Raw genomic sequence first — 136,844 nt, 5'->3', positions numbered from 1 at the left:
AGTTCAGAGATGCCCTGCCGTGGCTTGGCAAGAATAGAGCTGCTGGAGAGGGAGCACAATTAAAAAAATAAAATGGACCCAAGTTAAGAAGAGATAAGAGTAAGAATCTGTCTTAGCTTGGGCTGTTATAACAAAATACCATAAACTGTATGGCTAATCAACAACAAAAATCTAGTTCTCACAGTTCTGGAAGCTGGAATTCTGAAGTCAGCATTCAGCATGGTTGGCTCTGGAGAGGCGCTTTTACAGGCAGCCGACTCCTCACATCCTCACACGGCAGAAGGAGTAAGCGCTCTGGCCTCTGGTGAGGGCTCCCGCATTCATGAGGCTCCCACGCTCAGACCTAATCACCTCCCACAGTTCCCCCTTCAAGTACCATCACACTGGGGATTAGATTTCAACATACGAATTTTGAGGGACACCAACATTGGGTTCATAACAGCATCCAAATAGCATCCAAATGCTTTGAAAAAAATTATGACCCCTTATTTGTGCCTCAAATTGTCCATAAATGAACTAGATAGTGCCCATGCAGCCGAGAAAGATTGTATATGGAAATGCTGGGCAGTGAGAAAGAAAAGTGATGGAGAGCAACTTGCTTTTGAGATGCTCTAGGATGGGCATCAAAGCCTTCGCTTTGGGAAATGTGTCAAACAGCTGAAGCTATTGGATTGATCAGAAAGTTCAGTATCTCGATCTGACCGCTATCAACTTCAGTTGGTCTACCCAGTCAGAGCATTGGCCAGTGGGAAATCTCCAGCATGAAACTTCGCAAGCCACTTTAACACATACAGTCTCAGCACCTTCTCCATATACTGCACAAATCTTTTTAAAAAATACTCATTTTTAGAGAGGGGAAGGGAGGAAGGAAGAGAGAGAGAGAAAAACAACGTGTGATTGCCTCTTACGCGCCCCCTACTGGGGACCTGGCTTGCAACCCAGGTATGTGCCCTGACTGGGAATTGAGCCAGCAATCCCTTGGTTTGCAGCCCACAGTAAATTCACTGAGCTACATCAGCCAGGGCCAAATCTTTTTTTTTTGCATTTCAGTTGTATTTTTTACCTTTCTTGAAATAATAAAGCATAATATGCCAAAAATGTTACATATTTTCTTCCATCTTCAATATTAAAATGGCTACATAAAATTTCACCAATTTTGATAATTTTATAAAAAATGCACACTGAGCCCTGGCTCGTGTGGCTCAGTGGATTGAGTGCCAGCCTGCGAACCAAAGGGTTGCCAGTTTGATTCTCAGTCAGGGCATATGCCTGGGTTGTAGGCCAGTTCCACAGTGGGGGGCGCATGAGAGGCAACCACACATTGATGCTTCTCCCCCTCTCTTTCTCCCTCCTTTCCCCTCTGTCTAAATAAATAAATAAAATCTTTTTTAAAAATGCATGCTGATAGGACAGCTGTCACAATACAATCTAACAAAATTGTTTAGAATGAAGTTAAAGACAACTAAGGGCTACTAGAGCCATCTTAACTGAAAAAAAAAAAAAACAAAGGAAAATTTGGCCAACCCAATGTAACTCTCCAACTCATCCAAAGATGTTTCACCTTTCAACCACCAGGCAATAGTGGAGGAGCCACGGATACAACCCTTTTTTCATAGGAAGAGCGTGTGCATGCACGAGAGGGTGATGGAGCTGCACTCAGCACTGGATGCGGAGAACAGTATAGAATAGTGACCAGGAAAGATAATGTTCTCTGTCCCTGTCCCTGTCAAAATTCAGGACTTACTAACAAGCTGAGGGAAGGGGTTTCCAACCTCTCAAAGATTTGTGCCCTTAGGGTCATTTTAAAAAATATTTACTTTTTCATCACTTAATTCCTGGTATTAATAAGTCAAGAAATTACAATTTTCTTAGGTGCTGATTTATAGGTAGTGTTTATGAGTACACCCCAAGTGTTCATTTTCACAAATAATAACATTAATTCTTTTAAATACAATAGCAATCCTTATTTTAAGCTAAGTGCAACACTACTTGAATACAGCATAGCTACATACATACCATTTGTGTGCCCTGAACTACAGGAAGCTGAGGGAGTGGTTTTCCATAGCCGTATTTGATTTCAGATCCTTTGGACATCTCACTTGAAATGATTCTGCAAAAGGATGTTGAAGTCAAAGTCATTGTCCTGACCTTTGAAGGGAATGCCCATGGAAGCGCTATGCCCGCCGTCATTCTGGAACCAGATAGCAAAACGGAATCTAGAATCTGTCACTGTCCCCTCAGCAATGCCAGGATATTGTTCTACTGGTGCCTGAGCAAAGAGCTCACTTGATATTTTATGCTCAAGTTGACAGAGGCAACCTTTCCATTTAAAGTGACGTGGCCATGACCAGTCTGAGCAGAGTGGTCCAAATTCCAGCCTGTGGCCGTTGCTGGAGGCCCGTGGCAGAGTCTGGCAGACGCAGGAGTCCTGTTTCTCGTGCAAGACGAGGTTTGCACTCTGACTGTGCTGCAGTCTCGGCCGTGCTCCTGTGCCTGTTAAGTCTTCTTGAATCTCCCAGTTTTTCTTACTTGCTTATTTCCCTTATAATTTACTTGTCAAGTCATTTTGTCTATTCTCAGAGTCTGGGTTTTTGTATTAATGGGTCCTCATGGCATTAATAGGTTCCTCTGCCTGCGGTGATTCTTGAAGTGTAGTCCCCCTGGCCAACAGCAGTAGCATCGCCCAGGAACTTGCAGGAGATGTTAATTCCTACCCATCCCAGCAGAGCTGGCCATCAAGGTCACCAGCTTGGTGAGGCTTAGCATCCCATTCCTGTGGTTGTCCATTGACGTAGAAAGGTCCGAACAGCTGGGGAGGGGAGGGGTGAAATACTGGGCAAGATAGCGGTTGGTCTCTTGATAGATGGCATGCAGGTACCTCAGAACAATTGGAGCAGTGGACCTAAGTTTAAACAGTTAACTTAGCTGATTTAATGTGCTTTGAAAATCATATGATTACTAACGGTCCAATGGTCCCTGCCTTTCTCAGGGAAGTGAAGGGACAAGTTTTCACTCTCTCAGTGCTTAGGCCATCAAATCTTGACACTCTCTATAGGAAAAGGTCGCTCAGGTGTGACAGACCCTCCCCTGGAATTTTAGGTTGCCCACATACCTTGGCAGAGGTCCTTAGAAGGGCTCTTCAGTGGGACTCATGGCTTGTCCGGTTCTTACAGAGAGTGAAAGCCAGACCTGTTTTGCAAGAAGAGAGACTGTCTTTAGTGGAAAGGGTCAGCCCCGGACCTCAAACAGCTGACCAAGGACCAACAGGTGGAGCTGAACTTCTGTCAACTCGTGGAGTAAACTCAGCTTGTTTATCACATTGTGAAATCGAACTTTGCTTTTCGGTACCCTACTGAACAAAATGTAAGATGAATCACTTTAAACCCATCTTGGTACTACTTTATAAAAAACAAAAAAGAGCAAAGGATAGTCTCGGGCAAACCAGGATGAGTTTCTCACCCTAGTCTTGCCAGTCTTGGATTCCATGGACTGTTGAGAGAAACTAGGGTGCAGGGTTAATGGGACTTCTCAGCCATGGCCTCCGAAACACCTTCCCACATGTCTTCCCACATGTTAGGGCTGAGGGCATGGCTTTGTCACTGAGGGTAAACTTCATGTCTTCTAAGAATAAAGTGAGGACTTTAAACCAGAAGATAAATTTCCTTTCTGAAAGGACAGTCAAACATGAAACGTGGGTCTGAAGACACATAGAGATGCACAGAAGGGCCTGTGGAAGAAGGCATTCGAGTTCATTTTCTACAGGAGGTCCCGACCCCTGCTCTTCTGCGTCTGAGTCCACAGGCAAGTACTGTGTTATCTGGGCCGCCGTTTCCATGTCTGCGAGTTGGGGACAAAAGTCTCTTTTCAGTCTCTTTTCACAGGACAGTTGAGTGTTAAATGAGGGAAGGTGTGTGTAGTATCATGCCCAACACCTGGTACCTGCTTTGCCTCATTGCTGGAGACTTCCCAGCATGCTCCTCTTCACCTACCCCAACCAGTGAGCTCACCACCTCCCATCTACACCTACTTTCACTGTCTGTCCCTTCTCACCTCCCTCAAAATTTACTATTTTCCATTGTTTCCTCCCTCATCAAGTCTTCCCTACTTACAGAGAAGGAATGAATAAAAATGAGGCCAAAATCAGTATAAAACTTAGATAAATCACAAAGTAGGCAACATTTTTTTTCGGGATTTGCTTTGTTCAAATACTTCTTTTTTTTTAAATCCTCACCCAAGGATATGTTTATTGATTTTAGAGAGAAAGGGAGAGAGAGAGAGAGAAACATTGACGGGAGAGAGAACCATCCATTGGCTGTCTCCTGTATGTGGTCCCCCTGGGGACCAAACACACAGCCTAGGTGTGTGCCTTCACTAGGAGTCGAACCCACAACCTTTTGGTATCTGGGACCATGCTCCAACCAACTGAGCCACTTAGCCAGGGCTAAAATGACTTCTTTGTCCTCCTTGTCTATATCCTTTTCTAAGGAATCAGGATTGGGGATTGGCAGAGCTGGAGTGGAGGTAGTATGTGGAAGGTTCAGGCCCATGGAGAAGCAAAAGTTCTGACATCTTTCTTGAGAATTGTCTATTTTAGAGAAGCTCATTCTGCCCAGGGAGTTGCCTCCGCTGGCTCCGCTGTGCTCGGACAAGCTAAAGGGGCAGGTGATAAACCTCCCTCGGACATGCTGATTAGATAGCCCATGAGAACTGTGAAAGACACAGGCATTAGATTAACAGGCATAAAATGAATGTTACTTTTACAGTGTCCATGAATAGACAAAGACTTTTTGGTTCTAACATAGTTGGTTGGTGAGGCAACAGAGGAGGGGCTATGTTAACTGCAGCAGCAGGAAAAGGAGAGCTGGGTGGGTTCCAACGGCAAGGCCCACCCCAACGGGACTGGATTCAAGGGCCCAGGAGAAGCCATCTCTGCACTGGGGGTGAGTAGAGTGGGTTTTAATGACGGAGCTACAGCTTTGTTGTAGGTGCTGGTCTGGCATGTGGGTGAGCGAACTAAACAGTACAGGCGGGGACCCCCAGCCCACCAAGGTGAGAAGTTGATCGCTTTTTGCCAAAGGCCTGTGTTAGACTTAGAGAATGAAGATAAGGCACAATCGGTTTAAATGAGCCTGTAACTATTCCAGCATAGTAAGGGACAAGTAAGACAATGACCGTCTTGTTCTGTAGTAGTGTTGCTTTCTAGGCTCCCCTGTCCCCACCTTTGGAGAGGGGAGCGTGTAGGCACCTGCACGTCTGTGCAAAGTCAGACCTACAGTGAGGGGCTGAGACCTGCTCCTGGTTATGTTCTCTGCATGGAAGTCCGACTGCCCCTCTTCAATCCATGCTTTCACAGTGTTTGGTCCTGTGCCTACTTCACCCTTCTTCCAATTCAATAAAGGCTATTTAGGGCATCTTCCTAGAGGCTCCTAAGAGACCAGGAGATGTGGACTTGTATAAAAATCCCCACCTCAGCTAAGCTTTCTGACCCAAGGAAGTGTTCTTTTACTGTGTCTTGGGCTCTTTGGAGAATAAGAGGGAGGAGAGTGTGGGAAGCCAGGGAACTGGTCCATGTCTCTCTCCCTAGATGTAACAGGCTGCGCAGTCAGCGGCCCTGGATATCAGTTAGCTTTCCTGCGAAAGGGTCATCCAGCCCTTAACAGAACTCTGGCTGAGAAACCCAGAGCCCTTAGTTCTGTGGCCGTCTGTCCCTGAGGCAGGGTGCACCACCCTCCGGCTAAACAGGCAGCGTGGGGTTTGGAACTGAGCCTTCCGCTCATGGTCTGAGAGTTACCCTGGAGATCCACCAACTCTGCTCTTTCTCCCCCTCACCCCCAACTTATTCTGGGTGGGCCAGGCCAAGAAGGGCCCTCTTTCCCCATCCATTGCAGGCGCTTGTAAGTGGCTTGTTGCCTGACCAATGCCTGCCCACTCTCCTTCCAGTCAAGTTCATCTCCCCAGAGAGGCAGTTATGAAGTACCTAAACTTAGTAATGGAGACACTCAAACATCTCTTTCACTTCCCTGCTCTTTGAACTGGGGTGGCAGCCTTTCCGACAAAGGAGATGCATCAGGACAAGGGGTGTCAGCACAAGAAACGGGCGGCTGGGAGTTCTCCAGTGTTCCCATTGTCCAAACCAGAACCTGCTGGCCTGGTTTCCCTTTCTCAGCACTTTCGAGCTTCTGAGGGACATCTATGTCCCCATCCACAGAGTGGGGCTCTGTGCTTCTGCTAGTTTATTATCTCAGGAGTAATTGGGGCAATGGTATACAATCTCTGAGGACAGGAACCCTTCAAGATTTTCTTACTCAAAATTGGACTCAGCTTGGTTTGAGGCCTAATAAGGCACTGCAATGCTCACTTCTGGTACCACAGATGGAAAGCTGGGTCTGACTGCACCCTCCTCTCCTTAATCCAGGACAAGAGCAGCCCTAACAGAGGGACAGAAAATGACCATCCACACTGATTTCATCTCTGCCCCTTGTATCCTAGTCTGGGCAACCTGCAACATCATTTTTTAAAGACTTTATTTATTTATATTTAGAGAGGGGGGAAGGGAGGCAAAAAGAGAGAGAGAGAAATATATCAATGTGTGGTTGCCTCTCCCACACCCCCAAGTGCAGACCTGGCCCACAACCCAGGCATGTGCCCTGACTGGGAATTGAATTGGCGACCCTTCGGTTCACAGGCTGGCACTCAATGCACTGAGCCACACCAGCCATGGCTGCAACACTGTTTTATATCAGGCTTCCTAAAACACAGTCTCTCTCTTTTGGAAGTGTCAGTTCAACTCAGTCAGGTGTGGTTACTCGCCTGCTCTGTGCCAGGCGCAGTGTAAGCACAGTCGTGGCCTGGAGCTGCCTTGTACGTGGTGATGCCTCTCAGCCAGCAATTCGGCCAGCAGACATTTCAGTGCCCACTGGATGCCTGTAAGCCACCTTGCTAGGTGGTGGGGCAATATGGTGGCAAGTAGCACATGGGCCTTGACCTCAGAGAGTTTACAGTCTTGTGGGCAATGCAAGATACGTGCATGTTAGTTAACAGTTGAAGCTATTCCATTGAACAAGCATGTCTCACGGAGCAAAATCAGAAAGTAACTTGACTTTTGCCTATTACTGCTCTTTAAATATTACTTTGTAGGGCTAGGTTCTGCTCTGCCCCTGGATGAAATTTAGACAAGTCACATGATTGTCCTGGTCACCGTGGTCTCAGTTTCATCTCAGTAACTATCGTGTCCATCCAATAATAATCCAAATGTCAATCTCAATGTGCAATTGCGGCCTCTCGCCGTCCTAGCGTGGTGCTGCTGAGAAAGAGAAGCCTGTGGCGGTTGGGGCATCCTGGTTCCTACCCTTCCTCACTTATTAGCTCCCAAAGGTTGTGGCCTGGGGAGGGAGAAGAGGTGAGAGGACTTGGAAAGCTCTCTCTGCACATTTGTGATCACCAGCTCCTCAGTGGAACACGGCGGTGGTTCTTTTACACATTCCTGGGCTGACTCCTCTGCCATTCCCCTCGAAGGCCAACCTTCCCACTCCCCTCAAAGTGCCACCGCCCCATACTCTCACCTCTCACCTCCTCCCTAGGGGAGAAAGTCTGTGCCATCCGGGGGAACTTCCTCTGCTTCTGCCTCCTCCCACTTCCTCTTCCCTTCCTTTGGGTTCCCAGTCTTGGATGAAGCTGCCCTCCTCCCTGGTGATGGTTCGGCCTTTCACCTCTGCTCTACACCATGAACCCCCCCAAAGCCAGTCAGCAAACAGGTTCACCTGGCGTGGAAAATACCAGGAGCTGGGGACCTAGAGTCCTTTTTTGGATAGGGCTATTCTTTGTTGTGGTTCATACAGTAGAGCTTCTTATGATTAATCTCTATACTTAAAATAATTCCAATCAAAGTAAGACAGGACTATTTTTAAAAATATTTAATTAATTAATTATTTTAGAGAGAGGAGAAGGGAAGGAGAAAGAGAGGGAGAGAAACATCAATGTGTAGTTGCCTCTCGTGCGCCCCATGCTGGGGGCCTGGCCCGCAACCCAGGCATGTGCAGTGACTAGGAATAGAATAGGTGACTCTTTGGTTCACAGTCCGGTGCTCAGTCCACTGAGCCACACGAGCCAGGGCAAGACAGGACTATTTCAAAATTTTTTTTGATTCACAGGCTGGCACTCAATCCATTGAGCCACACCAGTTAGGGCTTAAATTTTTTTAAATCAACAATTAATTTATTTAAAATTTTTATTGTAATATTACCATTTAGTCCCCTAGGACTATCTTTATTATTAAAATTATTTCATTGTTTTTGGTGATTAAATATGGGTAAGATAAAATTTACCACTGTAACCATTTTCAAGTGTACAATTCAACGGCATTAAGTATGCCCACATCGCTGTTATAACCATCGCCTACACCGCCTCCAGCGCGTCTTCATTCCCCCAGCTGAGACTCTGTGCTCACTACTGCTAACTCCCCCTTCCTCCTTCCACCCAGCCTTCATAACCGCTACTCTGCTTTGTGGCTCTGTGACTTTGGAATTATACAGAGGCCTTTTGTGACTGGCTTATCTTACTGAGCATAATGGCCTAAGTTTCATCCGTGTTGCGGCACATGTCAGAATTTCCCTCCTGTTTAAGGCTGAATAGCAACCCACTGGGTGTATGGGCTGTGTTTTGCTTATCCATTCATCTATCGATGGCCATGGGGGTAGTCTCCACCCTTGGCTGCTGTGAACACTGGTGTACAAGTATCTGGTTGAGTCCTGGCTTTCCCTTCTTTTGCATGTACACTGGAAGTAGAATTTATTTGTTTTTGAATAGAAAATATACCCCTGTGGTGGACAATATAAAACATACAGGTGGCTACCCAGGGAACCCTGGGCCCCTGCCTGCCAGTTTCTATCCCAGGAGTCACCACCATTGCCAATTTCTTGTGACTGCTTTCTTGGATAGACTGTGCGCCTGAAGGCATAGCCTACACACAAATGCTGGCAAGTCATCAACATTTTTCTAAACTTTTTTTCCTATCTAACAATGTTTCTAAGAGATCATTTGATAGTGCTGTGTAAAGACTATCCTCACTCAGTCTAAAAGCTTCCTGGTTTTCCAATGTCCAGACAGAACTTTTTTTTATTAGTCCCCTATTGATGGACATTTAGGTTGTTCCCAACGGTTTGCTGCCGCCATGTTGTAATAACACCAGCCAACATTTAATGAGCACTTACTATGTGCCGGGCCCTCGTTCACATCTCTTCCACGTGCTATATAATTTAATTTCCATGATAACCCTCTGGTGTAATGCAGGGAGGTGAGTAACTGCTGCAAACCCCATGCTTGTTTGCCCACAGGCGGGAGTCTGTCTGTAGCATAACTTTCTAGACAAAGATTTGCTGCTACTCAAAGATGTGTGTTACCAAAGTGGCCCCCCAGAGTCTGTGCTCGTCCACCTGCAGCCTTACCGGGCGGTGCGTGGAGGGCCTCTTTCCTTCCATTGTTGTGGCTGTGAAGCTTTTCGATGTTTGCCAGTCTGAAAAGTGAAAAATAGTATTTCCCTGTGGCTCTAATCTTCTCCTTCTCCTTCTCCTTCATGAATGAGGTACATCTTTTCAAATGTTTGAGTGCCACTTGTTTTACTAATGTGGTTTTAAAAACTTGATAAAATGATTCTACTGTTGATCTAGAAGGATCTATGGGCAAAGTAGCCTGGATTCCTTTACATTTTAACTTTATGAATAAGTAACACAGTCACAAAGATTCAAAATTCAATAGGAGTGAAAGGGGGTAAAGTAGCCAGGTTCCTGCTCCCGCTCCCAGTCTCTCACGAGCTGCCCAATTCCTGTCCCAAAATGCAACACGAGTTCCTTTTCTTCCCCTGCTCCCATGGTCGTGACAAAGGCCATGCTGTTACCCTGAGCTGCTCCATGTCTGAAATATCAAGTCCAAACATCCCACTCCGACCCGTCACCATCCTCTCAACTCCACACAGCACCTGACCTTCAGCCTCACCACGAGTCCTCTCAGGATGCAGCACCTGCCCCTTCCGTTCCCACGCAGGTGAGATGCACGGCTCCCCAGAGGCTTCACCTGGTTGCCCCACTGGCCTCCAGCCACACCTGCTTACATATCCCTGCTTTCTGTGTCACAGTATCTAACTCAGGGTTGGCCCACCATAGAACACAACTCATTTTAAAAAGATTCATATATTTATTTTTAGAGAGAAGGAAAAGGGGGAAAAAGAGAAGGAGAGAGACATCTATGTGAGAGAGAGACATCAATCAGTTCCCCATCCCAGGACTGAACCTGCATCCCAGGCATGTGCCCTGACCGGGAGTTGAACCTGTGACCTTCGCTTTGTGGTCACGCCAACCAGCACTCAACCAACTGAGCCACATGGGTCAGGCTGGGATCAATCTCACTTTTAAATCTTAAGCAGGATAACCATGTATCTTACAGTCCAAACCAGAACCCTTTTGGCAATAAAAGAGGCACTGCTAATAATGAATCCAAGACAACAAGGCAGATGGTTCAGGGCAAATTGGGGTGCAAGTTAAACCCCAGTCTTAAGGAACAATCACACTGAATTTTCAGGGCAAAGATAAATGCACTGAGGCCAACAAATGGTTTAGTTGTTACTGTCGCCCACTGCCCAACCTTCTCCTCTAAAAGAGATCTTTTAAAAAACACATCTTCCCAACACTATTTTCTTTTTTTTAAAATATTTTATTTATTTATCTTTTTAGAGGGGAAGGGAAGGAGAGAGGAAAGAAACATCAATGTATGGTTGCTTCTTGTGCATCCCCTGCAGGGAACTGGCCCCTGCAGGAAACTGGCCTGCAACCCAAGCATGTGCCCTGACTGGGAATCGAACCCTGATCATCTGGTTCTCAGGCCCGCGCTCAATCCACTGAGCTACACCAGCCAGGGCGCTGACAACTCCAACACTATTTTCTTTTGAAAAATTTATTCATTGGAATACTAGTTTCAGACCCCAAACTCAGTTGTGTGAGAAACATTAGTTGATTATTTTTTAATTCTCCATCTATATTCTGAGGTCCCATTTTAAAAAAGGTGCTGACACTTAAATCCCTGTCAGTTCCGAGTTCATATTTTAGGGTTGGAATGGGGTGCAGAGTGAGGTCCTAGACTCTTAAACCTAAAAAGTCTCCTACACTTGATGCTGTCCATCCTTGTCCCATCTAGCCCTTCTTGGCTGGTGTCTGGAGGTCACTGGAGAACTCAGTCTCTCTCCATGTGTCCATGCCACATTGGCTGAGGGGTGGGGGCAGCCTTGGTCCTCCTCTTGACCACCCCCTCCCACACCTCAGCAGGGGGTTAGGCCAGGGGTCTTCTGTCCCCCTAAGGGAAGATGCTCCTGTGCCTCGTCTTCCGGCTTTCATGCACCATCCCTGAGGCAAAGCAGAGTGGCCTGGCTCTCAATGGGGGAAGGAAAGGGGGTGAAGAGGCAGCAGGAGGCTTTGGTTAATCTTGCAAAACATGATTTTGCTAAGCATACACATATGTCTGATTCAAGGAGTGCTTCCTGCTTTAATTATTATAATCTTATAGTTGTCTATATCTTTTAGGAAAGCCTCCCACCCCCACCTCTACCCGCCCCTCACCCCCAGACCAGTTCAGCCATTTACAAGCCACATGAACTTGGGTGAGTTACTTACCCCCTCAGAGCTTCAGTTTCCTCATCTGTGAATGAGGAAAACAGTGGTTCATATCAGTTAAGTGCTTAGGCTTGCCAGGTACTATTCTAAATGTTTTGTGTATATTAGCTCATTTAATCCTGGCTGTAAACGTACAAGAGACATAGTAAAAGCTCAATAAATTCTAAGCTATATTTTAATCATGATTTTTTTTGTCATTTGCATCCAAAATGTCATTGAAATTATATTTAAAATGTATATACCTTTCTGAATACTTAACATAATTTGCCCTATTCAGTTTTCCCATCCAGGAATATGGTACCCTATTTTATGTTTCTCAGCAAAATTTTATCATATATTTTCATATAAGACATACATTTCCAGCTCAGTTTACTTTTAGATGTTCTAGGAGTTTTGTCACTGTTGAAAAAAAATCTTTTTTCACATTATATCTTTATTTAAAAAGACTTTTTCCAATTACAGTTGGCATGAAGGATTATATTAGTTTCAGGTATACAACATAGTGATTAGACATTTATGTAACTTACAAAGGTGATCACCCTGATAAGTCCAGTGCCCATCCTGACACCAGACATCGTTATTACATTATTGATTATATTTTCTAGCATCCCCGTGTCTATTTTCATAACTTCCCCCCATTATATCTTTTAATCATACAGTGTTGGCGGTTCATTCATGAGCCACCCCCAGATGACCCCATAGCCCTCTTATTTTAGGCTGACAGTGTGGCGATCACATACACTCTGTCAGAAAATGAGACACAGGGTGAGGGGTGGCTTTTCAGGGTGGCTCAGGGAGGTGGAGGTGGCCAGAATACTGTTTTCTGGCCTGGGAAGTGTAGCCTGGGGTGGGGGAGAGGTGGGCTTGCTCTGGGTCCCCCCCACGGCCTGTCTGAGGGATGAGATCCCAGGTACCTGCAGATCCTCTGTGGCCTCAGTGATTCCCAGTCACATCTGCCACCGGAGGGCTCCAGTGGCAGCTTTGTCAATGGCCAAGCTTGTGGCCGTGGGAAGAGCCTGCCGCCAAGTTCTTTTTCTGGCAAATACATCACCTGTTGAGGCTCCAAGAAAGCCAACTTCTGCTGTCCTCCGCCCCAGGCCTTTAGAGGGCAGCAGAGAGCAGGTGCAGAGGAAGGAGAGGGGCCTGCCTGGGTCGGGAAGGGCTGGGGTATCTTGGTTCCCAGAGAAGTTACAATGACTGCTCCGCCCCTGCACACTGGGAGGAACACCACCCCACCTCCTCACAACAGACCTGTCGTGAGCTTCCAGGGAGTGTAACAGTTGTAGAAATATAGCTAGTTAATCCTAATTATTTCCTGTGGGACAGACATTGACTTAAGATTTTATATTTATATTGATTCAAATCAGTTTTCATAACAATTCAAGGTAGGTATGATTAGTATTCCCATTTCTTGGTGATGGAAACTGAAGGGGAGAGAGGGGAAGAGGGAGAGAGAGAAGTAACTTGCCCAAGATCCCACAGTTAGAGCCAGGATTTGAACCCAACAATTTTGAACCCCTATTCTAAGTACCAGGGATACATCAGTGAACAAAACAAAGTCCCTCCCACATTGGAGGAACAGACAATAAATGGGTAAACAAATAAACATGTTATATGGTTTAGAATAGAAATGCCATCTAGACAAAGAGGGCAAGATTAAGCACTAGAGAGAGCATTTTAGAAGGATTGGTCAGGGAGGGCCTTATTGGGTAGAGGGCATTTGATCAGAGGGTTGAGTACATGCTGAAGGTCGGGGAAACAGTAAGTGCAAAGATCCTGAGGCAGAAATGAGCTTGAGCTGTTACAGGAGCAGCAGGATATGCAGTGTGGCCGTGGCAGAGCAGGCTGGGCTCAGGCCACAGCAGTGATCAGGGCTGGTGGAGATGGGGAAGAGAGGGGACCCATCCACTACCTAATCTGAGCCTGGCCTCTGTGGGTGTCTCAGCTTTCCTATAACATACCTCTCTCTTTTTTTTTTTTGCCCTCCTGTATAGTCTCGACACCATCACAGTATGTTCCCTCCTCAACCTTGGGTGCAGTTCAAAAGCAGCTAAAGTCGACAAGAATCTGGGACAGCCAGTCTTGTACCACCTGCCAAAGCTTGGCACAAACAATCTGAGAGCCAAAAATCACACACCCTGGAGTGAGTCTCGCCCACTCTTGGGGACTTTCTTGTGGGTAAAGTCCTAGACGAGCCCGCTGGGGCTGCCAGTTGGATCTATGTTCCCACCAACACCGAGGCCCGAGACTTGCAGGCCTCCCTGGGGCAGGAGGCTCACTCTCTCTTCATGGAAGTCTGCCCCCATCACATGCACCGGCCCGTGTCAGTGCTGCCTAACCCTGCTCCATGTTAAACCCAGGTGGGGTCCAGATGGCACTGGGCCCAGAGATGGTAGGGAATCTGTCCCTGTGAGTAGCCACCTCTGTCCACCAGTCTCCAAAGGAAATGGAGGCACAGAGGTCAAAAGCTGCAAATTAATAAGACTCTGCTTCTCCTTCCTCTTTGAAGAGCCCATGGTTGAGGTGGGCCTGTGTGGAGGCTCTTCCAACCTGAGGGACACGGAGCCTAGAGCCTAGAACCAGAGGGGGCTGAGCGGTCTAACCCAGGACTTCGCTGCCTCAGCACTGTTTCCAGTTGGGGTCCAGCCAATCCCTTGCTGTGCGGGTGTCTTGTGCAGGGTAGGGCGTTAGCAGCACCCCTGGCCTCCACCCACTCAAGGTAAGTAGTACTCTCGGTCTGACAACCAAAAATGTCTCCAGACACTGCCCAATGTGAAACGCCTCTGACTGGGACCCTTGGGCCCAATCTTTCCCCTTTTCCTAAAGCCAATACCTGGGTCTCAGCTGTACCACTCCAGTGGTGAGGAAGGACTGAGAGCCCCGGGCGCTTACCCTAGTGCTGAGAGCCAGCTGGTAAACCAGCCTCCTTGGCCGTAATGTGGAAAGAGTAGGGGGTGGGGAGAAGAGAGAAGGGATAGCTGGATCCTCTATAGTTTTGCGTTCACAAAACCAAACCACAGGGAAGGACAGGGATGGAGTTGGTCATAGGCCTCATGGGACTAAGTCTGGCCCCCTCCCCCTTCCATCTCAGTCACACACATGCGTGCACACACACCTCTGCCACTCTGCATGTTGGCTCTGTTTTCTCCCTGTGAAGACAGGCTTTCTCCAGAGATGAAAGAGCTTAGTGCAGGATGAGATGGGTAATGGTGGGCTGATGTAGACGAGAGGTTTTCAGGGCAGGAACACGAGTTTGTGGGGATCAGGGAGGGGGCACTGACGAGACTGATTCATCATGGGGTCCAGCCAGAGGGGGCAGTAAATGAAGCTGTGAGGGACTCACAGAGAGGGAAGAGGGTATTTGAGGACCCAGGGTCTTCTATGGGTTGAAAAGCAGGAAGGAAGAGAAGCAGAGATTGGAAAGCGAAGGGCCCGCGAAGGGTCTGAGCCTTCATCCCTGCTCCGTGAGGACCAGTCCGTGGTGCTCCAGGACAGACTCCAACAACCACAGGGTCTTAGGGCTTGATGGAGACTTAGAGACCATTCAGCCCCATCAGTTCCGTGCAGGCTCTTTCATTAATTCACTAATATTTGTTCACAATCTTTCCTTTATGCTTGGAATCAAATGCGAAATAAGGTACAGAAGCCAGAGAGCTAGAAATCAAGATAGCTTTGTCACAGGGAAAGCTGATTAGAGAATTAGGTGTAAGGTGTGTAACAATCAGGCCAGGCATGTGCCCTGACTGGGAATCGAACCTCGATCGTGTGGTTCACAGGCCTGCGTTCAATCCACCGAGCTACACCAGCCAGGGCCACAATCAGGCCTCTTAATTTCCCCTAGAATCAAACTTGTCTGCTCAGCACTGGAAGGCTCCCTATCTGGGCAAGACACTGTGCTGAAAAGTTTACTGTGAAGAGAGGAGGGGGGAGGGCAGCCTGGGCTTTCTCCGGGGCAGGTGGCTCTCAGAGGAGGAGCCGTGGCACGTGACCACTTTGTTCTCCCAGACGTGTCAGACACACCAGCCACCCGTCCCCCACTGGGCAGGGGTGGGTGAGGGGGTCGAGGTTAGCGGGGGGGGGTATTTTTCTCAAGACTTCAGAAAGGACAGAAGCTTCTATTTGGTAGGGACGGGTAAAGTGCTTGGAGAGAGATGAGTGCCCCGTAACAAGCCACTGTTNGACACTGTGCTGAAAAGTTTACTGTGAAGAGAGGAGGGGGAAGGGCAGCCTGGGCCTTCTCGGGGGCAGGTGGCTCTCAGAGGAGGAGCCGTGGCACGTGACCACTTTGTTCTCCCAGATGTGTCAGACACACCAGCCACCCGTCCCCCACTGGGCAGAGGTGGGTGAGGGGGTCGAGGTTAGCGGGGGGGGGGGGTTTTTCTCAAGACTTCAGAAAGGACAGAAGCTTCTATTTGGTAGGGACGGGTAAAGTGCTTGGAGAGAGATGAGTGCCCCGTAACAAGCCACTGTTTATTTAGTGCACATGTGTTCTAAGGTCACACAGTTCTGGGGACAGAATAAGGTTCTCTAGACTTACAATGCCAGGGCTTTACCACTTTATGTTTGCAATCACAGCCAATCGGGTTCATGCAGGGTCATCAGCATCACTGTCAGTAACATGAATCTCTTACTCCATCACTTAGGAGGCCCTCTCATCCCTTCCTCCATCACCACCAGTGTCTCCACCATTTCCAAGGTGGAGTCCAATGGCTGGACTCCATTACACCTGTACCTCCACCCATACTCCCACCATCTCCACCTCCACCACCTCCATCTACCCTTCCCCCACCTCCATTTATGCCCAATTACCAAACTGCTACACCTACAAGTCCACCCACCACTTCCACCCCTGCCATGTCCACCATCATGACCACCACTTCCCTTTTTGTGAGCAGGCAGCCAGCATAGACCATTGGGTGGAGAGGTGAAAATGAATGAGAAGGTTATTCTCTTGGTCTGGTCTCGAGAAGTCTTCAAGGTCTTTGAGATCCAGTACCTCTTTAGCTCTTGGTATGCCCTGATCTCTCCAAAAAGATCATCTTGGAGCATTTAATGAGGATTAAAGATAAGGTAAGATAAGATAAGATAGGATAGGATAAGATAATAAACACTGGTACAAAGGTTCATACAAACTCATTGACCGCAAGTACAAACTACCAGGACTTCTAAGCCGTGACCTAATCTGATAAGCACAGCTCAGGTGCCTGCAGGGTGATAAGACCTACCTGGGCCTCTCTGCAGTCCTCAGACTTAACAACCTATAGGTTAAGGATATTCAGGAAGTCATAATTTGGGGTGCGGGCCATCCAGGGTCAGCTCAGTATTTAATACCAGACCCAGGCTGCTGCAGGCTCCTGGATGGGCCCTCACCTGTCTACAAAAGGGGGGACCCTGGGGTGAGTCTGGGATGTTTCTAAGGGCTCTCAGACCTCCATCTCAAACATCCTTCCTGGACAGAATTTAAAAAGTAGGGAGATAAACCAACATTTCAAAATCCAGGCTGAAACGTAACACTGCCATAAAAAGATCACTCAGTTAAAGTGTGAGAAGAAATTTGGACCAAAGGCACCCTCCTACGGTCCCTGCTGGCTCTGTTAAGACCCTGCACTGCCCTGCACTGTCAGCCGACAGGCTGGCTCACCCTGCAGGCGTGAGGTCCCTGCAGGTCCCTTCCCCCACCCTGGTCACATGGCTGGCCGCCACTGAGCCCCACAAGTCAATCAACAATGCCCCAAATACTGTTCAGCCTAGAAATCACAGGGCGTCCTCCTCGCCGTCCAACAGCAACAGAGCGCGTGACTTGGGCCTTCCTGGGATTTGGATCGCGGTTTCTGGTGCTGACTGGGAAGGTAAGTTTGCACCTGGGCGCTCCAAGGTAGCAGACAACGCTACACGGATGAGGGGAAGTGTGCTTCGCAGCACAGCACAGGGCACTGGAGAGTGAGCTTCACACCCTGAGAAGGGAAACACCGTGAGAGCTGGATAAATCCTCCAAGTGAACTTTGGATATTTGCCTTTCCTTAAAAAAGATTATACTGTATTAGTCACCCCGGTGCCTCGAGGACCCTGGTTTGGGGCACAAAACATCACACCATGCAGACAGAAATGGCAGGAGACGCACCCTCTCCGACACCGTGGCGAGTTAGTTATTTTGATTCTCCTGTGATGGAGCTGAGAATCTTTTCCTTCTAGGCGTGTACATTTTTATTGTCTTTGCCAAGCTTATGAGACTGGCTGAAATATTTATGAAGTAAAAAGAAAAAAGCCCTGAGATTTGCCCCTTTCCCAGAAAAATAAATTACATCCATTAGCACAACGTCATGGGATAGAAACTGAGTAAAGGCTGGTCTGTTGTTAGGTGTGGGATACAGCGCTGGTTTTGTTACTGGTGGTTTGCTTAGGGGTATTTTGTTGCATGTTCGTCTCCCCTCTCCCGGGGCATCCATAGTCGGGGGCAGTGCAGAGGCAGTGGAAGAGCCATCTGTTGGGAGGGTGGCCTTTCTCTAGCTTCTAGTTCAGCTTTTTAAAGCTGAATGAGCCTTTTAAAGGCTCAAATGCCCCTGTGTCATTCTCGTCAATTCAGTTCACAAAATCATCCCAGATGAGCCCTAGGCTGAACTACTTTGGGGTCTCAGAGGAGTTCACTGGATACCTCTCTGGTACTATGTTTTTAGGTGTAATAAGCTCAAGCTTATTACAAAAGACAGGGTGGGAGGAAAAGCTCTCCAAAGGCTAACCGATGAACATGGCACAACCTTTTCTCCGGTTAGTTTGCTTCCAGAGATGCAGTGTCTAATCTTGAGGACTTGTTATCTCAGTAAGGACACATTTCCTCCCTTGCCCCTGGTAATTAAACCATCGCTCTGTTTCAGGTGTCTACTGCAAACATCTGGAACACAGTGGTTGGCTGGCCTGAACCGATGTGCTCTTGTGGATGGGGGGAGAGCTAACTGTTTTTTGGACTATAAGACACACCCCCTGTCCCCAAATCTGGGAGGAATAATGGTTGCTAATGCTGCTGTTGAGTTCTGTTTACATGTACATTGGTGAAATATTATGTTACTTATGTTATTAAATATTTTACCACATTTTTTGCTTCAATTTTTTTCTATTTTCTTCCTCTAAAACCTAGCTGTGTCCTATGGTCCGAAAAATATGGGTTAATGACAAGTGACCCAGTCACCAGGTTTCTTATGGTAGAACGTGCTGTCCACATGTCAGGTTGGCTCTGTCACCACTTCCTCGCTTCCATGGACATGAAGGCTGCCAGGGTAGCGGCCTGTATATTTATTTGCTGGTGTGGGACTCTGGGCCTTAGCCCTACAGGCTTAGGGTGTTGATTCCATGAGTAGGGTTTGGATCAGGGATCCCAGACATGATTCTAAACTGGTAGCTGGGGCAGTGAAGCGGAATGGGGCCTTAAGGGACTCAGAGCAGAAGAGAATCTGGTCTGATCCCTTACTGGAATGCCCTGTTTCCCACAAAGACCATCTGTGACCTGAAGGTGGATGGAACATGACCCATGGCTGGTTGGGCAGCAGAGGGGCTGGTGTGGAAAAACCTGCTGTTGCAAGTTTCTCATTTGCTACGTGACAGGAGCTGGTATGTTGCTAGCACAGTTCCTTTGGCAACATATAGTAGTGGGTGGTTGCACCGGTGACACTCTTTGGATACAATCAGCTGAAGCTAATGGAAGAGAAAAGTTGGGGTTGGGGGATGGGTATTATTAGGAATGATAGGAATTCAGCCAGACCTCAGGAGGGGCCTGGAACCCCCCCTCCCCATCTCATGTCTTCGCTTCTTTCTTTTTTTTTTTTTTAAAGATTTTATTTATTTACTTATTTTTTAGAGGGGAAGGAGAGAGGGAGAGAAACATCAATGCAATGTATGGTTGCCTTTTGTGCGTCCCCTGCTGGTAGATAGCCTGCAAGGAACTGGTCTGCAACCCAGGCATGTGCCCTGACTGGGAATCGAACCGCGATTGTCTGGTTCGCAGGCCCGTGCTCAATCCACTGAGCTACGCCAGCCAGGGCTCATGTCTTCGCTTCTTTCTTTCCTCTTCTTCCACCCTGCCTTCCTTGGGTCCAGGAGTCAGAGACATTTCAATTTGAACCTTGGCTCCACCAGGCCTGGCTCTGTGACACAGGAAAATTACTTAGATCTCTGAAAAATGGGGGTGAAAATTATGTACTTCATGAAATTTGGTGAGGATTAAATGAGATATGAAAGCAAGATATCTGGCATTCAATACAATATACATTAGATGAAATACTGGAGATAGAAATTTTGTTTCATGGGTTTAGTCATGATTGGGAATGTTTTTCAAAGATTCTATATATTTGTTTGTTTGTTTGTTTACAGAGAAAGGGGAGAGGAGGGAGAAAGAGAGGGAGAGAAACATCAATATGTTTGACTCTCACACACCTGCAGGGGACCTGGTCTGCAACCCAGGCGTGTGCCCTGACTGGGGATGGAACTGACGACCCTTTGGTTCTCAGGCCGGTGATCAATTCACTGAGCCACACCAGCCAGGGCATGATTGGGAATTTTTATGATGGGCCCTGCAGCTGTAGATCACAGTAATAATTAATCTAAACATCTTCCATATGGGCAACTCCTGGCTTCCAACTGACGCCTTCCTTTGAAGATGGTCTGGGGCAGCCCCTGTTCTTCTGCCACTGCCACTTCCGCAGACTCCTGGAGGGGAGCTTTTCTCCCATCGTGATGAGGTGGGAAGGCAATGGTCTCAACTGGTGCAGGACCGGAAGTGCCTCCAACTGAATGGGAGCTACAAGTGCCTCCAACTGAATGGGAGCTACATTGTGTCTCCAGGCCTTTATAGTTCCGTAGAGTTTTCATCTCTATTTGCATCTGTATTGTCATTTTGTATTCACTTTTGTTTGGTTTCCAATCTGAAGTCCATAGGATTTCAAACATGAAAGAACACATTTTTAAAAATACTTTACTTATTTATCTTTAGAGGGGAAGGGAAAGAGAGGAGAGAAATATCAGTGTATGGTTGCCTCTCGTGAGTCCCCTGCTGGGAACTGGCCTGCAGCCCAGACATGTGCCCTGACTGGGAATTGAACCGCGATCCAGTGGTTCACAGGCCCTCGCTCAATCCACTGAGCTACGTACGGAACACATTTTTAAACCATCGTGGAAAATGATTTTATTTGGATTAGTCAGGAACTGTTGACTGCAAGTGTGAGAAACCTGACTCAAACGTGAGTAAAAAATAAAGGGCGTTTATCCGATCAACACAATTGAGAGAGCCAGTCCAGAATGAACTGGCTCAGGAGTTACAGTGTCCGCAGCACTCTGTTCCTTGGGCACCTCCCTCCACGGGCCTGCAAGATAGTGAGTAGCCCCGCCCTCCCGCCCCCAGCTCCATAGCTTCCCAGGCCCGTGCAGAGTGGAGGCAATGTTTCCTGAAGGCGCACAGGAGGAAATGTCCTGGGAAGAGTTCTGATTGGCCCGGCTTTGGGCCTGGATCACCGCAATGTCTGTGGTTGGGGAACGGGAGCGTTTGATTGGCCAGGCTGAGTCACTTGGCCTTTCCAGTCTGAGGTTGGGGAGAGACAGAGTCAGCCTATACAGTTAGGAGGTAGTTCTCTTGACTCCTCACGCCGTGCCAGGAAGGAGAAAGATATCAACTCTCAAAAAATCACCAATCTCCATGATGCTACTAGTGCGTTCTCACTAGGTTTACCTGTTCCCAGTGCCCAGTTTGAATGAAAAGACGTGATATTGTTATGTATGTGAAGCTCAGCGTATGGAGAGTCAATGTAATAGAACATATAAATTAAAAGCTCTTCCCTTAAACCAGTGGTTCTCAAAGTATGGTCCCTGGGTCGGTAGCAGCAGCGCCAATGGAACCGCTGCCTTGCCTCCTTTCCGGCTGCACCTCAGACCCGCTGAGTCAAACGTGACTCACTTCAGCAAATAGATTGAAGCATGCAGTGGGGACACATGTGTCATCTTGGATTATTTGCCTTAAAATAAAAATAACACATAACCGTAATGTGAAAATCAACCAACACATGTGAGAATGTACAGTAAAAAGCAACGAAACTTCACCGCAGCTTGCCTTTCCCCGCCTGGCCCACAGTTCCACTTCCTGAAGGCGACCCGCCGAAGTAATGCCTTTAGCTTTTTCTGTTGATCAGTTACACCCTCCTAATAAAACATCTGTATATTCTGCTGTTTATCAAAGTTAGAAATTAGCCACCTAACAGGTGAATATTTGACTATCTTACAGCATGTCCATCTCCTTCCCTTTATCCTCTTAGTGTAGACACATCACCGCCAGTTTTTAGTTAACTCAGAAAGCTGTGTTCATTCTCATGGTTGTGTACCGTGATCACATTTTATCTCTTGTACTTTCAGTTTTTCATTGGTGTTTCTGACTGCCTTTCTTTTTCTTTGTGAGTTTTGGTCGGTGTTACTCCCTTAAGTTCTTCCAAGTTCTCAAAGGAGTGTATTAAATCTCTCGTATTTTATTTTATTTTGGGGGGTGGCTCCTTCTGAATCCTCACTTTTAGCTCTTTTGATACTGGCTGCTCTGCAGGGCTATAGCACATCTGTCGTCAAGGAACCTCTGGGGGACAAGTGGATGCAGCCCTCACCGTTTTGTCAGATGTCCCCAAAGTGTCCGAGCCTGTGAGCCCTCCAGCTCCAGCCTGGAGGGTGCTTGCTTTGCTGGTGTTCCAGGAGCCAGTTAGGTAGTGGGCTGCACATCCAACTGCCTTCACTTAATTGAATCCTTCTCCCCTGCGTCCCCAGGGAAATGACTCCTTTCTGCCCTCAGCTACCTGCGGGGCCTCCTAGTGTAACCCCTCCATTTTCTGCGTGGTGGTGGAGCAGCTGGAAGACTGGAGCCTGGGAAGGAGAGCTGAGGGTTTCACTGACTCGAAGATTTGCGGCCAGCTCTCCTGTTCTCAGTCCCACCTGGGGTCCCGGTCTTCACACATACCTGCTGCTCCAGTTCTTCCTTTCCTACTTTTGAGAACCATTTCTGTATAAGTTAGAGACTGTCTAATCTTTGAAGGTTTAGGGAAAAAAAACATGTTTTTAAAGTACTTCTGGTGTTTATTTTTCTTTTAATTACATATAGAAAGATTTCAAACATACATAACAAAAATAACAAAATAATACAATGGGAGCCAAAAATTGGACAGGGTAGATCCTTCTGTACCTATAATCCAGCTTCAATAATTATCAGTATATGTGGCTAGTGGGAGTGCCTTTACCATGATCATTTCACTTAGGGGTTATTGCTTAATTCAGGCTTTCTAATTTTTCTCAAGTCAATCTTAATCACTTACATTATTTTTCTAGTAAAGTATTCATTTAGTAGCTTTGTGACTGAGAGCTCTAGTTCCAGAAACAGAGCTATCTGGGTTCGAATCCCTGTTCCTCCATTTAGGCAGTCAGTTAAGCTCTCTGTGCCTCAGCGACTTCATCTGTAAGATGGAGATGATAATGGTACTTACCTCATTGGGTTGTTGAGAAGATTCAATGAAGTCATACATGCAGAGCATTTATGATAGGGTTTGGCACGTTGCAAAGTGGCTATTATCTGTTATCTAAGTTAAAATGTATCAGCGTAGCAGGGTGGAAAGATGGAGCAAAACACAAAAAGAAATATTAGCATAGCATGAAAAATGTATATTTATGGCATTCATTTATAATTAAAATTTTTTCTATTATATTTTTAGGATGTCCCTTTTTTCTTAATGTTTATTTATGAATATTCTGTTTTCTTCTTGGTTAGTCTTGCACAGTTTGCCTATTTTAATAATTTTTTTCAAATAATTGCCTTTAGATTTATTAACCACCTCTATGCTTAATTGCTTTCTATTTTGTTATTTTCTTTTATCTTTTATATTTACATTCTACTTTCTCTGGGTTTTCTCTCCTGTTCTTTTTCTGGGTTCTTTCATTGAATGCTTATCACATTTATTTTCTTCTTTCCTTCCATTCATCCTTTCTTCCTTCCTTCTTCACTTTAAGTAGGTTATACTCTGCACATTTCAATGTGTAGTGGTTGTAATTATTGAGTTCTAAATATTTAATAATTTTCATTGTGATTTTCTATTAAACCCATAATTAGAAATTATTTTTAGAATCTAAACATGTGTGTATTTACTATGGACATGTAATACAAATTCTTCAAAATTTGCTAAGGCTTTTCCATGACCTAGAAAATGTTCCCTCTTTGTAAATGTTCCATTTGTAATTTTTTTTAAAAGGTGCCTTCTCTATTTGTTGCACATGGATAGTTGAGTTTCTTCAGTTTATACATTCCTTTGCTTTAATTTTTTCATCTGCATTAAGGTCTCCAGCTATGAGTGTGGATGCAACCATTTCTCCTGGAAATTCTACCTCTTTGTGCTGCACACATTTTGAAGCTGTGTCCATCTTTCCCTTTACAGTGCTGCAGATGGAAGGGGAGAAGGCTGGCGCGGGCAAGTTGGAGCCTGCTACCTACAGGAGGCGACGTCAGAATCAGGAAGGTAAGGGAGCTCTGAGAAAGGAGGCAGATCCCAGAGGGTCTGAGAATTCCTTGAATATCCATCATTATAAAAACCCTTCCAGCTGGGGAAGCTAGAGAGCCAGTCCACTTTCCTGACCCACCCAAGTGTCTCCTCTACATCCTGTGGGACCAGCCTTCCCTTCACTGTGTCTGGAAGGGACCACGTGGTCCAGCTGGACATAGGACCCTAGCACTGTGTTTGCATGGGTTAGGGCTCAGGATTAAACTCACCTAATTTTACAAGATCTCAAACCATACTTAATGCCAAATATGAACACTTTATAGATTCTAAAAACGGTAGTGCAGTTAAAACCAGTGCAAGAAGGTGCTGAGTGGAGGTATTCCTGCTGCTTCAGAATTGCTGACTCAGAGGCCCTAGGGATCCTGCACCCTGAGAAGCAGGCACGGGGCTCACTCAGGAGGAGGCAGCCAGCCAGGCCGGTGCCCCACCACTGTCCCTGCACTGCTCGGAGGGAAACACTAACCTCCCGCCCAGCTGGGTGCTTGCTGAGCTGCAGAATGTATAGAGCCGCTCTGTCAGTATAAAAAGAGTGAGGAGTGCCTAGGAGAACTTGGTATCGTCCTGAGCAAACTGCAAGGTGTTCACTGTGGGAGAAGAGGTCACACAGAGCAAAGGAAGAGAGTTAGCCCTTCCCCACAGTTTACCAGCTAAATTAAATGGCCACACTCTGATGACAGGAGCCACCAAAAAAAAAAGGGACAAAGCAGATCTGGGACAGAAAGTGAAATACTTCCCTGACAGCCATGTGTCCTGGTTCCTTCAGTAAGCATACACTTCACATATATAGTCACTTACAATTTTCATAATCATGTGCTCCTGCACCATCCCATTCTACCTTCTCAAAAACCTGTCTAGCCAGTAGCGGAAGGACTTTTTATTTCTGCGTGACAGATGAAGGCACTGAGTCCCAGAGAGGGAGATGTCCATGACCGTGGCACGCAGGGCAGCTGACTCTCCGAGGTGTAGCTGGATGTGATTTCTGTATGACATCGGCAGTCAGGAAGTGCCGGACATCTAACATATGTTTAAACCAAGAGGCAGTCTTCCTTCCAAGAAAAGAATATCAAGTTAATGTAGATCCTAAAAAGCTGAAAGCTCTTCCTCTAAGATCAGGAACAGGATAAAGATGCCTACTCTTGCCACTTTTGTTAACATAGCACTGTAAATCCCAGGCAGAGCAATTAGGCAAAATGAATAAGTAAATAAATAAAAAAAAATAGAAAGCATTCAAATGAGTGAAACTGTTTCTATTTGCAGATGACACGATCTCATATCTAGAAAACCCTAAAGACTCCACCAAAAACAGTTAGAACTAATAAATAAACTCAGTGAAGTTGCAGGATACAACACACCAGAAGTCAGTTGCATTTCTATGCACTAATAACCAACTATCAGAAAGGAAACAATCCTATTTATAATTGTAACAAAAAATAAAATACTTAGGAATAAGTAAATTTAACCAAGGAGGTAAAAGACTTGTACACTGAAAACTATAAGATATTGATGAAAGAAACTGAAGAAGACACAAATAAATAGGTATTTCATTCTCATGATTTGGAATAATTAATATTATTAAAGTGTTTGTACTATCTGAAGCAATCAACAGATTCATGCAATCCTTATCAAAGCTCCAATGGCATTTTTCACAGAAATAAAACAAATAACCCTAAAATTTGTATGGAAACACAAAAGATCCCAAATTGCCAAAGTAATCTTGAAAAAGAAGAGCAAAACTGGAGGCATCATGTGTCCTGATTTCAAACTATTACCACGTTACAATAATCAAGGCTGTATGGTATTTGTATAAAAACAAGCATGTATGTCAGTGGAACAGAACAGGGAGTCCAGAAATAACCACACAAACAGATACTCGATTACAACACAGCAGCCGAGAATATACAATGGGGAAAGGACAGTCCCTTCAATAAACGGTGTTGTGAAAACTGGGTGGCCATGAGCAAAAGAACAAACGAGGCCACTGTTTCACATGAGACACAAAAATCAACTCAAAATGGATAAAGGACTTGGACGTAAGACCTGAAATCGTATAACTCCTAGAGTGAAGCACTGGGGGTAAGTTCCTTGACATGGTCTTGGCAGTGATTTATTTATTGATCGGTTGATTGATTGATTGATTTGACGCCCAAAGCAAAGGCAACAGAAACAAACAAGTGGGATTCCATTAGACTAAAATGCTTCTGTACAGCAAAGGAAACCATTAACAAAATGAAAAGGCAACCTAGAGAATGAGGGAAAATATTTGCAAATTACATGACTGATAAGGGGTTAATATCCAAAATATATGAAGAACCTGTGCAACTTAATAGCAAAACAAAGCAAAATAAAATCCAATTAAAACATGGGTTGAGGAACTAAATAGATGTTTTTCCAAAGAAGAGACCCAGTGGCTAACAGATACCTGAAAGGCGCTAAACATCACTAATTATCAGGGAAATGCAAATCAAAATCACAATGAAATATCACCTCACACCTGTTAGAATAGGTATTATAAAAAATACAATAGATAAATGTTGGTGAGGATGTGGAGAAAAGGAGACCCTTGTACACTCTTGGCTGGAATATAAGTTGGTATAGACATATGGAAAACACTACGGAGCTTCCTCAAACAGTTAAAAATACAACTACCATATGATCCAGCAATCCCACTTCTGTCTCTCTGTCTGAAGGAACAAAGTCACTGTCTCGAAGGCGTGTCTGCAGCCCCCTGTTCATTACAGCATTATTTAGAAGAGTCAGGGTGTGGAAGCAACCACCATGTCCACCAGTGGATGAGTGGATAAAGAAAATGTGGTACATTCAATACATACCAGCCATGAGAAGGAAATGGCAAGGAAATCCTGCCATTTACAGCAGCATGGATGGATCTTGAAGGCATTATGCTAAGTGAAATAAGTCATACAGAGAAAGACAAATACTGTATGATCTCATTTATATGCGGAATCTAAAAAACCCAAACTCATAGGAACAGAGAACAGATTAGTGGTTGCCCAAGGTGGGTGGTAGGAACAGACAGAATAGGTAAGGGCTGTCAAAGGTGCAGGTTCCAGTTATAAGGTAATTAAGTTCTAGCGACCTAGTGTACAGCATGGTGACCCTAGCTTAAAATCTGTATTGTGTATTTGAAGGTTGCTAAAAGAGTTGTTCTTCTTTTTTTTAAAAAAAAGATTTTATTTATTTATCTTTAGAGGGGAAGGGAAGGAGAGAGGGAGAGAAACATCAAGGTATGGTTGCCTCTGGTGTGTCCCCTGCTGGGAACTGGCCTGCAACCCAGGCATGTGCCCTGGATGGGAATCGAACAGCAATCCCTTGGTTTGCAGGCCTGTGCTCAATCCACTGAGCTACGCCAGCCAGGGCCTAAAAGAGTTGTTCTTAAAAATACTCAACACACACACAAAATGTAACAGTGTGGTGACAGATTTAACTAAACTTACTATAGTAATCATTTCACAGTATGTACTTAAATCAAAGAATTTGTTGTACACTGGAAATACATACAATGTTGTATGTCATTTATACCTCAATAAAAAGTAGAGGAAACTTTGTGGATTTGGGGTCTGATGGGGGAGGCACAGCGATGTCTACGGACTGTCTGTTTGATTGCTTAGTACATTTAAAACTGCACTAAGCAATTTATTAATAATTTATTTTAGTTTTTAAATTTTATTGATTTTTTAGAGAGAGAGAGAGAGAGAAAGAGAAAGAGAGATTTGTTGTGCCACTTTTTGGTGCATTCATTGGTTGATTCTTGTATGTGCCCTGACTGGGGATTGAACCCACAACCTCAGTGTATCAAGATGATGCTCTAACTGAAATAAGCTACCCAGCCAGGGCCTATTAATTACTTTAAAAAATTGTTGACCAATGCAAGACAGCACTGATGAGAACCTGGTAGCCAAATGTCCTTCCTGAGAATTTCAGGGGTTAAGAGAATTTAAGAGAATTCTCTGTTAAGAGAATCACAGAGAATTTCAGCTGCCTCTGTGACGCAGACCTGGAGGAGCTTTACATAGCAGTTGGGCGTCCTAGTGGAATCCGAACTGAAGGTTGTTGGTAACTGTAGTTTTGAAACGTCTAATTTACATAACCAGCTTTGAGAAATCCTGAATAATTTGCTTTTCTTTTTCTTTTTTTAACTTTGTCATTATTATTTTTATTTGCTTTGATCTGTATTGTATTTTTTCCATTCCCATTTAGTCCCTTTATGTCACTCTCTCCCCAGCAGTCACCACACTGTTGTCCACGTCCATTAGTCCTTATTCCTTTTCGCTCAGTCCCTCCACCCTCTCATCACTGTCCCACCCCAGCTGTCATCCTGCTCTCCATCTATGAGTCTGTCCCCACTTGTTTTGTTAGTTCAGTTTGTTCATTAGATTCCACATATGAGTGAAATCATATGGTATTTGTCTTTCTCTGACTGGCTTATTTCACTTAGCATAATGTTCTCCAGATCCATCCACACTGTTATAGAAGGTAAATTTTTCTTTTTTTTTTTTAAGGCTGAGTAGTATCCACTGTGTAAATGTCCCACAGTTGTTTTGTCCACTCATCTACTGATGGACACTTGGGCTGCTTCCATATCTTGACGGTTATAAACAACACTGCAATGAACATGGGGGTGCTTACGCTCTTCTGAACTAGTGTTTTGGGTTCCTTTGGATATATTCCCAGCAGTGGAACTGCTGGGTTGAAAGGCAGATGCGTATTTCATTTTTTGAGGTATCTCCACACTGTTCCACCACTGCTGCACCAGTCCGCATTCCCACTGATGGTGCGCTAGGGTTCCCCTTTCTCTACATACTCATCAGCACTTGTTGTTTGTTGATTTATGAATGATAGCCATTCTGAGAGGTGTGAGATGATATCTCAAAGTGGTTTTGATTTAATAATTTGCTCTTCTGATAAGTAGTTCAGTAGATAAGTAGCCCTTGGTTGTTAGTAAAAATGGCCCTCAATGGAGGTGCACACAGCTCTTCTACAACAACCAAAGAGGAGCTTGACATTTTGGACTAAATCCATGACCCAACAAGGGCCACAGGGTCATTGCTGCCTGGACGGGCAGGAGCGGGGAGATGGGAGTCCGCTCATGCTGACAGAGCTCTAACTATAGCACCGAGAGTGCCTTCCCCGGCAACTGCCGAGTGGCTCAGAAGTGGAATTTGCTAACCCCGTATCTCTGGGCCGTGGCCCTGTCCAGGAATCCCATGCCTTCCATTTTGTTTTTGGCCATAGCTCATTTAACTGGAGGATGTTAAGGAGAATTGCCAACTTTTATTAACTCTTGCTTCCCCACTCTTGTGTTGTGCCCGCAGACTGCCGCTCCATCCACATTGGGCTTTCGGTCCCCAGTTACCCTCAAAGGAAGAGAGACCAGAAGGGACATTGTTCAGGCCGGCAAAAGGGCCACTGGGGCCTGAGGCCAGACAGGCCACCACAGGAACTGACTGGCTGGGGGAGCAGGGGAAGCAGCGGGGACAGCAGTGTGGATCGAGCCAGCAGGACCCGTGAGTTCTTCAGGGGCACATCCTGGGGATCCACCCACTTTGGGGAGCAGACGGGGCATGGCAGGACAGCAGGGACTCCCTGGAGGCCATGGCTCAGGCCTCTCGGTCCCCTCTGCTCTGCTGCCCCACTGCAGATGGTCTTGCTGCTCAGGGACGCCTTTAGTCAGGCCAAGCCCTATCTCTCTGTGGTGACTCTGCGTCTTCTGCTCTGACCCATTCCATGTTGATTTCATGGTTTAATGTTCAGAAATTCTTTCCCTCATTTCTACGCTCTTGGGTGCCACATAGCTGTTGCCCCAAGGAACCAGTGCAGACAGGACTGCTGGGCGGGAGGCCTTGTGCTCAGGAAACAGAATTTCCTCTTCCAGTGCCTCCCCCACCCTCACTTGGGCTTGAATGGAACAGAATCGTCTGGGACCCTGCTGCCTGGGGCTGCAGGCCCCTCGGAGGCTTTCTCCCTGGTCGGCAGAGCCCTGAGGGCTTCGCTCCTGCGCAGAAACCAGTTCTGGGCTGATTAAAAATCAGTCTTTCGTTCTTTTCCTGGAAAAAGAGACATCAATCTTAAGAGGAGTGAAAAGGCTGGTGTTCTTAGAGCACGACTGTGACCTTTTGTTATTTTCTGACTGTTTCTAGGGACACCATTTTACCGCTGTCGTACCCCAAGTCTGCCTAATGAATGGTATTTAATTGGTTTCTAGAACCAATTTAATATTCTTACTGTCTTGAGCAAGGCAAAGTTAGTGATTTCACCATCTAAACCTTCCCAGGAGGGTCAGAGACAATAGAGGGGTTTAGTGTCCCAGTGGGAGAAAATCTCATACGCGTGCGGCCATCGGAGCCGCCCCCAGCCCCGCAGCTGCCGGAACCACTTTCAGGCATGCGGTCCACTGGGGCCTGCGGCCTCTCCAGGGCATATGCACCTGTGTGATGTGACAGGGGCCTGGCCCCGAGTGGATCTGCCCAGGGCCAGCGGTAGTGTGTGGGTTCTTGACTTTGTGTAGGAAAGATTTCACAGCACAGGTTCAGGTGACTATGAGGACCCGTTTATGAAAGCCGGGGAGAGTGAAACAAGAAGGGGCTTAGCACGGGAGGAAGCAATGGGAGAGCCTAGGCTGGGCTGCCTGAGCTCATTGGGAAGTCAGAGAAGAGGGAGTGTTGGGGACAGGTCCAGGGGATCAGCCTGGAGCAAGCTGCCAGCTGCCCATTGCTTTGGAGTTCAGGAGAGTTAAGAAAGAGGTGGTGGGGGAGGGGAGAAAAGAAAGGAAAGGAAATGGCCCTCCCTGCTCCCCAAAGGGAGAGCACATGCCTCCGTGCTGGGACCTTTGTCCTGAGGTTTTTATATCTTTCTAGAGGCTAAGCTAGGGGAGCTCTCAGGGGAGGGTTTTAGTAGAATATTCATCAGTCCTCCCGGTGTGTGTGTCATTTCAGGGTGAAGGTCTCCACTGACTGGTCAGCGCCAGGGCAGGGGTCTTTAGTCACTGCAGTTGGTTCTGGCATCGCCCACCTGGTTTTGCTGCATCTCTGGGCCTGGAGATAAAACACAGCTGAGGCCTAGGGGTTATGTCCAGAGAGGATAGGCCAGGGGAAGAAAGGTTACCCTGAGGGGGAGGTCCTTGTTTTCCCAGTTTACACCTGCCTGGTCTTCGCCCTGGTGACCCTCGGTTGCTGGTGGTAAACTGCTCTGCCACTGTGTTCCGCTGTCTGTCTCAGTCCCCCTATTCCATTTGTCAAGGCATTTTCCTAGCTTCTCACTATCCTGTCTCATCTATGTGGGAGACGGTGTAATGGGGAGTCCTTTGGGTGTGCCCAGGGCAAGAGATATGCGCTGATTAAAACATGCTGTACACGCAGACACACAAACACATGTGCATGTGCATGCACACGCATGCTTGGGGCAGGGGCAACAGAAGCCGGCAGAGGGCAAGCCTGGTAGGGAAACTCCTGCTCTGCATGTTGGCACTGGATGCCTCAGGCTCACTTTCTGGGGTATCCCCCTGTCGCCCTGATGCCCCCCCCCACATTCAGGGATGCAGTCACCCTTTGCAGGTTGAGTCTGCTGGGTCCTTCCTGAGCCAAGGAAGAGGTAGGTGGTTTGGAGTTGGTGCTCTCTGCTCAAAGGGTTCGGAGGAGACCCAACAAGTAGTGTTTATCAATGTGACCCAGTGCATCGCATGGTATGAACGGTGGGTTGTTTTGGTGGTTTCTGGTTCGGTTAAGGGGACACTGGTTTTGCCTGGAAGCTGATGTGGGGGAGAGAATGCAGACTCCTTCGGTGCGTTCATGCGTCTGGTTTATCCCTTTCCCAGCCTGCTGTTCCCATAACACGCGCATGAGTTACTGGCTTGTTCCTGGGGTGACTGTGAAGCAGGGTAGGGAGAATGAGACAGCCTAGGAGGACCAGAAATTTTAGGCTGTGTCTTTCAAACCAGAGTCAAGTAGGGACCCCCTTTTAAGAAGAAGATAGCCTCTTGCGGACGCATAAAAGTGCATTTGTGTGTTTGTAGAGCCGCCCGGGGGCGCTAGGTCTCAGTTTGAGAAACAATATCTTAATTAACTAAGGTTTTAGTTCACAAAAATATGTTGCAGCTTTGAATTATAACAATAGGAAAGTTTCCCCCTTATATCTGATAAAAGAAACACAAAATTAAAAAATTCCCGTAGGACCTACCTACCCCTAGGGATACATTCCAGACCCAGTTGTAGGTGAGCTGATTGAAATGAGCCACAAAACCTACTAGAAAGTCAACAGCCACAGCAGCTTCTCTGCATCTGGGCTGAGCTTGTCCCTGCTGTTCTCCATGGGGTGGGGGAGGCGATGAATGACCCGCAGTCATTCACTTCTTCCAAGCCAATGGGATCCTGTGTGTGTGAGGCAGATACAAACTCTGCTCCCTTGTAGGGTCAGTGACAATGCCCTGTGGGAGACAGGACCCAACAGTCCCCAGATCCTTTCTACTTGCATCGTCTAGGTACAGTAATTGCCTGAATTTCCCACTTCTTCTTGGCTCCTGACCACATGTGGTTTTCCTCTGTGAGTGCCCTGTCTCTTCCGTGAATCCACCCAGACAGCCCAGGCAGGAAGTCCAGCTGGCCTGGCCGCGTAGTCCCAGTGGGCACTCCCACTACGCAGGAAGGGTATTGTGCAGAATGAGGGAGAGCTGGCCTGGGCAGGGGTGGCTAATTGTGGTGGGGCCTGAGCATAAAGCAGGCTGTGCAGACCAAAGACTGCCGGGAGGCACTTTAGTTTCTGCCTCACTGAGGAATGGCCAGGATCCAGCAAGACCACGCATGGGAAGGAGCTGTGTGCCTCTGAATGGTAGTTCATTATAATTGTGTTAACTAAGCATCTAGTGTTAATAAAAGCGTGATATTACTATCCCCATCTTCGGATGAAGTTCAAAGGGATGTAGTGTGATGCACCTGTAACCAGTGAAGCTGGGATTTGGAAACAGGTCTGTGGATTTCAAAGCCTGTGTGTGCTGTCCTTCGTAAGAGGTCATTGGTAAGTCACCACATTCAGTACAGGCTGAGAATTACATCCTTCCAAGCAGCCAAATTGCCTTATGGTGAGAGGAGGAAGTAGGTAGGGAATAATATGCCATAACAGTTGGTTTGTCTATTCTCTCTCCATACCACCCCTCCCCACACTGTGAATATAATTTTAGGAGGTCAATACTCAGCCACAATCAATTTCAGTGGAAGCAGAATGTATATGAGGAATATATACAGTCACCAAGCTGTGGTGAGGATCAGTAGGAGCCATGCTTCCTGCCCTGGGGAGAGTGCACTTTCTGGCTCTGAGAACCTCTTGAGAGGCCATTAGGAGCAAGTGTGCAGAAGCATCTTTAGAAATATGTTTGCACTTCCACTTCTCTAGGCTGGTAACAAGAACTGGAGCCAAGGCCCAAAACACAAGGTCGGCCAAGCCTGACCTGGCCATGCAGTCCCTGGAGTCTTGGAATCTTCACCTGGAGAGGGAAGGGTGGCTGCGGGATGACCACCTGCTTCAGTTTGCCTGGGCCCAAAGGGTTTCCCAGGACAAGGGACGTGGGACTTCCAGTGTCAAAACCAGGTCAGTCCCAAGCAAACAAGGATTGTTGGCCACACTAAGTTGTTGAGAGTTGCTAAATGTATAGAAACAGATAAAAACACTTCACATGGTTCACGATGCATGGTAGGTACTTAAGATATACAGGGTGTGGTGCAAATAACACCTCTTTTTATTACAAACTCTTTTATAACAAAATTATAAGCATGTAATTCTGTAACATAACAATATCACACTCAAGCACACCATATGACATTTTAGGTGAAATGTTCAAATTAAAACTATATTTTATTACACCCATATTACTACCCTACCAACCACACTCAAGCAGTCATTACTTCTGCCCAGAAAAAGTCCAGCCATTGTTAATATAGTGAGAATGGTTTGCTCAACATCGATGTAGCCTGGTAGCCAAGGAGAGTGGACTGGAATGTGCATGCGTGAACAAAAACAACTTCACTGTACTTGTCAGTGGGGGCAATAGATGCTGTTGAGTGAGCATGTGTACTGTGTGGCCACCACATTAAAAATGAGCAAGTAGCCCTGGCTGGTGTAGTTCAGTGGATTGAGCACGGGCCTGTGAACCAAATGATCGCAGTTCGATTCCCAGTCAGGGCACATGCCTGGGTTGCAGGCCAGTTCCCAGCAGGGGACACACCAGAGGCAACCATACATTGATATTTCTCTCCTCTCCTTCTCTCCTCCCCTTCTCCTCTAAAGATAACTAAATAAAATCTTTTTAAAAATGAGCAATTAGAGTAACAAACCTGCATCGAATTTTGCATTAAGCTTGGACATTCCTCCACAGAGGCTATTGGGACAATTCAGAAGGCCACAGCTATGGGCAACTGGTCATTGGTAGCTTCATCATGACAATGTGCTCACTCATGCATCGTGTCTCATGCAGAGTTTGTTGGCAAAACAGCAAATCACCCAGGTGATTCACCCCCATTATTGCCCAGGTTTGGTGCCCTTTGACTTCTGCCTTTTCCAAAAACTAAAATCACCTTGGAAAGGGAAGAAATTTCAGACCATGGATGAGATTCAGGAAAATTAAGGAGCATCTGATGGTGACTGGAAGAACTGTGTGAGGTCCCAAGGTGCCTACTTTGAAGGGGACTGAGGTGACATTGTCCTTTGTACATTTCTTATATCTTCTTCAATAAATGTCTCCATTTTTTCATATAATATGGCTGGATACCTTCTGGACAGACCTCATACATTAACCTAATATAAGTGCAAGAAGGAGCCCAAGTCTTTTTCCTCTACAAGTAGATATTGGTTTGGCTCGGCTGATTGGTACCAAGGGCTTATGAGAGCCTTCTGGTGGCAGGAGTATGAAATTATTAAGTCCTTCTACTTGCCAGATATTGAACAACTCTGGGGTCACTAAAGATCAAAGCCACCCCAGGCTGATTAGTAAAGGAGAGAAAGGTGGTTTTCTGGCCAGACATTTGAGCCTTATATGGTTCTAAGGTTTTAGGACCCAGGATATGTTTCNAGACCATGGATGAGATTCAGGAAAATTAAGGGGCATCTGATGGTGACTGGGAGAACTGTGTGAGGTCCCAAGGTGCCTACTTCGAAGGGGACTGAGGTGACATTGTCCTTTGCACATTTCTTGTATCTTCTTCAATAAATGTCTCCATTTTTTTCATATTATATGGCTGGATACCTTCTGGACAGACCTCATACATTAACCTAATGTAAGAGCAAGAAGGAGCCCAAGTCTTTTTCCTCTACAAGTAGATATTGGTTTGGCTCGGCTGATTGGTACCAAGGGCTTATGAGAACCTTCTGGTGGCAGGAGTATGAAATTATTAAGTCCTTCTACTTGCCAGATATTGAACAACTCTGGGGTCACTAAAGATCAAAGCCACCCCAGGCTGATTAGTAAAGGAGAGAAAGGTGGTTTTCTGGCCAGACATTTGAGCCTTATATGGTTCTAAGGTTTTAGGACCCAGGATATGTTTCACAGGTCTTTCTTTCCCCATGTCTGATGAGGAAGGTGCACAAGTTGGGACAGAAGATGTTTATCTTGTTGAATGAACTGAAAAGGAGTCTGGAGGCTTTGGCTCGAGAGAGATGATAAAAATTTGTTTGAAGGTCTGCAATCTTTAAACAAAGCTAGGCAAACACCCAGAAGTGTTCCAAAGGAGACAGAAAAGACTTCTTACAGTAAAAGATGCATCCTTGAGAATTATCAGTCCCGAATTCTTAACCCTAGGCTTGGTCCCACATGGTTATAAGTCAGCTGTCTGACAATCTGGACGATGGATGCTGGGTGATCTAGAGGATAGACGCCCAGCTGTCTGATCAGGTCCCATGGCCTGGGTAGTGGATGTTGTTACATTCGAAGAGCGAGTAACCAAATGTCCAGGCACTTAGAGCATTTAGATGTTATTTATTGGCCAAACTCTTAACCTGCGCAGGGGCGAACTTCCCCAACTGTGACCAGAGTCACGTAGCTCCTCAGAGCTACAATATGGAAGTCGCGCCTGGCTTACAGACTAAAGGGTTTTTATAGAATACTGCAAGCAAGCAATATACAGAAGCAGATGTGGCTGTTAGCGATTGGTACCATTGAACAATAGCCTCCTTACTCATTGGTGGGACCCCTTGTTGGAAGGCAGAATATATATTTTTCCTTTTTTTTTTTCCTCCTACTGGCCTTCCACATTCTCCTTATCTGGCTTCATGCCTGACTGGCCTTGTACACTGAATACATTCTGGGGTGGGGGCCTAACTATATCCTGTTGAAATTTCTACTTGCAGCTGGCTCTTACAGATGTCAGGTGGCCTAGACATGTGAGTCCTTCAGGTGGTGATCAGGGGGTTAACTGGGGGCCTGGGTAAGTTCTCAGACTAGTTAGAACAAGAATCGAGTCTTCTCATGCCTCAACCTTCATAATGTTAATAATTTTATTTTTCATTTAAAATTTTAAAAAGTGTTTATTGATCTTTGAGCAAAAAGAAACATGATGATTGGTTTCCTCCCATACCTAGGTATGTGCCCCGATTGGGAATCAAACCCCCAGCCTTTTGGTGTGTATGGGATGATGCTCCAACCAACTTAGCCACACTGGCCAGGGCGATAATGTTGATGATTTTAGCAGCTTGGTTAAAGTGACTGCATGTTATATATGCCCTGTCTGCACTCTTTTCTCAGTCTCTAAAGCAGGGGTGTCCAACCTTTTGGAGTCTCCAGGCTACACTGGAAGAAGAGTTGTCTTGGGCCACACATTAAATACACAAACGCTAATGAAAACTGATGAGTAAAAAAAGAGGTTTTAAGTCAATTAAGGTTTTGTGCTGGGCTGTATTCATAGCCATCATGGGCTTCATGTGCCTGCCTGCCTGTCCTTGGACTGGAGGAGCCCCTGAGACAAGCAGAGTTGCCAATGTAGGAGCAAGGACAGCTGGGTTCCGTTTAGCATTTAACAATTTTTAAAAATTTAAAAAGGTGTGGCTTTCTCACTTTTGTCTGTGCTTCCTCACTTTTGTCTCACATTTGTATCTTGGAAGGGTACAAGAAGAGAAAAGGGGGGGGGGAAGGAAAGAGAAGGGGAAACAATGTGGCTCATTCTAGACCCTGTCAGCAGGAAGGCTGATTGATCATTCCTGACGGAAGCCTGTCTGTACTCTTCCCTCTTGTCCGGTCCTCTGCACCTTAAACCTGGACCTCCTGGAAACGTCAAGGCGTGTAGCGTGCCCTCGTTAGCTCCAAGGGCTATTCTAAAAACAAACAAACAAAAACGCCAACAAACAAAAAACCCCAGTCGGACAGAATCCAGAGTTAGTGGCCTTAAGACCTTAAGGGAAAATTAGGGTTGAAAGCCTGAGTTTACAAGTGAACCAATAAACGCCCTACCACACATTGTCTTGATAAATCATGCATTAGCCAGACCCACCTGATTCCTTGGGAGCTAGCCAGCCTCCTAGCCCCCTTCCCCGGGAGGCCTAAATTTCTGTGAATTCCCAGAGGCTTTCAGCCTCAGGTCACTCTGTCTCCAAGCCCCTCCCTGATGGGCTCACAGTCTGCCTGTCCTTGTGGGTCACCTCCTGTCCTTGTTCTCTGCTTTACCTCTGGGCCAGCTCAGGCCCAGAGTTCAGACCTCCTCTGCTTTCCCCCAAGTTGGTCATGTACAGAATATATGTGAATAACAGGCCTTTTGATGGCCCAGAACCATGGAGCAGTTTAACATCGCAGAGAAACACAGTTTTTAAAATGAGATACTAGATAACCTTGTTCTTAAAAACTGCTGGCCACTGGAAATTCCCTATGCAGTTCTATCTAGCCCGCACCATATTGTTGGCAACTCCCCCCTAACCCCACTCCTCCCCCGGAGCCCCTCATACCTCCTTGCAGCTCAGGTTTTTAGCCACCCCACCCTCCAACACACACACACACACTCACTCCCCTCACTTTTCAGTCACATGCATTTTCCTTTGCCTCTCACCGTGGCTCAGGGCTCATTTTTGCACAACCAAAGACACGAAGACCCTCCCCGGAAGTCTAGCCCTTCAGCAGCCTAGAGGGCCTGGGAAGAGGCCTTGACATTCCCTTTCCTCTCCTCCCTCCCACCAACCTCTGTGGGAAGAAGGAAGAACAAGATTCAGTTGCAGGAGTCAGGCCCCCACGCCCCTTTTGGCTTAGATGAGAAAAGCAACAGCTGTTTGTTTTGATTTTAAATAACAATGTATTCACTTTAGTGCATTTATATTCACTAAAACAAAACGATAACAGCTACATGCTAAGTGAATACTGTCAGTGACATTTTATACCTCACAAATTAGAAATAATGGATGCAGAACGAAGAGCTGCCTTTTACTGTTTTGGTTCTCTAGGAATGTCAGAATTTTCCTCTGGGGCTCCGGTGAGAACAGTGTCATTGTGGGCTTTTCCCCGTGGCCTCTCTGACTTTGTGCCGAGGTGGATGCCCTTCCCAGGGAGGAGCAGAGTGGTGGGAGGCTCAGAGGGGGAAGGTTGAGGGGCCACTTATTTGAATTTCTCAACCAGCCTTGGCTGAGTGTCCCCTCGCCCAACACAGAGATCTTCCAGCCACGGTTCCGCCCAGAGCACTTTTGGGAAGCCAGCACAGCCCTCGTCAGGCTCTGCACACCCCTCAACACAGCTTCCTCCCCGTGCCAGGGCCAGGGTTTCTCCCCTCCCTCCCTCCCTCCCTCCTTCCTCCCTTTCCTTCTTTCAGCCTGCTCAGCCTTTGCTCTGCCCTTGCTCTGCCCTTGCTCTGCCCTCTCTTGTATAGATTCCCTGTTCCTTTTTATTCTAACTGTTCTTACTACAGTGACTCAACGTTCTTTTTAAGTCTTAACCTTTCCGTTTTGGAGAAGGTGCACAGAAGAAAATCTTTACCCTAGAATTTCATATAAAGGGTACTCATAATTATGAAGGTAATTTTGTCAAAAGTATCAGAAACCTATTTGAGTTGTTTGGCAAGGGAATGTGTGTGAGAGAGAGAGAAAGAGAAAAAGAGAGAGCTATCGGAAACAGCAAAGGCGTTTCCCACAGTCCCAAAGCAGAGCAACCATCCAGGCTCAGTGGGTGGGCACGGCACCCTCTCAGTCACCTGTCAGGGAACCCATGGCTTCTTCTTCATATTTTTCCTGGGAATCTGCCTCATTCCCACCCCTGCCCCCCAGCACATCCTGCCCCTCTGTGCCCTCATCTTCCTGTTTACATGCTCTCTCTTCCAGAAACCACTGGGAAAGGCCTGGCTGCCTCAGAGACCCAATTCAAAATGTTCAGGCTTGGGTCAGGTAGTCAGCTAACCGTCCCTGGTCCCATGAACTGCGGCCAAGGGGCACAGGTCATGCATCCCGAGAACGCGGCTGCCAAAGGGCCATCCTTTTGCAGGAGGAGCATGGACTGGGCTGACATTCCCAAAGCTACCTACATGCAGCAGGAGGGGTTCCCATGAGCACCATGAGCAGGCAGATTCTCTGCTCTTCCTCTCTCCGGGGGCACATTGGAGTTTATGGACAGCTTTCTCAAAAATGACATTTACTGTTCACGAAACTTGGGGCCTTCAAGTCCCCTCTGTAGACCAACTTCTCCCAATTGCAAGCATGACTTTGGAACCCTCAGGTTTGTCTCCCTGTCCTCGCTACTCTGTGGCCTTGAGCTACCCAAGGTTCCCAGCCAGCTCCACCCCCAGCTCCATTTCCTTATTCTTGTCTCTCTTCTCCCTGGGCCTAATCCCAGCTGATATGCTTGCAAGTGTTAGTGAAATTCACTCACTCAGCTAATATGTATTAAGTGTCCATGCTGTGTGAGCCCTGCATTGGGGGCCGGCAGCATAATGTGAGCATAAATGGACCCCAGCTTCACCATCCCACTGTCTGCCCGTTAGTGTGGAGCCTGAGAGAGAGGGAACCCCTGGCGGGACTGAGCCGGGGACAACTCTAGGACCAGGTCCTCACGCCGACTCCCTTAAAATCCTACATACCTCCTGGGTCTTTTTTAAAAAAATATATTTTATTGATTATGCCATTACAGTTGTTCTATTTCTCCCCTTCATTCCCCTCCACCCTGCATACCCCTCCCCCACCATTCCCCTCCTTTAGTTTATGACCATGTGTCTCAAGTTCTTTAGATTCTATATTTCCCATACTATTCTTGCCCTCCCCCCTGTCTATTTTCTACCTACCATCTATGCTACTTATTCTCTGTACCTTCTCCCCACTTCTCCTCCTCCCACTCCCCTGTTGCTAACCCTCCATGTCATCTCCATTTCTATGGTTCTGCTCCTGATCTAGCTGTCCTCTTAGTCTGCTTTTGTTTTAGGTGTGGTTGTTAATAACTGTGAGTTTGCTGTCCTTTCACTGTTCATATTTTTTATCTTCTTTTTCTTAGATAAGTCCCTTTAACATTTCATATAATAAGGGCTTGGTGATGATGAACTCCTTGAATTTGATCTTATCTGAGAAGCACTTTATCTGCCCTTCCATTCTAAATAAAAGTTTTGCTGAATAAAGCAATCTTGGATGTAGGTCTTTGGACTTCATGACTTGGAATACTTCTTTCCAGCCCCTTCTTGCCTGTAAGGTCCCTTTTGAGAAATCCACTGACAGTCTGATGGGCACTCCTTTGTAGGTGAGTGTCCCCTTATCTCTTGCTGCTTCTAGAATTCTTTCCTTCATTTTAATCTTGGCTCATGTAATTATGATGTGCCTTGGTGTGTTCCTTCTTGGGTCCAACTTCTTTGGGACTCTCTGAGCTTCCTGGATTTCCTGGAAGTCTATTTCCTTTGCCAGACTGGGGAAGTTCTCCTTTATTATTTGTCCAAATAAGTTTTTCACTCATGGCTGTTCCTTTTTTCCTTCTGGTACCCCTATAAATCAGATGTTGCAAAGTTTAAAGATGTCCTGGAGGTTCCTAAGCCTCTCCTCATTTTTCTGAATTCTTGTTATTTCATATTTTTCTGTTTGGTCATTTTTTTCTTCCTTCTGGTCCACTCTTTTGATTTGAGTCCCAGTTAGTTTCCTTTCCATCACTATTGGTTTCCTGTGCATTTCCCTTCATTTCACTTAGTTTAGCCTTCATATGTTCCTCTAATTTGTGGCTAAAATCAACCAGTTCTGTGAGCATCCTGATCACCAGTGTTTTGAATTGTGCATCTGAGAGGTTCACTATTTCCTGGTTGCTTAGAGTTATCGGCTCTCTGGCTTTGAGTTCTTCTTGAGCCATATTTTGGTCTGTTAGCACCTATTACATATGAGGAGCAGAGCCCTCCATGTTCACCAAGGCGGGGCAACTCAGTCGCTGGGTTGTGATGCTATATGTGGGGGCGGGTTCCAAGAGGGACAGTGGTGGTCCCCTCTGCTGCTTCCTGCTGCTGGGGCCTGCGGGGGTCTGTCTCACTGCTCACTCCTTCGCTGGTTTATCTGCATGCGAATGTGTGACCATGGTCAGCCTGCTGCCTTGTGCCCTCACTGGGTCTGTCTGTTGCTACTCCACACCTGGGATCCACCCACGGCTGCCTGCGCGCCTGTGCCTGTGTCGGGGGATCCTTCCTGCCCGACCCTGCTCCACTGCTGGCTCCGCCCCTCTTACTGGTCTGGCTGAATGGCTCATTGTTGTCGGACTTCCGTAGTTCAATTTTCTATTCAATTTGGCTGCGTTTTTGTTTACTAAAACTTTGTCGTCTTTAAACTTGGTTGTGGGAGAAGGCACAGTGTTTCCACCTATGCCTCCATCTTGGCAGAAGTCCCTCCTGGGTCTTTTTTTTTTAATACTTACCCAAGGATACGTTTATTGATTTTAGAGAGAAAGAGGGGGATACAGAGAGAGAGAGAAACATTGATGTGAAAGAGGAGCGTCTATTGGTTGTCTCCCATACGTGCCCTGACCAGGGATCGAACTGGCAACCTTTTGGTGTACAGGACAACGCTCCAACCAGCTGAACCAGCTGGACAGGCCCCTCGTGGGTCTCTAATAGGAGCTTAAGGTTTGCCTATTCCAGTCCACTAGGTCATTTACTGTGTTGCTTCTCTGATGACTAGACAGTTCCCATCCAGTAAAAGCCCGATTCTGGTTGCTCCCTTTAGTGTGCTTCCTGAAGCTTGTTCTCTCCAAGGTTGTGTTTCTTCCAGCAACTAACTGCTGGTTGAGTTTATTCCTACAGTTGGGCATTGTTACGTGACTCACTGTGAGCTACAGACCAGAGGGGCTATTGCCTGTGGTATGTCTCGTTCTGTGGATAAACTTCTGACATGCTGCATGCAGGTGGGGCCCGAGACACATTCCAGCCACCTGATCCAGCAGCCCAGCGTGCAGTGTGCTGAACCTTCCCTGGGCAGCAGGGAGGAGCAGGAGAGGAGAGAGGCCTCAGGGTGGGAGGGCAGAGGAGCAGCACGGGGGCAGCATGGACATTGACAAGCTGGAGAGGTTTGAGTCCTTGGAGTGTTGGAAAGGCCAGGCAGGTCATGGTCATAAGGGAGAAGGAGTCACTCGTTGGCAACAGCAAACACAGTGATATAATTTATTGGGTGACAGGTGTATGCTAAGCACTGTGCCAACCACATCACATATATTATCTCAGTGGCCACCACAGTCCAGTGAGGTATGAAAGTTCCCACTTTATAGATGGAGAAGCTGAGGCTCAGAGAGCCCAATGCCTTGCCAGGATCTTACTGCTAGTAACTGGCAGAGTCACAAGTTGAACCCAAATCTGGGCTGTGACAATGCCACACAAAGAAAGAGACAGCATCCTCTGGCCTCTTTGGTGACCTCCCTGGTAATTTCTCTGGGGGTCAAGGTCACACACAGCCCCTGCCTGACTCTGAGTAGCAGGCAGTGGCTGCCCAGTGGTGCTCAGGACATGCCATGCAGTGTGCACTGTAGAGCCTGGGACCCTGTGAGGGGCCCATCCCCCTCATCGTCCTGCCTGCCGAGGAGCCCACGGAGCCAGGAACTCCTTGCCGGTGGTGTTGGCGTGGATTGTACTCCAGGCTCCCCTAACTGGGGCCTGTTGGGGCCTCTGTGGTGTAAACTGGGTCTGCTTTCTCATCCGTGAAATGAAGGGTTTGACCGGATGATTGCTAAGCTCCCTTCCAGCTCTGAGTCTTAGTGAATTCCGGGTTCAGAGCTCCTCGGAGCAGCAGCGGCTCAGCGACCTCTAATCAACCTTGGCACATTCTAAGTACTTGTTGAACTGAACCCAGGAGATTAGAAGTTTTTCTCGGCAGAGCAAATAATCCCCTGGTGGGGTTCACCACGCACCCTGGAGTGGCCGGTTCCCACTGTCCACATACTCTCCAAAAAACACCCCCTGGGCGATGACATTGGGGCTCTGTCTTAGAGTAGTGGAAGAGGGAAAGAATCAGGAGTTCGGGTTTAAAGTTGTGGGGACAGAAACCAGCTTCAGGTGCGGTTGCTGTGAAGTGTGAGACCCCACAGCGACCTTCCCCCCAACAACCCCACCTCCACACCAGCGCCCTGTGGCTGAGAGGCCCGCCCTGCCAGGCCGCTGCAGCCAGCCAAGGCTCTTAAGGAGGCCCCAGGGAGTCTCAAGGCAAATCCTACCTCCGCCTTTATAAAGGGGCCAGAAGAGAGGTGCCTGGGTACTCTGGGAGCTCCCCGCACTGTGGGAAGGGCCCATGGGGGTGGGGAGGGGGCAGTTCTGCCAGTCCCCTCAATGGCCTGTGGCTGTGGGGACCTGGCTGCCTGCTTGAGGTTCCTTCCACTACAGCCACTGAGCCCTCCTCTTCCAGTGCACTTGAGAACCAACCTCCTTCTCTCTCTCTCTCTCTCTCTCTCTCTCTCTCTCTCTCTCTCTCCCCGTCCCCCCCGCCACACACACACCCTCTCATACTTGCAGTGGCTTTACTTCCCTTTCAACACAGTTTTTCTCTCTCACGCTTACTCCATCTCTTTTCTCTCTCACGGAGTCCTCACTCTCCCCCTTCCCAGTCATTCTACGTTTTCTTCTCTCTCTCTCCCCCCACCTTCCTCACCCCACACCTCCCCTGGTGCTTGACTGGAAACAAAAGTGAGTTTGTTGTGCCGGGCCAGGAAGCAGACGTGTGGAGGCAGTGGCCGGGTGGCAGCAGCAGAAACAGGCTGGGGCCAGAGGCAGTGCCCACAGCTGGAGACCCCAGCCCTCAGCTATTCCCGGGAGCAGGTAATGCCCCAGGCAAGGCTCACTCGGGGATCCTGCTCTCCGCCCTCTCTCATCTCTCCATTTATCTGCCTTCTTATCTGGCCTTGAAGGGGGAAGGGGACTCCACAGTCAGGGAGTGGTAGGCACAAAGGTCCAAGGAGTGAGATACCCTCCTTTTCAGAGAACTGTGTGTGGTCTGATGTGGTGGGGTCCAGGGCATGTGGGGTCAAGGATGGCTGGGGTCTAGGGTGGCTGGAGTTGAAGGTAGCTGGGGTGCATGGTGGCTGGGGTCTAGGGCATTTGGTGGAGGGACATGACAGAACCTAGAAAGGCAAGTTAGGTCCGAATCACAAGGGATGTTGTGAGCCATGTCATGGACCACAGGCTTTAGGTAAACAAGAGCCACTGAAGGTTCACCACCTGGAGAGTAATATGATCAAAGCTACACTTTGGACCAATAGTTCTTGAACGCCAATCACATGGAGAATTAGTGCACCCTCTCGGAATCAAGCAGTCAGTCTTCTCCCAATTTAGAGAAAAAGTAACGTTATTTGTTCAATTGTTGGCCTTTCTCCTATAAAATTTCTTTAAACCTCTGGTGTCTGCTACCAAGTGTCAGCTCTTAATAAGCTAATGAAAAAGATGTAAGTTCAAAGTAATAAAAATTAAGAAACAAAATCTATTTAAATAAATGAGCTCCATTGAGCTATGTGCAGGTACACTAATAGTATTTTCTGCTAGTAAAATTATTTCTAACTCATGCATGAAATATTTTTCGGTGACTCCCAGGAGTCTGCCACGTGAATATCTTTGAAATGTTATGAAAGCCAACTCTGCTGTCTCACAGGGGATGGAGTGGATGGGGCAGCCAGAAGCTGGAGGAGCGGTAGGTGCCTGTTGCAGTGACAGGAACAGGAGACCACGAGAACCTGAACCGAGGAGGTGGCGATGGGTGGGGGAAAAGGAGAGAGATAAGAAATATTTAGGAATAAATATTTAAGAAATATTTCGGCCCTGGCTGGTGTGGCTCAGTGGACCCAGTGCCGGCCTATGAACCAAAGAGTCACCAGTTCCATTCCCAGTCAGGGCACATGCCTGGGTTGCGGGCCAGGTCCCCAGTTGAGGGGAATGTCAGAGGCAACCACACACTGATGTTTCTCTCCCTTTCTTTCTCCCTCCTTCCCCTTTCTCTAAAAATAAATAAATAAAATCTTTTTTTTTAAAGAAGTATTTAGAAAGCAAATAAAAAAATCAGTGTCTGATTGGACCTGGCTGGTGAAGGAAAAGGAGGCTTCTAGAGTGAGTCCAACATTTCTTGGCCGGATGACTGGGTGGCTAGGGGTGCTGTTAATCAAAACAGAGGCGGGCAGGGCTGGGGCGTTGGAAGAAGGGATGCAAAACTGTTTTGAATGTGCTGAGGTTGACTTGGGAAGGCTACAGAACTCCCAGGGGGAGCAATCCAGTTGGCAGCCGGAAGTGCTCAGTGCAGGCAGGGCCTGGAGATGTGGGTGGCTTGGGGAAAATCAGGATTTAAGTGAGATGGCAAGAGGGACCAGATAAGGATATTGAGAAGGAGCCCTCAAAGAGATAGGGAAAAATATCAAGAAAGTGCTGTGTTGTGAGAGCCAAGAGTAGCACTTCCATTCAGAGGAAGGACTGATGCCCCAGAGAGGTAAGCCAGTCCATAGCTGAGCAGCACTGTTGGTATCTTACTGGTTCAAGGGTAAGATAATAAGAGAGGTCTGAGGGCGGTGTTGTAAACTCTGGTACATACATAAATGAGATTAGCAGTGTAGTAGGGAGTAGTGGGGACTGTGGCAAACTAAAATGCATAAGCCCAACTAAAGAAGGCAGCCATTACTCAGTTCTAATTGATTGTTGCCAAACAGGAATGCCGGCACAGTTGTCAGAGCATCTACATTTTCAAGAAAAGTCAGGAAATGGATTTTAAATGAGATCTCAGAGTTGTTTTTTAATGTTAGCAACAATTTCAAAAATGTTTATACTCCATGAGGTCTGAATTAAACATATCTCTGAGCTGCCATTTTGGAATCTCTGCCTTGGTCACTGTCCTTAGTGTGGTGGGGTTGAACGAGTTGCGGCAGGTTGGGAAGTGACTGGGTAGGGAAGAGGTGCAGGCCACAAATACAGACCACTCCTTCAAGAAGCTGGGGGAAAATGGTGGAAAACCCAAAAGGTGGACTTAGTTTTACTAAATTAGAAAATACCTTTCCTTTGTTCTTGGCTCCTGTTCCATTTCAATTGGCTTCGCAGGGCTGTGTCCTACAGGGCACTCAACAGGTCCTGCTGTCCTCTCTTTGCAGGGTCTCCAGCTGCTGAGCAGCTCCAGGACATCCTGGGGGAGGAAGATGAGGCTCCCAACCCCACCCTCTTCACAGAGATGGACACATTGCAGCATGACGGGGACCAGATGGAGTGGAAGGAGTCAGCCAGGTGAGGCAGAGCCTCAAGTGGGAAGCGAGGTGGCGGGCCGCGGGGGGAAGGGTGGCGGGCTTCCCATTGTATTCCGCCCAGGGCCCAGGCTGCACTGGTTCTGCTGTTGGGAAGGCCATCGACCAGTGGCACCTTGCAACTGGAGTTCTGCAGGCCACTTTGTGGCCCCTAAAGACCCTCCCATCTGCCTTCCTTGGTATCCAGAACTGGGCTGCACACTAAGGAGCAAGCAGAAACTTACAACTTTTTCTTTATCCTCTAAGAAATTAAAATCCAAGTCGGAAGATAGACCAGATACCCATGCAACCATGAGAGAATTATACAAGGGCATATATTCTTTTGTGTCAGATGGTCCGAAGTAAATACTATAGGAGAAGGGGAAGCATGGAGCTGGCTGGGGTGGACCGGGAGGGAGAGAATTCAGACGACGTGCTCCAGTGGGCTGCTGGGGTTTGGGGTGGGGCAAGCAGAGTGGAGCTGGGAAAGCAGGTGCGGGGAGCAGAGAGCTGTGTCCGTGGGGCAAAGGAAGAGAGGAGCCAGAGGCTGGAGGGAGGAACCATGTGGTGAAGTCCTGGGAACCAAGGGAGGATCGGGGTAAGGAGTAATGTTGGCCATACCCTGGGCCCGCGTGACCTCTGAACTGGACTGATCACAGTGCAAAACGCTGCCAAGAGCCCTAGGGGAAGGAAGACGGGTGCGGTAGGAGGTGGCAGTGGGGCCAGTGAGAGGAGGGGACCCTGGGCAGGAAGTTGAGAGAGTCTGGAAGACGGACCATACCAACGTTTCTCAACTTCGATTAGCCTCCCCCACCCAAAGGAAATTTTAATTTAAGCTAACTTTGTTAAATTAGAATTTACTTTATTTCTAATGAGAGAAATTAAATACTGCTAAGATGACTCTCACATCAATGTTTCTCTTTCTCCCTTCCTCTCTGTCTAAAATCAATAAACCTCAGGTGAGGATTAAAAACAGATGAATTATAGCATTGTACCCTTGAAACCTATATAATTTTATTAACCAATGTCACTCCAATAAATTGAAAAAGTAAAATATAAATATAAATAAATACTACTAAGAAATCAGATTTTGTGAGGTAGGGTTGAGGTTTGGAGTGCCACGAACCATTGTAATATCTCAAAAAACTATTTCTGCTCCTCTAACAGCTGATTTTTGCCCCACTGGGGCTGATTTTACCCCGGTTGAGAGTGCACAGACCACCGGTGCCCAGCACCGGCTCTGCCTGGGGGCCACTGTGTGCCCCGGCCCAGCAGCCGCCCCAGCCATGACCTGGGTCCCTCCCTCCTCCACCAGCCTCATTCACTGGACTAGTTGCTCTGCAGAGCCAAGAGGCGCAGGTTTTCACATCCCCACGCTCCAGCCTCCCCTGGGAGCAAGGCCATTGGGAGGACTAACTAGCGAATCCTTGCAGGTCTCAGGGAAGGAATGAATTTCTGGGCTCATGGCTGGGCCAGTCCCAATCTGGAAGCCACTGAGCCTTTTCTCATCGGCCCATTCAGTGAGCCCTAAATATGTACTAAACAATTTGCAGGCTCATCTACTTTAAGCTGCACAGTGACACTGAGAAGGAGGGAACTGTCATCATCCCCACTTTTCAGATGGAGATACTGAGGTTCAGAGGGGCAAATAGTTTGCAAGGGTTAGAGGGTGCCAGTAGCTGAGTCTGGATTCTAGTCCCGGCCTGTCTGCCTCCCCAGCCTGAGGACTTAGGCTCTTGGCCGGGCTTTCCTCACGTGGTCAGTCGCCTCCCTCTCCTTCCTCCAGCTTCCAGGGACTCTGCTTTGATTTCCAATCTGGAGGCAATCCCACTGGGGTGGTCAATAAATGGGGACAGCCATAGACCCTGGGACATCTGTCCCGGGCTGGCAAGAGAAGAGAGGACATTTCAAACGACCAGGGCCCAGTCTGAGCTATTGTGGCTGAATGGCTATGAGGGGCTAGTGCCTCCCTGAGCAGGTGCCTTTCTTGTCGAGGGGACGAACAGCAGGAAAGTTGAGAAGGGCCTTCTAAGAGGCCCCGTAGGGAGAGCTTGCCCTCTCCCCCCTCCCGTGGCAAGGTCTGCATCCAAACCCCCTGGCAATAGCTTCCAGAGCCAGACCCACCAGGGGAGCCTGTTACAGACACCCAGACCCTTGCTGGGGAGGCCTCAGGGCCCTCAGGGACCAGAGTGTCCGTCCCATAGATAAAACACCCACTTTCTAGCTTCTCTGAGAGCTGATTGTCCATCCCCATAGATAAAATACCCACTTTCTAGAACTCACAGAGTCCACACTACAAACCCCTGGATGAAATGGGTAAATTGTACATGATGACGTTTCTAGAAGGAGGCCCTTCCTGAAACATAAGGGTGCCTGACGATTACCATCCGCCAGCTGGTGGGTTTTCCCACTGGGCAGGCTCTTTGAGGACAGGTGACCGGGGCAGGGCCTCACTGGAGCAGTAGAGAGAAGCAGAGAAGTAGAGAACCTCAGAGCAGTAGAGAGAAGAAAGTGGTGACTGTACGTTAAAATGGTTGAACCTGATTCCAGGCACATCTGGGAGAGGGGCAGCCTGAGGGACACCCTGGGTCACGAAGCAGTGGGAGGAGAGGAGCGCCGGGCTTCCTGACCGCGTCTCCTTTCTCTACCCCAGCCTCCTTGAACCTCCCCGCCAGCTCACCCATCCCGGTTTCCAGCTGACTGTTGGAGGTATAACCAGCAAGCTTCTAGAGAGGCCAGAGGAAGGGTGGGCCCCTGGCCCGCAAGTCTACCTCAGCCTGGACAGTTGTGCTGGGGACTCCTTTAGGCCAACTGGACAGCAGAGGTGCTCGGGACCAGGCCTGTTGGAGACTTGTTACCCCTCACAAAAGAATGGGAAGGGTTTCCCTCAGCTGGCGGGCTGTAGGGTCTCCTCAGGGAAGTCAGAGCTCTCAGAATCCAAAATGAGCAAATTCTGGTGCGTTCCGGGCCTCCTTGGAACAGGAGAAAATGGTGGGGAGGGGCCTTACAGAGACACTCAGGCCCTGGGAGGGTAGACAGGTCTACACCACATCAAAGAGAATGGGGGAGGGGATCCTTTAATAAAAGTATTTAACTTGCTCAGGAGTGTTGACTTCACTGAGTTAGGAGATTACCAGAGTGAAAATCTCAAATCCGCAAGGAATTTTTCCCGGCAGTGCTTTGCCTGGGGTTATTAGTTTGGGGGATGTCTCAGGCCCTGGGGGAAGCGGTCACCCCTGGTTGGAATTAAATGGCTTTTTGAGCTCCTCTGAGCCTTGCCCCTCGGTGCATAATGGGGACTGTGTGTGCGGGCATCATGTCTAATGGGATCAATGCTGGTAGGTCAGGCTGTTCATGAGATAGATTTTTACTAACTCTGTCTCTTTAGCTTTCCTGGGAGGGAAGTGCAGCTGGCTGCTGATACTGACCTTGCCTGAAGGGAGGGCTGGGTCAGGTGGGGTGAGGGCAGGCAAGCCCCTCACTGCCAGCAAGCAGTTCGCCCAGAATTCTGTCCTCTCTCAAGCCCCTGCCTGCCTGGGTGTGAGGTCTGGAGAGGAAGGAGAATGGCCTGAGCTGGAACCTGCCCAAACATGAAGGGCCCTTCAGGGTTGTGCAAAAATGCCCAGAGCTTAGAGCCTTTCAAGAGCTCTCAAAGTTCATCTCAAGTCCAGGCTGCCTCTGATCTCAGACAAGAGCAAAAGCATAAACTTGCCAGAAAGTTCTTATGAGACACACATGCTCAGAGAACCTTCTTGCAACAGCCAGGAAAGGACAGAGACAGGGAGCAGGAGAAGTGGGTCAGCCTAGTTCGGTCAAAGCAGATCAGGACATTTTCAAAAGCCCTGAATGGCTCTCGGCCCGCAGGTGGGGATGCTTCCTCACTCTGCACATGGCGGGGTGTGGGGATTGGAGCCTGGACTTTGTCTCAACCCTAAAACTGCTCCTGCTCAAGCTCTCGTAGGTCGCCCTACTAAGCAGCATTTCTGCTCTCAGCCCAGGACAGAACGCACCCCAGCCCTCTGCTCTCATCACTCACCTGGGGTCACCTTTTGAGAGTAGCGCTCACCACTCCATGCACAAAACAGACTAGGAAGCTGAGAGCTCTAAGTACAGAAGTCAACAAACCCTGCCCATTCATTCAGCCAATATTTACTAAGGGTTTGCTATCTGTAGGCCCTGAGCCAGGTTCTGGAGAGACAAAAACAAACAGCAGGTGCCACCCCTGCTCTCAGTCTGATGAAGCACAGAGGTGAACAGCCGGGCATTTGGTGATGGGGTGCCCTGAAAGCACCACTAATGTTGCCTAATTAGACAGGAGGAAGAGGTGTTCACACTGAGACCTGAAGGGTGGGTCAAGGTTAGCCAGGAGAGGGAACCGGAGGGGGAAGGGGCCCTGCACCAGGGGAAGCAGACACGCAGAGGAAGGGGCCCTGTGGCCGGACCGCAGAGCACGGGGCTGGGACTGGCGGCGGCAGGCCCTGTGCAGCCACGCTGTGGAGGCTGAACTGGGTGCTGAGGCTTCAGGCCCCCGAAGGGATGGGGGTAGGAAGGGGCAGGATTGTCTGTTTGAAAGAGAGCACTCAGGGGGCTGGTCCAGGTAAAAGATGACAAGTCCCTGAACCATAGGTCAGTGGTGGGAATAAAGACTTGTAGGCATAGTTTTGAGCATATAATTTAATACTACATATATGTCCTTTTAAATATACTTTATTTTTAGAGCAGTTTTAGCAGCAAAATGGTGCAGAAGGTACAGAGTTCCCATATGCCTCCCATCCCTACATGTGCATAGCATCCCACTTTATCAACACCCCCATGAGAGGGGCACATTGGTTACTACCAGTCAGCCTCCTCTGACACATCATTATCACCCGAAGTCCACGGCCTACATAAGGGTTACTCTTGGCATTGTACCTCCTATGGGTATACACTGGGCATACAATGACATGTATCTGCCACTACAGTATCACATAGAGTAGTTTCACCACCCTGAAAATTGTCTGGGCTCTGCCTATTCGTTCCTCTCTCCTCCCCAGTCCTTGACCTTGTTTCACTGAATCTGAGAGGTGAAAAGGCAGAGCTCTCAGGGTTTCGGGCCTTGTGGCACATGGAGAAGGACATTCAGGGAGATGCCCAGCTTTCCAGGCTGAGCAAGTGGGTAGCAATTTAGGAAGCACAAGAGCAGTGGTAGGTTTTGTTGTGTTAGAAATTTTGCTTCATTTTGCCTTGGGGAGATATAGGTTCATGAGGAGCTCCATTTTGGACATGTTATGACTGAGGACACTCCAAGTGGAGACGGTCACCATGTAGATAGACATAGAGGTCTGGAGTCAGCATCTAGATGGAAATCAGACCTGCAGGAAAGGATACAGTTGGCTTTCTTTGAAGTCAGGAGAATGCCCAGGACAGAGCCCCTGGGGACACTGACGTTCAAGGGCTGGGCAGAGGAAGCCACTGGAGGGAGAGGGGGGCAAGGAGAGTCCTGTGTCCTGGAAGCCAGGGCAGGGGGACACTAAGGTGGAAGGAGGAGCCACCAAGTTGGGGAAGAAGTGATGAGTATCCATAGGATAGAGAGACCGGAGCTGTCTCCAGGGATGGGGACAGAGGGTGAAAAAGGATGAAGGTGGGTTCAGTTGAACTGTTGTTCCAAGATGCTTGTTTGTGGAGGTCAGGAGTTTGGGATGTCTTTCAAGGGGAAGGTGGGGCCAAAGGAGGCTTTGTTTCTTGTTTCTGAGGATGAAAGGGATGTAAGCATATTGAAGGCTAGCAGAAAGGGGCCACGTGAAAGAGAGTGGTTTAGAGATGTAAGAAGCAGAGCGGGCTGCTGGGTGGAGGGTTCAGGGCCCTGGATGCAGGTTGTGGGGCTCCTCCTGCCAAGAAGGCCCACTTCTCTCCCCGGTGACAGGACCGGAGGAGAAGAGGGCAGGGCACCTGCAGCGAGGGCTGGGAGCTCCTAGCAGAGCTGAGGGAGTTCTGGCCTTCCAGACGGGTCTTTTGTTGGAGAGAGGAGACTGGAGAGCTGATGGAGGAGTTGCAGATTGCCATGCAGCCCTGAGGCAGGTGAGCAGGAGAGGGCCCGAGGCCATCCTCGTTTATCTCAGTGGAGCCACACAGGGAGATTTTATTTAAATTATATCTTACTTATTGTTTTTAATTATACTTTGTTGATTATGCTATTACAGTTGTATGGATTTTTCCCCTTTGCCCCCACTGCACCCAGCACCCCTCCACTCCCTCAGGCAGTTTCCACACCATTGTTCATGTGCATGGGTCATGCCTATAAGTTGTTTGGCTTCTCCATTTCCTATTCTGTACTTTACATCCCTGTGGCTATTCTGTAACTACCTATTCGTATTTCTTAATCTCCTCAGCTCTTCACCCATTCCCTGGCACACCCCTCCCATGTGGCAACCGTCAAAAAATGCTCTCCGTATCCATGATTCGATCTCTGTTCGTCCTGTTTGCTTAGTTTGTTTTTTGGATTCAATTGTTGATAGATTTGTATTTTTTGCTATTTTACTGTTCATAGTTTTGATCCCCTTGTTCTACTTCTTAAATAAGTCCCTTTAATAATAATGGTTTGGTGATGATGAATTCCTTTAGCTTTTCTTGTCTGGGAAACTCTTTATCTGCCCTTTGATTCTAAATGATAGCTTTGCTGGGTAGAGCAATCTTGGCTGTAGGTCCTTGCCTTTCATGACTTCAAATATTTCTTGCCAATCCCTTCTAGCCTGCGAAGTTCCTTTTGAGAAGTCACCTGACAGTCTTAATGGAACTACCCTGTGGGTAACTCTTTTCTCTTGGTGCTTTTAAGAATCTCTATCTTTAACTTTGGCCTTTTAATTATGATGTGACCTCTTTGCATCCATTTTAGTTGGGACTCTGTTCTTCCTTGACTTACATGTCTATTTCCTTCACCAAATTAGGGAAGTTTCTTCTATTATTTTTTCAAATAGATTTCCAATTTCTATCTTTTTCTCGTCTCCTTTTGGCACCCTTATTATATGAATGTTGGAATGCTTGAAGTTGTCCCAGAGGATCCTTACAATGTCCCCACTTTTTTGGATTCTTTTTCCTTCTTGTTCTGATTGCTTGTTTTTTGCGTCTTTGCATTCCAAATCATTTATTTGATTCTCAGCTTCATCCACTCTTCTGTTGTTTTCCTATGAATTGTCCTTTATTTCAATTAGTGTATGCTTCATTTCTGACTGAATCTTTTTTATGCTGTTGAGGTCCTCACTAAGTTCCTTGAGCATCCTTATTACTAGTGTTTTGAACTCTGCATCTGATAGATTGCTTATCTCCATTTCATTTAGTCTTTTTCTGGAATTTTGATCTGTTCTTTCATTTGGGCCATGTTTCTTTGTCTCCTTGTTTTGACAGCCTCCCTGTGTTTGTTTCTATGTATTAGGTAGAGCTGCTTTGACTCTGTGTCTTGGTAGTGTAGCCTAATGTAGTAGGTGTCCTGGAGGGTTCAGTGACACAGCCTCATCTACCACCCAAGTTCAGTACTTGAGGTGAGCCCTTTGTGTGTTCTGAGTATACCCTCCTCTTGTAGTTGAACCTTGGTTGCTCTTGTCAGGTCAATGGGAGAGATTTATTCTGGCCAATCAGCTGCAAGTTCTGGCTGCGATCACTGACCACCAATCTCCACCCTCTGTGGAGGATCAGCTGTGCAGGGGCAGGGTGGTCAGTCTCCAACATGGTCTGTAGCTGTCCACTGGGTGTGCTGGCTCTGGGGTTTCCTGGGTGGTGCAGGCTAAGATCAGCCCCAACCTGTGTTCTGCCTGGGGCCACCCTGCATGTGCTATAAAGCAATCTGCAGATGGCTGCTACTTGTGCATGGCTTGGAGGTTCCCAGATGAAGCCAAACTGTGATCCAGTTCTGGCTCTTGCTGGTGTCAGGCCTGTGGCCACTTAGCAAGTGGTATAGGGGGCTGTGGGCTCACTGAGGTGAGCTGTTGCTTGTTTGAGAGGATTCAGGAAGTTGTGAAGCATGATCCAAGACCAGCCATTCATATGGAAAAGTCACTGTTAACTGCTTGGGTGGGCCTGTAAGTGGAGTGGGACAGAGCCTCAGGGGATCTCCAGGGAGGGACAAACAATGTTAGCCAGGTTGGCCAGGTTGATGGAGTCTCAATTATGGCACCTGCCTGCGGGCTCTGTTGTTCTGTTGGGGGAAGTTTCAGAAAAGGGACAATGGCCTCTGCCCATCTTTCCATCTGGGAGAAAGCTGTCCCCCAGCTCTTGCTTTGATGTGAGACACTTCAGTTCCTCCCTGTATGTCACTGGTGCCCTTCAAGCTGCTACCCAGTGCTGGGTCAGAGGGAGTGAGTCTGAGTAAGTCCATGTGTGGGTTCTTTAAGAGGAATTGCCTAGGACTCCAGAAGTTTCTTCCACTTACTCAATCCCCACTTTTTTTTTGTAGCCAGAAGTTACAGGGACTTATCTTCCTGGCACTGGAACCCTGGGCTTAGCAGGGCCTGGTGTGGGGCTGGGACTCCTCGCTCCCAAGATATCCCTCTCAAATTGTATCCATCACACATGGGTGTGGGGCCAGCCTTGTTCCATGTCTGCATTCCTCTTATCAGTCTGGATAGATGTAGTTTCTTCAATTCCGTAGTTATTGGACTTCCATTGAACTTGATTTCTAACAGTTCTGAGTGATGGTTTTTCTATATTCTAGTTGTAATTTTGATGTGGTTGTGCAAGGAGAAAAGCCGTGTTTACCCATGCCTCCATCTTGACTAGAACAGCACATGGAGATTTATGGTCAGAGGAAAGTTGTAAGGTTGTTTGACCAGATGCTTATCTACTGGTCTGAATAGTCATACAATTTGTCATCATCAAACTACTTTCATATCCAATATTTAACATGGTCCTTCCCTCTCCCTCCACCAGTCAAACACTAATACCTACCTGATACTTTTTCTGGGCAAGTGGGAAAAAGTCACTTTACATGAATCAGAACCTGGATCAAATTCCAGGTAGATGTGAGGAAGGTTTCCCCAGGTCTCGGAAGCCCTGGCTGCAGCCAGTGTCTTATCTTCAAGCTATGTGAGCGCAGAATGGGGGCTGTGTTAGGGCATTCATTCCCCCAGAGACTTAGTGATCACTCACAGTTAGCATAGCTCAGGATGGGGCTGCATGAGGCCTAACCCACTGGGTGGGGGGGGGACCACCTTCAAAGGGCCTGCAGTTAGGATGGAGAAGAGGCAGCCTACGGCCAAGGGGACAGTCATGCCGTGATGCAAGGCCATCAAACAGTGGACCCAGGATGGTAAGATTGGATTAGCCGGTCAGTGAGTATGATAGGAAGGACAGGTACATGAAGAGAAGAAAGGGGCTCTCCCAGGACTTTCTGGAAGCTCCTCAGAGCCCTGGAGGCCGGTCCTCAGGAGAGACCCCCTCCCTGGAGTGGAGGACACCTTCCGACAGCCCCCACAATGGCAGGGGGCAGCCCCACCATCGGACCGCCTTACAAGCCCAGATCCCATGTGATTTATCCTTATATATAATGTCGTATGAATTATATATAACAATTTACATTTCTAAATGTGTATCTTTAAATTTTTTATTGTGGAAATTTTTAAACACAGAAGTAGAGAGAATAATGTAATAAACCCCCATGTATCCATTACCCACTTTCATCAATGATTAATATTTATGTATTTCCACTACTATTTTTTGTTTGCACTTACAGATTTTGTTTTGTTTTTGCCAGAATACTTTAAAGAAAATCTCAGCTGTTGTAAACACTTTTGTACACATTTTTATGACATTAGACTTCTTTTGTAAACACAACCGCAATGCCATTATATTTCCTAATGTAACTGAGAACTGTTCCTTAATACAATGAGACATCCAATATCGATTCGGATTTTCCTTAGTCTCTTAGAAACACCTTTTTACTGTTGGTGTGTACAACTTAGAATCAAAACAAGATCTACACGTTGATTTTGGTGGTTTTGCCACCTGTCTTGTTAGGATCAGAGCTGTCAGACTCTAGAGGTGCGAAGGGAATGGTCCCCCCTAAAAACCGTCTGTCAGGAGCCCTTTGTTCTGAGAAAGGGCCCCCATCTGATATGTCCATCTTCAACAGCCCCAGCCTAAGCTCGCATGAGCTGTGGCCCTGCATATGATGCCCAGGAGAGTGAAATGCCACTCTCATTGTCGGGACATTTTAGGCTGTATGTTCACAGGAAGACACTCCAGTTAACTTATGCAAAAGGGGGAAGAACCAGCAGAACACAGAACACAAGAGGATCTGCTGGTGCCCAGGGACCATTAGATCTCTCAAGAGCTGGACCTGGGAAACCAGGCAAGCTTTTTCTGCTTGTCTCTGGCCCTTGGCCATTCCTCAGCCTCCATGTTTACGCTGATTCTACTCAAGGGGCCATCCCAGAGCTCCCGGCTTCCCCTCAATCCCAATCCTTCACAGAGAATTCTCTTCACAGAGAATCTGATTTGCCCAGCTTTGGTTGTCTCATCACTGTGACCCAGATCAGAGTTATGGAGGGTAGGGGTGGGGAGAGCTGGCCGTGGCGTGGAGAACACAGCTCCATGGATGTCAACAGAGTGGACACCCCCAATTATGCCTTTTATGTATATGTAGTAGTGAAGATATGCACTTTTATGTAATTTAGTCTTTGGCCGCAGTTACCGTTGTTATGCCAACCAGAACTTTCAGAATTCCTGAAGTTGTCCATGAAAGTGTAGATGACAGAATTTCGCAAACCCATCCCTGTCTTGGACAAGCGCCTTGGCGGTCACGCCCTGTCTTGGCACGTGGCCCTCACTGCTGTCCCGCAGTGCTATCTTGGTGCCCAGGGCTGGGGAAGGGGCAGCTCCAATCTGCGGCTCTGGGAGACGGCTCTGTGGAAAATGTCTTATTCACACCGTGATTCCTTAATTTTAAAAACATTTCAGGGGATGATGTGTTTTAGGTCCCATGGGAGACTTTAATAAGTAAGATATGTGTCTGTTCCCAAAATGTTTATTATCTAGCACAGATGTCAACACACTCTTCCTAAGGGCCAGATAATAAATATTTTCAGCTTTTTGCTCATATATGATTCCTTCCTCTTTTTCTTCTCCTCTTTTACACCCCTTTAAAAATGTAAAAACCATTCATACAAAAACAGGCTGTAGGGTGCTTTTAGTCCATAGGGCACGGCTTTCCGACTCCTGATCTGGAGTCAAAGGCAGGTGTGTGCTCATGCACACAGGCACCTGAACTTCAGGGCAGAGTGTGTGAAGTGGAGAAAACACAGCTCTGAAGTCAAATGGCTTGACCTCCAGCCCTGTCTCTTATAAGCTGCGTGATCTTGGGTAGGTTCCTTATCCTCTAAGAATCTCACCTGTATAATGAAGTCACAGACCTAGCTGTGAGAGCAGTTTGAGGACTAAATGAGATACTACACAGAAAGTCTTAGCAAAGCACCTGGCACACAGAAAGTGCTCAGTAAGCTTTAGCTATTGTTGGTATTACTGTGCTACGTGACAAAGGACACGAAGTGCAATGGAGCCAGAGAAAGGAGCTGTCTCTTCAAGCTGGGCCCCCAGGGAGTCCCTGTCATGGAAGAGAGGGCCTCTGCTGAGGGGCAGGGAGGAGAAGGTGCCAGCAGACTTGGGGGGGCAGACAAGTCTGTAAATGATGGTCCCGTGGGGCTAATTACAAATACCGGCTGGACACAGACCAGCAGCCTTCAGAGCAGTTTGGCTCCAGAAACCTTCCCCTGAAGAAGCCAGCTCAGAATTTGCCAGTAGCTTTGTCTGTTGGCATTCGTACAGCCGTGGGCTCCCCCTCCCCCCTGAATGAAGACACAATGTGCAGCAGAACGGACTCTCACCAAACCGTGAGTTTGCAGGGTTTCGCCTCCCCCCATTCCGTTCACCACAGCTCCTGGAATGCCACAGCTCAGCTGCCTACCTGCGGCCGACCACGAGGGGCACTTCCGGGGAGAGGTGGCTCTGCAGTAGCACCCAACTGCACTGCACAACCGAAGGCCCTCAGAGGAGACTCCTAGGTCAGCGGAGGGAAATACTTTCAAACACAGGTTGTTCGTCCGCCATGGAAGCCTGTAGGGTTACTTCCAAATAGTCCAGGACAGAGCTCCCACCTGCCTGGTCCCAGTCTCAGCAAATCTCCTCTGTAGAATCTCAGGACTCCAGACAGCTTATTCTGAATCTCTTAAACATTTTAGTTAGTTAATGTGCCTCGTTCTGATTCTGTATCTTTCTGATGATAATTTGACTTTCCCTGTAGGTCTGCCTATAAAGAGAGAATGCAAACGCTAGAAGATGTGAATCGTTAACTTCTATAACTGTTGCAAACCTCATTGTAAACTGAGTAGATTGGCCTCTGAGTTTCTGCATCAGCCCGTGTGAACCTGGTGTGCATTAGACAACAGCCAGGGACCTAATCACCTCTGGGACAGTAAAAAGGCAGATTTCCAAGTCTGGTCTGGGGCGCACACCCCATGTGGCCTGCCAGGGCTTCTCGGGGCTCACCTGCCCCTCCTGGGAACTTCCGACTTCTGTATGTGCCTGCTGACCCTTGAGCCGGGCTTGCCCACTCAGTCTTTTCTTCTTTACCATCTTCCCAGTTCACTGTCAGGTTTGATTTGTGAGCATACACACCATATGTGTTGTTTAATCAGTTGAAGAAACAACTTTTTGCATTATTTCACGTACAGATTTTAATGTATGTGCTTGCTTTATGTAGTAAGAATTTGGCAAATAAATTATAGAAATGAGCAAGAATTTGCTTAGGAGGTTCCCTTTTAAAAAAAACCTTCCTCCCATAAATTATCATTTGGTGCCTCTGTCGAAGACTGAAACTGCGAGTATCTGATGGTTGCTCAGATGACTCCAGGAAAAGTCTTCATTGGCCTGTAAGAATTCACACTGACCTTTGGTTTCTGCTGAATAAGCCAGGTCCCTGATATGACTCAATGTGAAGCTAACGGCTTTGCTAGATAATGGGGAAAAACTCACATTCCTCTTACTTTAAGAAATAAATCTGTCAGAGTCACAAAATTTATTACCAACAGGCAGAGAGTGGAAACACCAAGTCTTAACCCTTTGTAACTAATACATGGATGTCAACTCTTAAGGTGATGGGTGGTGGCGTGGGGATGGGATGGGGACCAAAGGACGTCAGTAAGGCTGCGTAGATAGAGAATGACCACAGTGTGGCTGTGCACCTCACAACTTGTAAGTGAGTGACATCATCTTCTCTAATAAACAAATTCACACAAATACAAGTCCTAAATGTTTAATGGCAACATATTCTGTAGGCAGTTACATTTAAAAAAATCTTTACCATTAGGATGCTCTAAGGGGAATTTTTGAAAACAAAGTTAACCAGGACACAGTTGAAGGATAATGGCATGCATAATAAGTACAGAAAGAAAGGCCCTTCACTCCAATCCCAATATTTTTCTATATTCTTCAGATTTTACTCTTATCTAACCTCAGGCAATGGCTCGCGCCTCCTTCTGTCTTCCCAAAGACCTGGCTCTTCTTTTTAAAAAGCACTGAAGTCTGATTCTCAGGCCCCTGAAATTCTGGAATCATTGGTCTGGGGTTCAGCCTGGTTGTCAGAAAGTGTTAAAAGTCCCCAGATGGTCCTCATTGCAGCGAAGGTTGCAAGCTGCTGCTCCACGAGCCAGTCGGGGCAGGGTGAGTGTGCGCTGGGATTTAAGTCTCCACCTGAGGGTGGACTAGCTCTTGTGTGTGGCCCTTTCCAGATGCTCCTTTAAGCAGAACTGCCCTCTTGTTCCCACACCCCGTGGTCTGAGCGTTGGGAAGCCTGGGCTGTACCTGCTGGCTTGCCCCACACACTCTCCACCGCTCTTGGTATTAACTGAGCGGCAGCTTCTTTTAGTCGTTTCTGTGACCGAGTTACTGGAAAGGCCTCAGTTCTGGACCCCCTTTGCGTGACAGAGAAGTGCTTTCTGGGACATGTGACTCTTGGAGGTTCTGTTTAGCCCCATCTCAGCTGGGAGAGGAGCGGCTGATGCCCAGCCCAGCCCAGACCAAATCCTTGAGAGCCCTTTTCCAGCCCAGAGGTTTGCTTTCCACTTGACCTGGTTCTCCAACTCTAATTCCCCACCGTTTGAAGTCAACCATGACACAAAGGTCACTTTGCAGCGAGGTGCTTGGGATTACACACGAACCATTTATTCAGGCTTCTAAGAGTTTGAACCTGGCTTGGATCAGAGGCTTTTTAAAGAGCTCATTCCTTTATGGATTCTGTAAAGGGGTTCAACACTTTTTAATGGAAAGTTCAAACTTATACAAGTGTAGTATGCGGTAGAATGAACCCCCATGCAGCCATCACCCAGCGTCAGTGGTGCTGGCTGACTCGTGGGCAAGCTGTGTGTGTCCCCACTCATACCCCAGCCCCAGCCCCAATGGTGCTGACACAGGTCCTGGCCCCCATTTCATTCCAGCTGCAAACATTTTAGTGTGTGTCTCCAAAGGGAGGCCTTTTTCTTTGCCAGTATGTTTACTGTAGTGAAACATATGTAACATACAAATGACCATGTTGATGATTTTAAGTGTGTGTTTGGTGGCATTGAATGTTGTGCAGCCATCGCCACCGTCCGTCTCCACAGCCCGCTTCACCTTGGAAGCTGAACCTCTGTGCCCGTCAAACTCTAACTCCCCAGTCACCCCTCCCTCCACCCCTGGAAACCTTTCTGTCTCTATGATCTTGGCAATTCTGGATGCCTCGTGCAAGTGGAATCATACACTATTTGTCTTTCATGGCTTGTTTTACTTTACACAATGTCCCCAAGGTTCCCACACTGTCGCATATATCAGAATTTCCTTTCCTTTTACGATGCGGTAAGATTCCACTGGACATGGTACCACATGTTGCTTATCTATCACCCACTGGGGACACTTGGGCCGCCTCCACATTTTAGGTGTTCTGAATAATGCTGCTTCCAACAGGGATGCACACGTGTTCCTTCAAGACCCTGTTTTCAATTCCTTTGGGTAAAGGCCTCTTTTTATCACAATCACAATCGCACTGTCATTAAAAAATGACAGTATTTTTTATTTTTATTGAATTATCCAGGCAGTATGCATCTTTCCCAGGTCATCCCATTTTTTTTACAAAGATGCAGTTGTTCCACACATTGCATTTGGGAGATACGTCTAAGTTATCTGTAATCTACCTGTCTCTCCTCCTTCGTCTCCCCTGTAGTTGTCGTTATTGCTAAAGAAACGGCATCGTTTGTCCCACATGGTTTTTTGTAGTCTGGATTGTGTCCCTGTGGTCGTGTCCAACAGATCCCCCTGCCCCTGTACCTCCTCTGAAGGGCTGGTTGGGTCCAGGCCTATCTGGTTCCTGTCTGAGGTCTTCACAAGCCCCTTTCCTGGGCGATGGTGTCTGCTTTTCTACAGAGGTAGCTCCTGCCCAGCTGACCTTTGTGTGTCTGTCTGCAACATGACTAGATTATGATGACTGCCACTTAGATTGTACTGAGTATTTCAAACACACTTGAACCCCACAATTGTTGAGCTGTCTTTTTCTTAGTCATTTCCTCGTAGCCAGGCTTCCCTCAAAGAGATCAGTGCAGCCGTGTTTCCCTCAAGCAGGAGGGCACGAGCATTTCATGAGGTCCGTTATGGGCCGGGGACCACATGGGACCCCGGAGAAGAAACAGTCCCTGTTCTCAAGAAACCTGATGTCCACTTGGAGAGGCAGGTACAGATGCTCCTCAACTTACCATGGGGTTATGTTCTGATAAATCCATTGTAAGTTGAAAATACCGTAAGTCAAGAATGCATTTAACACATCTAACTTACAGAACGCCTGGGCTTAGCCCAGCCTACTGTAAATGTGCTCAGACCGGCAGCCCGGCCATCGTCATCTCACGAGTAAGTGCCTCCCTCTTCTTTCACCAGAAGCAGGAGACACTGGTGGGCATTTCGTGGACATGATAAGATGTGGAAACACAGAACATGATATTCAAAAAATGCTGACAACACGGTGCACAATGAACTGGTCATTCCCCCCCCCCCCCCTCGCCCCCCGCGCCCCCCGCGCTATGGCTTGGCTCACCAGGAGCCGGGGCTCGCTGCTGCCCCCTGCAGCATGAGAGCGAATCACCAGGCAGTGTCACTGGTCTGGGAACAGACCAAAGTTAAAAATTCAAAGTTTGGTTCCTAGTGAATGCCTTTCACCTTCACACCATTGTAAAGTCAAAAGTCGAAAGTCTAGCCGTGGTAAGTCAGGGACCATCTGTATATACCAAACAACAGGGAACACACTGACCACAAGTAATTGCTATTTTAGCCTCCGAACCCCAGAGGTTGGCAGTGTTACCTACAATGGCCTGTAGCCGAGTGGCCTGGCTCCCATTCAGATATTCTCATGTAGATAGGTGTATGAGACCTAGACTCATAGGTTTTAAAAGCATTTTAGGTATTTTTATGAGCAAACAAGTTTAATAATCATCGTCCCAGGATAGTATTTTTCCCCCGCCTGAGGACATTTTTTCATTGCTTTTAGAGAGAGAGGAAGGGAGTGAGAGTAACACTGATGCGAGAGAAGCATTGATTCATTGGTTCATGGCCAGTGCAGGACTCCAACCCACAGCCTAGGCATGTGTCCTGGCGGGGAATCGAACCTGCAACCCTTCGGTTACAGGGCGACACACCAACCAACTGAGCCACACTGGCCAGGGCCCCAGGGCAGTGGTCCTTAAAGTGTGGTCCCTGTGGCAGCAGCATCAGCATCACTTGGGAAATTGTTAGACATGTCCAGATACTTGTTAGTATTTCTAACAAATACTTGTTAGAAATGTCCTCCCATCCACGCAGACCCATGAAATCAGAAACTCTAGGGTGGGGCCCAGTCATTGGTATTTTCACAGTCTTTCCCGTGATGCTGATGCATGCTTAAGGTTGAAAACCCTGTCTCAGGGGTTTGTTATTGGAGAAATAAGCACATTAACTGGGAGAGGAAGTGGCACTCTTGCTAGGCAATGGAGAAAGAAGGGATCAGATCTGAAAAACAAAGAAGATAGAGGACATTCTACTGTATAGCCCTATGATCCTCGAAGGTGACCTGCCAACCAGCACACCTGGGTGCTTGTCAGAAATGCAGAATCTTGGATCCCCTCCTGGGCCTGCTCCACCAGATTACGCACTTTAACAAGACCCACAGGTGATTTTTATGTGCATGAAGAAAAGAAAGCCTAGCATGGCCAAGCTAGGAAAGAGGCTCAGATTTCCAGTTGTACTCTGGATTTCTGGTTCCACTCTCTCGCTGGTGTTCTCAGAGCCATTCTATGGGAAAGAGGCCACGCTCCCTCCATGTGAGGAGAATGGGTCCCATGTGCACAGAGCAGCCTGCCTGCACCGGGATCCCAGACAGTCCTGCCTATGTCTAGTCACACAGTTCTGTGTGGTTACAAAGCAAGGGCTCCAACCTTCAGGGCACAGTTCGATAACCTAGGAGCTCCCATGGCGGGCCACCCTCCTGATGGGGCAACCATCCAGGCAACAGTAATTTTAAAATCTTCCCAGGAAATTCTAATAGGCAGCCAAAGTTGAAAACCGCGGTTGCATGTCTCGGGTCCTCCATGTTTCCAAGTTCCACGCCAGGTGGGAGTGAACTCTGCTCTAGCTGTAGCCACTAAAACCACAAAATTGAGCTCCAGGTCTCAACATCCTGATCCCCAAAATAGTTGCAAGGAGGATCGGAGAGGTGTACCCAGTGAAGTTATCAAGTATTTTTGAAGTTGTTGAGTGAATTTTTGGAAATCAAGTTAGGGATGCCAGGAGCAGAAATCTAGTTCTGGCATTACCCTGAACCCGGGAATAGGTAACTTTGTTTTTCTGCAGACAGTCAGGTGGGTCGGTGCCCTTGTCTGTGTACAAAGCTACTTTCTGCATGGGCCTCACACAGCGCACCTGGTGAAGTCCTGGGTGGCGGAGAGGACAGACTGCCCTTGCTATCTGGAGTTAATAAAGGATGTTTGAAGGAGGAGGGGTGCTCTCCCCGACTCCTTACGGGTGGAGGTGCATTTGTGCGCGCAGAAAGCTGAAGAACAGGACGTCGTGGAGAGAGCTGCCAGAGAATGTCCCCCAGGATGTTTAGGAGACAGCGCAGAGAGAAATCCACTCAAGTGGCCCCTGCACTGGGAGTAAGCTGTGGAGGAGCAACAGGGTCTTCAGTGACAAGCCAGCAGGATAATTTGCTGTGCATATTTTGAGGGGTGGGTGGAGAGGGCAATGTGATTGCTGAATAGAGGAAAGGCTCTCCGGGAGAAGGTGAGCGTCCTCTTAACCTTTTGGGCTTGTCCTCTCAACTCTCCCTAGCATATGAGGAAGGAAGTTACACTCTTCCCAGCTATGTCAGTACAACTTTTAGAAAAACTCTGTATTGGTGTCATCCATACTTGTATCTACTGTAATTTAAATGACATTCCCCTAAATAGGTCCACCCATTTAAAACAGTCAGCAGCACTTGGGGGAGTCTCTGAGACAACTGTCTGTGTGCTCCCCGCTCCGGCCCCCCTGTTTCAGGTCCCCTCCCTGGTCTCCTCTAATCAGACCTCCCCTCCTGGGTCCGTTCAAGCCCTGAAGGCCCCACCAGGCACCTGGTTAACCGATCTCAAATAAAAGTACTGAATTAGGATATCAAACGTTGATAAAACAAAATGCTCACTCACACAACTGTGTAAAGAGGAAATCTTGAAACGATGTTCAGTCCCATTAGTAACAAAAAGAGCATGAATACAATATGATTTTTCAATTAGCAACTGAACAGAGGTGAAAAGGAATGGCAATACTAGACTCTGAGAGACTTCAGAGAGGAGTGAGGTCTCCTGGGCGTTGGTGGAAGTGTGAACTGGCACAGTTTCTGGAGAACAGTCTGGAAACACATGTCAGGTGCTAAGAAATGTGCAGATGTAGCAATTTCACCCCTGAGAGTTTATCCTAAGGAAACTATTGGGCAGGGGCCAAGGATATTCACACCAGCCTTGTTTATAATAAAGAATAATTAGAAATAACCTAGGTAAATATCCACCAAGTGAGGATTATTCATAGCAATTATGGTCCATTCCTACAATAGAATACTAAAGAGCCTTTAAAATGATATGAGTTTAATAAATGTGAAAGGATGGCCATTAGCTATTATGCCCTTATGGTGTCAATAATGTAAAATTGTGTGTGCACACATGTGTGTGCATCCGTGTGTGCATGTGTGTGCCTGTATGTGTTCATGCACACAGAGATTTACAGTGGTGGTCATCGAAATGCCACACGTGGTGTTTTCTGGTCAGGAGAGCCCTGAATGCCTTTACCTCCTTTTTATTGTTTATAAAATCACATAAGCAATATTCATTATTTTTATGCTCAACGCCAACACTAACAGCGTGTGTGTTGTGCGCCGGGCACTGCTCTCGTTGTCATCTACTGAAGAAAACGAAGGTGAGCAGAGATGAAGTAACTCACCTGTGGTCCACAACCAGTAGATGCTGGAGCTGGGATCTGAAACCTGGCCACCTAACTGCACGGGCTGTGCTCTAACTAACCCGGACAGAGTGCCAGTCTCTCAAATCCCCCTCCTGCAGTCTCATCCTATCCTCAGCAGTAACCATTGTTAACCAGTTGACCAGTGTCCTTCCGAACTTTCTGCTGGGCGTTTTCAGACACACGTGCACACACGCACAGGTGTGTGTACTCCATGAAATGGCATTGCCCATCCTGTCAGCATGCATAGCTGGTCCTCAGACTCCACCTCGAGGGGTATCTGGCAGCATGCACCCAGGCTGTGGACATCACCGTGACTCCACTGAAAACTGGTGGTGTCCAGTTCTTCACCGTGGGCAAAGCTCTAGTAAACACCCTGGTCCACATATTGCTGTATGCAGGTGTGCACCGACAGGCCTGTGATCCTCACCCAGAAATGGAACCACTGGGTCAACAAACGTGCACACTAAGGTTGAAGGAGGCTGCCCAATTTCCCACACCAAGAAGGCTGTGCAGCTAGTATAGTGTAAACGTACTGCGTATGTACAGTGGCCCTGGTAGAGTAGCTCAGTGGGTTAGAGCATCATCCTGATACACCAAGGTTGTAGGTTCAATCTCCATTCAGGGCACATACAAAAATCAACCAATGAAAGCGTAAGTAAGTGGAAAAAAAACAAATTGACATTCCTTTATCTCTTTTCCTTTCTCTCCCTCTAAAATCAATAAAAAATTTAAACATACCACATACAGTGTGTATGTAGGCATACATACATATACTATATATGCATATACTATACACACACATCCAGTAACTGAGTGCTCAGCAACACAGCAAGTTGTTAGTCTTTTTACTTTTTGCCACTATGAGAGGTAAAAATGGTATTTAATTTGCAGTAGTTTACATGTCCTTAATTACTAGTAAGCTTGAGCATCTTTTCATGTTTATTGGCCATTTTTATTTCTTTTCAGAATTGTTCACTTTTTGTTGCATAATTTGAATTTTTCTTACTGATGTGAAGGAGTTTTGTTATATTATAAATATCAGTCCTTCGATGCCCTGCTTGTTGCCAATATTTTCCAAGTATGTTATATTTGTTTGAGCTTTGTTTGTCTTATTTTGTTACATAGAAGTTTCAGTTTAGCTTATTTTTATGAAACAACATCAGTTCACTTTTTTCTTTATGGTTTTATATGCTGTATGGGAGGTCTTTCTCCACAGTCAGGAACATAAGAAAACTCTCCTGTATTCTCTTCCAGTATATTTGCATTTTCGTTGGTAGACTTTGAACTATTCATCTATTTTTAGTGAGGTGCGACACACATAACGTACCCTCCAACACTGCAGCCACCTTTGTGAGCACAGTCAGTGGCATTCACAGTGGCACGTGACCTTGACCGCCCATCCCCAGGACTCTTCCATCTGGCAGGACTGGAACTCTGCCCCTCACACAGGAACTGCCTCCCCCCGCCCCATTCTACTTCTGCTCCATGAACTTGGCTACTCTAGGTCCCTCACATAAATGGAATTGTCCATTATTTGTCTTTTATGACTGGCTTATTTCAGCTAGCACCCTATCTTGAAGTTTCATCTGTGACCTATGTCGGAATTTCCTTCCTTTTTAAAGCTCTTTTTTAAAGCAGTAACATTCCATTATAGATTTATTTTTATGTTTAGGTTTTCATCCACATGCAATTTAATCTTGTATCTGGTGAGAAGTCACTTTTTAATTTTTAGGTTTGGTCATCTTTTAAACAGCTCCTCCATCCACACCCACATCCCCCCGGGGTCCCAGTCTGTTTCTGGACTGTTGTCCCATGATCCCTTTGTCTGTATCTGGTCCGGAACTATGTTGAGTTAATGACTGAAGCTTTTAAAGCAAGTTCTTTTTTTAATCTACTAGAAGCATATCTCATCCCCATTCTTCTCTTTTGTTTTTAGAATTTCCCCACAATTCTCAAATATTATCTTTTTCAGAGGAACTTTAGAATTAATAGTCATGGTCCAAAAAAAAATTCTCCCTTGCGATTTTTACTGGACTAGCTTGAAGCTTCCCACCGATTTGGGGCTGACGTCTTACAAAGCTGAGCTAGCTGCCCCGGCTCTGGGCCGTCCAGTGCTGCCCTCTGCAGGGGAGGACAGGCCAGTGCTACCTCTGCACAGGGCCTTCCCACTGGGCCCCCTCCAGCCAGCCTATGAAGAAAGGGCAACTTCCTGCACATGCTTGGTTTAATTTCTTCTCTTCCTCAGACAACATTTGCATTTTAACCATAACTTTCAGGGCCAAAATCCGGTGCTGATGCTTAGAAACCTCGGGCCCTTCAGTAGAGCCCGTGGGGAAATATTTTTGTCAGGACACACCTTCCCTGCTCCTAGCAACCAGACCAGGTAAGGCAGACACTGAACACACGTGTGACCAGCCCCAGGTTGCCAGGTTCTGGCTGAAATTTTTTAAAACAGCTTTGTTGTTGTAAAAGAGCATAAAGTTCCCTCATTTTAAGTGTAGAGTTAAATGATTTTTAGTAAATGTGCAAAGTTGTGCAACTGTCACCAAATCCAAATTTAAAACATTCACACCAACCCCCAAAAGGTCCAAAGTGCCTATTTATGGTCATTCTCGGAATGCCACTTTATCCGGAGCCTGACTGCGTCAGGAGGAGTGGGGGGCAGAGTGAGGGGTCCCTGAGAGATCCTCCACCTGTGAGCCTAGAATCAACGCCCCAACATCCTGCACAGAATATCTCGCAAGCCAACACCCCCTCCTGAGGAGACCGGCTAGGGGCTCCTCCTGAGGACACTGGCAGTGCTGAGCCCATCCTTACCCCTTCCAGGTGGGTAAAGTTTGAAGAAAAGGTGGAGGAAGGAGGTGAACGCTGGAGCAAGCCCCACGTGGCGACACTGTCCCTGCATAGCCTCTTCGAGCTGCGGACATGCCTGCAGACGGGAACGGTGCTGCTGGATTTGGACTGTGGTTCCTTGCCACAGATCATAGGTGAGAGACCCCAGAAAACCAGGGCAGCTCTTCCCCTTCCTGCCTCCGGTCCACCCTCAGTCTAGGTGACAGTCTCACCTGGGACATCCACCCCATTCTGCAGAGACCAGGCTTTGGGTCGGATGCTCACAACGCAAATCAGTCGCTCTAAGTTTCAGTCCCACGTAGAGTTCCAACAGAGGAAAAGATCAGCCTCGAAAATACCATCTGGCACTGTAGCAGAAGGGAGGAGGGGCTTCTTAGTGTGGTCGGAGATACCCGTTGCCAGAGCAACCTGTTTCTGGTCAGGGTACATGGATCATCCTTCATCTTTAGGAAATTAACCCTCATTTAGTGGGGTGGCAGAGGGAGGGGCTGGCTTGCCTTATTCTTAGAACTTTTTTGTGAATTTTGCTCTCTACCACATTGAATTGTGCCAGAATTGTTTTGCCCAAAATACTTTCCTAAAGAGAATTCATGTTAAGACTAAAACTAATTAACACAGTATTTTGTGCTTCTTAGGGTACTTTCATGTGTATGCTTTCATTTACCTTTGACAATAGAATTGATAGAGCAGAGAATTCTCGGCACGTAAACACGCGCCCGCGTAAGTGCGCAGACATGCACACACGCGCACGCATACAGCCTTTTACATCTGAGGAGCCCCGGGGGGTTCGTGATTTGCCCAAGTTTCAATAGTTTGTGGCAAAGCCGGGACTATTTCCACGTCCCCTGCTTCCTTTAGCTCACTTTTAATCCCACAAATAACATATGAAACTGAAAACCCCTGGTCACTGTGTCCCACACCAAGGGACAGATGAGGCATGTTTGGTTCCCACTTAGATGACGTCATTGAGAAGCAAATTGAGGATGGCCTCCTGCGGCCGGAGCTCCGGGAGAGGGTCAGCTATGTCCTCTTGAGGAAACACCGTCACCAAACCAAAAAGCCCATCCACCGCTCCTTGGTCGACATTGGGAAGTCGGTCTCCTCAACCAGCAGTGAGTCCGGCCACAGGCTGCTGGGCCGTGGTCCCGCAGGGGTCTGCTCTCAGGCCCTGGTGCTTGGGTGAGCGCAGGTCAGTGACCGGAGGGCGTGGCAACTTGGAAGCTTCCCGGACTTCACAGTCCTGGAGAAATTCTGAGGTTCTGGGGATTCCTTCGCCTCCTCTATCAGGCCTTCAGGGACCCAACTCCAGGTTCCCAGGCCACACCCCAATGTTGTCCCCAAGACCAGAGCAATACCGTTTCTAGGAAAGTTGATTCTCAATCACCTGGGGATATGAAATGCGTCCTGATGTCTAGGCCCCACCCTGGAGAGTTGTATTCGACTGGCCTGGGCTGTGGCCTGGGAACGGGAAGTTAGGAAACATCCCCAGGAGATTCTCACAGGCAGTCTGGGCGGCAAAAGGCTGTGGAGATGGGGCGCTTGTAAGAGGGGCTTGGTTTTTCCCACTGAACCCCCCAAGAGGAGCAAGGAGCCTCAGCAGAAAGTGAAGCACATCAGGAGGGTAGAAGGGGTGGGTCATGTCCAGGTGCCAGGGCAGGTAAGCCTGGCAGCTGCTGTCATGCTGACTGGCAGAGCTGGAGGCCACCAGGGAGAGTGGCTTGTTCCCATCACACATCTCAAACGCACAGCCCTCCGCTGGACATCCCAGAGTCGTGAAGGCCAGACACTAACCTTGCTGGTCTTGTCAGATCAATGCAGTGAGCAGAACAAGGATAATAAAGTTGCTCAATAAAGAGCCTTGAGGGATCTCTTTAGATGAACCCTTTGACATGGTGGCGTGTGTAGTGTGCTGTAACAGCAGATACATACTCAACTCTTACCACGTCCCAGCCCTGAAGCGTGTTAACTCACTTCATGTTCACAATAACCCTGTGACTGGGTACCACTCCTATCATCACCATTTTGCAAATGAGGAGCCTGGGGCACAGAGAGCTTAAGTTACTTCCCTGAGGTCACACAGCCAGTAAATGGACGAAGCCAGGCCATCTGCAACACCTGTATCTATTTAAGCAATTGGTTGTCCACCTCACTTTCAGCAGTACAAATATTTTCTGTCATCTTGTTCAGACTATTAACTTGCTCAAAAAAAAAAGCCCCCAGAACAAGAATAAAACAACCAAAAACCGACTTTTTACTGGAAAGAGAAGAGACAGGTCTTGTAACCTGGCTTTATCTAGGTGAAATGGCCATGAATTGTGAACCACATTAACGGGAGAGGCAGTCAGTCCAGCCAGGCTGCCGAGGCAAACCGCCTCTGTTCCTCCTCCCAGATCGAAGCCCAGCCCGGAGCCCGCCAGCCGGCCCCAGCCTACACCGCTCCACCGAGGACCTGAGGATGCGGCAAAGCACGCATTACGGCCGTCTGTGTGAGTGTGTCCTCTGCCATCGTGCCACAGCTTCTTCGTGACAGCTTCCTCCCTGCTGTGGTGGCTGTGGGGTGTCATCTTTCACATACTTTCAAAGGCAGAAGAGATAGAGCCTAGGATCTGTCTAGAATGCTCAGAACGACATCAGGAAAGCTATAACTTTCCTCTAATATCTGGCTCGCTCTCAGAGTCTAATCCACTACAATTTTCTGTATAATTATTCTGAAAAAACGCAACACTAAATCAAGTCCTGACATAATACCACATCCTATGTGTCAGGCAGTTGTGTCTTAGTCTCACTGCCTTTGTTTTTTCTTTTAAATATTTTATTATTTATTTATTTTTAGAGAGGGGGAAGAAGAAAGAGGGAGAGAAACACCAATTGGTTGCCTCTCATGCGCCCCCAACTGGGCGGGGACCTGGCCTACACCCCAGGCATGTGTCCTGACTGGGAATTGAACTGGTGACCTTTCGGTCTGCAGGCTGGCACTCAGTCCACTGAGCCATACCAGTCAGGTCCTACCTACCCTTGTTTTCATCAAATTGATCATTAGCTTTGGTTTTGGTAAGAAGCCCTGCTAGAAACAGAATTAAAAACAGCTGAGTTACTTTCCCCCTGGACATAGAATGTTCCTGTCACTGGGTGATGGTCTCTTGCCATCAAGACAGCACACCACTGGCTGTCACAGCCCACCACTGGCAGCCACAGCCCCCTGAGTGCCAGGGTTGGAGGGGGCTTGTGAGGTGCCTGGTGGCAGACAGGACATTTTCAGGCAGTCCATTAGGGATGAACAGGACAGGTGAACTGTGAGGCAAGGAGAAGAACTTGGAAAATAAAAAGGAAAGGCAGTGTAAAAATAGCAATCCTATTTTCCTTTAAATGCTTTTACCGAAATGCCAAGATATGAACAAGCACAGCCCAGGGCTGTGCCCCTACCAGGCCTGAGGGATGATTTGGGAAGAGATGTGGCCGTTGCCTGAGCCTCTGTGCAGTTTCCCACCCGCTTTTTCCTCTGCTCTCAGTGACCTGGGTCCTCTTAGTTCCCGCTGGACTTGGTTATTCCACTCAGGGATGCCTGGGGGCAGCAGTCAGCAGACAGCGATTGTCTCCGGACAGCCTTCCGCTCAGTTATTCAGTGTGTGCGGTTGCCCCTGGGCTGCGCTGCAGAGGTGGGGACCCAGATAAAAGGCGAGAATGAGGCAATACAGCACTGTACGCAGCTGCCCCACACCGAGGTGGCACCTGGGAGGGGTCACTGAGGAGGGGTCACTTGCCTGAACCTCGGGCTATGGAGAACACGAACAGAGAGGGAAGGTCAAGATGGGAGCTGATGACTGGGGGAAGGAGGTGAGGGAAAAGGGGGAGTCGATCTCTGCCCTGACTGCCTGTGGATGGGAGGGAGGGGCTCTGAGTGGAATCTCTGGGGGAGTCATTTGGTGGGAGACAAGTTGTTTCCCAGTTGAGGTGGCGGAGGAGGCTGGAGCTCAGGAGAGAGATCTGGCATGGAGACCCTGCTTGGGCATCCTCCGCCGAGGTGTGGGCGTGGAAGTGGGAGGGGCGGCATGACTGACCGAGGGTGGAGGGAGTGAGGGCGAAAGAAGACCCTCGGGAGAGCCCAGCAGGAGGGACCCTGGATGGAAATAAGAGGAGGGGAGCCACAGAAAACCAAGACGCTACAGGCCTGAGAGCGTCCCCTGGACCTTGCTGACCGTCTCCTGCCTTAACCAAAGCGGGGAGCATTGGGCAGCTCAGATAGGCCGTTACCACTGTTCTCCCAGTGGGAACCCACCTTCCCCCCTCTGCCACCCGAATGCCTAGCCATCTTTAAAGACTCGTGTGGGTCATGGAGGACGGAGGTGGAGCTCATCCCTCTCCAACAGAGTCCAAACTCGCTGACACCTGGGACCTCACCTGATAGTGTGTCTGTGTCCCCAGCCCCAGGGCCTGGCACAGAGCAGACATCTTGGTCTGTACTCAGAAAGGTGGTCTGTGCCCAGGATGGAGGGATGGGGGTGGAGGGTAGAGACGAGAATGTAGCAGACCGAGGAGTGAGAAGGAAGTAGAACCTGGGCTCTGGCGTCTCTTTTAAGAAAGCCTCCATTGCCGTGGCCAGGTGGCTCGATTGGTTGGATTGTCGGCCGGTACACCAAAAGATGCGGGTTCGATCCCCGGTGAGGGCACATACCTAAGTTGTGGGTTTGATCTCCAGTCGGGTCATGTAAAGAAAAAACCAAAAGCTGTTTCTCTCTCACATTGGTCTCTCTCTCTCTCTCTCTGAAAAATTAATAAACATATATCCTTGGGTGAAGATTTAAAAAAATTTTAAGAGAAGAAGGCACATTAAAAAATAAAGATAGCTGCCATGGAAGAGAGGAAAAGAGAGCGGAGGCTGCAGGATCCACGGGGTGGTTCTTTTTGTGGCCGTGACGACGAGAGGCACATGTAAGCATCCAAGGGGAGAGAACTGTGAGAGCTCAGCTTCCCCCGATGGACCTTTCCCCTTCTCTCCTAGGTCATGCCCAGAGCAGAAGCATGAATGATATTTCTCGCACCCCAAACACCAACCAGGTAGTAAAGCCCCTGCACTGGGCTGCAGCGAAGGGCCAGGGAGGATGAAGCCTTTGGCTTCATGGGCCCGGAGTCCCTGTGGGCAGGACTCCACTCTCATGAAGGAGCGGACGTCCCCGGGAAGGGAGCAGGGTGCGGGGAGGGGCTCTGGGCTGCCTTGGTGATGCTGCCCATACCATCACTTGGGTATTGACTGAGCCTCAAGTACTGGTTCTGTGCCAGGCCCTGGGAGCCATGAGGGGGCAGGGAAGCATGGTCAGGTAAGTCTCTGAGCCCGGGATCTGTTGGAGAGAGAAGACCAGACACAGAGTTTCACCTCCTGAACCTTAAGGACAGAGTGGGGCTCTGGGCTGGGAGAGATGGGCAAGGGGGCCTCCCTGTGGGGACAGTGGTGATAGCAAGTCAATTGGACTGCCCAGCAGCGTGTCTCCTCCTTGGCTGAGCCAGGATGAAGCAGTTCTAATCCCCCACCAGCTTGGCTGCAATCCTCTTGGTGAGCTCAGAGTCCTACAAACAGGCTGAGTCCATGTACTAAGGCCCACAACCCGGGACCCTGTGACTGTGCCACTGGGGGAAGCCCAGGGGCGCTTCCCTCAATTCCAGCCCCTGCGGAGGCCCTCATGGACCCTTTGCTTGGGCTCCCAGGAGTAGGAAGAAAGGTGATGAAAGAAACTGGAAATTTGGTGAGGACTTCTCAGGTGCTTGGGTGAGAGCTTGGCCTCCAAGGCACCCCAAGTTTGGTGGCAGGCAAAATAAAAGCAATCCCTCATGTCAGGGTCCTGAGGGCCCTTTGGTGGCCAAAATAATAAACTAACAACAGTAACTGCATCAACTAACAGCTGAAACCCACACACAGCATGCACCACACCAGGCCGAGCGTTTTCTGTGAGTCGTGCAGGCACCACTATCATCTCCAGTCTCCCGAGAACATGAGGCTAAAAGCAGGTGAAGAGCATGCCCAAGTTCATGTGGCTGAGGCGTGGTAGAACCACGGTTTGACCCAGGCAGTCTGCCTCCAGAGCTCTTAATTTGGAAGTGATGGAGGAATGAGTATTCTGGGGTGTTATTTAGAGAAGACCCCCACTTGGTTTCAGTCAAGCACACAGGCAGTGGAGCCCTGAGAAGGAAGCGCTGCCTAGTCAAGGTCATTTACAACCTATGTTAATAAACATCTAAGTGGTAAGAAGGATGCTAGCTGTCACTTTCCCAGGCAATGCTGCCTTAATTTAGGAATTGGAGTCGAGCATCCAAGGTCCAGCTTTTCTAACTGACCAGGTCATGCTGCTTCTATTTGTAGCAGCAATGGCTTGTGGGAGCAGCAGCTTGTCTGCCAGTGGGCTCTCTTCAGGTTCAAGGCCAGAGGTAGTTGCTCTGCAGGCCCTTTGTCACAGCCCCGCGACTGACTGTGCTGGGCAGGTTCCCAGGGAGCAGAGGGTGGATTCAGACAGCAGAGCTGTGTGCAGGCACGCAGCAGAGCCGGACCAGACTCCCCTTGGGTTCCGGAAGTGGGGTCATCAGGGACCTGGTCCAGAGCATGGTCAAGCCGGGGCAGCCAGAACAGCGGCATGGCCCATTTCTGGGATGTCACCACCCAGACTGGGCTCCTAAATAAACCTGTCATCACTGGCAAGGGAGGGCTGCAGCCCTGTCTCAGGTCCTCTCCCTCCTGGATTATGAGTGTTCTTGTTGGGCAGCCCCAAAGCCTTGCTCTCCAGGGCACTCCTGCCGCCCCTCCTCTCCTCTTGTCCCCTGGATGCCACCCCCCCCCTCGCCCCCGGTGCTGTGGGCACAGAGCAGCCGGGTTCTCGGCCGCCCGGGCCCACCAACCCTCCATCCTGAAGAGCACTGCTAATGAATCAGCTGACTATGGCTGGGACAAAGGGACTTTTTCAGTGGCTGAAAAAGTTAACTCCCCGTTAACCCCTGCCCTTGTTTGTTCTCACTGTGTTTGCATCCTTGAGGCTGTTACCTGGGTGGCTGTAGAGAGTTTTAATTTTTGGTTGGATTTGCTCATGTGCTTTTTCTCATGCTGGGTGGCCGCCCAGCCCAGTGCATAGCACGCCCACTGTGAGGGAACCCGAGAACGGCTCTGGGTCCGCTGGCCATGCCCATGCCCACCACTCTCCCCCCTTGGTACAGAGAGTGACACAAAGAACCTGTGTCTTCTCCGAGCTCAGGAGAAACAGGCATTTCTGTGCCCACAGGGGAGCCCACAGGGGGATTGGGTGGCAGACTCCTGGCGTCCACAGGGTCTCTCTGGAGCTCTCACCTCCACCTTCCAGGCCCTTCCCACCTTTGTTGGCCGCTGTGAACTTCCACCTGCCCTGCCCTCCCCCACACTTCCTCTCCACCAGCTCTCTGCAAGGTTGTCCCTGCCCCTCCCCCATCCTCATGCTGCCCAGCGGGGAAGCAATCTGAAAAACGAGTGCATCCTAAGCTCTGAGCTTGTATGTGGCCATCCCCGGGGCGGGGGTGGGGAGCATGTCCATCATGAGAGAGGACTCAGGAGGCGTCAGTGTCTTATCCCAGGAGCAAGGTCATAAACTCGGACAGTGGGAATATGCTTCCCACTGATGGGAAGGAGGCTTGTCTCCAGCGCTTCTCTCATCATATGCCACTTGCTCTATTTGACCTTCCTGCCCTGAACAGACATTAGCCGGAGGGACAGGCGAGAGGTTCACCTGGACAGCCTCAGCTGTAAAGTCTCGGAAGCTATGAGTTTCCTGGGAGGTGCTCTGCTGGTGACCTGGGGGTCTGGGTGTCTCCCACAGACTTAGAGGCATGGTCCAGGGGTTCTGTGAGCGAGGAAGCAGGTGGCAGAGGGGGGAAAAGTGCATCTGCCCTGGCCATCAGAAGGGGACCCATTCCTTCCACAGCCAACCAAAGCGAAGGCAGAGAGGAAGGGGTGGGGGCTGGCATGTAAGAGGCAAGACTCCGTCGGGGGGATGAGACCAGGGCCTCTCTCCTCTGACCCCTCAGCTCACAGTTGATTTGAGCAAATTTTTTACCCATCGAAGAACATCTTAGGGATCAAGTCATTGCCTGTTTCTTCCTTCCCATCTACAGAGGCATAGTTGGTTCCTGGGGTTAAAACCCTGTGAGTGTCAGAATTGGGGAGAGTGATTATTTCTTTGAGTCTCTTGAGAAAGGCTGGGAGAAGTTTTCCAAGTCAGGCCCCCACAGCGATCTGAAGGCGGGTGAGGGAGTGAGAGCTGAAACTGCTGCCTGTGAGTGTCCATGGGAGCCTCATTTTCGCTCCCTGACCAGCGGAAAAACAAATTCATGAAGAAGATCCCCAAGGACTCAGAAGCCTCCAACGTGCTCGTGGGGGAGGTGGACTTCCTGGACCAGCCCTTCATCGCCTTCGTGCGTCTCATCCAGTCGGCCATGCTGGGAGGAGTGACCGAGGTGCCCGTCCCCACCAGGTGAGGGCCACTGAAATCCGCCACCACACCTGTGCTCAGGGACCGGCTATCCACCCAGTCAGCACACAGTGCTGGTGGAGACAGCCCTAAAACCTAGAAGGACAGTTAGGGGGTTGGCTGGGGAGGGAAATCTTGACTGGGCAAGACTTTTAGAGAGTGTATGTAAAATAATCATTCTAAAGCAGGAGCCAGCTGCGGGAGGGATGCTGTTGGGTGGGCTGTTGGCGAGGATGCTCAAGGGGCAGCAGGTGGGAGTAAAGAGGGACCGTCTCTGAAGCAAACATGGGAGTCAAAAGAGGGCAGGGACACGCTTACAGCCAGTTAATAAATGAAGAGTGGATATTGTTTGGAGCCAGAGAACCCCTCTTTTTACCGCTTCCATTTTTCCTTCTCACCTTCCTCCTCCTTCTCCTCCTCCGTCATCTTTGCAGATTTCTGTTCATACTGCTGGGACCTTGTGGGAGAGCGAAGTCCTACAATGAAATTGGCCGCGCCATTGCCACGCTCATGGTAGACGACGTGAGTGGTGACCGGAAGCGCGCACTCCTGAATGCCGCAGCTCCTGAATCGGGCCCTGTACCTTCACTCATTCATTCATATACACATGTGGATGCCTGCTGTGGTCCAGGCTGTGTGTAGGGAGCTGAGGGTTGTGAGAACGAGGGATTAGTCACTGCCTTTCAGGAGTATCAGCTGAGTAGGGGAGACAGACCTATAATCCAGGAAGCTAGGGGAGGCTTCATACACGAGGGGCTTTAAAGCTACGGATGAGCAGGAGGTAGGTAGACCCAGCATGAGCCTAGGAAGCAGGCATTGCAGACAAAGGGAGCAGGGGCCAAGCTGGGTGGAAGTGGTTCAATGTCCACTCAGGGCTGGAGCTTCAAGAGCAGCAGGGCAAGGGGGTGGGGGGCGGCGGCACAGAGAGGTGAGTCAGAGACCATGCAGAGCCTGTGGGCAGAGCGGAGAGTTCATGCTCTGTTCCCTGATGGTTGGGAAGCTCAGTGAATTTTAAACACAAGCATGATCCAATTGGACCTGTAAGTCGGAAAGAACACTCTAAAGACAGTGTGCAATGACGGAGGGCTAGGAAGTGATCTACCGACTTGAAATAGCTGAGCTGCTCAGACTGGGCTCTGCACAGGTTTCCGGATGAGCAGCTCTGCAAAGCTGAAAGCAGGAAGGTTAAGTCACTCAGCCAAAGTCCGACAGTGGAGACCTGGCCTTTAGATTCAAGAGGGGCCACCTGTNAAACACAAGCATGATCCAATTGGACCTGTAAGTCGGAAAGAACACTCTAAAGACAGTGTGCAATGACGGAGGGCTAGGAAGTGATCTACCGACTTGAAATAGCTGAGCTGCTCTGCACAGGTTTCCGGATGAGCAGCTCTGCAAAGCTGAAAGCAGGAAGGGTAAGTCACTCAGCCAAAGTCCGACAGTGGAGACCTGGCCTTTGGATTCAAGAGGGGCCACCTGCCGCCCCCCCCCCCCAGGCTGCCGTTTCCATTGGGCCATGTTTCACCTGCTGAGCTATTATTCCCTCCAAACCGACAGCAAATTGGCAGCAAGAGCAGTGGTTCAGAGTGGTTTTCTCTGGAACTGTGTGTGGTATGCTCTCTGGAGGAGGGCAACAAGGGGACCTCAGCCAGGGCTGACCTTTCTCTTCCTCCTCGATACCAGCTCTTCAGCGACGTGGCCTACAAAGCCCGCAATCGGGACGATCTGATCGCCGGGATCGATGAGTTTCTGGATGAGGTCATCGTCCTTCCCCCTGGAGAATGGGACCCAAATATTCGAATCGAGCCCCCCAAGAAGGTGCCCTCTGCAGACAAGAGGTGAGTGTGTGAGTGGAGGGGCAGCAATGGGGGCAGTGATACAAAGGACACTTCAGGTGTGGCCACTTCTTTTCTTTTTGGGAGGGGGATTTAAAAGGAAGATGTCAGCATACATGGGCTTGGACTTTTCTCCCCTCCAGTTTCATTTTATTTCTCTCTAAAAAATACCGGAAACAAATACACTGCATTTGAACATCTATAAAATCTGGGTGATTTGTGTGTGGGTATTGTTCCATCATTTCCTGCATTTTACTCTGTATTTTAAGATTATTTTATGATCTTTGTTGGAGGAATAAGAGCCATTCTGGGGACAGTCCCAGAAGGCTGAGCCCTGCCTAGGATTGGACACCACACTGTCCCACGTCCCTCTTCTTCCAGGAAATCCGTGTTCTCCCTGGCCGAGCTGGGCCAGATGAACGGCTCTGTGGCGGGAGGTGGCGCAACTGCAGGAGGTGGCTCTGGAGGCGGCGGTGGCGGTGGTGGGGTCGGCGGAGGGAGCAGCGGCGATGACAGAGAGATGCCGGCCATGCATGAAATCGGGGAAGAGCTTATCTGGACGGGAAGGTGCCCAACCCAGGCCCAGCAGTGACACCAGGATCCTTTAGTCATGTCTCCTTCCCACCCACCAGTAGGAACCTCCCCTACCTCTCCCTGCAGCGCCCACACTGCGCCCCGGGCTCTGCCAATGCACTCTTTTCCTTCCCATGCCCTCAAAGCCCCGTCGGCATGCAGCGAAAGGATTCCCGTAGGAGAAGGGAAGCGGGACCCAGCACAGGAGTGGAAGGGCCCATACTTTTCTCTACACACCCCTTGTCACCTCTATTAGTTTCCTGGGGCTGCCATAACCAAGTATCACACACTAGGTGGTTTAAACCAGAGAAATGTATTCTCTCGCAGTTCTGAAGGCTAGAGGCTCCAAATCCACGTGTTGGCAGGGTTGTGCTCCCTCTGAGCCTCTAGGTGGAGCCCTGCCTTGCGTCTCCCTGGCTTCTGCGGGTGCGGGCAGGCCTCGGGGTTCCCGGCAGGCAGCCGCGGCACTCGGGTCTCCGCTCTGTAGTCACATGGTGTTCTCCCTGTGCTTCATCTGCACGTGGCATCTTTCTCTTCTTATGAAGTCATATTGAATTCGGGCCCGCCCTAATGCCCTCATCTTAATTTCACCACACCTACAAAGGCCCTATTTCCAAATAAGGCCACACTCACAGGTTAAGATCCCAATATGTGTTTTGGGAGGACACAGTGAATCTGTGTTGTAACCTCGGGTGTCTATGTCTCCTATTCGGACACGGCTCTGTTTACCGAGCACAGGTGCTCAGTGGATGAGGTGGACGGCTGTTGGTGGACCCCAGGATTTTCGTCCCGGGGGCACGTTAGGTCTGCCCCAGGGCACATGCCCATCAGGCCCCCTCTCCGGTCTGGGCTGTCTACGCCCACCCTTCCGGGTGGAGATGGCGAGACCACAGACTCAGACCTGAGAGAATTCTACCCTAGTCTTAAATGTTCTGGGGGAAAGACCTCTGCCCCCATCCACTCCTCACCAAGTCCCCTTCCTCGCTCTGACCCCATAACTCAGGTAATAGCCCTGCGCCCACACTGGGGGTCGTGTGAGAAAGCAGCCCTCTGCCCTGTCTCGAGCAGATTCTTCGGTGGCCTGTGTCTGGATGTCAAGAGGAAGCTGCCCTGGTTCCTCAGTGACTTCTACGATGGCTTCCACATCCAGTCCATCTCTGCCATCCTCTTCATCTACCTGGGCTGCATCACCAATGCGATCACCTTTGGCGGGCTTCTGGGGGACGCCACTGACAATTACCAGGTGTGGGGTGCTGGGGTCACGGGCCCAGAGTGCAAACCTCAGTAAAACCTGCAGCCACCAGGTGGCGGTAAGGAGCTTCGTCCCGTAATCCCTGCAGCAAGTCTTGGCTTTCATCTACCATCCAGGTTCAGACTATCTTATCACTCTTAAGGGTCCTTTACCCTTCAAAAATTAGCAGCAAGCCAACTTCGTTAAAAGATACAAGACTAAGTCATGTCACTGAAGGCCAAATTTAAGGACGATGTAAACAGAGCAAAATTTAAGGGCAATCATCTGCTCCGTTTGATACTTTCCCCACTGATGCTTGAATGAATTTAATCAGCACGATTAATGAGTTGCTAATTGTTACCTCCCCACACTTAAAAAAAATCTTAAATTCTTAGCTTGGCGTTAAGACATTTTCAGAAATGAGAATGTCTTTCAGCTTGAGCTCCAAGCATGGGTCTTCTCTGAAGGGGGCGCTCAAGAGAAAACCATTAGAAAGCTCAAACACTGAGGTGAAGACCCCTTTTCCCAGGGAGATTGAGACGAACGCCTGTCTCCAGCCCACACCACTTTCCTGAGCTGTAGGTCCAATGCCCAGCTGCCTCTGCGCACGCCCATACATCTGCCCCTCAGGACCCCCCAACTCACAGGGCCTACTTTGTACTTCGTTCTGTTCCCTCCAGACCTGCTCTTTCAACCAGCACAGCTGTTCACGTACCGATGCAGGGTCCCACGTGCCGCTCTCGGCCCCTCAGGACATGGTCCCACGTGCCGCTCTCGCCTCACCTCCTAGGGCTCCCTCTCCCAGATTCCTGCCCCTCACTCACTCTGCATTATGTTTTCCACCAATCCTGATCACCTTCCAGTTCTTCAGGCCATGCTCCCTGCATGTGTGGCCTTTGTGAACACTGTTCCCTCTTCCTGGGACACTTTCTCATCACTGCACGTGCCCTCTTTCCCTGGTCAGTTCCCTGCTCAGTGTGGGGGTATCAGCTTCCACATAGCTACCCCTGGAGAGGCCTTCCTGACCACTGCTTCTCTCCTACTGTGTGCTTCCTAACCTTATCCCAGCTTACCACACTCCCCAGCAGAGCTTCTCAACAAGGGATGCTTTCGGGCACTTCTCCCCCACCTGGAGACGTGGGGCGATATCTAGAGACAGTTTGGGTTGTCACAACTGCGAGGGGTTGCTACTGGCATCTAGTAACTAGAGGCCAAGGATACCGCGAACCATCCTGTAATGCATAACACTGCCCCCGCACAGCGAAGAATCACCTAGCTCAAAATGTCCGTAGTACCGACATGGACAGTGCCTGGTTACTTGTCTGTATCTCCCGCTAGGCTGAAAATGCTTTATCTTGTCTGCTCATGGGTCCCCCATATCCAGCACAATGCCTGATACACAGTAGGCAATTGGTGAATTTTGAATGAATGAATGGTCGAACCTCCAAAAGCGCCTAATAGATGCTTCAATGACTAAATTATTGGATCGATAAATGGGCTGTCCTCTGGGAGGAGAATGGGCACAGGGACTAGTGGAGCCATCGGCAGCTCTGTTTTCTAGATCTTACAGTGTCAGAAGGGAGTCACACGAGACCTTCACCCAAATGGAATTAGACAGAGTGACGCTGGTGATTATGGGAGGTTGTGGCGTAGGAGATGGGAAGCAGAACTTGGGAAGCAGAGAGCCTGGAATAAAGGATGAGCGCTGAGGCCCAGGCCCCTGTTCTGTGCGAGACCCCCTTTCCCGCTTCCTTGGAGCCTCACGCCCCTTGTGCCCCCAGGGGGTGATGGAGAGCTTCCTGGGCACTGCCATGGCCGGCTCCCTGTTCTGCCTCTTCTCGGGACAGCCTCTCATCATCCTGAGTAGCACAGGGCCCATCCTCATCTTTGAGAAGCTCCTCTTCGACTTCAGCAAGTAGGTGTTCCCTGGTGGCCCCCTCACTGTAGGGGCAGTCTGCGGAGACCCGGGCAGGGGAGTGACCCAAAGGGGAGGCAGCGGCGAGGGGCCACCGCAGCTGCCCAGGCCTATGCGGAGGACTGCAGGAGGCAGGGGGTTCCAGGCAAGATGAGAGGAGAGAATCCACAGTACTCTGCTTCCGGGCAGCTGTGACTTGGAGCCATGCAGTGTGCGAAGAGTCTTGGGCTGGAGGTCAGAAGGCTGCCTGCTGGCCCGAGCAGCCCCTGTCTGCACTTCAGGCTCGGCTGCCTCATCTGTACCACGAGGCTGTTCCTAAGGCCTGTCCTGGCTCTGTCTGTCTGAATTCCTTGTTTTTTTCACTCACTCTGGGTGTTTGTTACCAGATTGTGAGAAATGAGATGTCTTAGCACCTTCCTGCTGCCCTCATAAGATCCATTTTCAGAATTCTCAAAGACCAGACAACCTCACCCAGGGGTCATCCCTCTCTCCAGTCCTCTCGAAATTCCAGGGGGCGGGGGGAGCATCTATGCCACAGCAGAGGCAGATGAGCCATTCAGGGTGTGCCTGCAGAGCCAAGCACAGCCCAGAGCGCCGGGCTGGAGGACCCCCGCTTTTCTCTGCCTTCCAGAGGCAATGGCCTGGACTACATGGAGTTCCGCCTCTGGATTGGCCTACACTCGGCTGTCCAGTGCCTTATCTTGGTGGCCACAGATGCCAGCTTCATTATCAAGTATATCACCCGCTTCACTGAGGAGGGCTTCTCCACCCTCATCAGCTTCATCTTCATCTACGATGCCATCAAGAAGATGATCAGTGCCTTCAAGTACTACCCCATCAACATGGACTTCAAGCCTGACTCTATCACCACCTACAGATGCGAGTGTGTTGCTCCAGACACAGGTGACCGGTAACCCCAGTGGTGCCCGCCCCCACCCCCACTCACCACTTCCCTCCATCACATGTCTCTACTCGAGTGCAGGAGGGGCACCTACTGCCCCAAGGGAGCAATTGCAGAGTTTTGAAACCAGCACTTGGAGGAAAAGCAGGGGGAAAGTACACTAGCTCTAATCAGGGTCAGGCTCCCAGAGCCCGGGGTTGTGAGCAAGGATGCGACAGAGGAAGGGAAGAGGCCTGCTTTGCCTCAGTGCGGGCGTGACGGGAAGGCCATGCCTGTGGGGGAGGCCTCCCGGCTTCTTGGGAGTGCGATGCCGTCAGCTCTCCCTAGTACGTAAGGTGAGACCTCACCCGGGGGATGAACACGCCTGCAGACAGGAGACTTCCCGGGTGGAGGGGCAGCCGGGGTGCAGGAAGGTCTGGCAGCCACGTCAGTGGAAGAGAGGTTGGGAAGCTGGGGTTGTGGAGCATGTTGGAGAGGTGTGAGGGGAGGGCTGCCCAGTCACGGGGAGGCCAGATCCACCCTGTGCGACTACAGGGGGCAGAACGAGGACCGGGGAGCCACCTGCTGGCTGAATTCAGGGGAGAACTTGCAGTGGTGGAGCCTCCACCCTGAGAGGTGTTGGCCCCCTTGGGGGTGTCCCAAGCTACTTGAGCACTACCAAGATGTCCATCTGCCAAAGGGGCTGTGAAGGAGGATCCCTGTACTGGACAGGGAGCCAGGTCAACCAGCCAGTTGACCTGCTAATGCTTAGTTCCACCCTTAATGTTCCTTTCTGACCAAAAAACTGTCACCCGCCAAGTTAGTGCTTCCCATAGTCTGACCCTTTCATGGTCATAATCATGTCCCAAAGAGCCTTCCGTGGGATGTGCCCCGAGTGCCCAGAATGCTACAGAGCAGGAGCCAGAGATCCGTCTGTATGTTTCTGAGCACCATCAGGCTGCAAACACTGAGAGCAGCTGAGGTCCAGAGGCCGCCCAGGGTCACACCAAACCTCCGTTTTCCTGGCTGTGAGGGAGACACCAGTACTGCCCGGCCACTCTCACGGGACTCTTGGGAGGCGGGTGGAGGGAATACGCAGATAGTGTGATGTTCAGCCTCTTAATCATGCTATCCATAAAAAGCACTCATCATAAGTCAGTCAAAGTATTTACTGTACTATTACTGTGCTCCCTACTTTAGGCCTGTGGAGACAAAGATGTCCTGACTCTTACAGTGTACGGTTGTGGTTGGACCCCCTCGCTCTACATCCCTGCACCGATTTTGTAGCAAAGTCTAGACTTTCCATTTTTTTCTATTACTAATATTTTTATGTTTTAAATTTATTTTTAGAGAGGGGGATGGGAGGGAGAAAGAGAGAAACAGCTATGTTTGTGAGAGATACATCCATCAGTTGCCTCTGGCATGCCCCTAACCAGGGACCGGGCCCTCAACCCAGGCATATGCCCTGATTGGGAATCAAACTGGAGACCTTTGGGTTCAGCGGCCGGTACTCAGTCCACTGAGCCACACCAGCCAGGGCTTTCTATCATTCATTTTAACTTTCTATTAAAATCCAGTGATAGGTAGAGCTGTCCTTCGTCTGGAGCTGGGATAGACTGCTTGCCCGGGAATCGAGGAGCCCGTCCCTGCAGGCTCTTCTCCTCCTGCCCCCGGAGAGTCCGCCTTAGTGCATGGGCCCCGCAGGGGCCCTCCCATACCCTCCGGATTGTGGGTTCATCGCACTGGACAGACATAGTCCCATAAACAAAGCTTTTGAGAGTGCGCGTCCTGGCTCTCTTTGAGAAGCAGTCCCAATTCTGGGGCCATGTGGACCTTCAGCCATTCTGAGCATCATGTGTCCATGGAAAAAGGACAAATCTAAGGGTGCCCTGGAAACAGGAGCATGAATGGCAGGCTCAGTGAGATTCTTCTGCCTGCAGAGGTGCCTTGCCCAGGCACCTCTGTGGCCTCACCCTTTTGGATCACGCTATTGTCATGGTTCTCAGGTGTGGCTCCCCAACCAGCAGCATCAGCATTGTCTGGGACTCGTTAGAAATGCAGGTTCCTGGGCCCTGCCTCCCAGACTCACTGAATCAGAAAGTCTGGGATAGGGTCAGCTGCATATTAACAAGCCTTTTGGGTGATTCTGATGAACATTTAAGTTTGAGAACTATTGCTCCATTAACCTGTTAATAACTGGCATTATTAACCACTAACCCTAGTAAAATCAGATTTTTAGATTCTTCACAGAGAATGAAGGAACTGGACCCAGGACTAGTTGGTTTTGATCAGGAGAATATGAAAAAGAAAGTTCTAGACATTTACGAGACTGGGTGGGGAGAGGGGGCAGGGGTCACTAACCGAGGAGGGTGTCTTTCCCAGTCCGTGGACCACTTCCTTACTAATCGTTCCCCATTCCTCGTTTTACTGCAAGCCCAGCCGGCCTCTGGCACACTGTCACTCACTGGCACTCTGCAGACACTCTTTTAAAATTTAATCTTGTTTCCGTTGTAACTGATTTGTATTCTATTTGTGGATGCTGCCCACACTGACTTGGCTGCTTTCAAACCCAAGTGAGTATCATGTACAAACACTAGAGTTTTAAACTATGTGATACTTGGATGCTCTCTGGAATTTTCCCTGTTATGTTTCTCCCTTCATCTCATAGTGGCTTTCAGGTAGCTCCTACGAACTCCTCCCCGTAAAAGAATGGCTAAGCCTAAGCAGAAGACAGCAAAGGAATGTCCGGTGCGACGGCCTTGGCAGCGGGCAGGAGGCAGCTCCCCAGCCCCGGGCATTAGCTGGGAACCCTCTAGCATTTGCGTGGGTCGTCCTGCGTCAGCCTTCCTGCCCGCCTTTCTACCCCTTGTTAACTGTACATCACTTTCTCTTCGTCCATGGTGTGAGGAAAGGCAGCAAATGTCCCCGATTTCTAGGAAATGAAGCTTTCTTCAGGATAATTGGGACAAACCTCTGGGTTGTGGGGCTTCTGTGTGTGCTGTGACCTGGGTCAAAGCTGAATCCTTTCGCCACTTCCAGCCCTGATTTCCCCAGAAGTGGGCAGCTTAGAGGGGCCCTGGGGTCACGCTCACCCCATGGTGGCTTGTTGGGGGCGGAAGGAAGCTCCAAGAACAGCCTCTTCTTCCTTCCGTGTCCCTAACCACAGCCAGCAGGAGCTAAATGGGGCCTGCAGCACATTTCAGATTTGTCACCAGCAGACTGGCCTGTGGCCTCCTCCCTCCCCAAACCTGTCACAGAGGTCCTGCTCAGGCAGCCTTCCCTGGAGGAGGAAGGCGAGGAGGACTTGGCCCTTCTCCTCCCCCCAGGCTGGGCAGGAGCAGCAGAAAAGGAAGCTGGTGGCCCTCCAAGGCCTGCCTTTATAATGAATGGTCACACCCCCCACGGAGAGGGTCAGGGTTCCTCTCAACCTTTCTCATGACCCCTGATGGGAATGTCACACGCTCCATTTAGATTTAGGGATCCTGAGACTGGAATGAGGGTTTAATTTTCCTCAGCTTCCACTCAAGGGGAAGATTAGAGAAAATAAATCAAAGCCAACGAGCCAAAGAGTTCTTACAGGCCCCACTGACCTAATGACGCTCACTGTGTGAAGCTGGGGCAATGTAGGCTCTGGTCAGGCTGCCTGGGATGGATCATGGCTCCTCCAAGTGCAAGCTGTGTGATCTTGGGCTATTGGCGTGTTCTTAACTTCTCTGGGCCTCAGTTACCTCATCTTTAAAATGGGGAGACTTCTTTCAGATGTAGGGACTTAGCCAGATGCTGTGTGTAAGGGTTTTGCGTGGTGCATGGCATCGAGTAAGTTCTTTGAAAATGTTAAAGTCTAAGAGCACAGACGTGGTCCAGGGGCTGGTAAGGATTCACAGGGCACAGCAGGCATTGATTTGTGTCCTGGCAGTGCATCCCTTTAAAGCCAGTCCTTCAGCATCAGATGGGAGCTGTCTTAGCCTGGCCCAACTGGTCTGTCGGAGCTGTGGCTGGGCTCCCCCACCACCTCGTCTTCCCTGGACAAAGGGAGGAGAATGAAGCGGGGTGGGGGTTCAACGTGCTGCCCTCACATTGGAGCCAATCCTTGACTCTAAGGACTGGAGGAGGGTGGGAAAGGGTGGGGCCCAGAGCGAGTGGTCACAGCCTGCCTGCCCAGCGGCTGCTGACTCTCCCCATGTCCTGTGCTCACCCACAGCGAATACAACCGGGTTCAGTGCTTCAGCCCAGCTGCCACCGAACACCAACACTTCTCTGGTAAGTCCTTCCCTCTTATGTCAGACACTGGGTAGCTTTCGTTTGTGGGGAGAGTGAGAAAAGTGGGGAAACGGAGGCCATCTTAAGGTAACCCAGACTTGCAAGTACAGTCCCAGCTGCCCGTCACGGTCACCTGAGCAGCCTTGTCAATGCACATTTTTATTTTACGTATCTACTGTCAAAGTCCCATTTTATAACCTGCCTCATTCCATTAGATCCATGTGTATAAATATCACATGTGCATGTGCACACACAAAAGAGAGGCAGATGTAAGGAATGACAAGTAGGGATGCACAAACAACGCCGTGAACAAAGTTTCCCGTCCTTCTCTCTACCTTCCTCCTTGCCTTTCTACCCAGGACCCCCAGTTCCCACCCAGCAGTGCCACCCCTCAGCCCCGAAACTTGATTCATGCTCCCTGCTCCCTGACCCTGGCCTGCTTTTCCTGATAATAATGAGCAAGGGCCCTCATTACTAGGAGAAATAAAAGGAGAGTAATTTATAATAAAATTTAACATGTATTTAAAAACTTTTTTAAAAACTGTAAAAGTTCAGACTCCAATGGTGGGAAGTCCACAACCAGGAGAAAGGTAGCCCTGGTTGGCCTTGGGGGAGGTTCTTGGCCCTCCCATGTCCCCTAGGTGGTCTCTTCAGTCACCCGCACACAGGTAGCTGACTGCTCAGTTGACAATTTAACCTGAGGTTTTTTCCAGTATCTGATTTTGAGAGAGGACGAATGGAATCAGTTAACACCTGTATCTGAATAGTTATGTGCAAGTGCTGTGTGTGCTGTGAGAGCTACAACGACCTGTAAGAAACAGACTTGGGGGACTTCCCGTCAAATCGGAGGCCAAGGTAAACACAGCTCTCCTCCTTGCTCAACTATAGCAAAAATTACAACTAAAATACAAAACAACTATCACACAGAATCATCAGAAAATTGCGCTGTATAGAAGTCTGACAACCAAGGAATTAAACAAGTTACATCCATCCGGATGGGTAGAAGGGATGCAGATGTGGAGACACTGAGCAAGTGGATAAAAATAGGAAGGGATACCTCAGGAGCAAGGGATCCCTGCACCACACCAGCCCACCCAGCCCAGGGCTCCGGTGCCAGGAAGTGAAGTCCCCATAAGTTCTGGCTTTGAAAACCAGTGGAGGTTGGGATGGTGGAAGAAACTGTGGGATTCTCAGGCATCTCCTCATAAATGTCCTGTAACAGACTTAGGACGTATGCAGACTCATTCCCTCTGGGCTCCCACACTGGGGCAGCAGCTGGAAGGGCGTCAGTGGCATAAGGGGAGAAATTGAAGTGTCTGGCATCAGGGCGAGTACCAGTGGACAGCTTCCACACAGACAAAACTCCAGAGGTTAGGCAGCAGCCATTGTCCCCTTTCTGAGCCTCCCCTACACAGCCACAAAGCAGTAACACCATATTGGAATCTTCATCAACCTGGTTCACAGGGACAGCCCCGCCCTGGTGATTACCTAAGGCTCTGTTCTATCCAACTTTTCTACAGTGAGCTTTTCTACAATAGGCCAGGCTACTAAGGGAGTCAAAACAGCTCCACCTAATCCATAGAAACAGGGAGGCTGCCAAAATGAGGAGACAAAGAAATATGGCCCACATGAAAAAACAGAACAAAACTCCAGAAAAGGAACTAAACAAAATGGAGATAAGCAATCTATCAGATGCCGAGTTCAAAACACTGGTTATTAAGATGTTCAAGGAACTCATTGGGTACTTTAGCAGCATAAAAAAAGAGCCAGGTAGAGATGAAGTTTACACCAAGTGGAATAAAGACAAATTTACAGGGAACCAACAGTGGAATGGATGAAGCCGAGACTTAAATCAATGATTTGGAACATTCAATCAGAATAACAAGAAGAAAAAGGAATCCAAAAACAAGGCTAGGCTAAAGAGCCTCTGGGATAACTTCAAATGTACCATCATTCAAATCACAAGGGTGCTGGAAGGAGAAAAAAAAGCAAGAAATTGAAAATGTATTTTTTAAAAATTCTTAATAAAGATTTTTATTTATTTATTTATTTATTTATTTATCTTTAGAGGGGAAGGAGAGGGAGAGAAACATCAATGTATGGTTGCCTTTTGTGCATCCCCTGCTGGGAGTTGGCCTGCAGGGAACCAGCCTGCAACCCAGGCATGTGCCCTGACTGGGAATCGAACCACGATCCTCTGGTTCACAGGCCCGCGCTCAATCCACTGAGCTACACCAGCCAGGGCTAGAAATTGAAAATGTATTTGAAAAAATAATGAAAAAACCTCTTCTAATTTGGTGAAAAAAATAGACATCCAAGTCCAGGAAGTAGAGAGAGTCCCAAACAAGATGGACACAAACAGGACACCACTCCAAGACACATCATAATTAAAATACCAAAAGTTAAAGATAAGGAGAGAATCTTAAAAACAACAAGAGAAAAGCGGAGAGTTACCTACAAAGGAGTTCCCATAAGACTGTTGGCTGATTTCTCAAAAGAAACCTTGCAGGCAAGGAGGGAGTGGCAAGGAATATTCAAAGTAATGAAAAGCAAGGACCTACAACCTAGATGACTCTATCCAGCAAAGCTAACATTTAGAATGGAAGGGCAGATAAAGTGCTTCCCAGACAAGGTAAAGCTAAAGGAGTTCATCATCATCATATGAAATGTTAAAGGTATTTATTTAAGAAAAAGAAGATCAAAACTATGAAATGGTGATAAATTCACAACTCTCAACAATTGAATCTAAAAAACAAACTAAGCAAACAAGCAGAACAGAAACAGAATCATAGATATGGAGATCCTTTGGAGAGTTATCAGTTAGGAGGGGGGAGTGAAAGAATGGACAAAAGGTGCAGGGATTAAGAAGTACAAATTGGTAAGTTCAAAATAGACAGGGAGATGTTAAGAACAGTATAGGAAATGGGGAAGCCAAAGAACTTATATACATGACCCATAGACATGAACTCAGGGAGGAATTGCTGGAGAGAATGGGGGTACTGGGTGGATGGGGGCAAAGGGGAACAACTGGGACAATTGTAATAGCTCTGCTCTCAAACTTGCTGGTATAATGATAAGTCTGTGGAGATGAACCTGGAAAGGAATGGGCAGCACGAGCTGAGCATGCCATGGTCATCAGGTCAAGTGGGTAACTCCAAGCTGGAGAGGAAAGCCTCATGGAGAAACTGGAATGCAGTCTGGTCTTAAAGACGGAGAAAGTTGGTTCCATGGAGAAGTACAGACTGAGGGATAAGCATAGACAGGAGGGCACAGAGGAAAAGCACAGAGCTGTTTCAGGGCAGTGAGTGGAGACTGGGCTGAGACAATGTGAGGGTGGGGATTGCACAGGGAAACCACAAGAGCTAAGCTGGCAGAGAGATGTTGAGCCAGACCAGGGAGGCAGTAGAGGCATGCTACCCTGCAGGGGACATTTTTTTTTTAAGATTTTATTTATTTTTAGACAGAGGGGAAGAGAGGGAGAAAGAGAGGGAGAGAAACATTACTGTGTGGTTGCCTCTCGCACACCCCCTACTGGCCTGGCCTGAAACCTAAGCATGTGCCCTGACTGGGAATCGAACCTCGATCCTTTGGTTCATAGGCCCACACTCAATCCACTGAGCTACACCAGCCAGAGCTACAGGGGGCGTTTTTAATCGCTAATCTGACTGAGGGATACCTTGACCTTCAGCAGATGGCTGGGCCTCTCTTTCCTGTGGTTTTCTCCGACCCAGAGCTTTCTCACAGCACGGTGGCCTCAGGGTTCCAGGAGGGTGAGAGCAGACACTGTAAGGCTCCTCGAATGCCTCGGCTTAGAACCTGCCCAAAGCCACTTCTGCCCCTTTCTATGGGTCTCAGTCGGCTCATGGGAGCCCAGACTCAAAGGAGTGGAGAAATAGACTTCACCTTTTGATGGGAGAACTGTCAGTGTCACATTGCAAAGGAATGTGGACACAGGGAGGCATGATTCACTGGGGACTGTCATTATGTCAAACTAACACACTTCTACCAAAATACCATCATGGATGTTAACCCAAACATCCGTTATGGTTGCAAGTACCTGTTTACTTCACTATGTAGGTTCCTGAACATTTACATGTTAAATTTTAATATATATTAAATTTTATGATAAATTACTCTCTTTTTGTTATACTTAAAACATAAGAATCTATATGAATAAACATAAATGAATATATACTTAGGAACATATATATGTGTATACAGGGTCCAGCAGAAGTAACGCCTGCTTGAGTGTGGTTGGTAGGGTAATCATATGGGTGTGATAATTTATAGTTTTAATTTGAACATTTCACCTAAAATGTCATACAGTATGCTTCAGTGTGATTGTGTTATGTTACAGATTACATGCTTATGATTTTGTAGTAAAAAAGAAGTGTTATTTGTGCTGGACCCTGTATATATGAATATATGTGTACAGGAATATACAAAAATATTTATAATACATGAGTATATTCCTCTGTGTGTATGCATGTATGTGTGTGTGTATATATATGTATGTATACAATTGTGTGTGCTCTGGACTTTAGGCTTCTGGGGCACCAAAAGGGCAAGTGACTAAAGCACCTGACCCAAGAAGGGTCTGATGGGGTGGGGTGAGCCCCAATATGTAAAGGATGTGTGTAGGGATAGGGAAGGAGAGGGTAGGAGTGAGACACTCCAGGAAGGAGGTGCTGACAGGACCTCATGGTTGATTGATTAACTGAGCTGGGCCAAGGCCTTCATGCTAGCACAGCAGTGCATCCTAGCACACAGTGAAAAAACACGTCCCAGCTTCTAATCTTCCAGGGGAGCCTCCTGCGGGTCATTCGTTAATGCAGCCTGTCCCCAGGAGCATCATTCTGTTGCTGGATTCCGTGGGGCAGAAGGGCTGGGGGCCCTGAGAGAGCCGGAAGGTCATGCAGACTGCCTGAGTACTGCAGGGGAGGCCAGAGCTGACCCGCCAGGCCTGACCCTTTCTCTCCTGTGCTTGGTCTTCAAGTACAACCCCCTTAACCTCACAGCGCTGGACTGGTCCCTGCTGAGCAAGAAGGAATGTCTGAACTACGGTGGGCGCCTGCTCGGGAATTCCTGCCAGTTCATCCCAGACCTGGCACTCATGTCCTTCATCCTTTTCTTCGGGACGTACTCCATGACCCTGACCCTGAAAAAGTTCAAATTCAGCCGCTATTTCCCTACCAAGGTAAGCTCACTTTGCAGTTAGGAGGGGACCTGTAGTCAGCCATTTGCAGTATCTTCCCGAGAGGATTCTGACCCACTCACAGTACGGAAGGAACTGGGTACCTTTGTTGTCAGTACCCTTGACAACAGTTAGTGCTATTGTCATACTTTTATTTTTACCCTTTTTGTGTAGTAGTAAATCCTTGTGTTTTTTAAATTTTAATTTTCTTGATATGATACAAATATCTTTTCCTACTCTTTTTAACTTTCTTAATGGTATCTTTTTATTAATAGAAATTCTTAGTTTTACTGTAATCTAGTATATCAAAATTTTCCTCAAAGAAAATATTCGACAGAAGATATTCTCTTATATTATCTTTTAAAAGCTTTATTGTTTTCCTTTCATGTTAGATACACAATCTATAAGAATTGCTTTTGGCATACAATATGAGATGGTATTTCTTTGTTTTTTGTATAGATAGTTGTTCTAGAACTTTTCATAAAAATATTTTATTTATTTATTTTTAAAGAGAAGGAAGGAAGAGAAACATCGATGTGTGGTTGCCTCTCACACGCCCCCTACTGGGGACCTGGCCCACAACCCAGGCATGTGCCCTGAATTGACTGGGAAACAAACCAGCCACCCTTTGGTTCGCAGGACCACACTCAATCCACTGAGTCACACCAGCCGGCCATAACTTTTTTTCCTAAAAAAAGACCATTCTTTCTCCCACTGCTATACAATGCTTTGACATATATTAAATTTCACAAACGATGAGGGTCTATATCTAGGTTCTTTATTCTATTTCATTGGTTTATTTGTGTGTCAATATCACAAGTTCATGTCTATGGCTTATATGAAGTCTGTATATCTTATACCAACCTCTCTCTCTTTGTCCTTCTTTTTCAATAACGCCTTGGCCTTTGGCATTTCCACATAAGTTTTGCAATCACGTTAATTTCACCAAAATAAAAAGTTGTTGGAAATTTTAAAAGGTTATATTGACCCTGAATGTCAATTTGGGAAAAACTGACACCTTTCAAGTTCTGAGTCACCTGATCCATGAACATGGTATATGTACCTCACTGTTTATTGAGGTCTTCTGTCTTTCCATGATGTTTTACAAGTTTTGGTCTTGAGGTCTTGAACATTTTTTATTAGATGTATTCCTAGATACTTGATTTTTTAATGCTTTTGAAATGCTAACTGCTAGTTTTAATTTTATTTTCTGTTCTGTGGCCCGAATAAAACATAATTACTCAAAACAGCACTTGCATACGTGAGTAATAGCTGTGCTTTGGGGAGGGGCACCCAGAAAGAATTTAGCAACTCTCTTCCACCATAAACCTCATGAGCACTCTCCTAAAGCCATTTCAGATAGATATTACTGCTGCTACTCCTAATCATCTTCATCATTGTCATCATCTTTGGTCTGAATAATTGGACTTTTCCCCATGTTTCATAAAGGTTAAATAATAAAAGGCTGCTTAAGGAGATTCACACTATATAAACTGAGTAAAAAAATAGTGTGCTCGCACCACAAATGCATCTTCAAGACACATTCTCTTCCTTCTTTCCGACTTCCACTCAGATTATATCCCTAAGTCACCTCTCACGTAAAAATTGTAGAGCAGTGACTGCATCTGAGAATGTCTTTTTCCTGAAGGACGAAATGTACTTCATGTGGCATGAAATTCTCCCCCCATCTCCCCCCACTCTCAAACTATTGGCAAACTGCTCTGTTGCCTCCTGGAATTCAGTGTTGCAAAGAAGAATGAGGCCATTTCACACCCATCGGATTGGTAAAAATGTAAAAGGCTTGGGATTCCCAGTGTTGGAGACGAAAAGCGACGGGTGGGAGAGTAAGCAGGTCCATTCAGTGAGGAGAACAGCGGGCACTCCCTGATGGGGCTGACGACAGATAGGGTCTTCCACCTGGCCCTTCTCCAGGTCCGCACCCCAGAGAAGCTCACGTGTGTAGGAGAAGTTCATAGAAGCATTGATTCTGGGGGGAAAACAATGGGAACGATCTAAATGTATCTACTGACAGGAAAATAAGAAACAACGTAAAACAATCATACTGACATTCAGGTGCAGTGCATTCTCATAGACTGCATCTATCCAAGAAGAAATGTCACAAACACGGGGCTGAGCAAATAAAAGTGTCTGTATTTTGCCATGTGCACCTTTTTGCCCAAATATTTGAGGGAAAAATAAGGATGTACATTATACGTGGGTAGTACTAATTTTGTATCTATATAAATGTTTTTCATTCTTTTATTTATTCTTATGTGTTAAAAGCAACTCTAGAAAGCAGTAACACTATTTGTATGCAAAACAATACCCTAGAATACAATAATCGGCTTTGTTTCTAAATATAAATAAACAAAGAATTGAGTTAAACAATTAAAATGAAAGTTTTTTCCTGAAAGTTTGGGCCAAAAACATGGGTGCACATTATACGCGAGCGTGCATGATACACGGCAAAATATGGTAAATTGCAGATTACAAAGAATATGATACCATCTATAAAAAATTTTAAAACGTGAAAAACAATGCCATATTTAGTTTAGCATTATATACATATTTAGTAAAAGTATGAAGACATTCACAGGAAGGATGACTCTCAATCCAGACCAGTGGGTCTGTCTAGAGAGCAAGGACCGGATGCCACTGGATGGTAGTAGAGGCGCTGACAGAGCAGGTACATTAACATTTCTTAAAGTAGGAGGAAGCTCACAGCTATTTATTATATCCATCTTGATGTTCCGTTGGACCATGTAAATTGCCTACTACAGTAAGTCCTCAGTGTCATTCATTGATAGGTTCTTGGAAGCTGTGGCTTTAGACAAAATAACATATAAGAAAACTAATCTTACAGTAGCCCAATTGTTATAAACAAGAGTTAAGTTCCTACGGCTTACTTCTGGTCACAAAAATATCGCCAAACTTCTAACTAGAGACTCAAAGCCCATATAACAACATTAAGCATTAAAATAAATGCACACTATAGATACATTTAAGAAAGAGTAATAAAAACAAATAAATTATTTTCCAACCAGCTTATTCCAGTTCAGGGCAGCGGGTGGCTGGAGCTGATCCCAGCCGCTGAGGGTGCAGGCAGGCCCCACCCTGGACAGGATGCCCTTCCATCTCCGGGTGCACCACACACCCGCACATGCGGACTGGGACGGTGCAGACACACCCATGCACCTCACGTGCGTCTTCGGGATGTGGAGGAAATCGGAGTCCCTGGAGCAAACCCCTGGAGACGGGGAGACCGTTCCAACTCCATGCAGACAGTGGCCAGGAACAGATATTTCCCCCCTCATCAGCACGATAACAAAACAGTGTTGAACTAAATGATGTTATTTGAGGACCTGCTGTGTATTTGACTGTTTTGATCTACAAAAAAATGGCAAATTCATATGGTCTAACTTAATGTGTTGATCTGGGTGCTCAGAATATTGCAGGAAAGCAAGTGAAAACTAGCACACTGCTCGGTTCTGTGTGACCAGTGTTTTACATGATCATTATAATACAAAGCTGTTATTGACTCTCAACTTTTAGAATCAACTTATAGGTCAAACACGAAGGACACATGTTTACAAAGAGAATATGCGTGTTCTCAGCTTTGACACTGTGCAGATGAAAGGGAGCCGTCACAGGATGGAAGGGGTTGCCCGGGAGGAAGGTGGCGGAGAGGGTGCGGTGGGGAGGGTGTGGCAGCGAGCCAGGCCTCCCATGGTGGAGGAGGGGAGATGCTGGCAAAAGTCAGTGGAAAGAGATTTGATTATGTACCTTGAAAGTGCAGAGCAAACCCACGGAAAGTGCTCTTACTCATTCTCCTCTTTGCTGCCTGAGGATTGGGTCTGCCCACAGATGGGTGGGTAGTTTGCTCACTTGCTGTCTTTCCACAGGTCCGAGCCCTCGTGGCTGACTTCTCCATCGTCTTCTCCATCCTGTTATTCTGTGGAATCGATGCCTGTTTCGGTCTGGAAACCCCCAAGCTGCACGTGCCCAGTGTTATCAAGGTTTGCTCTGGGTGTTAGCTCTGCTGCCCACCAGTTGCAGGTCCTTCCCCCTCTTCACGTGCTCTCAGCCCTGTCATGTGCTCTCAGTGCTGAGACTGTGTGGGTTCTCCGTGCATGTGCTACCCTTCCTGTGTGGAACAGCCTCTCAGGGCGTGGTCCTTTGAGATGTTGGGTTAGGGCCATATTCACAGTGAAACTACACTGTGCAGCCAGAGTGGGCAAGGTGCTGGAATCTAGGTGGAGCCCCTTGATTTCCACTTGAAGGTCTTCCATTCCCTGACCCCTGGCAGCCTGAGAGCTGAGCCACCTGGGTTCTGGTGAAAATGACCCCTTAGGACAGTGATTTTCAAAGTGTGGTCCCAGTCCTCCTGCCTCTCCCAAGGAACACCCCCTCCCATCTACACCAGGCTGAGAGGCACAGGTTCTAGAACTGGCCCTTCCTGCCTTTGAGGCCTTGACCTTCACAATATTACTTCAGGGTTCTCCTAAGGAGATTAATCATATCTCAGAAAACTAGTGTTGGCCTAGAAAATTAAAGTACCTCTTAAATGAAACAAAAGACAAACTTCAGGCCAGCTCCTGCATGGATAATCCCTTATGTCTCAATACCTGAGTCTGAATTGATGTTCAGTGTTTTCACAGACAATCCTGTGGGGCTCCCCAGACAGATGACTCCAAGGAGAGGCAGTGGCATCAGGCACTGTGCCCATCAGATTCTTTCTTCTTGCCTGTTGAGCCTTATTTCTGCTCCTTTTTAGTTTGCAATTACGTGATGACTGCAAGCTCCTTCCCCACGCTCTCTGTGCTCCTCCTGTTTCCTTTCCAGTCTCAGGCAGCTGCCACGAATAACCCCCTTTGCTCTGAAGACTTGGGGGGGTCCTTCCCAAGTCTGTCCCTCTTGGGGTCTCTTTGTTTTCAAGTTGCAGGTGCCAATGTCTGTAAGGGAAAAGATTGCACTCAAAAAGGACTCCAGGTGGAAGACCTGCAGGAAGGCGGGGAGAGGGGGCCCTGGGTGGCGAGTGCACTGGGATGAGGGAGAGAGGAAAGGGCCTTCTCTGTCTACTCCACTCAGCCCACACGGCCAGACCGAGGCTGGTTCGTGGCCCCCTTTGGGAAGAATCCGTGGTGGGTGTACCCAGCGAGCATCCTGCCCGCCCTGCTGGTGACCATCCTGATATTCATGGACCAGCAGATCACGGCTGTCATCGTCAACCGGAAGGAAAATAAGCTGAGGGTAAGGCTGGTGCTAGCAGTGGGGGCGCAACCTCTTTATTCCCACAAAGTCAGAAGGAATGAAGCAGGCAGATGGTGCGTCTATCAAAATTCTAGGCCACTTAAAAAGCAAAATATGAGGCCAGAAGACAGGAGTTCTGGTATGTGGGAGAAATGTGACCTCTAGATGCAACGAGGCCACTAGGGCCAGGGTGACCTGATCGAAAGACCAGGAGGACCAAGTACAGGGCTAGCCACGGGGCACCTTGCTTCCCCCAAAGAGCTTCTCTGGCTCTGTGCCCCTGACAGTGGACTTGGAAGTCTGCGCAGATCCTAACACAGGCATTTTGACCCAGAACCATGAGGAAGAGGAACATCCTTAGCTCTCCTCATCCCTGCAACTCCCCGCCCTACCTCTGTGTCTGAGATTTGGGGTACCCTCTCCCCCATCCCAATCTGGACCACTCTAGGTTGGATTTAGGGCAGCAATTTCCAACAGGTGTTCTGCAAGAATTTTTAAAACATGCAATACCTGACTAGTCAGGGGCACTGACCACTTTTCCCTTAGATTGTCAAATTAAAAAATGACAATAGTCAACACAACAATAGCTACCCAGTGTGAATGAATCAAAATTATACCTATTTTTTGGTCAGATTGGCAAAAACTATCATGTATTTTTTGGTGTGCCACAGAATTTTAGTACTTAGGTATGTGTGCCATGAGATGAGCAAGGTTGCGAACCGCTGTCCCAGCCCGGGCCCCATGCTGGAACTGCAGAGATGCAGCGCCACAGTGCGGAGCCCTTCTTTCTCAGGACCCAAGCCCAGGCCGATTCCCAGTCTGAACCCCTCTCCTCACTCACATGTGTCCCTTTCCTGGCTCACCAAACCCTGGGGTTGGTAAGACTGGAGCACTTCAAGATGGCAGCCCCCTCAGGGTTCCCTCTAGAAGGTCAAGGGGAGCCCTGGGCCTTCCACGGGTTCCACGAAATGGCCACTTTGGGAAAATTCCTGTCTAACCCACCCCATCCCAACAGATGGTCAGCACCAGGCTCCTAGACAGCTCCCCCTCTCCTGCTGTCCCTGCAGAAGGCTGCTGGCTACCATCTGGACCTGTTCTGGGTGGGCATCCTTATGGCCCTGTGCTCCTTCATGGGGCTCCCCTGGTACGTGGCGGCCACGGTCATCTCCATCGCCCACATCGACAGCCTCAAGATGGAAACGGAGACCAGTGCCCCAGGGGAGCAGCCCCAATTCCTGGGGGTGAGGTAGGTGGGGGTCCAGGCCTGGGGACCACCTGAGCAGGAGTGGTCAGTTTGAGGGGGGAAGCAGATTTTTCTTACCATCAAGGTATTTGAGTGACGGGCCCCCGCTGGGACAGTCCAGGAGCGACATGGGTAGGAGTGATGTTCCTGAAGGGAGGGAAGAAGGAGGAGGGAGGCGACAATTCAGTTTTAAGTGGTGTGTTTTTTTCTTAATAGATTCCAAGCAACACACCACCATGGCCCATATACACACTCTCAGCTCTCATCATAATGTAGAGGCCACTCACTAGCCCACAGGCCACTTCTGACCTGTCCTGTTGTCTCCTCTTTAAGATGCCCTGTCCCCACTGTCCCCCAAAGCCCTCCTGTGGGTTTGGGTCCCACTCCATCTCCATTCCTCCAGAAAGCCTTCCAGGACATTCCCACTCCTAGGCCGTGGCCCGTGGTCTGTCACCTCTGTTCCTTTCACGCCCATGTCAGGTTCCTGATCTGTTTCAGAGAAGCACATCTCCCGCTTCTTAGGGCCTCCATGGTGAGCTCACACCAGGCACTGGCATTCTCAGAGGTGGCTGTCCTCAGCGCTTCTCCCCAGTGCCTCAGGAGATCTGACTTGCCCAGCCTGCCCCAAGCGAGACTTCTCCGGTCAGGGCAGGGACCCCCTCCAGGACCCCTGAGCCCCAGATGGCTGGGCCTGAGCAATCTGCCCCAGCACCTCCAGCTCCCACCCGCATCCTGTCTGGACCTGGGCACATGGGGAAACCCACCTGCTCTCTCACCCCTTGTACCTGCTCTGACAGCAGCCAGGCCCTCTTCCCCTGAATCCTCCTTAGTCATGGCCTACAGACGTGGGATCTCATTACGGTCAAAGGGCAGAAATAATAAGCACTTTATATCCCATTTCATCCTCATAGCAACCCACCTCTCTTCTACTGAGGTGATGCCACACAACTAGTAAGTGGCAAAGCCGCCTAACTCAGTCTGGCTCGAGCACCCCCAATATCAGTCACTACGCTGGACAATCTCCCAAACACCCCTTCAAAATGCCCTCACCTCTCTGGGGCTCCTTGTCTTCTAGTGTGCCTGTCAGCTGGGCCCTGGGCAGTGGGCCTACTCTCTGGAATGGGGGAATAAGGCAGAGGCCAGGGCCTTGGACATAACCTTGATGTGCCCACAAAGGGCCAGAGGGCTGTAATGATCTCCCAGTCTACCTGACTATGTGCTCTTCTCCACCAGGGAACAGAGGGTCACGGGCACCATTGTCTTCCTCCTGACTGGGATCTCTGTCTTCCTGGCTCCGATCCTGAAGGTGAGGCTCTGTACCCTCCCCAGGGGTCTGTCTGCCTGGGAAACCGCTGGCCTGATGCCTCAGAGGTCAGGGGAGGGTTCCTACATGGTCCCTGAAAAGGCGGGATTCTATTAGGCCAAAGAGATACTTCATCATCATCATCGTTTTCTAGACTATTGTATCATTTCTTATCAGCAGCTGGCAGTCCTCACTGCTCTATCCACCCCTCCCAGGGTCCACCCTCACCTTTCTGGGAAATGCTCTTCCCTCAGAAAGTTCTGCCGAGTTCCATCCTTGCTTAGATCAGGAGCTTTGCGAGCAGGTGGCGTTTCCCCACTGTTGTGTTTATGGCTGGTTCGAGGCCTCCTTGCGTATCAATTTCAGAAGTTCGAAACATGCAGGGGAGCCTTCTGTAAGTGTTCTTGGGGCTTATATTCTGCTTTTGTGTCTTTCATGTCTTGGGCACAAAAGTGACTTTTTCCCACACAGTGTGAAGTTCTTGCCCAAGTCCCTCCAGACCAGCTGCAAGAGAGAGACGAAATCAAACCGGAGTACCTTTGGGGTGCGTGTCCTCAAGCTGAGCGTTAGGACTTCAACATATAAATTTGGGGGCACACAGTTCAGTGCATAGCACCTGTCAATGGCCCTTGTGCATAATGAATGCCTACAAACACATTCCTTTCTTGAATTAATCTTTTAAAGTATATTTTATTGATTATGATGTTTCAGTTGCCAGATTTTTTTCTCTTTATTCCCCTCCTCCCTGCACCCCCCTTTCTCCAGTGTTCCCCCACCTTAGTTCATGTCCATGGGTCATACATATAAGTTCTTTGGCTTCTCCATTCCCCATACTATTCTTAACCTCCCCCGTCTATTTTGTACCTACCATTTGTGCTTCTTATTCCCGTACCTTTTCCCCATTCTCTCCCTCCCCACTGATAGATCCCTCCATGCGATCTCCATTTCGGTGGTTCTGTTCTTATTGTAGTTGTGTGCTGAGTTCAGTTGTTTGTTTGTTTTTTAGGTTCACTTGTTGATAGTTGTTAGTTTGTTGTCATTTTACTGTTCATATTTTTTATCATTTTCTTTTTGTTAGATAAGTCCCTTTAACACTTTATATAATAAGGGCTTGGTGATGGTGAACTCTTTTAACTTTATCTTATTTGGGAAGCACTTTATCTGCCCTTCCATTTTAAATGAAAGCTTTGCTGGACAGAGCAATCTTGGATGTAGGTCCTTGCCTTTCATGACTCTGAATACTCCTTTCCAGCCCCTTATTAGGCAATAAGATTTCTTTTGAGAAATCAGCTGATAGCCTTACAGTTACTCCTTTGTAGGTGACTGTCTCCTTTCCCCTTCCTGCTTTTAGGATTGTCACTTTATATTTAATCTTGGGTAACTTAATGATGATGTGCCTTGGTGTGTTCCTCCTTGGGTCCAACTTCTTTGGGCCTGAGCTTCCTGGACTTGCATGTCTATTTCCTTGGCCAGATTGGGGAAGTTTTGCTTTATTAATTTTTCAAATAAGTTTTCAATTTTTTGGTCTTCCTCTTCTCCTTCTGGCACCCCTATGATTCACATGTTGGAATTTTTAAAGTTGTCCCAGAGGTTCCTCAGCCTCTTCTCATTGTTTTGAATTCTTGTTTCTTCATTCCATTCCAGTTGAATGTTTATTTCTTCCTTCTGCTCCAAATCGTTGATTTGAATCCTGGTTCCCTTCCCATCACTGTTGGTTTCCTGCATATTTTTCTGCATATTTTTCACTTTCTATATAGCCTTCACTTCTTCCTTCATTTTGTGACTGCACTCAACCATTTCTGTGGGCATCCTGCTTACCAGTGTTCTGAACTCTGCATCTGATAGGTTGTCTAGCTCTTCATCACTTAGCTATTTTTTCTGGAGTTTTGATCTGTTCTTTCATTTGGTCCTTATTTCTTTGTCTCAGCACTTGAGTCTGGACAATATTTCTTCCTTAACTCCGTGGTCGTCGAACTTCCACACACTTTGATTTTCTGACAGTTCTGGTTGTTTTTTTGTTTTTAAATTGGTTGTTACCCTCCTTTTGGTTGTGCAAGGAAGTGAAGCATATCTACCCATGTCTCCACGTTTGCCAGAATCTCTTGAATTAATCTTAATTGTAGTTGCCCCAATATTTTGCAGATATTTCTTCTCTTTGACTAGCTCAGAACAACTCATTCGGGGGTGACTTCATAAAGTACAAAAACTGAAGAACCATGATGGGTACTGATTCATTTACAATGTAAAATATTTCTAGCTTGAGAACTGGTGCTGGGCAACCCAAACAGCTGGTTTGTGCAGAGAATAGGTTGCATGCAGATGGGCGGGCATTTTGTTTATTTAAAAGTGTATTGTAAATGGCCGAGGAATATTCAATTTTGTGGAGAGGGTTTCAAATAACCATTGTGCCTATTGATCCTGATACTGTTTAACAGAAAAGAATTTGTATAAAAAAGCTCAAATCTAAGAACGAACCTACTTTAGGGGCCAAAAGTACCTGTAAACTTTTTGTGCATAGCAGGGTCTACATCCCTAAGAGAGAGAGCTCAGCAAGCCAGGGTTTGCCATCCCAGCTGTGGGGGGTGTTCAGTGACTTAGTTTTTTATCACCAGCTCTTATTAGTATTTGAATAAAACACAAAGCAGTTAGAAAATTCCACTACAGTTTCCCTCCTTTGTTTCATTTATAATGTGCTATATTATACTGTGGATGCCCTTGTTATGAATATAAATTTTCTAGGCTTTTGTACTCATGTGCTTGACACATACATTTTAGTACATTTTTGTTTTGGCACTAATGTCACCTATCTTCTGAATATAAATGGCATGTCTAAAAAGCATACAGGGGGCTGTCCAGAAGGTATCCAGCCGTGTAACATGAAAAATAGAGACATTTACTGAAGAAGATACAAGATACAAGAAACGGTGTACATAGGACAATGATGCCTCAGTCCCTTCAAAGTAGGTGCTTCAGGACCTCTCACAGTCCTCCCAGCATCTCTTCCACTGCTCAAAACGCTTTGAAAAATCCTTTATTGGAATCCTCATCAGCTGCCCTGTTGTATTTTCCTGAATCTCATCGACAGTCTGAAATATCTTCCTTTTCAAAGGTGATTTTAGTTTTGGGAAAAGCCAGAAGCAGCAGGGTGCCAAATCTGGGCTACAAGGTGGCTGAGTCACCTGGGCGATTTGTGTTTTGCCAAAAAAACCTCTGCATGAGAGGTGATGCATGAGATGGTGCATTGTCGTGATGAGGCTGCCAATCACCAGTTGCCCGTAGCTGTGGCCATTTTCGTCATATCGCATCTCTCAAACAATGAAGAACATTGAGGTGGTACTCCTTATTAACTGTTTGGCCTGGAGAGGATACTCATGATGGACAACACTTTCCCAATCAGAGAATAGAGTTAACATGGTACTGATCTTGCTGCAACTTTGCTGTGCTTCCTTAGGGAATGGAGAACCAGGAGACTTTCATCGGAATGACTGGGCCTTCATGTCTGGATCATATGCACAGCCATAGACCCAGAATTCATCTCTGGTTTTGACCTTTTTGTGGAAATCTGGTTCATTGGTTGTGGTTTGAATCTAGTCATTAGCAACTGCAGCACGATGTTCCTTCTGCTCTGGTAGCAGAAGCCACAAAATAAATTTTGCCATGACACATCTCATGCCAAGACCCCACATCAAAATCTCAGACACAGTAGTTTTTGGAATCCCCAGATCAGCTTCTAGTTCTCGCACTGTCAGTCGCTGATCTTTACTGACTGCAGCCTGTTGCACGTCCAACACTCTCAGGTGTTCTGCTTATTGCAGGCCTTCCAGAACATGGATCACTTTCAAGAGATTCTCAACCATCTTTGAAGTGTTTGTATCACACTTTTATTTGCACTGCACTCATTGCATTGTCCCTGAAAGCCTTCTGAATCATCCAAATAGATTCCAAGGAGGAATGTTCAAGCTTAATGTGGATTAATTGCTCTACTCACTCAGTCATTTTGAATGCAACACCCACACAGTACACATGTTCACTCAACAGTGTCTACTGCCCCCACTCACTTCTACAGTGAAATCATCATTGTTCACCCATATGCACTCCAGTCCACTGTCTTTAGCTGCAAGGTTACACTCATGTCGAGCAAACCATTCTCATTATATTAACAATGGCTGGGCTTTTTCTGGACAGACCTCGTACTTAAAGTAATTGAAGTGAAATTAGTTCTGTGCCTAGAGTCAACCTGCCAAAGCCCCTGTGCTCATCCTTAATGATGTGCTGTCAGACTGCTCATCTGTGGGTGACATATAATAGTTTTCTAACTTAAGCAAGTAATGCAAACTCCTTTCTGGGGCAGTTCTTGGCTCACATGTACTTTTCCAAGCAGTGCACTGTATTTCTGTATTAAATTATGCACCTGATAAAAATGAACGGGCTCTATTAAGAAGGTACCAGATACGGGGAGATGTTTGTTATTACATCTGAGAAAAGTTCCCTTGGACCCCACAGCTCCATATGTTCTGATAATGTCTTTGCATTTAATCACAACAGGATTTGAAAAATCCTGCCTGTGTTCTTTTACAATAAGAGTGGAAAATATAATATTTTGTTTAACTACCAAATAATCTGTTGAACAAACTCAAAGAGAGTCTGGAAAGACTCTCTTTTCTGGCAAAGAGAGGCTGTGCTAGAAATAAATGTTATTTATTCAAGGGTCTTGGTGCAATCAGAACACAGCAAGGCAAAAACCCCAGAGGTGTTCCGAAGAAGAAAGGAAGGTTAGAAGTTCTGAGAGTAAACAGCACACTTTTAAGAATTATCAGTCCTGCATTCTTTTTTTCTAAAAGTTTTCATTTTGTTTTAGAGAGAGGGGGAGGGAGAAAGAGAGGAAGAGAAACATCAATGTGCAAGAGAAACACTAATTGGATGCCTCATGCATGTGTCCCAACTGGGGACCTGGCCCACAATCCAGGCATGTGCCCTGACTGGAACTTGAACGGGAACTGGTAACAGTACAGCTTGCAGAACGACACCCAAACCACTGAGCCACACCAGCCAGGGCCAGTCCTGCATTCTTAGTCCTAGGGTTGTTCCAGGGTGGCCATCAGACAGACGATCAGGCAGTCAGGCTGATGGATGTCAGGTGGTCTGGTCGCACTGAGTAATCTGGATGATGGATGCCAGGTGGCCATATATGCTAGTCGTTCGGGGCCTGGATACACGGGTCCTTCAGGAGGTAATCAGAGGGCTGCCTGCAGGTGCAGATGTATATGCAGGCATTGCCACAGAACCGGAAAGTTAAAAAAAAAAGTTCCAAAGTGAGTTAGAACAAGAATGGAATCTTTCCTTATGCCTCAACCTTCATAATGTTAATAAATTTAGCAGCTTGGTTAAATGATTGCATTTTATATATTCCCTATCTTCACTCTTTCCTCAATCTATCTGATAAATTTCATAGCAGCACAAATCCATCTAGATTTTCCCTGATGGTAAGATTCAGGATTCTACTTTGATTACATGAAGGTATATACCTTTTTATAAAGACAGGTTTTCAGGGGAAGTGAACAAGTTTACACACGCTTCTTCCAAGAATGATTCCACCCAAGACTGCTCCTGGGAATGAGATATCAAGAGCGTCTTTGAGGCAAAACTTCCCCATCACAACCCAATGCCTATCCTGTTCAAGTTTCTTTCATCTTAACCAAGCAAAATAATTTCTCACTTAAAAAAAAGGTTTCAAAACTGTTAGTTTAGTGATTAAAACATTATCATTAGCTGACACTAGTATTAAATACTAGATTAAGTTTTGATCAAAGAAGAATTATTTATATAGCCAGTGCAAGAAAAGTATACAGTAACTTAATCCAGATCTGACATCTTAGATTTAATGCCCACACTTATTTCCAATCAAGAAATATTTCTATAAAGCTTGTTTACCCCTGGCTGGTGTGGCTCAGTGGATTGAGTGCTGGCCTATGAACGAGTTCCAGTCAGGGCACATGCCTGGGTTGTGGGCCATGTCCCCAGTTGGGGACATGCGAGAGCAACCGATCCATGTTTCTCTCTCACATCGACGTTCCTCTTCCTCTCTTTCCCCCTCCCTTCCCCTCTCTCTGAAAATACGTAAATAAAATATTTTTTCAAAAAGTTTTAAAAAAGAGCTTATTTAATTTTTTTTGCAGATGTAAGTTTGCCCATGTTTTCCAGATTAGGAACAGCTGAGTATGAGAAGCACCGAAAACTTAGCCCGGGAGCTGCCTGCACAAGACCACACTTCAGCTGAATCTTTAGTTCTGGCATATGTAGCCAGCAGAGGAGAGGCCCCTGACGCTACAGATTTCAGAGAGTGCCAACTGGACCCAGTTACTAGTGTTTCATTTAGTGTTTCTATATCAGTTATTAACTACACCTGTCTTTGTACCAATTCCTCCAGTAGAGCTCTGTTCTGGGGCTCCTCAAATTTTAATGTCTAAAAAAACTCACCTGGAATCTTGTTAACGGAAGATACTTGACACAGTATGTCTGGATGGAACCCAAAGTTCTACGTTTTTAACAAGCTCACAGGGGATGCTCGTGATGCTGGACCAGAGACCGTACACTGAGCAGCAAGGAATGAAGTTCTCTCTCTCCCCCTCCCTCTCAGAGGATGGCTGCACTGATGTAGACACAGTGACGTTTGTTGTTAGAGGACCAGTAGTAATCTTCAGTCCTTCTAGCGTCAATTTGCGAATCTTCGGTTGTCTTGCCAGATGAGGGCACTGCGGGGTGAGGCACCCATGCGTCTGGTGGGCAGCAAACTTCCCAGTCCATCCCAAACCCTGAAGTTTTGCTTTGCTTTTTGCTCGCACTTTGCCACAGCTCTTGGAGACTGTGAATTTCTACATGCTGTCTCAGAGGACCTCCTGAAAGGATCTGAAGCCCCCCTCCCCCCAGCCCCATGTTGTTCTCAGATCTCAGCCTCCAATTCTATAGGACGCTGTGATGCCCTGGTCTGTGTGGGACTGCAATCATTGTCGAGCGCTTTAACAGATGGCTAAAGCTGGCGCCTAGAAGCACCTTTTTGCCACTTTACTGTGTCATTAGCATTGGAACAGGGCCTTTCCCTGAGGCTCCAAGGAAGATACGTGCTGATTCGTCTGGAATTCTGGATCATAGCCCCATCCCTGGTGGGAATTCAAGGTCCTGGTCCAAGGCCTTGGGATTTGCTGGGAAAGTTTCTTGAGCCTGCAAATAACAGGACTGGAAATCATCTCCTAGGCTGGACGATCAGTCACTGGTCACTAGAAATTCTCCAAGACCTAGCTGGCTTCTCCTGTCTGCGACAGTTTCCACCCTTGTGAGAGCAGAGGGAAGTTGTAAGCCGTCTTAAATTTGTGCTAGTACAGACTGCAGCTGTCATTTATTTAAGGTTTTATTTCTCTCCCAATCGATCCCACTTTGAGAGTGATTAGGACAGTGTTGTCCATTTAGATTTTCACTGTGTGTCGTAACCAGGCAAAACCCTCAGAAGCCCTGTACCAACGAGCGGTGCCACGGCCCAAGTGTCCTCTCCTCCAGCTCAAATGTTCACAGCACGTGGGTTTAAACCGCGTGGTTTCTTCTATATTTTTATATGATCCTGTGTGATGTGTGAGTTTTGTTAATCAGCAGGCACTCCCTGCTGGTGTATAATATTATAGGTCAACTCACAAAAGGTACCCTCCGCCCAAGCTGAGAAACACAACTTTGGGGACCCCTCAGCTGAGGCTGGAGGTGAGAAGGGACAGACAGGAATAAGCAGGGAACTTTCTATGGAGCTTTCTCGTGTTCCAGAAGCTATGTCTTCAGATCACATGGCTTCCGCAGGGCCTGCAGCAGGGGACCAGGCTGGGCGAGCTGCTGCACACTGGCCTGGCCACCCCAGGTAGACGAGGCGGCAGAGAGGCCCCGAGGCCATCTCCCTCCCCACTGGCTCCGGATCTGATCAGCCCCTCCAAACATCCAGCTCCTTCACCGTCCTGGGAGAGCCCAGGAGGGCGGGGCCGCCCGCGTAACTTGGCAGATACTGTCACACAGAATGGGGCAGCCAACGGCTTGCCACAGGCAGAGGCTCAGTCCAAGGCTCTGCTTCCCCCTCTCATTGCAGTGCATCCCCTTGCCAGTGCTGTACGGAGTCTTCCTCTACATGGGCGTGGCCTCCCTGAATGGCATCCAGGTAAGGCCCTCCCCTTCCGGTCAGCCCTCCAAAACTGGGCCCAAGTCACCAAGGCCCGAAGGGCTGATTTTTCCAGTTCAATGAAACAATAATAGTAATAAGAAAACTACCATTGACCATTTGCCAAGTAAAATATCTATACCAGGCATTTTGTAGGTGTTATATAATTAAATCTGTATAAGTACGTCCTCTGACACCAATTTTATAGATAAGGAAACTGAGGCTCAGAATTCCAAACCCAGATCGGGCTGACTCCAACAAGCATTTCACCCCGTCGCTGACTTCTCTAAGGCCCCTCGGGCAAAAGAAAACATTTTGTTTCATTCTTTATCTTCATCCTGGAACACCAGGATGTTTTGAATTATTGACGTAATTAAGTTGCTTTTTTCTTTTTCTTTTTCTTTTTCTTTTTTACTTTGGACAAGGCTCATTTGAGGCCAGCTGCAGGGCCGTAGCCCTCAGCCAGGGCCCAAGCCCCCTCCCTGGCACACAGTAGCACACCTGTTACTTAAATTATTACCTGTAGATATCTGTAATCACAGGCAAGACTTTAGGTGACCAAGTATTTGCTGGCATAGAACATATTAGTGGAAATAAGGAGTTTAATGGGCTTGATAGCTTCTAAGTGCACTACAGAACTTTGGACAAGAAAACAATGAGCTTTGGCCTTTTAATTATGGTTCAGGTAAGGGCCCCAAATTTATGATAGCTATAAAAGAAATCTTATCTCACGTAGCCTCAAGTCTGAGAGTTCTAAATTTAAATCAATGTGTAATCCTGTGGGTGGCTTACAACACATTTGGAATTCCCACCCAGAGGTCTCCTGCTGTGTGTCCTCCCGCACCTCCAGTTCTCTTTCTGTGCATCCTTAATGCCTGCCCAGGGCCTCCTGGTTGTGAGGCCCCACTGCACCAACCCTTCCCCAGAGCCCCAAACCCCAGGCAGCCCCCGCCCCCATCCCCGACCCCACTGCTGGCTGAGCCTCTTGCCGTCCTCACTAGTTCTGGGAGCGCTGCAAGCTCTTCCTGATGCCGGCCAAGCACCAGCCGGACCACGCCTTCCTGCGGCACGTGCCCCTGCGCCGGATCCACCTCTTCACCCTGGTGCAGATGCTCTGCCTGGCGGTGCTCTGGATCCTGAAGTCCACAGTGGCTGCCATCGTCTTCCCGGTCATGGTACAGTGGGGCCTGCGTCCCCCTCCTGTTGCATGGGTTCGCCCTGGGCGGGTCTCCACGGGGAGGTCCCCCCTGGCTTTCTGCTCCCAGATGGCCTGACTCTCTCCTCAGACAAGCACAGAACAAGATTGGGGTTGCAACTCCAGGCACAGCGGGCGGGGGATGTGGAGAGGAGGGCAGGGGAAAGAGGCCTGAGACCCGCAGTGACAGTGCACACTCCCACCTCCACCCAGCCCAGGGGGCAATGCCCAGTGAGAATTCAAAAGCACCCCCCCCCTGCGCCTCCCTCCCCCCCCCCCCCCCCCGCGCTCTGGGGCAGGGTGGAGAAGCTAGGCACACACAACGAGGAAACTAAGGTGCCCACTGCTGAAACTCACTATATAAATCCTCTCACCATTCAAACTAAGTGAGTTGGAAAAGATAAATGGGGGGCAGAGGTGCAGGGTGGGAAGAACTAGAATCCGAGATCAAGAACTCCAAAGTCCCATGTCATTTACCTGCCATTTGGGGAAAATGCATAAGAGTCTGTGACTATTCTAGCAACTTTTATTATGTAAGTTTGGAAGTATTCCAAAATAAAAAGTAAAAAGAACAAAAAAGCCTGAAACATATTGCCTCCAGCTCCTGAATAACCCGGCCAGAGGGAAGCAGCCCCAGGCCCCAGCTGGGGGACTGGAGCCAGTGAACTAACACTCAGGGACAGCCCTGCGGGGCCCCCAAACCTGCAGGGCTGGAGTTGGGGCCAAAGTGTGGACACAGAGGTAGGATTTGAACTGTGCCCTCCTGGGAGGCGCTGTGTAAGTGATTTTGACCCAGGCCCCCTTTGACCCACTGGGGTCCTCAGCACCCTGCAGTGTGTGTCTGGTATTGGTAGCCTGACAGGTGATGATGCAAACACAAGTTTGAGGAACACCGATTTAAAGAATAACTGTAGTTCTCCAGCCCATGGTCTCCACCAGGCTCCCCACCTCAGCCACCACAGGCTCTGAGTCTGTGGGTCACTGATAGGCCTTGGCACCCGCCTGAGGGAGACCCAACAGGATGCAAGGTGGGCAGGAGGTGAATGATGGTTATGGGAGCCCTGAGATGCCTCCAAAGACGCTGACCGGAAAAAGTCCTTGAGCACGGCTGACTGAGGAGAAAAAACTGTGCCCACGTTTGGGAACTCGAGCCTGTGATTCTCGCTGAACTCTCACTGCAGATCCTGGGCCTCATCCTCGTCCGAAGGCTGCTGGACCTCGTCTTCTCCCAGCACGACCTGGCCTGGATTGACAACATCCTCCCAGAGAAGGAGAAAAAGGAGACGGATAAGAAGAAAAAGAGAAGGAAGGGGGCCCGCGAGGACAGTGACGAGGAGGTGGGGAGGATGTGAGGCCTGGGCCTAGAGGAGAGATCAAGAGACCCTCCCTCCACTTCTGATGGGGCCTGGGATGGGGTGGCTCCCCAGGCGGCCAGCAACCCAGACTGGGGTGCTGAGAGCTTGTCTGTTTGTGTGACTATCCTCAGGGTGGGCCAGGGTGAAAGACCCCCACACAGGGAAATGTTGGCTGGCCAAGCCCACTCTTTCCCATTCCTATGGGCCCTTGGGGCCATTATTAGCAGCAGTGCAGTCCACTGAGGGAACAGGCCAAGCCTGGCTCCACGATGGAGATTGTAGGGACCGACCTCCAAAGAATAGAGCAGGCTCAGGGGAGGGGTTTGAAGGGGGCTCACTAGCTCACTGAGCTCCTGGACAGATGGGAGGTCTGGGGACAGGGTCTGCTTGGTCCGGCCCCTAGGGTGTCAGGGAGGGAGGTGGGGGAAGAGGCACAGGTCCTCAGTGGAAGGGGAGTGGTTACATTTTGCAGATGCCCAAAAACACTCCATGGCCCTGACTACCCTTCCCCTCTCCCACGTTTCCTCTCTACCCCAGCCCCCTCCCAAACACTCAGGGAGTCATAGACGGGAATCCAGTCCAGGACTTACAGTAAATCACAAAATGTTAGGCAAAAAGATGACCTAGTTCAAGTACTTATTACAGATGATGAAACTTCCCCCAAAAGGGAAGTGATTCACCCAAGATGGACATATAGCTAAATGTCTTTCAGGGAATTAAGAAAACCATTCCTGACTCTGAGGCTGGTGGTTCCCAGTATACTAAGCTGCCCATGACCCCTCCCAACACCACACCTGGCTCCCTTCCTCCCAATTTGGCTTAAAGCCACAAACCTGCATCATCCTTGAATTTTCCTCCTAGAGAAGCTGCCTTTTGCAGAGCAGAACTGTTCTTAGGCGCATCCTTGCTGACTGACTGGTGGTGATTAATCCATCTTCTGCTGATAGTGAGAAGCCCAGACTCCTCAGGTCCTTAATTACTGTCCTCTTCCAGGAAGGGAAGGGGCCGCTGCATTCATTCACGTTTTTCACTGATGGATAGATGATTGGCAAAGAGAAGTTCTGAGAACAAAGAAATGGAGAGTCTAAGTGCCTTTTAAAGACAAATACTTATTCTTTCATTGATTCATTCAATAAGTTTTGAGTGGCTACCATGTGCCCAGAACTATTCCAACTAGTGTTGGAAATATCTCTGGGTTGTATGATATATTCAATGGAAAGCTAACTAAATATCAGTGGAAAAACAGGATTCAATTTACACAAATTTATTTTACACGCGTCCTTACACAGCTATAATGTGAGGTTGCTTCCAAGTGATTGGTCACCGTGACAGTCAAGACTGTTCTGAGTAACGCTCCTGGAGAGCCCCACCCTGTCTGGGACGGCGGGCTAGCCGAGCGCTGCCCCTCAGTGGGCCCAGGAGCGTTCGCAGCACCCGCTTACGGTTTAGTCTGGATGCGAAGATGGTAGTTTGCACCCTGTGGATGTATGTATTTTCCATCTTGGCAAGAAAGCCGAAGCTATTTCGTTGGTGGTGTTTATCAGCTTTTCCCACTGTTTCTCTCCAGCCCCAGTTCCCTCCTCCCTCAGTTATAAAGATTCCCATGGAAAGTGTCCAAACAGACCCCCCCAATGGTATCCACTGCATTGCCAGTAAGTAAAACACGCGGTGTCTCTCCCTTCCTTACTACTAACCCTTCGCCTTTTCCTCAGGGAACTTCCATCCTTAACTCAGGAAATCTAATGGTTTTAGATGCTAGAGGGCCGCTGTGCTAGGCAGAGCCCAGACAGAGCTGCGCCTTGAGGACCGGGCTCCAGCCGCAGGGAGCCCAGCCTCAAACCAACCCTGCTGTCTCCAGGGCCCTGTCTCCACTGCAGGCCCAGCCTCTCATTCCTGCCTTTCCCCGGGTGCCCCCAGCTGCCTGTGGCACCTCCTGGCCCCCTCTCGCGTTGTTTCAGACCACACTGATCCAAACATGACCTGCTGAGCCCCCCATGTTTCCTAGCAACTGTTGAGATGATTGAGAGCTCAAACCCAAGCTGAGTTGTCCTTTGGAGAAGCAGGTGGATCACATCTGGACTATAACTTAGAAGGTCTAAGTAGCTGAGTTGTGATTCTGTACAAATCGCAAAGCGTCTTTCACCTGCTGAAAGGGAGGCTGCCTGGGATGGGTGCGGTGCTGCTTATGAATACCCTGGGGGACTCTGTTGCTGCCTTTGCCCCCTCGCAGCCTCAGCTCCCTCTGGGTGGACAGTCTGTCACTGAGACAACACAGCTGGAGTTCCCAACCTGAGTCCAGACCCCATTGCCCCTAAGATGGAGCTGGTCACTTTCCTGAAAGACCCAGACTAGGGATCCCGCCAGCGCCCTCAAGGGCCCTTCCAGGGCTTCCCATCCCTCTCTATCAGATAGCTCTTGGAGCTTCTCATTCTTCTTCCCTCCCTCCTATTTGTATAATTTGATCACCCTTTCTCACTCTTCCCTGGCCCTCCCCACACCTCCCAGTTGCCGAACCTGGCTGAGCCTTCTACCTGAAGCAGTGACTAAATCACCCATCCCTGCGAGGGCCTGCATTCCTCTTATGTAGGGACAGCCACGGGGCTAGAGGGCTAAAAGGAGAAGGAATGGGTGAGGGAAGAAGCACTGGAAAAGGAGGGTATCCTCCAGTGTCATCCTCAGACCTGCTCCACATCTGACATTTCAATTTTCCTTCCAGGAAGAAGATCTTCCAGTTGGAGTTACTCATTCTGATTCTTCCTTCAGTGACTCGGAACCTGATCGCAGGTAACGATGAAGTGTACTCCTCGGGTGTTGGGTGAGAAACTGAACAAGGGCAGGGAGGTTGAGGGACTGCGACCTCCCAGACTAGCCAGTGTCTCAGCACAAGGCTTCTGTGGTCCACCACGGAGAGACAGGCTGACAGACCTGACTGATGGGAGTCCGGTAGCAGATCCGTCGTCTTATGAACCAAACAAAACATAATCGCAACACAAAGAGGTATTCAACCTTAGAAAAGGAAATTATTATAAAGCATTAGGTAAAATGAAAAGTAAAAGTAACTACTGAAAAATAGAAAGCAACAAAGAGGAAAACTAGATATGACTAAAATATATGTATCGTTGAAAGCCAGGGTAAAGGAACTGTTAGTGAACATCAGGTAATCTAATGCTCTGTAGAATAAAGCAATGGGTAATTAGCAAACATCAGAACAGATATCAAGGAAAGCGCACTAAATATCAAAGATTAGGTTGAGATAAGAACAGTCCAGAAAGGATTCTAGACCTGGATCCCAGGATCCCCTGTCAACAGTGGGATTCCTGCCTCTTCTACTCAGGAGGCCACCCATGGAGACAGGGGGACTCCTTGGTGGCTGAAGACAAGCAGGGCTCAGAAATGGAAAGGCAATTCAGAAACAAGAAAGCCGGCCTCAGTCCCCGAGAGGGAAGGTGGGAGGGGCAGAAGGTCCTCCTCTGCCACTGGCGGAAATCTCTGTGCTGGGCCAACAGTAACAGCACAGGCTACCCAAAGTCTAGAGGCAGATAAACCTCCACTCACGTGGCACTCCTTTGGGATATTTTAGGAAACATGTATGGGATCTTGTGAGTTATAAGTCAGAGCTGTTATCACAGGCTGGGAGGGGAAGACACTTATCACCAGTACAAGCCTCAGAGGCTTTGGGCCCATGGCTGCTCTGGCCCAGGAGTATCACATATCCCTGTTCCGCCTCCACTGCCGTCTCACCCCACCTCCCCAGACAAGGCGCTTGCACCCTTAAGGACACCAGCCTTTATATATAAATGTGTTAAGAGAAAAAGAAGTCTGTCTGTCCTAATTTATCTTCATTTTGAAATAGCCTACACTAAATTGAATCTCTGATTACACCAATTTCAGTCAGTGGAGAGAAAATGTAGACCAAGACATTTCAAAAACACTGTTAAATGATACCAAGCGGGGGACGAGGTCAGAACAGGAGCAGATTTGGTAACTGGCAGTGGCACCTCCCAACCACGCTGGTGCGTGACTGAAGCTGCGAAAGCCGATGGAAGCAGAGACCACTGAGTAGCAGGATTCCGTTTCGGGGAAGAGACATGATCTAATTTAACAAAGGTTAACAAAGGTTAACAAAGGTTAAGCATCCTGCCTGATCTCCCAGGCAGGACGCCTCCCTGATCCCTGGAGATTTAGAAAGGCAGGCACGTGAACAAGGACACCCAGCACCTTGTGACCAGAACAATGGAGCACATGTAAGAGAGACAACAGCCATCTAAGGGGCAATTTGCCTTATCTGGAGCACCTAGGAATGGAGAGGGCAGAGAGAAACTGGTATTTCGGGCCATGAGAACAGGCCGGAAATACCACCTGAAAACACAAACACACTCAGGGCAAAGAACGCAGGGGTGGACGTGGCGGTCACACTACCACCAAACGGGAGCATGAGCGTGGGAGCTTGCGGTGCTAAGGAGCTTGGACACTATGTTTTGAACAGTGGGAAACCATGGGAAAACTTAAGCAGGGAGACCGCAGACAGATCTGTGGTCCAGAAAGTTCACTTTGGCAGTGGCGTGAAGAACAGGGTGAAACAGGGCAGGAGCGGTAATGAAGCCGGAGACCAAGCTGACGGACTGCTAGTTCCCGCGATGTGTTGAGATTTCATAAGCAAAGAGAGACCTCCTTGCATTTAGAGCCCTGCCCCGGGGGGATAGCTTGAAAAACACCAAACACTAGACAAATCACGCTTCCCTCCTTTTTCTCATTCAGCATCACCTTACACTTCAAAATTTCCTGTCCAGCTTCACCTGCTTTCAACTACTCACAGAGCCCAGTGTTCATGGTGCCGCAGGTGAAGATAGAGATGGAGTCGGACTGTGACTTCACAGACGTGGACATGTATGGAAGAGACGCTGAGGGCGAGACCACCCTCTAGGTCACGGCACTCGCATTTGGGGCACAGGGGTGGGGGCTGGGGGTGGGGCACGGCTTAGTCTTCACTGTGAGGGCCTGGGCCACACAACACTGAACTCCTCTGAGCCTGTCTCCTTAGTCACCAAACTGTCATTATTCTGCTTGATAGAAAACTAGAGCTGTCGATGCAAAGTGCTACTTAGGTGCACAACTGCCCCCTTCCCTTCATAGTTATGAAATAAATAAAGCATTATGCCTTACTTTAAAACAGTCCAGCATAGAAATTATAATCTTTCTTTTGAAATGAAAAAAATGCGTACCTTCCAAAACCATAGTTAAGGTGAAAGGGCAATAGTCCATTTTTATTGAAATAAATTATCAGTTGAGAATGTGCTTAGATTTTAAAGTGTTTAGGTGATTTTTGAAAGAACAATTAAAATACTCATACTGCAATAAAACAAGGTTGAAAAATTTGTCTTGCAAGTTTGCACGTTAAGAAATGCCTGAGGGTCCTGTCTTTTCTCTCCATCTCAGCCCAGTTGCTAAGGATCGTAGGAACAGTTTGAACTGCCTGCGTGAGGGCCTCGCCCTGGCACTGAAGTGTGAGTGAGGCCTGCCAGATTGAAAAGCCAGTTCCAAAGTGTGTTAAAGAAACAACCAACACATTTGAGAAGATACATGTTTTTCAAATGGTTCTTATTAGAGTAAAATCTGAAACCACGTGAAACCAACACAATGATCCTTTGCATTAACATCACTGGTTTTTCATGTGCAGAATCAAATTTCAGGGCCGGTGGGTAGGTCCTTCCTGTGAGAGTTTTCAGTGGCCTGATTCCCCAAGCCGAACTCCCACTCACATGAACATTGCATGTTAGGCAGAGTTGAGGTCAAATTTTGGAAGATTATAACTTTGTAATATTAGATAGACTAGCACTTGAAGGGAATGATTGAAAGCAAGTTGGATAGGGGAAACCCTGTTACTAGTGAAGCAAACCCTTTCCTCGTAAAACAAGATGTCTTTATCTTCCGTCCATGTTTAACCAACATCGACCATGTGTATTTAGCAGCTGCGTGCCTCACAGCCACACTGCATGCACCATAAAACCAAGGATCTGAATCCTGCGTTAATCTCTTTGGTTAGACCTACTACATTTACTCCATGACAAATGCAGGTGCTTTTTCTTTATTTCTTCCTATTTTTTAAAAGACAAATGACACTAGACTGTTAACACCTTGAGCAGCAGAACAGTTAAATGTCTCTGTAATTCCCAAAGCTTAATACTGGTCCATGGAAAGCTCTTAGTTGTTTATTAAATTAAATCTCAGAACTACCTTCCAAGGGATGCTGCCCAGAGGTACAGCCCTAAACCTCTACGCCTTCGGATAGCGCAGAACTACTTAGCTGCTCACTAATCTAGAACCATCACCTGAGTTTAAGCATACATTCTTTATCTTCATCTGTACCAATCTGGGAGAGCTAACATCTACCCTTAACATTTTACTTTCAAAACTTGGCTGATTTGCAATAGTACTTTGTCCAAATTGAATTGTAGAAATGTCACGGATTCAGGAATAAATGCACTTGATTAATCAAACAAGGTGAAAAACTACAAAGTTAAATGTTGTTGTTGTAAATTGATCACTACAATTTTCACCTTATGTGTCATTTATATTTTGTATATACACAAACACTTTGATGGCTTTTAACAGGCTGACACATTACTTCTCTGTGCAGTAGGTCTGTACTTTTTTCCACTTGTAACTACAATTCAGTAAAATATGATGCCGCCTGCTCATCTTGCTCCATGATTAATAATTTAGGTAAGTCAGCAGGCTTGGCTTACAGACACCAGCTGCATCTCACTTGCAGAAACATCTGCAGCAAACTATCATCTTCTTCACCTCCAGAAAGCTATCAGAATAAAGTCAGCTGGCAGAGGCGGGGGGCAGGCCAGCTCCTCCTTGTGCTCCTCCCTCTGTCGGCCTCAGGCTGCGTGGAGCAGGAGCTGCTCCTGCCCGCATGAAGGGCAGATACCGGGTCCTGGAGGGGAGCGCATAGGAACCTACGCTAGCCTGGGAATGTGCACGGCCAAGGCCTTCCAATCTGTCACCTCAAACACACACACACACAGAAAGGGAGGGGGAGAGGGGGAAAGGAGAGGAGAGAGAAAGTCCGTTATACCTTGTGATATAGGACTAAACGGACTAAGGTGGTTTCTCCACAGCTCTTTAAACTGACTTAAGGCACAGGTGTGGGTATTACCAAATATACAAACAGCTACACTGATTACATCCGATGAGAAAAATTAACTATGATTATGTCACAACTAAGATGATACAATAGCAGGAAGATGCAGTATTTCAGAAACTCATTTCAGACTAGTCAGGTTTTATTAAAACAAACAAACAAAAATCTTTAAACAGAAAGTCTGATTAAATCCAATATTAACTCAAGGTCTCACAAACTTGTTGGGGAAAGCCAATAAACAGGTGCATCGGAGAATAGCAGGCAGCTGCTGACAATAATTCTTTGGTGGAAAAGTGAGCTGCATACTTGCACCAGCCGCCCTAATGACCACCACGCCCAGGGCTTATTTTTCAAGAGCAGGTTTCAAGATCTACCAGAAAAAACCGCACAGACAACCCCAACAGTACAAAAACTTAACAATGAAGTTAAGGAACATAGGAAAGATCAAACAGAACAATACACATGAATTATTTATAAAATAAGCCTTTTGATTCCCAAAAACTAGAATGGGGAGAGCTCATCAATGGTCACACACTAACACAAGGGCTAACAGCACCCGGAGCAACCGGACGTCTTCCCGATGACTGAGCTATAAAATGACAGGGTACTGTTAACATGTAGCTTTTATTCTGGTTATCAATCAACACGTACAACATTAGGGTAAACTTTTTTCTACTCAAGTACTATCATTTCTTCCTTCATACCTTTTCCCTAATATTCTCTAGCAATATTTTTTCCTTTGGTTTGACCAGTTGAACTCAAAAGGTTTGGAACCTGAAGTGAGTACCAACTTTTATTGGAATAGCACTTGGGAAATGCAATGCTAGAAAAGGCAAATTGTAAGTGAAGTGGTCTGACCAAGTAAGGCAGCCGTTCTCAAAGTGACAATGTCCCCTCGGTGGTCACTAGGCCAACGGCTCCTCTCATGGCTAGATCACAGACCCAGCACGGTGGTGGGTGCTCCCTGGTAAGGTACCGAAGACCTCTGTGTGCAAACACCCACCATTTAATTTAAGCTTTCAATAAATACAAAGCATCATATAAAACCAAGTCAGTAGAATAAATTAAAAAATGCTGCATTTCTATTGGCCTGTTTGGCCTCTTGAACTGGCTTAGAGTACACTGTTCATGACACAGAAGACACGATATCTAATTAGTTGCCACTCCACGCTCTTTAGGCTTCAGTACTTCCTGCTCTTCAAGTCTCAGCACCTTTTTGGCAGCAATAATGGTATTTTTCATCAGCATCGCCACTGTCATGGGGCCAACACCTCCAGGGACCGGAGTGATGTAACCAGCTTTCTTCCGGACTCCTATGTAGAAATGAGAGGCAGGCTTGCTTTAATTGTGACAAAGGAAAGGCATGTATTTTAACATCTTGGGAGGAGCGTTCATAAGCACTTTCATAAGCCTCAAACTCATAAAAACAACACATCAAATTACTCAAGAGTAAAGGCTTTTGAACATACTAACAGAATAACATGTACATAATAAGCAGAGTTGTTTGATGAGTATTTACACATCTAAATAACCTGTAATCTACCAGCCACACTTTCTTCCATATCAAAAAAGAAACATCTCAGTATGTTAACTGTACGACAGGTATACCAATAATAAGCATTACCTCGAGTAATACCTACTTACAACATTATCTTCATTTTATTCTATGTACATACTAAATTTATTTATACTGTTTGCCCAAAGTACCAAGAAAAGTAATTTTCTTGGAAAGAAAAAAGCAAGATTTCTGGAAAGTAAAAAGCAAGATTTTTTTAACCCAATTTTAAAGAGAAAATAAGCAGCTCCCTAGGCTTGGTCCGGATGGCTCCAATAGAAAGAGAAAGCTAGGGACAGGGTTATCAGCATGAAATACTTCCTGGAAGGGGGCAGCTACTAGCCAATTCCAAACTTTCAAGAATATGGCTTTTTCCTGGACTGTTTTAACATTCCAGATCTGGGATCTCCCCTCTCAATGTGAAACTGAGAAATCTGTAGCACTTCTCAGGAGACTCAATGGTTTAGAAAAATAATTTAAATTTTCAGACTTGTTCAAAAGTCTTGAAGTTGTTTTCATTTTGAAATAACCCTAAAGAAAAACAATTCCCTGAAAAGTTTATATTCTATCTCCATTACTTTAGGATAGAAACACCTAAAATAATTTGAGAGTATTTAAAAGATTTCTTTTAATTCTTATGGAAAGCATTTCTCCTTTTCACAGCAAATTGATCTTCACAACCAAAGGCTAGAACATCTTTTTAGGCACAAGCTTAGGCAACGATTCTTTACAGTCTTTTTAATTCTTTCTTTTTCTCTGGGCCACTGAGCGACAGCTGCCAGTGGTACGGCCCCAGGGCGCGCTCGAGGGTGTCCTGTCAGCACCAGCCACCAAATCCCGGCCCCACTGCCTGGGGGAGGACCTGTGAAAGTGCTATGTTTTTTTATTATTATTATCACTTTATTTTTAATTGAATTTATTGGGGTGACACTGTCACCCCTAAATAAAATTACACAGGTCTCAGGTGTACCCTTCTATGGTGCATCACCTATACATTGGGCTGTGTGTTCACCACCGCAAGCAAATGAAATTTATATTTTTAAAAATATAATCTTTATTATATTTTTCCATTACCATTTAGTCCCCTTATACCCCCCTCCTCCCAGCAATCACCACACTGTTGTCCATGTGTCCATGAGTCCTTTTCCTTTTTGCTCAATCCCTCCACCCCCTAAGAAAAGCATTTTAAATGGTATTCCCAGGGTGATACAAGTTTAATAGTTAAAGAAAAAGTAAATGATCTCTCCTAAATGTCCATTAAAGGTAGCATTTACTGATTTTATGGTTCTTAAAAATTATAATCTTTAGGGCCCTGGCTGGTGTAGCTCAGTGGATTGAGCACGGGCCTGCGAACCAGACGAACATCGCAGTTCGATCGCGGTTCGATTCCCAGTCTGGGCACATTCCTGGGTTGCAGGCCAGTTCCCGGCAGGGGCCAGTTCCCAGCAGGGGATGCACAAGAAGCAACCATACACTGATGTTTCTCTTCCTCTCTCTTTCCCTTCCCCTCTAAAGATAAATAAATAAAATATTTTTTTAAAAATCACTCGGAAAAAAATTATAATCTTTACCTTCAAAGTCCACATCTCCGACCAACCTGGGCTTGGCCGTGACGGGGTCCAGAACCCTATTTATTCCAACGTCAATGACAGCCGCCCCTTCCTTGATCATGTCCGCTGTGATCAAATTTGGAATGCCTGGAAACGGGGACAGGAACAACCACTTTAGGACAGAAAAGAAGGTTTCACCTACCTGATTCTTACATAATTTCAAGAGACGTGGAAGAACTAATTAGCTTGTTTTATAAGAAAACCTACAAGAACCGTTAACCAAGGAAACATTTAAACTTCATGTAGCAAACAGAAATCTTTTGAGGCTACGGAAATAAACCTCATCCATGAAGTCTATGGTGAAATGACAGAAACCACATCGCTTTCCTCTGCTTTGTAGGCGACTCACAGTGCCTAGGGCAGTGATTTTCAACCCCTGTCACCTCGTGGTGCACATAAACTACAGAAATTTTGCAGCACACCGAAAAATACATTTTTTGCTGATCTGACAAAAAAATAGGTATAATTTTAATTCATTCATGCCAGGTGACTATTGTTATGTTGGCTGTTATAATTTTATTTGACAAACTAAGGGAAAAGAGGTCAGTGCCCTTGGTCAGGTCTTGCATATTTTATCACTCCCTGCAGCCCCTCCATGGAAAATCGCTGTCCCAGGCAATATGGGACGGCAGCGAGGCAGGCAAACTCTGAGAGGAGGGGTCTGTCCTCTGACGCCCGTCCGCCCCCTCCCTGGTGTTCTTACCTGCCGCAGAGATGACAATATCTGCAAGGACTGTATGTCTCTTCAGCTGCTCTTTGGGAGTGTATCGATGAGATATTGTAACAGTGGCATCACCTGTGAGTTAAAAATTAAATACCTTGATTTCTGAATCAAAGCTAGGATGGGACTGGGTATCAGCTAAGCGAATCACTGTAGAAATTCAACATCTCTGGAAAGATAATTGATGTAATTCATGTGCCATATTTTCTGAACAGCCAATTATCACTTTCTCAGAAATTAATACTTGACTTCTCATAACTTTTACCTATTAGTCCAAATTCTACTCTTTGGAACTAGCTTTATTCTTTATCCTGTTTTTCAAGGATTTTAACTTTCTAAATAAAATACCACTAGAATTACTCCAGGTTTGTTTTTGTTTTGTTATTAAAGATTTTATTTATGTATTCATTTTTAGAGAGGGAAAGGGAGAGAGAAAGAAAGAGAAAGAAACATCAATGTGTGGTTGCCTCTCACGTGTCCCCCACTGGGGACCTGGCCTGCAACCCAGGCATCAAACCAGGGACCCTTTGGTTTGCAGCCCACGCTCAATCCACTGAGCCAGGGCTGTTTTTTTGTGTTTAAATGTGCTAAGAGAGCGCGGGCCTGCGAACCACATGATTGCCGTTCGATTCCCAGTCAGGGCACATGCCTGGGTTGCGGGCCAGTTCCCAGCAGGGGACTCATGAAAAGCAACCATACTTTGATGTTTCTCTCCTTCTCTCCTTCCCTTCCTCTCTAGAGATAAATAAATAAAATATTTTTAAAAAATGTGCTAAGAGATATCTGGAAGTATTTTGTTTAACATTAGTTCTGATATAATCATGTAGTACCATGATATGGTAATCACATAACTCTGCTTTGAGGCATTTTCTCAAGCAAATTAACAAAATTTGACATGACACATTAGTCACATTAATTTAATCTTTTGCAATGGTCTAAGATTTTTTCCATCAGATGACATGGAACACAATACAAACTTTGAATAAGAATTGTTTCTTAGCTCCAACTATCAGAGCCGTAACTAAAAATTTCTAATTGCCTACAACCGTGCTTATACTCAAAACTCAAATTCATTTCTGAACTAGTTCCACAATGGGCATAAATAAATTCCCAGGGCACACTGAGTACGGCTTCTGCTGCAAAGATTACACCCCAAATATCTGTTAGCAAAAGGATAACAAATGCAAACACAAATATAATGTTTCCTTGGAAGTTTAACAAAGTTAACACTTCCAAACACGCACAAGACAGCCTCTGAAGGTTCTCACGTGAGGGAGAAGGCCCTCCTGAGAAAGCAGTTTGCTTACCTCCGGGACGTTCGTGCGCCCCATCTGTGTGCAGTAACATCGCAATGGGCATTCCAACATTTTTTGACCTTCCGGCTACAACCACATTCTTGCCAAGGGTTGGAATGCCTATTAAAAACAAAATTAAATAAATAAATAAATAAATAAATAAAAATATGTGTATATATACACACATATACACGAATCAAAAGCAATGCCAGGCTGTCTTAGGGCACCAAAGGAAAGAAGGCAGATGGCCTAGGATGTGAATCTAATTGTGATAATGAAGGAAGGCTAAGCCTATTGTTTCATCAATCAACTTGTGCTATCACTTCTACATATAGTGAAGTTTAAAGAAAACTTTTTGTGAGCTACACACTGTTGCATGAATGTGCATGAACACCACCATTAAAGTTTAAGTTTCCTTCCCTGAGGCTTCTGGATTAAACAGCAAAAACAGCAGTAGGCAACCACTAAGAGAGAAAGGCTCTGGGGACTAGGACGAGGTCATGGGCAGGAATCCTCACTCTTTTACCATTTACAAGTACTGCTTTGACAGTATTAACACAGACATACAACTAACTGTGGGATATACCTACCAGTTCGCTTAATTATTTCCCACACTCCCCATGGGGTAGCCGGTAACATGGAATACTGGTCCAAACACATGCGCCCCACGTTAATTACATGAAAGCCATCCACATCCTTGTCTGGAGAAACAGCATTGCAGATCCTTCTCTCATCTATGTGGTCTGGAAAAGCAAGCAGAGCAGTGGCCTTCAGTCACTGTGGCCTAGTCAGCACTGCTGGACTCCAGCTCATCTGGTTTGACGCACAAGTCTGCTCCCCTTGTACGACCTGCTTCTACTTGACTCTGTGATTTATTTCTTCCATCTGCACAGAAGGAACACATCAAGCAAAGCCCAGTGCCAATATCAAAGCCCATATCCTCCTGTATAACTGCTTCCCTGTACTGTTTTTTGTATCAAGATCTGAATGTCAAATCAAGGAGTAATGGTGTTCTTGATTTACCAGCTCAAAATTATTTTTCCTCCTAACTTTCTAAAGTCTTCTGGCTACACTAATCATCAAATTAACATGAGACAGGTTAACAAGAGACAATGTCCAAATCTATTACGTATGTACATATGGGGCCTCTATAAAAATGGGGGTTCCATGAAACCCAGGGCAGATTGGGCAATTAAGGCTTATATGCCCTCTTGAGCTAAGGAGAAGGGGGTTGTGACTGACTGCAAAGGGCGGGAAGGCAATGCACACAGAAATAAGGGGAAAAACAAATGTTTGGTAAATAAATGTTTGCTGGGTCATCTTTACCAACAGGATACAGAGAAGACTTTGATCAAACAGGCCTTGCTAGACTCCTCCGTGTCTATCACTCCTTGTCCATACTGAACTGCAGTCGTCCGTGATGCCGTCCCCCTTCCCGGAGGAGGTCCTCTATCTAAATTCTTTCAGGTAGTTAGGGGGAAGGTCAAAGCTTCTCCCTGGGTCTGTTTCTTAAAAAAAACAAAACAAAACCCAGCTTAAAATAATCAATATCCCAAAAGGCGTATTTTAGGGTGGCAAACGCTGCTTCCCCTCACTGAGTAGGCCTGCCCCATATCTAATAAAACATTCACTCGGTCCTGGCTAGTGTAGCTCAGTGGACTTAGCGCGAAGCCTGCAAACCAAACAATCGTGGTTCGATTCCCAGTCAGGGCACATGCCTGGGTGGCAAGCCAGTTCCTAACACGGGATGCACAAGAGGCAACCATACACTGATACTGCTCTCCCTCTCTCCTTCCCTTCCCCTCTAAAGGTAAATAAATAAAATCTTTAAAACAAACAAAAAAAACCATTCACTCGAGTTTACCTCTCCTTTGGGTCAAATTCACACAAGCAGCCGGCTGTACAGAGTAACCAAGCCTCTCCACCCAGAAATCATTTTAAATGGCAGAGTCTAAAACTCACCTGGAAGGGGCAGCTGAACAAGGAGGCCATCTACATTTTCATCATTATTCAGTTTGTGGATTAAATTCAATAGCTCTTCCTCTGAAATTGAAGCTGGTTTCACAATTGTCTCACTGTTGATTCCTGTAAGAAAATTTCAAAGTTAAAAAGTATTGAGGCATTTGAAGAGCAATGCTATATCGCCTGCCAGTCTTCCACCACTGAGGTTTTTTATTATCACACTCACCCTGGTAGCTGAAAAGCTTCAATCAGCTCAAAAGGAACCTAAAACAGTAACTTCACATATATATACACTAGGAAATGCTGGCTTGACATTTTCTGTATACTATTCTATGTAATCCTCATTGACCTCACTTTACAGACAGGAGACCCAGGCACAGTGGAACTGAAACGAGCCAGCTAGTGACAACGCCAGTCTTCCTGCTCTGAAGTCCCTGTTTCCTGCTGCAGCCTGGACCTCCCAATGTCCCAGAAAGCTATGGCTTGCTCTTTTCTAGAGGCTTTAAAGGTTTTCCAATGAAAAGTGCAGGAGGTCTCAATCTTCAGTAATAGAGAACAGAGTACATGAATTGAAAAAGAAAAATGGGTGAGAATACACCGAGGGCTCACCGTCCAGTAACACTGCCCAGCCACACCAGTGCTCCCACGGGTGAGCCCACCATGTTTGGCCTGCCCACACACAAAGTCTGTGGCATAGTGAGACCTAGAGCACAAATCTCCCATCACCCAGAACCCTGCCTTCTGCATTCAAAATTCCCACCACTTGTAAACTGTAGGATTTAACTGGCTTCACCAACTAGTGAAGAAATCAAAAGCTATTTCTCAGAAGTCAGAGTTATTTCCTTCAACTCTATACTATGTCCCAGGCTACGTCACTAAGGTCTCCTCAATCTTCCCCTAACACTCTGTTGCCTTAATCTACAAGTCCAAAAGCACCTCAATGCTCTCATCATTGCTCCAGGAAAGCAGACGTAAACTGTGTCCAAGGCCAGCTGTCCAATGTTAAAACTAAGAAACAGGCAAAGATAAGATAAACCATAGTCCTTCTGCCCTAGTCTATGGCCTCCCCAGTAGAGACACCCTGATCTCTTTCTAACAAAGCTTTGGCTGTAGTAGTTCAATCATATGAGCCCCCTCTGCTTGGGTTTCTAGTCAGAAAAAAAGAAAAATCACAGCGGAGTTTGCCTCAGAGAACCCTCAGTTTAAAAGCAGTTGGGATCTGAGAGTGACACATACCCACATCTGCAGCAGCCTTGGTTTTGTTGAGGACATAGGAGTGGCTTGCAGGGTTCTCGCCCACCAGAACCACGCTCAGGTACGGCCGTTTGTTGCCCGATGCCACCCACTCTTCCACCTCCTGCCGCACTTCCTGCTTGATCTGCTGGGCAAGTTCCCTTCCAGAAATGACAACAGCTTCATTCCTGCAGAGGGCAACAGAGTCACAAAATCATACACTAGCTTGCATTTTTGTAAAAAGTAAAGATTAGACTACAAAAAAAGTGTTATTAAATACCCAAAATTTCCAGGGCTGGGAGGTGAGGAATTGGAGGAAAGTGGTCAAAAGGTACAAATTTCCAGTTATAAGATAAGTAAGTAACACACAACACGATGATAATAGTTAGCACTGCAGTATCAACACACACAGGAAAGTTAAGAGAGTGGATCTTAAGAGTCCTCATCACCGGGAGAAAATGTTTTTCTTCTATATTGTATCTGTACGACATGATGGATGTTAACAAAACCAACTGCAGTAATCATTGCACAATAAAGGTAAAACAAACCATCATGACGTATACCTTAAACTTATACAGTGGTGTATGTCAATTATTTCTCAATAGCACTGGGAAAAAATACCCCAAACTTAAAAGCTTAGATTAAAGTACATGGTGCCTAATCTGAGAAACTAGTGAAATCTGAAGAACAAGTTCAAAGTAGGAAACCTGTATCCAGCTCTATGTTTAGGACAATAACATTGATTGAGGTGCACCAAGACAAAGAAATATGGTCCAAATGAAAGAACAGATCATTGATTCCCAGTCAGGGCACAGGCCTGGGTTGCAGGCCATTTCTCAGCAGGGGACGCACAAAAGGCAACCATACATTGATGTTTCTCTCCCTCTCTCCTTCCCCTCTAAAGATAAATAAATAAATAAAATCTTTAAAAAAAAAAAAGAACAGATCAAATTCCCTCAAAAGAACTAAGTGATGAGGAAAAGTGACGAGGAAATAGACAACCTATCAGATGCAGAGTTCAAAACACTGGTAATCAGGATGCTCACAGAAATGATTGAGTTCGGTCACAAAATAAAGGAAGAAATGAAGGATACACAAAGTAAAATATCCAGGGAACCAACAGTGAAGGGAAGGAAACAGGGACTCAAATCAAAGATTTAGAACAAAAGAAATAAACATATAACTGGAACAGAATGAAGAAACATGAATTCAAAAAAATGAGAAGAGGCTGAGGAACCTCTGGGACAACTTGAAACATTCCAACATCCAAATCATAGGGTTGCCAGAAGGAGAAGTGGAAGACGAAGAAATGGAAAACTTACTTGAAAAAATAATGAGAGAAAACTTCCCTAATTTGGTGGAGGAAATAAGACATTCAAGTCCAGGAAGCACAGACAGTCCCAAAGCACACACACCAAGGCACATCATAATTAAAATGCCAAAGATTAAAGATAAGGAGAGAATCTTAAAAGCAGCAAGAGAAAAGGAGATAGTTACCTACAAAGGAGTTCCCATAAGACTGTCATCTGATTTCTCAAAAGAAACCTTACAGGCAAGAATGGGCTGCAAAGAAGTATTCCAAGTCATGAAAGGCAAGGACCTACATCCAAGATTACTCTATCCAGCAAAGCTATCATTTAGAATGGAAGGCAGATGAAGTGCTTCCCAGATGTTGGCAACCGCCCTGCCTGGTTTCAGAAGCTGTAACCCCCCCATGGCTAAGGCTGAGTGAGGGACCTTGGGACCCTAAACCACTAAGGAGACAAAGCTTATCTCCCTGGCAGGGTTGCTGCCCCTGGCCCCTTTTATTTCACTCTGCTTGGCCCCTAGCAAATGACCGATTACCCAACAATGGGTAAGATTCCTCGAAGGAGAAATGACCTAAGACGGGCACAGATGCGAAGGGGCCATCAGGGAAGGACTTGGGGGGCTATAGAAAAAGGGGGTGTGGACCCTCTCCCTTCAGCTTTGACAGAACCTGAGTCCTCATTCTGTCTGGGAGAAGTCTCCTAATCTCTTGGCTGCCTTACTTCCCCTGCCTGGTTTAAGCCTGAAACAATGCTGGAGGTGGGTGCAGCCCTGTGCTAGAAAGGGTGGATTCCCTAGGGTGATCAGGCCTAAGAAAAAAAAAAAGCATAAAATCCTGTGAAACCTACTTTGCTAATACCCTCAATTTAAATAAGGGTCCAAGCATAGAATGAGCTCGTTTCCCCAAAGCTTTATGGCCCTTTAGCTATCTGACTCTGACTCAGAATAAGCCCTCATAGTTCTTTGTACGTTATCTATTGTTTGATCCTTACTGCCTGATAATGACTGATGAGCTTTACCTGCATTCCTGTGCAAAATGAACCTAATAAAAGCCCATTGAGGAACAGGCTCCTGGCCCTTTTCTTTTGAGAGATCAGCCACCTTTCCTTCCCAAGCAAATCATGTCTTGGTAGACTTATTCTCATTTGTGGTAGGCGGTGTGGGGGTGGGAGGCAGGGCCCTGTGGGCAGAGCTCCTTCACACCCAGATAAGGTCAAGTGAAAGGAGTTCATCATCACCAAGCCCTTATTATATGAAATGTTAAAGGGACTTACATATGTAAAGGAAGATGATCAAAAATATGAATAGAAAATGACAACAAACTCACAACTATCAACAACTGAACCTAAAAAACAAAAACTAAGCAAACAACTAGAACAGGAACAGAATCACAGAAATGGAGACCACATACAGGGTTATCAGTGGGGAGGGGAAGGGGGAGAATAGGGGAAAAAGGTACAGGGAACAAGAAGCATAATTGGTAGGCACAAAATAGACAGGGGAGGGTTAAGAAAAGTATAGGAAATGGAGAAGCGGAACTACTTATATGTATGACCTATGGATAAGAACTAAGACGGGGGAAGGAGGGTGGGGGAGTGTAGCGCAGAGGGGGATAAAGAGGATAAAGAAAAATGGGACAACTGTTACAGCACAATCAATAAAAATATACTTTAAAAATAAAATACATGATAAAATAAAATTGATTGAAACAGTTATTAGCACTAATCTGAAGCTCCAGAGTTAAAGTAACTGGCAGCTAGTACTTGGCAAAGCTGGGCCTCATATCCAGCTCTGTCTGAGACCAGAGTCTAGATTCTTAATGCCACAGCATCCTGCCCCCTGATCATTCACAAATTGATAGGCAATATATATGTATGTCTTGTATGGTCAAATACGATTAATTCTGAAGGCCTGATAATTAAAATAAATTTTAAAGTTTAAACAGTCTTTAAGCCTTCAATGCCTACTTTTTATTTGTATTATTTTACTTTATTTATATCATTACCTTAAAATTCAATGTCTTAGGTACAACACAGTAATTTTATACCTAAACTTTATATTTTTAGCCCTGGCTGGTGTGGCTCAGGGGACTGAGTGCTGGCCTGCAAAGCAAAAGGTCACTGGTTCCGTTCCCAGTCAGGACATATGCCTGGACTTTGAGGGTTAGGTCTCCAGTATGGGGTGTGTGAGAGGCAACCACACACTGACGTTTCCCTCCCTCTCTTTCTCCCCCACTTCCCCTCTCTAAAAATAAATAAATAAAATCTTAAGAAAATAAAACCTTATATTAATCTGTATTTGCATTTTGTAGCATGTTAAGAAGATATAATTTTATGGCAAACCAAATACTTTTACCCAGATTTCATGTGACAGTACTAGCATGGCACAAAATCCAGGACACAGTACATATGATCACGCCTGATCTATGTTAGTATCAGGAATACCCACTCCAGCCCAGAAACGCTTTCACAACCTTGGGACATATAGAGAGAAAGACTACTTATACAGCGCTTAGGACACTCATTTAGACTGAATGAAATAACATATATAAACTGCCAGGCATATATATTCAATAAAAATCAATTTCTTACTCTCTTCTATTGGTTAGATTTATATTCACACATATACACATATGTATCCTTAACATATAATATATATGAATAGGTACTATGCAATAGATATATTTATCTATTTATATAATCATAAGGATATAGTTATATATATGTGTGTGTATATATAACTATATATACATATACATATGTATGTATGTATGTATATATGTGTATATATGTGTATATATATATATACACACACATACATAAAATCCAGTGAGAAGGACTAGCTTTCACTCCATTAAAAAGTTCCTTTTTGAAAGCAATAAACTTAGAGAAAATGGTAACAGCACACTCAGGCTTAGAATGATACACTAAAGTTAGGGACACAAGGTTCTAGGAGAACCTAGAGTTCCAAGTCCTAAAGGCAGGTTCTGGATATTACGTCAATTTGCTTAAAAAAAAAAAAAACTGGCAAAGAGTAAGAAGTACAGCAAAAAAAGCCACAATGCAGTGGGCCTACTTCTCATAATGTAACTGTTTGAGCCCTCCTCTGCAAACCATCACTCAGCAAATGTGAAACACTGCCCTGCAAGGAAGTCATTACCTAACTTCCCATCATCTCTTTTGCCAAAGGGCACATTAAGTAACTGCTATGCCCAAATAAACAGAAATGGAGACTGAGCTCAGTTTTACAGGAAATTCAAAATGTATTTACTACATTAGCTAATATTCCTTATTTTGCAATTAAGTGCTCTCACAGATGTGTTTAGAAAAATTCCCATTAAATTATGAACTAGAAAAAAGTCATGAGGATTATCCAAATAAAATTCAAAACTGAGATCCAAGTTGGTACCATCTTCACTTTCCTCCTAATTCGGCAGCTTATAGCACTGTAATTTTTCATGAAAAATTATCATTAGGTAAATTTTAAGATTTTAAAATTCATGATCAGGTTATCTTAGAAAGAAGTTTTATGGATACTAATTTAGAAATTACTACTAATCCATTATTAATTAGAAATACACAAAGTGGGATGGAACTAATATCTATTATACACTAGATATTTTGCTAAGAGTTTTGCATATATTATTCAGTTATCTTGGGGCCAGTATAATAACCTCCTTGTGCTGAAGGGGAAACAGGCCTGTAGAAACAAGATACAAATGCAAACCTCTGCATCCCAAGTCCATTCCTCCCTGTATCTCACTGCCTCCTGGACTATAGTAGTTTCTCTCTAACCAGGGGTTTATGCTCCTGAAACCCTCACACCAACTTCCCAATGCCCAAAAAAGGAATACACTTAGACTCATACATTAAAAAAAAAGTTTTACCAGCCAGCAGTAATGAAAGCAACGCAATGGAACCATAAATACCAAGCAGAATACTGTCTCCAGAGGTGGGTGAGTCTACTTGCAAGTTATTCAGAAAAACAAGTGAAAGGAAAGCATTTGTTACCGGAGAGTAAGCAATAGTTCCAGTTCTTCAGGTAATAAGTGAGAGGACCTTTATAGTAAATTTCTTTTCAGTCCTAAAAGCCACAGACCCAGGTGGCCATAACTCAGGAAGGAAGTGGAAGGAGCATAGACAGTAATGAGAGATGAGGCTGCAGAGAGAGGTCAGGACCAGACCAAGAAAAGGTTTGAGTGTCTCCTCCCAAGTCTACAGCACCTTGTCACTGTCTCTAATAACCTTTTACACCCAGAGGAAATTGCACACGTGTGTTCTGCCCCTCGACAGGTGACTTCCGCTATAGGAAGAACAGTTGTTATCATCTCTGAATTCGCCACATCCTAGCACTGCACAGCGCCAGTATGAAAGAAAGGGCTGCTGTTACAAGGCTTAGGTCTCTGGCAATGCAAAGGCTCTAAAGATGGAAGGAAGAGGAAGAGTGTACAGATTTGGGAAGAGAAATCAAAGCATCCTCCCTCCCCAAGACTCTTCAACCTTCATTTAAAAAATGAGTTAGATGTCCAGAAAAATCAGTAAAAAACTATTACCTCCCTATGGAAACGCAAATAGAGATTCTCTTTTCCTCCCCGGTATTTACCACCTCAGTTGACTCTGCCTGGCAATGACCTGCTCTGGATGGGTGGCAGTCAAAGCCCTGGTGACCACAGCACATTTACTCATTCTCTGGGGAGGAAAAGGGGCGGCACAAGCCACACCCACCTCCTGGAAGAGTGGGGAAGTGCGGGTACCCCGGGAGCAAGGCAGCTAAAGGATTTCATCAGACTGCACCAAACCCCTGCGCCACTAGGGTGCCGAGAAAGGACGGTCGCTTAAGGTTGCTCATTCTGAATCCTTCCCACGCTCGCCAAAGCGTCTTCGCCGATTTCCGCAAGACAGATCTCCCATCACTGCCAAGGGCAGCAGGCAGGTTTTGGTCGGTAAGTTCCTTATGTTCCCGTAAACCGAGGTGCTCCAGAACCCGCCAGTACCTTTGCTCTGCACCAGGGGCCCCGTCCCGACGGTGGACTGGTTCCGTGAAAGGGCGATGCCCCGAGCCTCTGGGAGACCGGCATCCTCCGAAAGGTAGGCACTCGGTAACAGCCCACCCACCGACCTAGCACCCAGGTCATTTGCTGAGGTAGAGTTCTGCTGCCAGGTCGCCCCACCACAACCCCGGCCGGAGACGCTCAGGAACTCCCTTGGAGTCCCTCTAGAGCCCAGATGGTCCCCCCCGCGGTCGGTTCCCCTCGACTTTTGGCACCGCCCGAGCTCCCGACTCTCTCACCGAACTGCCGAGAAGTGGAGGGGACGTTGGCGGAAGCAACAGTTCTGTGCGGGCCGGAGCAGCCGAGTGGCAAACATACACACGATGGATGGGACAGCCATAGCGTGCACTGGTGACTGTGCCCGAAAAGAAGCGCGCGCGCGGGCAGCGCGATTATACTGCAGGCGCGTGTCAGGTACCGCCTCCCGCTAGCACCCATTGGTCCCTGTCCAGCAAAGCCTTGCTTGTGATTGGAGCAAGAAGAGCCCGGAAAGGCCCTGGAAGGCGCGGAAGCCGCGGGACCAAGCGGTGATTGGCTGAGGAAGGCAATCCTCTGCCAGACTCCCCAAAGCCCCGCCCATGCGAGTATTTGTTCACGTTAGCACTTACTGTGTACTAAAGTAGGGGTGTCAAACTCATTTTCACCAAGGGCCACGTCAGCCTCGAGGTTGCCTTCAAAGGGCCAAATGTACAGGGTTTGTACATTACTTTTTTGTACCTTTGAAGGCAACCGGAGGCTGATGTGGCCGTAGGTGAAAATGAGTTTGACAGCCCTGCTGTAAAGAGTGGATGAAAAGAGAGATAAAAATGCCAACTAATAAATGTAGAACGATTGAGTTAGAAAATAACTATTTTAGCAAGCCATTGATTCAGAATCGTCAAAGAATGTGAAAACGGGTGTAGTTGGATTTGGAACAAGATATTCATATAAACCGTTCCCAGATTCTGCAAATAAAAATGCAAGATGCTCTTGAAACTAATATTGAACGTAAACTGTAACTGAAAAATAAAATTAAAAAATAAAAATAAAGTATAACTTATTTGCTCAAAAAATACAAGATGCCCAATTTACTTTGAATTTCAGATAAATAATTCGGGAGGAGGGTCATACTAAAAAGAGTATTTGTTAGTTATCTGAAATTTAAATTAAATTGGGCTTCCTGTATTTTATCAGACTGCCTAATTTGCATAGTCTCAAACTATCTCTTCCATAAATTTATTTTTAATAGCAGGAGTAAATTTGCAGTAGAGAAACCTACAGTTTTCACCCTAAACAAATGATCAAAGTTATCACCACCGATGATGGGGACAGACATGTTGTATGTCTGTCCCCCAGAGAAGATGCACTGAGGAGGACACATCACTTCGTAACTCTTGAATGAAGTGATTTTCCTAATTCATCGAGTCCCCTAAAAAATGTTACTGATCTTTCATTTATAACTTGAGAGGAGAGATGATAGACCTGAAATAGTAAAACAGTCCAGGAAAAAGCCCTGAATTCTGAAATTTGGGAATATACTAGTAGACCTTAATCTAATCACAAGAAAATATCAAACCAGCCCAAACTGAGAGACATTCTGCAAGACAAGTAGTCTGTACTTTTTGAAAGTATCAAACTGTCCTTCTGAAAGACAAAGAATGAGGAGTGGTTCTAGGTTAAAGGAGTCTAGACATGACAACTAAATGTAATGTATGGTTTCTTTTTTTTTTTTTAAATATTTTATTTACTTATCTTTAGAGGGGAAGGGAAGGAGAGAGGAAGAGAAACATCAATGTATGGTTGCTTCTTGTGCATCCCTTGCTGGGAACTGGCCCCTGCCGGGAACTGGCCTGCAACCCAGGAATGTGCCCTGACTGGGAATCGAACCTCGATCGTCTGGTTCGCAGGCCCGTGCTCAATCCACTGAGCTACACCAGTCAGGACTAATGTACGGTTTCTGAACCAAAATTTTTTCTTTCATTCTTCCCTCTCTTTATTTGGCTATAAAGAACATTATAGAACAATTAGCAGAATATTAATAAGGTCTGTAGATCAGCTAATAGAAATATATCAGTGTTAATTTCCTGATTTAACTATTCAACTTTTGGTTTTAGAAGCAAATGTACTTGCTTTTAGCAATGAAGGGGCATCTATCTGCAAATTACTCTCGAATGTTTCCAAAATTATCATTAACATTATAATATAAGCCCTGGCTGGCGTAGCTCAGTGGATTGAGCGCGGGCCTGCGAACCAGACGATCGCGGTTCGATTCCCAGTCAGGGCACATGCCTGGGTTGCAGGCCGGTTCCTTGCAGGCTAACTACCAGCATGGGAGGCACAAAAGGCAACCATACATTGATGTTTCTCTCCCTCTCTCCTTCCCCTCAAAATAAATAAATAAATAAAGTCTTAAAAAAAACCATTATAATATAATATAAAATAATATAATTAATAAATATAATTACTACTTTGTTAAGGCTACCATAACAAAATAGCACATGTTGGCTGGCTTACACAGCAGAAATTTATTTTCTCCAAGTTCTGGAGGCTGGAAGTCCAAGACCAAGGATTGGCAGGTTTGGTTTCTCTGGAGGCCTTCGCTCCTTGACTTTTGGCTGCCCTCTTGGTGGTCTTTTCTCTGTGACAGCACACCTGTGGTGTCCTTCTCTGTATGTCTTAATCTTCTCTTTTATAAGGACACCAGTCAGATTGGATTAGGACCCACTCTTAAGACCTTATTTTAACTTTATAGGCTCTATTTCCAAATACAGACACATTCTAAGGTACTCGGGAATCGCTTCAACATGTGAATTGGGGACACAATTTAATCCATAACAATGTATATACATAAAGAGAAACTGATAAAGCAT

The 136,844-nt window shown here is 47.3% G+C and overlaps 2 protein-coding genes across 6 annotated transcripts; one reads left to right on the top strand and one right to left on the bottom strand.

Moving 5' to 3' along the window:
- The first annotated feature begins 17,388 nt into the window (after window positions 1-17,388).
- SLC4A5 (solute carrier family 4 member 5) lies at window positions 17,389-117,078 on the top strand. Of its 4 annotated transcripts, XM_037064866.1 has the most exons (27): window positions 17,389-17,506; window positions 24,095-24,175; window positions 29,548-29,739; window positions 46,734-46,863; window positions 69,189-69,349; window positions 70,172-70,327; window positions 71,606-71,701; window positions 74,215-74,270; window positions 77,538-77,695; window positions 78,127-78,214; window positions 79,373-79,527; window positions 79,906-80,091; window positions 81,166-81,340; window positions 83,110-83,243; window positions 83,875-84,146; window positions 88,325-88,383; window positions 93,380-93,580; window positions 97,480-97,593; window positions 98,666-98,827; window positions 99,895-100,073; window positions 101,304-101,376; window positions 109,493-109,561; window positions 110,563-110,736; window positions 111,938-112,093; window positions 113,679-113,763; window positions 114,828-114,895; window positions 116,870-116,953. In XM_037064866.1, exons 2-26 carry the CDS (start codon window positions 24,103-24,105, stop codon window positions 114,860-114,862), a joined length of 3,339 nt encoding a protein of 1,112 aa, XP_036920761.1. In that variant the 5' UTR covers window positions 17,389-17,506; window positions 24,095-24,102; the 3' UTR covers window positions 114,863-114,895; window positions 116,870-116,953. The 4 variants fall into 4 exon arrangements, with proteins under 4 accessions (XP_036920761.1, XP_036920760.1, XP_036920758.1 ...); XM_037064865.1 differs by lacking the exon at window positions 113,679-113,763 and having other exon boundaries at window positions 116,870-117,078; XM_037064863.1 differs by lacking the exons at window positions 88,325-88,383; window positions 113,679-113,763 and having other exon boundaries at window positions 17,449-17,506; window positions 93,402-93,580; window positions 116,870-117,078.
- Window positions 117,079-119,720: 2,642 nt separating this feature from the next.
- Window positions 119,721-134,380, bottom strand: MTHFD2 (methylenetetrahydrofolate dehydrogenase (NADP+ dependent) 2, methenyltetrahydrofolate cyclohydrolase). Of its 2 annotated transcripts, none has more exons than XM_037064862.1 (8): window positions 134,235-134,380; window positions 127,641-127,825; window positions 126,405-126,527; window positions 125,033-125,185; window positions 124,455-124,562; window positions 123,130-123,222; window positions 122,388-122,513; window positions 119,721-120,574 (listed from the first exon to the last, which is right to left on the bottom strand). In XM_037064862.1, the coding sequence occupies exons 1-8, from the start codon at window positions 134,333-134,335 to the stop codon at window positions 120,411-120,413; spliced, it is 1,053 nt and encodes a 350-aa protein (XP_036920757.1). In that variant the 5' UTR covers window positions 134,336-134,380; the 3' UTR covers window positions 119,721-120,410. The 2 variants fall into 2 exon arrangements, with proteins under 2 accessions (XP_036920757.1, XP_036920756.1); XM_037064861.1 differs by lacking the exon at window positions 134,235-134,380 and adding an exon at window positions 133,498-133,649.
- Between the last annotated feature and the right edge of the window lie 2,464 nt (window positions 134,381-136,844).

This window comes from Sturnira hondurensis, unplaced genomic scaffold (assembly GCF_014824575.4).
Source record: "Sturnira hondurensis isolate 20B ecotype Veracruz unplaced genomic scaffold, ASM1482457v3 Scaffold0015596, whole genome shotgun sequence".
Lineage (NCBI taxonomy): Eukaryota > Metazoa > Chordata > Mammalia > Chiroptera > Phyllostomidae > Sturnira > Sturnira hondurensis.
Note: the sequence above shows the minus strand (reverse complement) of the source record. Positions and strands in the feature narration are given on the sequence as shown.

Bases quoted from the DNA above. Each gene is read 5' to 3' on its own strand.
- SLC4A5 (XM_037064865.1), top strand. From the start codon at position 24,103: ATGGAAGGGGAGAAGGCTGGCGCGGGCAAGTTGGAGCCTGCTACCTAC. The intron at 46,864-69,188 runs GTGAGGCAGAGC...TACCCCTTCCAG, and splicing joins GAGTGGAAGGAGTCAGCCAG to GTGGGTAAAGTTTGAAGAAA. The intron at 98,828-99,894 runs GTAAGGCTGGTG...CTGTCCCTGCAG, and splicing joins GGAAGGAAAATAAGCTGAGG to AAGGCTGCTGGCTACCATCT.
- MTHFD2 (XM_037064861.1), bottom strand. From the start codon at position 133,622: ATGTGCTGTGGTCACCAGGGCTTTGACTGCCACCCATCCAGAGCAGGT. The intron at 124,563-125,032 runs GTAGGTATATCC...TGTTTTTAATAG, and splicing joins GGAAATAATTAAGCGAACTG to GCATTCCAACCCTTGGCAAG. The intron at 122,514-123,129 runs GTAAGAACACCA...CCCCGTTTCCAG, and splicing joins TATTGTCATCTCTGCGGCAG to GCATTCCAAATTTGATCACA.